The following is a 144,179-nucleotide window of genomic DNA, read 5'->3' as shown; positions in this document are numbered from 1 at the left end:
CTTGGTTGGAAGAACGTAGTTGGCGGGAGGGGGTGTAGAAGGACAGTCGTGAGTTGAGGCATTCTGGTCCGATGTCGTAGAGTGATTTGTGTGCGTGGGTTAGCAGTCGGAAAGTGATCCTCTTATTGACGGGTAGCCAGTGGAGGTCTTTCAGGTGGCCAGAGATGTGTTCGTTGCGCGGGATGTCTAATATGATCCTGGCTGAGGCGTTTTGGATTCGTTGGAGTTTCTTCTGGAGTTTAGCGGTAGTACCTGCGTAGAGGGTGTTTCCGTAGTCCAGTCGGCTCGTGACCAGAGCATGGGTGACTGTTTTTCTGGTTTCGGTGGGGATCCAGCGAAATGTTTTTTTGAGCATGCGGAGAATGTTGAAGCAGGATGAGGATACGGCGCTGACTTGTCTGTTCATTGAGAGTGAAGAGTCCAGGATAACGCCTAGGTTCCGTGCATGGTCTGTCGGGATGGGTGCTTTTCCAAGGGCTTCCGGCCACCAAGAGTCGTCCCATGCAGAGGGGGATGTACCTAAGATGAGGACTTCTGTTTTATCTGAGTTCAGTTTCAGACGGCTGTGTTTCATCCATTCGGCAACTTCTTTCATTCCTTCGTGTAGGTTAGTTTTGGCGGTGCTGGGGTCATTGGTGAGAGAAAGGATCAGTTGAGTGTCATCCGCGTAAGAGATGATGTTGAGGTTGTGTTGGCGTGCGATGGCCGCGAGGGGGCTCATGTATACGTTGAAAAGGGTGGGGCTGAGTGAGGATCCTTGTGGTACGCCGCAGATGACTTCAGTGGCCTCTGACTTGAATGGTGGGAGGCGGACTTTCTGGGTTCTTCCGGAGAGGAACGAGGTGATCCATTCCAGTGCTTTTCCTTGTATTCGGATGTTTCTGAGGCGTTGTAAAAGGGTGCTGTGGCAGACTGTGTCGAAGGCTGCAGAGAGGTCGAGGAGGATGAGGGCGACTGTGTCTCCATTGTCCAGTAGAGTTCGAATGTCGTCTGTTGCTGCGATGAGGGCGGTCTCAGTGCTGTGTTTTGCTCGGAAGCCAGATTGTGAGGAGTCGAGGGATTTTTTGGCTTCGAGGAAAGCGGCGAGCTGGTTGTTGACAGCTTTCTCGATTACTTTGGCCGGGAATGGAAGGAGCGAGATGGGGCGGTAATTTTTGAGTTCGGTGGGGTCCGCTGTGGGTTTTTTCAGAAGGGCGGTGAGTTCAGCGTGTTTCCAGCTTTCCGGGAAGGTGGCGGAGTTGAAGGAGCAGTTGATGACATCTCGGAGGTGCGGTGCTATGACGGAGTCTGCTTTGTTGAAGATGTGGTGAGGACATGGGTCTGTGGGGGATCCTGAGTGGATGGAGTTCATCAGGCGGATGGTGTCCTCAGTGGAGATTGGGTTCCACTCGTTGAGGGTGTTCAAGGGGGGAGAATGTTCAGCATATGGTTGGGTGGGTTGGTCTCCGGGTTGGTTGTCGAAGCTGTTGTGGATGTCTGCAATTTTGTTGTGGAAGAATGAGGCTAGGGAGTCGTAGAGGGCTTGAGAGGGGGTGATGTCGTTGGAGTTGGCCGAGGGATTGGTAAATTCCTTGACGATGTTGAAAAGTTCCTTGCTGTTGTGGGCATTGTTGTCAAGTCGATCCTTGAATGCTGTTTTCTTGGCCTTTCGGATTAGTTGGTGGTGTGTGCGGGTGGCGTTTTTGAAGGCGTCCTTGGTGCTAGTGGTTGGGTCTTTTTTCCAGGCCTTTTCATGGGAGCGGCAGAGTTTCTTGGACTTTTTAAGATCATCGTTGAACCATGAGTTCTTCTTGCTGCCAGGTTTGTTTTGACGTTTTCTCAGTGGTGCTAAGGTGTCGGCGGTGTTGGATAGCCATAGGGTGAAGTTGGCGGCGGCTTGGTCTGGGTTAGAAGAGTGGGCTGGGGTGTTTTGAAGAAGCGATGAGGAGATCTGGTCGATGGTGATTTTGTTCCAGTTTCTTTGCAGAGTTGGTTGGAGGTGGTTGATGGGTTTTGGCTTGTTGTAGGTGAAGTGAACGCAGCTGTGGTCAGTCCAGAGGAGATCCGTAGTGTGGCTGAAGGAGACATGATTGCTGGAGGTGAAGATGGGGTCGAGTGTGTGACCTGCGATGTGGGTGGGGGAAGTGACCAGTTGTTTAAGTCCGAGGTTGGCGAGGTTGTCCAAGAGGGTGGTGGTGTTGCGGTCGTTGATCTTTTCAAGGTGAAAGTTGAGGTCTCCCAGAAGGATGTAGTCTTTGGAGGGGAGCGCGTGTGGAGTGATGAAGTCCGTGATGTCTTCACTGAATTTTGCGCGGGGTCCTGGTGGTCTGTAGAGGAGGGTGCCTCTGAGTGTGGTCTTGGGGTCGATGTGGATCTGGAAGTGAAGATGTTCGGAGTTGGCGAGGTTGGCGTCAGAGCTGGTTGAGATGCGGATTGATTTTTTATGGACGATAGCGATTCCTCCTCCTGTGTGGCTGTTACGGTCCTTGCGTGTGATCTTATAGTCTTCAGGGATGGCGATGGTGATGTCTGGGGCGGAGGAGGCGTTCATCCATGTTTCTGTTAGGAAGGCGACGTCTGGAGAGATGGTGTCTAGTAGGTTCCATAGGTCAATGGCGTGCCTGTGGACCGATCGGGTGTTGAGCAGGATGCATTGTAGGAGGTTGGGGTCGGGAATCTGAGGTGTGATCGTAGCGGAGTTGTAGATGGTGCCGATGAATTTGCAGGAGTAGCAGGAGAAAGGTCCATGGGTGTGTCCGGGAGCGGCTTGGACGCAGTTGGGGGTGCGGCCGGGATTAAGGGCTAGGAGGGTGGTGGCATCGTAGGTAATGCGGGAGGGCTGGGCAAAGCGAGGGCCAGGGGGTATGGCGCTGGGCACGGTCCAGGCGCGGACGGGCATAGACGGGCTTACCTTTGGCGCACCTTCGGCGTGTACGTAGCGCGTGGACGCTGCGTGTTGGGACATCTGACATTTAAAGGATGGTGGAGGGGGCGGAGCGTGGGAGGGTCAGCAGCTGGGAGGCGGTAGCGGGGAGGAGGGGCGAGCCAGGAAACAACAACACGGAATACAAAATGGAGGTCAAAGGGGAGGCGAGGCAGGGACAGTAAATAGCCTGAGTCACAGAGAGAGAAATCGGTGTAATGCAGTTGCTGGTCGAAGAGAGCAAACACAGTCTAATATAACGCAGGGCGGGTGGCGCTACAATTTCAAGCGCTATGAGAGTCGGTCTGATGAAATGCGGAGCCTACGTAATTATAAGCAGCTTCTGAAATTACACTACGCTAATGCAGCTGATCGCAGGCGATACCGTGTAGTTCTGTGAGGGCTGCGATGATCACCAGGGCAGGCAGGCAGCAGAAGTAATGGGAGGCAGGCAGCAGCAGCAATGGGAGAGGAGCGAGGAGGGAGCAACCGGTCAGGAACGAGTCCACACTCCGCCACACTGTACTTTACTCAACATCACTTTACTCTACAAGACTGTGCTATACTCTATGCCACTCCTCCCTATGGCAGTTTCCTAGACTATATGACATGCCACACCACTCCACTCTATGCCACTTTGCTCCACTCTATGCTATGTCACTCCACTGTACTCAAAGGCACTGCACTGTTGTTGTATAGCATTTTAGGACCCCAGTGTAAATTTCCAGATTCATGCCCTTATATAGGTATAAATCACCCTATCCTTATATAGGCATAGAAATCATAAACATATTTAGACATAGCTCATGCAGTCCAAATACGGCATAGCTACTTCCACTAGTTCCAAAAATCCACAACGATTTCTTGGAAAACTCTCCTTCAGAAGCTAGGGACTTCCCCTTGCTTGAATATTGATTAATCCAAGAACTCAAGGAGTTTTCAAAGAACTGAGACTCTTTGATGACGTTATTGTGTCCAACCGTACATCAAACTCGGCACCTTCAAGGTATAAATATGCCCACACTTGTCCAAGCAAACACACAATGGTTTGGAGCAGTTTTACTATCTACTTGCCCGACGCGTCTCGCTGCAGCAAGTGCCGAAGGAAGCCGACCCTCCTTCAGACGCACTGACAGAGACGCTCTCTTTTCTCTTGCTGAGAAATCCAGCGCCAGTGTTTCCAAGCTACCCTTGCGGGTTGTTGAGAAATTGAGTCCTGAGACAGAGAGATACCAGATCTCCTTCATTCTAAACCTAGGTACGGAGCTGATTAGACCCTAAGCGAAATCTTGGATAGATTCTTGGCAAAAAGAAATTAAACTTATGCTACACCACACTTACTTCTTCCCTTGTACTAGACTTAGGTTAGGTACATCGGGGTAGGCGTATTTTAGAAGCACCAGTTGAGTACTTTTAGTCCTTATTTATTTAATGTATGTATTCTATATATTTTATGGCTTAGAAACCATACCATGCTTTTACAGTATTATTTCATAATACACTTCTTGCTGTATGCATTATACTTTACAGCCAGTTTTACAATTGTAGCAGGTCATTTCTTCTGCATGAGAACGAAGACTGTTCAATAACTACCTTTTATTGAGAACGCCCGTCTCTCTATTTCTCTGCACCTCTGGTGAAACGAAGCATGCACAATTGACTGAGTGAAATATCTATCTATTGCTTCCACAACTCTGAAGATATGCTTTATCTTGGGGAAACAAAGTTGTCATTTTATGTGGTTGTCAGAAACGAATCCCTTCTTGTTTATTCGAGAAAGTTTCTAGAGACCTCTGAGCTAGCTGGCACTCACAATTAAGTCTAATATATTCAATAGAGATCTAGTCGACCTAAGTCATACGTACATTCTATAGGATATATTATTCCAATGCGCAGAGCCTATTGGGAATATAGGAACTACATTACACTGTACAACATGGCACTCAACTCTATGACACTCTACGTCACTCAACCCTATGCCTCTCCACTAGACTCCACTGTACAACAATTTACCCCATTCAGTGCTACTGTAGGACACTCCGCTCAATGCTGCTTCACTCTACAATGTTCTACCCTACTCTATACAACTCCACTCCACAACGCTCTACTACATTCTATGCCAGTGTACAACACTACACTACATTGTATCCCTCTAGCACCACTGTACACCACTTTACTCCACTCTGTTCCACTGTACAACACTCTACTCTATGCCAATCTACAACACACTAAGATACACTACGCAACTCCCTCTAGGTCACTCCACCCCACTTTAATCCTCTCTCCCCAATATCACACTACTTCATTCCACTATGACAGACTACTCTCATCTAATCCACTTTTCTCTACTCTACTGTTTGCAATGCAGTCTACTCCACTCTATACAACTCCACTCTACCACACTCTACTCCACTCTACAGTGTACTGTACGCCACTCCACACTACTCCTCGCAATGACACTCTACTCCCCTGAACGACACTCTGTGCCCCTTCACTCTACCATACATAACTCCACTCTATAGCATTCAACTGTACACTAGTGTAATCCAGTCTATTTCTTTAACATCCACACATATGTATGTGTGTTTTTATGTACAAATATATTTATATATAGTTTTAAATAATTGGTGGAATTTTTTACTGTACATTATATTAATTGTATACATTATATAATTTACTACTTTAAACTGTATACATATCACAAAAATTGATATTTTTGGACAATAATGTTTACAATTTTTGTTGATATTTTTGCGATCTTCATTAGTATAGGAACACATTATTGTGGCAAACAATATTTTTTAACACAATATTTTTGTAACAATATTAATTACCACAATAATGTGTCATCGAACCCAACTTACAGTGATGTGGCCCAATGGCCACATCACTGTAAGTGTGAGATGGTGAATACTTAGGTCTTCCTATTGAGTGTTAAATTCCATTTGCTGTGTCTTGAAGCACATTTGAGTTTAAGGTAATTTGTTTATCAGGGCTATTGAAGGGTCCATTGGGTATTCTGCATGTCATGATATTGCGTAAACTAAGGCTCTGGTTTAGATCTACAAGGTTTGTTTTCATCACAACAGATGCAGCAAGTAAACTTAGTTCAATGCACCAGTGCTTGAATGCGAAAGACAGGTTGTAGCCCTCCACAACCCAATACATAGTTGAAGTGATGTCTGTGTTTTTGGGTTTCTAACAGTCAGCTGCAGTTGGTGCCAACATACAGTGATGTGGCAGCATGGGGCAAATAATAATCATCTATTACTTCAGCTGCAGCTCCCACTACCTGCCGCCTCGGTGCTTTTCTCTTCCGGTGTCCCTAGGCCAGCACAGGCTCCCAGACTCTCGACCCAATCCAGAAGCTGATGTCATGCTGTGAGAGAAGTGCCTGGATTAGTCTGAGCGGGCTGGTTTGGTGCTCACTAGACTGGGAGCCTGTGTCATTTCATAACCAAGCTGTACAATACAGCTGGGTTGGAGAAATCAAAGCACGTTTGGCTGTTTGGCTGGCCTAACATGGTAGGCCAAAATGGACATGAAACTTACAAGTGAAATCCACTCCTCCCAGTCCTAGTGCTGTCAAGAAAGGATTGCCTGGGCATGCCCTGGACTCTGCAGCATTGGCAGCCAGTGAAAACTAAAATGATAATAAAATTGTTTCATTTTTTATTCTGCAGTGGGGCGATTCTCCTCCGCTATCACAAAGGAGCTGCCACTGCCAACAGTCCCCAAACAGGGATTCAGAGACGCAGTAGTAATTTGAGAGCCCAGTGTTGTTGTTTCCAATATCACACACAGTCACTGCACTAAGACAAATGCTTTTATGGATCACTAACAGAATATCGGAAACAAATATTGTGTGGACAGAATCTCATGTCAAAAATATGAAGGACCAAACTATTGAGAAGTTAAATGGAAATAGGTAAGTATAGCATTACTATTCTTAACTCCATTTCTACGTACTTTGATGACATATGGTATTGTAAAGGTACATATATGTGGAGTTATATATAGTTAAACTTTGCATACCTATAGAAACCTTTCATCATGATATTTTTGTCCTTAATATTCTTGATACGAAGGTAAAGAGAGAGGGACCTGTGTAAGACTAAAAAGTCAAAAAAATCTCCTTTTGAGACTTCAATCAACCACAACTTAGTTTCTACAAACATTCATTCAAACATTCATCGCAATGGACTCAGACATAATTCCTTAATGGCCCCAACACTGATCAAGTCAAATACAACAAAAAGTGCCAGATTGTTCAGATCTTTAATTCCAGATGTTTACACATTACATTTAGGGCAACAAATAAAGTGTACAAAAGCTATATAAAAGTGAACAAAATCACTTGAAATCATCAGTTAAAAAACAAATATATTACATAAATTATGACCACAATTCATATACAATAGAAAGATTTTTTCAAAAAGAGGGAGCACACACGAAACTATTATATCTGTCTTTGTATCATGCTAATTTGTGTGAATCGAAGAATGGGACACCTGATTGTTCAAATGATCATCATCTATTTTATCCATGTGTTCATCAGATTTAGCATAACCTAAGCGTCAAAGTGTTTTGGTGGTTAACACAGACTTTGACCACATTCTTAAGGACCACACGATATCTCCCATACATGATTACACAATATTAAAATACACCAAATGAAAGTGAGAGTTTTTCATGTTCAATTGGCTCAATTTTCATTTGCATCCAATCTCTTGGCTTAAGCCCAAATCTTAATGAAAGGATCCATGGCTTCAAAAGTGGACCCAATTGCTTATTTTCTTGATAGATTGCCCACCTAGTTCAGCTGTAAGGCTGCAGAGATATACAAATCCTCACTGGGGAAATATAGCCCTTCCTTATGTCAATTGGACCTGATTTTTCAATTCACAGTGTCTAGGGGGCATATTATCAAGAACAGGAGATAAAATTATTGCCGCTTTATCGGCAGAAAACTGCAGATAAAGCGGCAATAATGGGCTTGATAATATGCTGTATGGCATTCCATTCGAAGCCCATGTTAGATGTCTTCACATCTAACATGGGCCTCGACTGGAATTCCATAAAGCATATTATCAAGCCCATTATCGCCGCTTTATCTGCAGTTTTCTGCCGATAAAGTGGCGATAATTTTATCTCCTGTTCTTGATAATATGCCCCCAGGTTCCTAGTGCCTCAGCGATTCTGTGCTGCATGTGTACGTTCACATGTCATAACAGGATTTTTTATGAAGATTTTTGACACAATATTTTGTCCCAATGTAATTTTTTTTCGAACATTCTGTCTAAATCCCTATTATGATTCTGTTGCCTAGCACATGTAAAATAAGCACACAGAATATTATTACACTATTTATGCAGCACTTCAAGCAGTAATAAAGTTAAAACAAAACACAAGAAGAATCCCACACCAATCTCGAAAAGTAGATTAAACTTTGGGAAAAACACTAAAAATCAGATAAGTAAAACCAGAAATATGCAATTTTAAAGGTTTTGAAGAAATGTAGCTCTTAGAAGGAAAAATCAACTTGTTGTGTTGAACCAGTCATGTAGGTTGGGATCCAAGTCACAAAGGCTGACTACGATGGAGCGTGAGTCGGACACAGGACTGAGTCTAGTCCGTAGTTATAAAGTATCTTGTGTCCTGGGCATAAAGATGACAAGTCCTTGCATTGGCCTGTGTGGTGTGACTGTCGAGGAGAAGTCGACGAGCACTTGAGATACTGCATCAAGATGCGCTGTGTTCCATTGTGTCAGTTCTGTTGAAGCCACCAAACAGAGCTGTGATGCGGACAACAAGATGCTTTATATCGAGGTCAATGAAGCCGCGTTGAGATGCGTCACGCTGAGTCGAGATGCATCGTTGGGACAATTGTTGGCATCAATATGTGGTGCGCTGGGTTGGTGCTAGTGAAGCCGCCAATCAGAAGCTACGATGCTCAATCCATTAAGGACTCAAAACATTGTTTGCGTTTGGGATTGTTCTCCATTAAGCCCTTTTTGATGGGCCTTATAAACAGATGAACAGTCTGTTCACTAACAGGCTACTGCTAGACCACCGCTTGAGCAAAGAACGCTGATCAGCTCAGGTGTTGGAACCGCAAAGTAATCGCTGTATGCATTTAAAAGAAAATATCAAGCACTTTCGGCTGCACATGAATGAATCAGTTACTTCATGATAAAAGCAACACAAGAGAATATGCAAGTTAAGTAATCCAAACATTGAAAAGAAGATTCCCTGAATGCTATAACTGATGTATTCTGATGCTTACCCTTGCAAAGCAAAGTGAGGTCAATTTGAATGGCCCTCGCTTGTAATTGTACAAGATGAGGATAGCTTCCTGAAGAGTGGAAGTGTATTACCTGCATTCGGATAGCTGGAGGGAGGATACTCAGACACTGAAGTGAGAAAGAAGAGATCAGGCTACATTTAGAAATTCCAGAGGCCTTTGCTCGGGAGGAGAATACTCCTCCCGAGCAAAGTCGCCTGGTGAATGGCTGTGACAAGGGTTGGGACACCAACCTGAGCTTTACTAAATAGTTATAGCTTCTAGGACAGACCTGTTGACAGCCTGTCCCAAATTGCTGCATCAGGAAGATCCCAAACCACATTTTGTCCATGGTGTGGGTGTTGAAGCTGAGAGTTACCTCCATTGTTTCCTATAATGAGAAACATCGTCCTATACAAAGGCTGCCTCTCCACAGTAGTCTGAGAATGATACAATGTGTCATCCCGTCAGCATAAGACCATAGAAAATTATGTCCTGGTAAATTTTAATCTGAGAAACATAGGGGATAACAAATATTACAGCTCATTGGTGACATTATATTTGGTATCACCTAAAGGAACCAGATGTGATAGCTTGTGGAATGATATTAAAAGTGCTAAACTGTACTGTAATCTGCTGTCAAATAAAAGTCCATTTGAAAGTGGTGAAATGGTAACCCTTGAAAAAGAGGGTACACAAAACATAACAGCAATGTTTAAGCCATAATAGTGGGTATCCCCATAGAATGAGAGAATGAAAAACAAAAGGAAGGGTGCATAGTAACAGAAAAACAGTGTCTTCAACCTGCCAACATTAGGCCATGAGAAATTGTGTCCATGCTAGTTTTAACCCTTAGAAAAATAGGCGATGGAAAATGTTATAGTTCTATGAGGTATTAAATTTGGTATTCACTGAAGGAACCACATCTGAAAGCTTGTGAAATAAAAAGTGTGAAAATGCAACTTGAATTGGTCAGCTGCTAATAGGTAACCATGGAAAAGTAGGGGATACCAGACATTACAGCATTGCCGGAGCCATAATGTGTGGTATCCTCATAGTAAAAGATGTTGGAAAACACAGGGCAGGGTGCTATTTGGCAAGGAAGTACTGTGTTCACCCAGCCAATAGAAGGCCATGTCAAACTGAAACCTTGTAAAGCCTAACCGGAGGAACATAGGGGATACCAACTGGTATAGCTTTTATAAGGCAATATATCTTGTATCCCCTAAAGGAACCGGATGTAAAAGCTTGCAGAATGAAATTACAAATGTGAAAATGTACTCTAGTCTGCTATCAATTAAAGGCAACTTCATGTGGTCAATGGCTAAATGGTCACACATGAAACGTAAGGGACATGAGATATTACAGCAATGGTTGAGCCACAATATTTGGTATCCCCATAGTAAACGATGTTGGAAAGCAAAAGGAAGGGTGTTATTTGGCTTAGAAATACTGTGCTCATCAATCCCATATAGGTAATTATATTTGGTATCCCTTAAGGGAACCAGATGTAAAATCTTGAGTAATGATTATTATTTTTTTAATATATTTTTATTATTTTCTCAACAAAACAATTGCAGTTTACTACATGGGCAACTGTACATTTTGCAACACATGGTAAAACACCTTTTCCCGGATACTACCTCTTGCTTCCGGTTGCACATCAGAAATGTATAAGAATGCTAACCATGCCAATTGACACTTCTTTACACATCATAACATCAATCCAAGTCAATGGAGATAGCATCCCCCTCTAGGTCATACAGCGCCAGCTATCCACTTATCATTAGTTCAAATAACACAAAGTGCAATCCTATTCCCTCCCGCCTATCCCTCACACTTCCTCAATGGCATAACACAAATGTATCAGCAATGATAACAACAAATCACATTAGTGTGTCCAACTCTGTGTCCAAAAAACCATTCTGCACTGACTGGGGTAATTGCATGAGTAGAAACAGTGGAGTCGTCCTCTTAAGGAGGTGCAATCCCTCGAGGTGGAGTGTCTAACCCCGACGTGCCCGAATCGACATCAGAGTCAGAACGTGGTGCCCTCAACAAGTGTACTAGTACCTCCCAAGCCTTTGCCAGCTCCAGCACCCTATCGCTTTTAGCGCGTGTTGGTAGCTGCAGACGCGTGGATCCCTCGCAGTCCGCCCATTTAAGAAAGTCAGTACGCCATCTCTGAAAACTGGTGCCCTTCTTGGCCTTCCAGTGGGTTGTGATTTCTCTCTTAGCCAATACAAGCGCCAAATTTAGAAATGTACTTGATATCTTATTCTGAGAGGTATGGGGAAACCAGTGCAGCAAACAAAGGCCTATAAGGGCTTTGATGTCCCTGTCTGTAATAGCCTGCAGAAGAGCAACCACCACCTCCCAGAATGTGCCAACTTGAAGACAATTCCACCGCATGTGGCCGAAATCCGCTCCTACCCTACCGCAGCGCGGGAACATAGCCGAAGTCACATTAAAATACTTATTAATTTTTTCTGGCGTAAGGTATGCCCGATGTGGAATAAAAAAAATTACCAACTGGAAGCGCGCATTTCTAATGCTTTTCCATGCACGTTCCACTAGCCCAGCGCATTTCTCCTCAGGGATTTCATCACCTAAGTCCACTTCCCACCGCTGCCGAAGCACTACCAATGGAGTCAGTCGTTCAGTGGTCATTCGGCAATATAAACATGTGAATGCCTTGATGGTGCCAGTGGCCAGGACCACATATTGGCAAACCATGGTGGTGGGCGGTTCACTAAGTCCCAATTTCCAATGCGCCTGGATGGCTGTTACGAGTGCTAGGTGCAATAGATAGTCTCCCCAAGCCAGATCATATCTATCCTGCAACATCTCATACAGAATCACAAATCCATCTTCATATAGATCTCCCATAGAGGCCAGCCCCTCTTTGTCCAGTCCCCCAGCCCCGCCCAATTTCGGTCGTGCGGTAGAGCACTACATATCGTCAATGGGAGTTCAGGGGCATACAGACGCTCTATTTGTGCCCGCCGTTGACTTCTATTCCAGGAGAGCTTAAAGGTCCCCATCTCTCGAGTCAGAGAGGAGGCTGGAATTGGCAATTGTAATAATTTTTGGGAAAGTGTTTACCTATTGAACTGAGTCCTTTTCCCCTCATCATCATCACGAAATGACCATGCCCCTGCTTGAGTGAGCCACTGTAATTGCGCTGCCAAATAATATGATTCAAAATCAGGGACCGCCAGACCACCCTCCGAACGCAGCCTCATCAGTGTGCTGAGAGCCAGTCTCTGTCGCCCCCCAGCCCAAAGTAACCCAACCACCATTGACTGAAGTTGCTTAAAGATCGACGCTGGAACCCAAATCGGCAGTGTTCTGAAATAGTACAACAATCTTGGGAGCGCCACCATCTTAAGTATGGCCATGTGCCCAGCTACTGATAGTGAAAGTGTGCCCCAGAACTCAATATTAAGTGCTCTAATGGCCCTGCCTACAATGCCCTCCAATAAGTCAGTATGGGTATAATAAATGCGAGTGCCAAGATAAGTCAGACATTGTGGCTCCCATTGTACCCCCTGCGTATAATCCCAGCTCTCAGGCTGCAGCGCTGCAGGGAACCTGCAAGTGTTCGCCCAATTTACCTTCAGACCGGCAATTTTGCTAAGGTTTTCCAATAACTCCTTAGTGCCTAGAAGGGCACCGTCACAATCAGCCAATAACATAAGGAGGTCGTCAGCACATAACGCAATATGGTGAATTTGCTCTTGTATTCTTAACCCTGGATAGTGCGAGCCCATCCTAGCCCGTGCCGTTAGTGGCTCTATGGCCAGAGCAAACAGCAAAGGAGAGAGAGGGCAACCCAAAATCTTGTGTAATGATGTATAAAATTTGAAAAGTTACTGTAGTCTGCTATCAAATATAAAAGGCAACTTAAAGTGGTCAATGGCTAAAGGGTTACCCATGAAAGGTAGGAGATACATGATATTACAGCAATTCGTGAGCCATAATAATTGTTCTCCCTATTGCAAACGATGTTTTAAAGCAAAAGGAAGGGTGCTATTTGCCATAGAAATACTGTGCTCATCCATCCAAAGGGAACTGGATGTAAAATCTTGTGGAATCATGTAAAAAATCTGAAATGATACTGTAGCCTGCTATAAAATAAAAGGAAACTTCAACTGGTGAGTGGCTAAAGGGTAACCCATGAAACTTAGGTGATGCGAGATATTACAGCAATGCGTGAGCCATATTATTTGGTATCACCATAGTAAGTGATGTTGGAAAGCAAAAGGAAGGGTGCTATTTAGCATAGAAATACTGTGCTCACCCATCCAACATAAAACCATGTCAAATTTAATCCTGGGAAGTTCTAACCCAAGAAACATAAGCAATACCAAATATTATAGCTGGTATAGGCCATTATATATGTTATCCCCTAAGGGAACCAATCGTACAATTTTGTGGAATGATGTCAAAAGATACTGTAGTCTGTTATCAAAGAAAAGACAACTTCAAGTGGTCAATGGCTAAAGGGTAACCCATGAAACGTAGGGGATACATGATATCACAGCAATGTGTGAGCCATAATATTTAGTATCCCCTATGGGAACCTGATGTAAAATCTTGTGGAATTATGTGAAAAATCTGAAAAGATACTGTAGTCTTTCATCAAATAAAAGGCAACTTCAATTGGACAATGGCGAAAGCGCAAGTCATGAAACGTAGGGGATAAGAGATATTACAGCGATGCATGAGCCATAATATTTGGTCTCTCTATATGAAAAGTAATTTGTAAAGCAAACGGGAGAGTAATATTTGGCTTAGAAATACTGTGCTCACCCATCCCATATAAGACCATGTAAAATTGAATACTGGTATATTCTAACCCAGGAAACACAGGGGATACCAAATAAAATAGCTGGTATATGCCGTAATATATGATATCACCTAAGGGAACTGTACGCACAATCTTGTGGAATGATGTACAAAATGTGCAAAGATACTGTATCCTGCTATCAAATAAAAGACAATTTCAAGGGGCCAATGTCTAAAGTGTAACCCATGACACATAGGGGATATGAGATATTAGAGCAATGCATGAGTCATAATATTTGGTATCCCCATACTAAACGATGATGGAAAGCAAAAGGAAGGATGCTATTTGGCATAGAAATACTGCGCTCACCCATCCAACATAAGACCATGTCTAATTGAATCCTAGTAACTTTGAAACCAAGAAACACCGGGATACCAGATATTATAGCCATTATAAGCCATTATATTTAGTATCCCTTAAAAAAACCAGTTGTAAAATCTCATGAAAGGATGAAAAAATTTAAAAAAATTACTGTAGTCTGCTATCAAACAAAAGGCAACTTCAAGTGGTCAATGGCTAAAGGGTAACCGATTAAACATAGGGGATACAAGATATTACAGCAATGCGTGAGCCTTAATATTTGGTATCCACATTGTAAACAATGATGGAAAGCAGCTGGAAGGTTGATATTCGACATAGAAATTCTGTGTCCATCGATCCAACATAAGACCATGTGAAATTGAATACTGGTAAGTTCTAACGCCAGAAACACAGGGGATACTGGATATTATAGCCGGTATAGGCCATTATATATGGTATCCCCTAAGGGAACCAGAGGTAAGTCTTGAGTAATGGTGCACAAAATGTGAAAAGTTACAGTAGTCTGCTATCAAGTAAAACACAACTTCAAGTGGTCAAAGGCTAAAGGGTAACCCATAAAATGTAGGGGATACGAGATATTACAGCAATGATTGAGCCATAATATATGGTATCCCTTTGTAAACAATGTTGGAAAGCAAAAGGAAGGGTGCTATTTGCCATAGAAATACTGTGCCCATCCATCCAACATAAGACCATGTCAAATTGAATACTAGTAAGTTCTAACCACAGAAACACAGGGTATACCAGATATTATATCCGGCAAAAGCCATTATATATGGTATCCCCAATGGGAACTAGATGTAAAATCTTGAGGAATGATATAAAAAATATGAAAGGTTACTGTAGTCTGCTATAAAGTGAAAGACGACTTTAAGTGGTCAATGGTTAAAGGGTAACCCAAGAAACGTAGGGGATACAAGATATTACAGCAATGAGCGAGCCTTAATATTTAGTATCTCCTAAGGGAACCAGACGTACAAACTTCTGGAATGATGTAAAACATCTGAAAAGTAACTGTGCCTGCTATCAAATAAAAGACAACTTCAAGTGGCCAATGGTTAACGGGTAACCCATGAAACGTGGGGGATACGAGATATTACAGCAAGGGGTGAGCCATAATATTTGGTATCCCCATAGTAAACGATGTTGGAAAGCAAAAGGAAGGCCACTATTCGGCTCTAAGTACTGTGCTCACCCATCCAACATACAACTATGTCAAATTGAATCTTGGTAAGTTCTAACCCAAGAAACACCGGGGATACCAAATATTATAGGTGTATGGGCCAATATAATGGTATCTCCTAAGGGAACCATATGTACAATCTTGTGGAATTATGTAAAAAAATTGAAAAGATACAGTAGTCTGCTATCAAGTAAAACACAAGTTCAAGTGGTCAATGGCTAATGGGTAACCAATAAAACGTAGCGGATACACAATATTACAGCAATTTGTGAGCCATAATATTTAGTATCCCCTTAGTAAACGAGGTTGGAAAGCAAAAGGAAGGGCTCTATTTGACATAGTAGTACTGTGCCCACCCAATCCAACAAAAGACCATGTCAAATTGAATCCTGGTAAGTTCTAACCCAAGTAACACAGGGGATACCAAATATTTTAGGCGGTATGGGCCATTATATAAGGTATCCCCTGAGGGAACCAGACGTACAATCTTGTGGAATGATGTAAAAAATGTGAAAAGATACTGTATTCTGCTATCAAATAAGAGACAACTTCAAGTGGCCGATGGCTAAAGGAAAACCCAGGAAACGTAGGAGATACAAGATATTACAGTAATGCGTGAGCCATAATATTTGGTATCCCCATAGTAAACGATGTTGGAAAACAAAAGGAAGGTTGCTATTTGGCATATAAGTACTGTGCTCACCCATCTAACTTAAGACCATGTCTAATTTAATACTGGTACATTCTAAACCTAGGAACACTGGGGACACCACATATTATAGCCGGTATAGGCCATAATATTTGGTATCCCTTAAGGGATCGGATGTAAAATCTGGTGGAATGATGTAAAAAATGGTGAAAAGTTACTGTAGTCTGCTATCAAGTAAAAGGCGACTTCAAGTGGCCAAAGGTTAAAGGGTAACCCATTAAAAGTAGGGGATACAAGATATTACAGCAATGAGTGAGCCATATTATTTAGTATCCCCTGAGGCAACCAAACGTACAATCTTCTGGAATGATGTAAAACATCTGAATAGATACTGTAGCCTGCTATCAAACAGAAGACAACTTCAAGTGGCCAATGCCTAAAGGGTAACCTATGAAACGTGGGGGATACAAGATATTACAGCAAGGCGTGAGCCATAATATTTGGTATCCCGATAGTAAATGATGTTGTAAAGCAAAAGGAAGGCAGCTATTTGACATAGAGGTACTGTGCTCACCCATCTTTTATAAACCATGTCAATCTGAATACTGGAAGTTCTAACACCAGAAACACAGGGATACCAGATATTATAGCCAGTATAGGTCATTATATATGGTATCCACTAAGGGAACCGGACATACATTCTTGTGGAACAATGTAAAAAATGTGAATATGTACTGTAGTCTGCTATCAAGTAAAAGGCGACCTCAAGTGGTCAATGGCTAAAGGGTAACCCTGATATAAAATGTAGGGGATACAAGATATTACATCAATGCGTGAGCCATAATATTTAGTATCCCCTAAGGGAACCGGATGTAAAATCTTGTGAAATGATGTAAAAAATGTGAAAAGATACTGTAGTCTACTATCAAATAAAAGACAACTTCAAGTGGCCAATGGCTAACGGGTAACCCATGAAACGTGGGGGATACGAGATATTACAGCCAGGGGTGAGCCATAATATTTGGTATCGCCATAGTAAACGATTTTGGAAAGCAAAAGGAAGGCCACTATTCGGCACTAAGTACTGTGCTCACCCATCCAACATAAGACTAAGTCAAATTGAATCCTGGTAAGTTCTAACCCAAGAAACACCGGGGATACCAAATATTATAGGTGTATGGGCCAATATAATGGTATCTCCTAAGGGAACCATACGTACAATCTTGTGGAATTATGTAAAAAAGGTGAAAAGATACAGTAGTCTGCTATCAAGTAAAACACAACTTCAAGTGGTCAATGGCTAAAGGGTGACTCATACAACGTAGCGGATACACAATATTACAGCAATTTGTGAGCCATAATATTTAATATCCCCTTAGTAAACGATGTTGGAAAGCAAAAGGAAGGGTGCTATTTGACATAGAAGTACTGTGCCCACCCATCCAACAAAAGACCATGTCAAATTGAATCCTGGTAAGTTCTAACCCAAGTAACACAGGGGATACCAAATATTATAGGTGGTATGGGCCATTATATAAGGTATCCCCTGAGGAAACCAGACGTACAATCTTGTGGAATGATGTAAAAAATGTGAAAAGATAATGTATTTTGCTATCAAATAAAAGACAACTTCAAGTGGCCGATGGCTAAAGGATAACCCATGAAACATAGGGGATACAAGATATTACAGTAATGCGTGAGCCATAATATTTGGTATCCCCATAGTAAACGATGTTGGAAAACAAAAGGAAGGTTGCTATTTGGCATATAAGTACTGTGCTCACCCATCCAACTTAAGACCATGTCTAATTTAATCCTGGTAAGTTCTAAACCTAGGAACACTGGGGACACCACATATTACAGCCGTTATAGGCCATAATATTTGGTATCCCTTAAGGGATCCGGATGTAAAATCTGGTGGAATGATTTTAAAAAAGGTGAAAAGTTACTGTAGTCTGCTATCAAGTAAAAGGCGACTTCAAGTGGCCAATGGTTAAAGGGTAACCCATTAAATGTAGGGGATACAAGATTTTACAGCAATGAGTGAGCCATAATATTTAGTATCCCCTGAGGGAACCAAATGTACAATCTTCCGGAATGATGTAAAACATCTGAAAAGATACTGTAGCCTGCTATCAAATAGAAGACAACTTCAAGTGGCCAATGCCTAAAGGGTAACCTATGAAACGTGGGGGATACAAGATATTACAGCAAGGCGTGAGCCATAATATTTGGTATCCCGATAGTAAACGATGTTGTAAAGCAAAAGGAAGGCAGCTATTTGACATAGAAGTACTGTGCTCACTCATCTTTTATAAGACCATGTCAATCTGAATACTGGAAGTTTTAACACCAGAAACACAAGGGATACCAGATAATATAGCCGGTATAGGCCATTATATATGGTATCCACTAAAGGAACCGGAAATACAATCTTGTGGAACAATGTAAAAAATGTGAAAATGTACTGTAGTCTGCTATCAAGTAAAAGGCGACCTCAAGTGGTCAATGGCTAAAGGGTAACCCTGAAATAAAATGTAGGGGATACAAGATATTACATCAATGCGTGAGCCATAATATTTAGTATCCCCTAAGGGAACCGGATGTAAAATCTTGTGAAATGATGTAAAAAATGGGAAAAGATACTGTAGTCTGCTATCAAATAAAACACAACTTCAAGTGGCCAATGGCTAAAGGGTAACCCAAGAAACGGAGGGGATACGAAGTAGTGCAGCAATGCGTGAGCCATAATATTTGTTATCCCCATAGTAAACGACATCGGAAAGCAAAAGGAAGGGTGCTATTTGGCATAGAAATACTGTGCTCACCTGTCTAACATAAGAACATGCCAAATTAAATCCTGGTAAGTTCTAACCCAAAAACACAGGGGTACCAAATATTAGAGCCGGTATAGGCCATTATATATGTTATCCCCTATGAGAACCGGACATACGATCTTGTGGAATAACGTAAAAAATGTGACAAGATACTGTAGTCTCTTATCAAAGAAAAGACAACTTTAAGTGGTCAATGGCTAAAAGGTAACCCATGAAACATAGGGGATTTGAGATATTACAGCAATGCATGAGGTATAATATTTGGTATCCCCATTGTAAACGTTGTTGGAAGCAAAAGGAAAGGTGCTCTTTGCCATAGAAATACTGGGCTCATCCATCGAACATAAGACCATGTCAAATTGAACACTTGTAAGTTCTAACCCCAGAAACACAGGGGATACCAGATATAATAGCTGGTATAGGCCATTGTATATGGTATTCCCTCAGAGAACCGGACATAGAACCTTGTGGAATGATGTACAAAATTTGAAAATATACAGTTGTCTGCTACCATATAAAAAGCAACTTCAAGTGGTCAATGGCTAATGGGTAACAAATGAAACGCAGGGGATACAAGATATTACAGCAATGGTGAGCCATAATATTTGGTATCCCCATTGTAAACGATGTTGGAAACCAAAAGGAAGGCCACTATTTGGCACAGAAGTACTGTGATCACCCAACCAAAATAAGAATATGTCAAATTGAATCCTGGTACGTTCTAACCCAAGAATCACAGGGGATACCAAATATTGTAAGTGGTATGGGCCATTATATATGGTATCCCCTAAGGGAACCAGACGTATAATCTTGTGGAATAATGTAAAAAATGTGAAAAGATACTGTAGTCTCTTATCGAAGAAAAGACAACTGTAAGTGGTCAATGGCTAAAAGGTAACCCATGAAACATAGGGGATGCAAGATATTACAGCAATGCATGAGGCATGATATTTGGTATCCCCATTGTAAACGATGTTGGAAGCAAAAGGAAGGGTGCTATTTGGCATAGAAATACTGTGCTCACCCGTCTAACATAAGACCATGCCAAATGAAATCCTGGTAAGTTCTCACCCAAGAAACACAGGGGATACCAAATATAGCCAGTATAGGCCATTATATATGGTATCCCCTAAGAGAACCGGGCATACGATCTTGTGGACTGATGTAAAAAACGTGAAAATATCCAGCTGTGTGCTAACATATAAAAGGCAACTTCAAGTGGTCAATGGCTAATGGATAACAAATGAAACGCAGGGGATACAAGATATTACAGCAATGCTTGAGTCATAATATTTGGTATCCCCATTGCTAACGATGTTGGAAAGCAAAAGGAATGGTGCTATTTGGCATAGAAATACTGTGCTCACTCATAGCACATAAGACCATGTCAAATTGAATACTGGTAAGTTCTAACCCCAGAAACACAGGGGATACCAAATATTATACCCAGTATAGGCCATTATAAATGATATCCCCATAGAGAACCTGACGTACAATCTTGTGGAATAACGTAAAAAAAGTGAAAAGATACTGTAGTCTCTTATCAAAGAAAAGACAACTTCAAGTGGTCAATGGCTAAAGGGTAACCAATCAAACTTAGGGGATACAAGATATTACAGCAATGCATGAGCCATAATATTTGGTATCCCCTTTGACAACGATGTTGGAAAGCAGAAGGAAGGGTGTTCTTTGCCATAGAAATACTGGGCTCATCCATTGAACATAAGACTGTGTTAAATTGAATACTGGTAGGTTCTAACCCCAGAAACACAAGGGATACCAGATATAATAGCTGGTATAGGCCTTTATATTTGCTATCCCCTAAGCGAACCAGATGTAAAATCTTTGGGAAAGATGTAAAAAATCTGAATAGATGCTGTAATCTGTTATCAAAGAAAAGACAATTTTAAGTGGTCAGTGGCTAAAGGGTAACCAATGTAACGTATTACAGCAATGCGTGAGCCATAATATTTTGTATCCCCATAGTAAACAATATTGGAACGCAAAAGGAAGGCCGCTATTTGGCATACAAGTACTTTGCTCACCCATCCAACAAAAGACTATGTCAAACTAAATCCTGGTACAGTCTAACCTAAGAAACACAGGGAATACCAAATATTAAAGCCAGTATTAGCCATTATATTTGGTATTGTAGTGTAGTTCCTATATTCCCAATAGGCTCTGCGCATTGGAATAACATAAACAATAGTTTAGGTGTAGGACTGAGGTCATCTAGGTCTCTATTGAATATGTTAGACTTAATTATGAATGCCAGCTAGCTCAGAGGTCACTAGAAACTTTCTCGAGTAAACAGGAAGGGGTTAACTTTCCATAATAGACAAGAATGGATTAGCTTCTGACAACCGCATAAACATGACAACTTTGATCCCTCAAGAGTGAGGAGTATATCTCCAGAGTCGTGTGAAAACAATAGACACTTATTTCACTCAGTCAATCGTGCATGCTTAGTTTCACCAGGAATGGAGAGAAATAGAGAGATGGGCGTTTTCAATAAAAGTTGTTATTTATTGAGCAGTCTTCTTTCTCATGCAAGAGAAGTGAATTGCCACAATTGCAATACTTGTTCTAAAGTAAAGTGCGTACAGTGAAAAGAGTATTATGAAATAATACTGTAAAAGCATTGATATGGTTTCTGAGCCATAAGATACTTAAAATTGATAAAATACATACAATGATAAAAGTTGACTAAAAGTACTCAACTGGTGTTTCTAAAATACGCCTACCCCGGTGTACCTAACTTAAGCCTAGTACGTGGGAAGGAGTAAGTGAGATGTAGTTTTAGTTAAGATAGTTGTTTGCCAAGAATCTGAATGAAGAATTCTCTAAGGATCTAATCAGCTCCGTACCTTGGTAATAGGATGAAGGAGGTGTTGTATCTCTCTCTCAGGACTCGATCTCCCAGCAAACCGCGAGGGTGACTGGAAACACTGGAGCTGGATTTCTCGGCAGGAGAAAAGACAGCGTCTCTCATAGTGCGTCAATGGGAGGGTCGGCTTCCTTCAGCACTCGCATCAGCTGGGCATCAGGGAAGTAGATAGCCGATCTGCTCCGAACCACCGTGTGTTTGCTTAAGGCAAATGCTGGTATATTTATACCTGGAAGGTGCCGAGTTTGACGTAAGGTTTGGACATAAGACGTCACTAAGAACTTACAGTTCTTTCAGGACTCCAGGAGTTCTTGGACACATCAAAACAAAAGCAGGGGGAATTCCCGGGCTGCTGGAGGCTTGGTTTGTTTAAAGAACGCGTTGTACTTTCTAGGAGTTTATGGGAGTAGCCTTGCCGTATTTGGACTGCATTGGCTATGACTAAATATGGGTATGTTTCTTATGCCTTTCTAAGGATATGATTTGTTATAACCACATAAGGGCATGAATCGGGAATATTTAATTAGGGTCCTAGATACGTTTACAACAGTATCCCCTAAGGGAACCAGACATACAATCTTGTGGAATGATGAAAACATGTGAAAGGTTACTGTAGTCTGCTATCAAGTAAAAGGCAACTTCAAGTTGTCAATGGCTAAAGGGTAACCCATGAAAGGTAGAGGATACGAGATATTACAGCAATGCGTCAGCCATAATATTTAGTATCCCCCAAGGGAACCGGATATAACATCTTGTGAAATGATGTCAAACATTGAAAAGATACTGTAGCCTGCTATCAAATAAAGGAAAACTTCAAGTGGTCAAAGGCTAAAGAGTAACCGGAAGGAACCAAAATATTATACTACTGGACTATACTCACCAATAGCCCATATACCGTATTCGTAAATAATAAGGCAGTCGGCAATGGAGAAGGTTCAATCGTTTATTCTGCAGATACAGGCCCTGACAGTGGAGCCTCAGTCTACACGACCCTCGGAGGTGCGCAGAGGAGACTGACTACACACAAGCACAGCAAAGCATATATACGATTCACACATAGTACGATATCACCTTACTAGGAAAGATACAACTTGTCAGTGAGACAGCAGGAAGACCCATATAGGGCACAATTGATTGCTAGTAGCTGGGCCTAAGCTATTCCGGGGGTAGGTCAGTAAGGTGCCTCCCTTTCTATCCGTAGCTCGGGGAGGACAGGAACGGGCTCTGCTAAAATGTGCGCATCCCACAAGAAGGGCAGGTGTGACCTTGGGTTTCCCTTAGCTACAAACTAACGAGTAAGGCAGACAGCTAGGTCTGCCACAGTGGGTTCATGCAGAAAGCCTAATCACGTGGTTTCAGGGAAACCACGTTAGGAGACAAAGAAACGAAACAAGATGGCTTCGGTCATACCAATAGGTTTAGGCAGCACTACAGTGAATCACTCCTGACAATAATAATGCTGTGCATATAATGCAATGCTAACATGCAGCTATAAGGTTATATTGTATATATTAGGCCAATAATATGTATTCATCGTATTCATATCCCATCAAACCCACTAAACTTTGGGGATACCTGATATTATAGCAATGTGTGAGCCATAATGTTTGGTATCCCGATAGTAAACGGTGTTGGAAAGCAAAAGGAAGGTCGTTATTTGGCAAGGAAATACTGTGCTCACCCATCCAACATAAGACCATATCAATTTGAAAACTGATAAGTTTTAACACGAGAAAAACAGGGGATACCAAACATTATATCCAGTAAAGGCCATTATATATGGTATCCCCTAAGGGAACCGGATGTAAATCTTGTGGGATTTATGTAAGAAATCCGAAAAGATACTGTAATCTGCTTTACATTAAAAGGCAACTTCAACTGGTGAACGGCTAAAGGGTAAACAATAAAACATAGTGGATACGAGATATTACAGCAATGCGTGAGCCGTAATATTTGGTATCCCCATTGTAAACGATGTTGGAAAGCAAAAGAAAGGTTTATATTTGCCATAGACATCCTGTACTCATCCATCCAATATAGGACCATGTCAAATTGAATACTGGTAAGTTCTAACCCCAGAAACACACTGGATACCTGATATTATAGCGGGTATAAGCCATTATATATTGTATCCCCTAAAGGAACCAGAGGCCACTATTTGGCACAAAAGTACTGTGCTCACCCATCCAAAATAAGAATATATAAAATTGAATCCTGCTACCTTCTAACGCAAGAAACATAGGGGATACCAAATATTGTAGGTGGTATGGGCCATTATATATGGTATCCCCTAAGGGAACCAGACGAAGATACTGTAGTCTGTTATCAAATAAAAGACAACTTCAAGTGGCCAATGGCTAAAGGGGAAACCCATGAAACGTAGGGGATACGAGATATTACAGCAAAGTGTGAGCCATAATATTTGGTATCCCCATAGTAAACAATGTTGGAAAAAAAAGGAAAGGTTATAAACCGCATAGAAATACATTGCTTACACATCCAACATAAGACCATATCAATTTTAATACTGGTAAGTTCTAACCCAAGAAACACAGGGGATTCCAAACATAATAGCCGGTATAGGCCAATATATATGATATCACCTAAGGGAACCAAGCGCACAATTTTGTGGAATGATGTACAAAATGTGAAAAGATACTGTAGTCTGCTATCAAATAAAAGACAACTTTAAGTGGTAAATGGCTAAAGTGTAACCCATAAAACATAGATGATACTAGATATTTCAGCAATGCATGAGTCATAATATTTGGTATCTCCATGCTAAACGATGTTGGAAAGCAAAAGGAAGGGTACTATTTGGCATAGATATGCTGCGCTCACCCATCCAACATAAGAACATATGTAATTGAATCCTAGTAAGTTCTAGTCCAAGAAACACCGGGGGCACCAGTTATTATAGCCGTTATAGGCCATTGTATTTGGTATCCCTTAAAAGAACCGGTTGTAAAATCTCATGGACGTATGTAAAACATTTGAAAAGTTACTGTAGTCTTCTATCAAACAAAAGGCAACTTCAAGTCATCACTGGCAAAAGAGTAACTGATGAAACATAGTGTATACAAGATATTTCAGCAATGCGTGAGCTATAATATTTGGTATCCCTATAGTAAACGATGTTTTAAAGCAAAAGGAAGGCCACTATTTGGCATAGAAGTACTGTGCTCACCAATCCAACATAAGACCATGTCAATTTGAATACTGGTAAGTTCTAACCCCAGAAACACAGGGGATACCAGATAATATAGCCAGTATAGGCCAGTATATATCATATACCCTAAGGGAACCGGACATACAATCTTGTGGAACAATGTAAAAATGTGAAAAGTTACTGTAGTCTTCTATCAAATAAAAGGCGACTGCAAGTGGTCAATTTCTAAAGGGTAGGGGATACAAGATATTACAGCGATATGTGAGCCATAATATTTAGTATCCCCATAGTAAACGATGTTGGAAAGCAAATGGGAGGGTGCTATTTGACATTGAAATACTGTGCTCACCCATCCAACATAAGACCATGTCAAATTGAATACTGGTATGTTCTAACCCAAGAAACACAGGGGATACTAAACATAATAGCCGATATAGGCCATAATATATGATACACCTAAGGGAAACAAACGCACAATCTTGTGGAATGATGTACAAAATGTGAAAAAGACAACTGTAAGTGGTCAATGGCTAAAGTGTAAAACATAAAACATAGGTGATACTAGATATTACAGCAATGCATGAGTCATAATATTTGGTATTCCCATGCTAAACGATGTTGGAGAGCAAAAGGAAGGGTGATATTTGGCATAGATATACTGCGCTCACCCATCCAACGTAAGAAAATATCTAATTGAATCCTGGTAAGTTCTAGACCAAGAAACACCGGCGATACCAGATATAATAGCCATTGTATAGATCATTATATTTGGTATTCCCTAAACGAACCGGTTGTAAAATCTCATTGAATGATGTAAAAAATGTGGAAAGTTACTGTAGTCTTCTATCAAACAAAAGGAACCTTCAAGTCGTCACTGGCTAAAGGGCAACTGATGAAAAATAGGGGATACAAGATATTACAGCAATGCGTGAGCCATAATATTTGGTATCCCCATTGTAAACGATTATGGAAAGCAAACGGAAGGTTGATATTTGCCATAGAAATCCTGTACTCATCCATCCAATATAGGACCATGTCAAATTGAATACTGGTAAATTCTAACCCCAGAAACACACGGGATACCTGATATTATACCGGATATAGGCCATGATATATAGTGTCCCCTAAAGGAACCAGAGGTAAAATCTTGAAGATGGTGTAAAAAATGTGAAAAGTTAGTGTAGTCTGCTATCAAGTAAAACACAACTTCAAGTGGCCAATGGCTAAAGGGTAACCCATGAAACATAGGGGATACGAGATATTACAGCAATGCATGAGCCATAATATTTGGTATCCCCATAGTAAACATTGCTGGAAAAAAAAGGAAGGGTGCTCTTTGGTATAGGAATACAGTGCTCCCCCATCAAACATAAGGTGAAGTCAAATTGAATCCCAGTAACTTCCAACCCGAGAAACACTGGGGATACCAAATATTATAGGCCGTATAGGCTAGTAAATTTGGTATCCACTAACGGTACGGATGCAAAATATTGTGGAATGTTTTTTTTTTTTTCAAACTCTGTTTATTGGTTTTCGTATACAAACAACATACATACCAATAACCAATCATATCTACATTAAGCATGGCATTACTAAGGTGTTTGGAGAATCATATGACATTTGACGTTACTTTCAAGGTAGGATAACTGAAAAAATGACCCAGTTGTCAAGTATTCCACTGTCAGCGTTGTAGTCCGTAATAGCACCAGGTTAACTATGTATAGCCGCATATCTGTGCTGTAATGCCTTATTTAACAGGTCCATTTACATTCCCTGCCTCAACTCACCCTCCACCCACCCGACCTCTCACCGGCGCGTCAGCTATAAGGCAGAGTGTGACAGAATGACAAATCATACCCATGGGATCCATACATGTCATCATGTTTACAGCAGTATCAAATATTATGACTATTGCGGACGTGGGGATACACCTCACGTGCTTTTTCTCATCATTGCTTGAGGCAATTATTTTACGGGTCTTTATCTCTAGCTAGGACACTCAACTCCGAGTCGGAGTCTATATCTGCTGCCTTCAGCTCTGCGACCAGGCCTCCCATGCTCGCGCTGCCTCTAACGCCTTGTCATTATGGGACCTTTGGGCCTGCTGCAGGCGAACTATGCTCTTGCTCCTAGCCCATACAATTAGCGCAGCCTTCCATCTGGGGAAACTGGGCCCCCCTACGGCTTTCCAGTGGGACATGATTTCCCTCTTGGCAAGCACTAATCCTAAGTCTAGGAATTTACTCGTCAATTTTGTCTTACTAGTATGTGGAAACCAATGTAGTAAGCAGGTCCCCTTGTCCGGATTAATCTGTCGCTCTGTTATACTACAAAGTAAAGCAATTATGTCCTCCCACTATGTTCCCAGTTGTGGACAGTTCCACAGCATGTGTAATAGGTCCGCGTCCCTCAACCAACATCGGGGGCATTGTGCTGTATCTACATGGAAATATTGGTTGATCTTCGTCGGTGTTAGATATGCCCTGTGCAGTATATAAAAATGGACGAATTGGAATCTGGCATTCCTTGTGCTCTTCCACGCCCTCTTAAGTATGTGCGACCAAGCCGAGTCGGGAATCTCTTTATCCATATCCGCTGCCCATTGAGTACGCAGCCTCTGCAGTGGTGATAACCCTTCTCCGAGCATACGTTTATATAAGCAGGTGACCGCTTTAAAGGTGCCTGCCGCCATCACTACGTATTGGCACGCCTTACTGACCGGTGGCTCAAAAAGGCCGGTGCCCCATTATTTTTGGATGGCAGCAACTAGAGCCGCATGGAGTAAAAAGTGTTCCCTCAGGAGTCCAAAGCTCTCCTGGAGCGCACTATACGGCAATATGACACCATCCCCATACAAGTCCCCCACCACCTGTTACCCTAACGTCTCCCACTACGCAAGGGCAGACCAATCTCCACCATGTGGGAGGGCCGTACACATGCCCAGTGGTATTTCTGGGGCACCCCAATTCTATTGTGGTATCGTTTCTAGCAGTCCCTCAGAGTGCGTTCTTGAACAGACAGCTCATCTGACCGTAAAACCACGAATGACAATACATGCCGCGGCACATCCGGCTCGAAGTCCTGCTCCGGTCTTCTAAATTCCTGTGACACTGCCTGGGTAAGGCCCTCTCAGCGAGGTCACTGACAAATCACCAGAAATCGACGACATCGCTTCCAGTGCTCCTCTGCGTTCCGACTCTGTTTGCGAAGTTGACGGTTTCCGCAATCCCCGCCGCCAGCGCCTTATCTGTTGTGACTTACGGAGCTGAGGGTTTCCAGCAAGTTCCAGTGCTTCCTGTTCTAAACCATCCTTACCAGCTCTGTAAGATTCCAACCATGACCATGCATCCTCCGGTGTGTCCTGGAAGCAAGTCTTGCCATCCAGAATTATGCGCAGTTTGGCCAGAAATAACAGGGAGTATTGGATCCCCTCTGCCCGCAGTTCTTTTTTGACTGACTGGAAGGATACGCGGCGCCGCTGAGTTTCGAAGGTATAGTCTGGGAACAGAGTGACCTTACTATTTCCGACCTGGAATGGGCCATCCGTATGGGCCTTCTGAAAGAGCAAGTCTCTATCTCTGAAATGCAACAGGTGCACCACCACCGGTCGGGGAGGACGCCCCTGCTGCAGAGGTTTCACAGGGACACGGTGCGCACGTTCCAGGGTGTAGAAGGTAGACAAGCCCTCAGGAGCCACCACCGTTCTCAGCCAGTCCTCCAAGTAGCGCACCATGTCTGGCCACTCTGTTTTTTCAGGTAAACCCACCGCGTGAATGTTGTTCCGTCTGTTTCTCCCTTCAGCATCCTCAGCATCCTCAGCACGCCTTTCCAGCGCTGCGATCAGGGCATTCGTCATCGTTGCAGTCAGTGCAGTCTGTGCAGGTGCCACTTCCTGGACTACCCCTTCCACATGCTTCACCCTGTCTGCCAACTTAAAGTGATCCGCCTGCAGGAGGCCAAGACCTGTTGCCACTTGTGCAATGTCTTGCTGCAGGGCAGTGCGAGAGTCTGCAATGGCCAACAGGATCTTATCAAGTTGTTGCTGTAGCACAGATTCCTGAGACGGGTCACGTGTGACTTGTTCTGCTTGAGATGGGGACTCAGTGTCTGAGAGTTGGTGAGCCTCCTCCTTCTTCCCCTGTGGCTTGCCCATATTTACGTGTGCCAGAGCAGGCCTGAGGGGCCTGCGGTGCTAGACCACCTGTTATTTATTAGGTGGCTATAAGGGCCCATCACTAGGAAGGAGACCTCAAATATTCAGTCTATCAGCTGGTCTTTTCTTTCGCCGCTGATGTTACCCTTATCAATGCTGATAGTTAATGCCTCTTGACAACTGCGCCATCTGCATGGGCTTCTTCAGGGCAAGAGTAGCAGTAGTGCTCAATCCAGTGTGCACCTGATCATGAGACTCGCGCCTCTCCCGCCATCTCCAAATGCATCGATACGTGGCTTCCCATCTAATTTCCACTGTCGTGGTGGTTCCAGTTCAAGGTCTCTACAGTTCGGTCCAGTTGCGCCACCTCAGCACCCAATGGAGTTCACCGTTCCTCAGATGCGCTCCAAGAGCAGTTCTTCTTACTGGGTGTATGCTCAGTTCCTCATGGGGAACGTGCTCCCCCTCCGCCGTTGCTCCAGGTCTCCCAGTGCGTCATCACCTCTCCAGAGCTCGCACTCAAACACCTCCGAACCAGGCCCCAACAATGTCAGCCACGCTCAGCCCCCCCCGGGCGTCGGCAGAGATCCCAGGCCGCTATCCTCCACCCCCGCTCCGGGTCCCAGATAGCGGTGCCCCAGGGCCACACGTCCTCCTCCGCAGCCCGCAGCCCCAGCTCCCACCGCGCTCCACTCGCCAGCGCCAGCGCCAACGCCCCAATATTGTGGAATGATGTACAAAATTTGAAAAGATACTGTAGTCTGCTATCAAATAAAAAGCAAATTCAATTGGTCAATTGCTTAAGGGTAACACATGAAACATAGGGTTTACGAGATATTACGGCAATGTGTGCGCCATAATATGTGGTATCCCCTTAGTAAATGATGTTAGAAAGCATAAGGAAGGGTGCTATTTGGTATAGGAATACTGTGCTTCCCCATCCAACATAAGGCAAAGTCAAATTGAATCCCGGTACCTTCTAACCCGAGAAACACTGGGGATGCCAAATATTATAGGTAGTATAGGCTATTATATTTGGTATCCCCTTAGTTTACTGGATGTAAATTCCTAAGGAATGATGTACAAAATGTGAAAAGATACTGTAATCTGCTATCAAATAAAAGGCGACTTCAAGTGGTCAATGGCTGAAGGGTAGCCCATCGAAGTAGGGGATACGAGATATTACTGCATGGCGTGAGCCAAAATATTTGGTATCCCCACAGTAAATGATGTTATAAAGCAAAATGAATGGTGCTTATTAGCAAACAAATATTGTGCTAAGCCATCCAACATTAGACCACGTCAAATTAAATCTTTGTAAGTTCTTACCCGAGAAACACAAGGGATACCAAATTTTATAGGCGGTAGAGTCCATTATATATGGTACCAGATATTACAGCAATGCAGAAGAAATATGTGGGATACTAAATATTATAGCCCAAACAAGGCGTTATACTTGGTATACCCGAAAGGAACCAGATGTGAAAGCTTGTGGAATCAAATGAAAAATGCAAAGAATTAGTGTAATCTACTATCATATAAAAGGTAACTTGAATTGGTCAGTGGCTAAAAGCTAATCGTTGAAATGTAGGGGATATCAGAAATCACAGCAATACAGGAGCAGTAATATGTGATATCTATACAGTAAACGATGTTGGAGGACACAGTAAAGGGTGGTATTTGGCAGGAATATACTGTGTTCATCTAGCCCAAAGTATGCCATGTCAAATTGAATCCTGGTAAGCTATAACTTGAGAAACATAGGGAACACCAAATATTACAGCCGTTGTAAAGCATTATATTTAATATCCCCGGAAGCACTCTGATGTGAAAGCTTGCGGAATGAAATCACAAATATGAAAAGATACTGCAGTCTGCTATCAAATAAAAGGCAACTTGAGTTGAAAAGTAGGGGAAATCAGATTTTACAGAAATGCATGAGCTGTAATATGTGGTATCTATCACTTTAAGAAAAGATGTTGGAAAACTTAAGCACGGATTCTATCTGGTAGAAAAGGTAATGTGTTCGTGGAACCAACATAAGGCCATGTCAAATTGTATCCTGGCAAGTTCAATCTTCAAATTACAAATTATATTGGCTGTAAAGGCCATTATATTTGATATACTCCAAAGGAACCAGATGTGAAAGCTGTGAAATGATATCAAAAATGCAAAAGAAGACTGTGGGCGTCTAACAAATAAAAGGCCATTTAAACTGGTCAGTGGCTAAAAGTGGGGACAAAGATATATTAATGCATGAGCAATTTTGTTTGCTACCCCCCATGCAAAAAGATATTGGAAAACAAAGATTGGTAAACATTGTTAGAAAAAAATATTGTGCTCACTTAACCAATATGGAAATGTCTTGTTACTTACCCATTTCAAATGTTTTCTAAATGTAAAATACAAAATACTATAGAGCAAAGGGAGAATGTGCTGTAACTAGTAGCACCCAAGATTGGCTACTAGTCACTAACCAGACCAAGAAGAGGGAGTATCCACCACATAAAACCAAATAACATATTAAGGCTAAGGTTATTTTTTAGCTTTCAGTTTTTTTTTTATTTGCAATGTTTTCCCTTGAATTTGGCATGCCCTTCACTTTGCACCTGAAGCAACCGCCTAGTACACCTATAAACTCTGACCGTAACTTTTATGTGTTAAAGTGAAGCTTGCGCTGCAGGTATTTGAATGTCTGTATTCTCTTTGGGTTGTTGACCATTACACTGTTCATTGCCACACAGCACTTTTAGTGTTCCCAAGCCAGCCAGGCTCCTTTTGAACTACAAGAACGCTTTGCATGCTGCAATTTTTCAGCCATACTATCAATCTTAAAAGAGAAACAAGTCCCAGACTGCTGATGTAGACTAAGAAGTGAAGATTTATATCTTTCATAATATACAGAGACTTGACACTGGGGTTGCACCAGAAACGAATATCATTTGGTTATGTTTACTATTCCGAAACAGTGTTGGCACATGAAAAGGTATTTGTGGAAAATGACCTATATTCAATTATGCTTCCTTTTAATAATCATTGTAGAAAATGACTATATTTGTGGGGCGTCCCTCCAGATTTTTCCCATATCTGCTTTGCTGGCTTTACAACTCTGTGCAATTTACCCCTGCTAGTAGAGTGCCTGTGCGCCCTATTAGATATGGTTAATTTGGATTATTCCTCATTTGAATATTTAACTTGCTAGGCTGTCCTTACTATATGATGTAGAAAGTGAGCACAGGATCCGGAAATGGAATGGCACTAGAGGACTGCAGTTTCTATAGTGCCATCAACTAAAGCGGCAGGGCAACCATGTCTTCAGGCCTACCCTGTGCATTCCTGACTGCTTCACTGTAAAAATCTACTGTGCCTTCATTCAACAAAACGTTTTTTGTTAGTAAAATCATTTCTATTAAATATCAAGAAGTAACTCCTGTCTAGGCCGTATAGCCCACAAGGCAGTGTGCATGGTCTATGAAAGTAGAACAGTAGAAATATACAGTTAACAGTAGAAATATACAGTTAACATGCCCTTATAGTGACTGGCACGCAAAAGCAATTTTTACTGTGAGAAGACTCATGCTATCCCTAAGGGAAACACTGGGAAGCGATTGTAAAAATAAATCTTGGTATCTCCAGTTAGGGTCCAGCTACAAAAATGATGAAACAACTATTTTCTATTAGATATTAAAATCCCAACTCAATGGTGTGAAGTCGTATTTTTAATGAATATTAGGGAAAGGTATATTTTAGAAAGTAAAGTTTTCCCTGCTTGAAGCTGCTCTGGCTAATTTGCATTCTATCATAAGCAGTGGCACTGCCAGAAATAAGCTGTGATGAATGATATGAAAAATGATCATAGGGCAGGTACAATGACTTCATAATAAGCAGTTGTTTTTCTCTTGCCCTGGCAGAAATACCAGTGGGGTTGGCCTAGGAACTTTATTTACTTTGTAGGGGTGTGCCCTGTAACAGGCAAATGTTTGGTAACACCTGGAGAGGTCCGGGCTTATGTCCTTCTTATTAGGCTGGCACGAAATGCTACCTCCAGAACTGGGGTAGGGTAACCGCAGAGAAGGAGAGTGTTGATTTCACTGGTCATACGTCTGGGAGGGCAGTGCACAGAGGCTCTGCATAACGAGAAAAGGATTTCTCCATCTTGGATTTTGAGAGTGAGGGGGCACTGTGGGATTGTTTACAGAAGGGCAAACAGGAACAATTTCAATAGCAGGTAGGTGTACCCCTAGGAACTTTTACCCATTCGCTTTGGGCACCATCAATAGCAATACACTAGTTGGTACCAAACATTTATAATGAATCTCAAGACACCCTTTTTAATCACACTTTATGGACCTGTGGAAGAAGAGAAGGGGAACAGACCTGATTACTGTAATTAGAGCCTAGCCTTGAAGGATTGGACTTGATTCCCCTTGTACCGGGACAAAAGGGTAGACACCTATTGACCTGTATAGCTATAGGGCCACAACAAGCTGCAAGAGGACTTTTCCATGAAGTGCCCAGCTGACCAATAACAACTAGACCTGACTTGCAACCTGCAGATTGGCTTCTACTGGAGTGAGTCTTGACTTCCAACTGTCGTTTCTCAGGTCCTGGAAAGCTGAGCTGTGTCTATTTGCACTTGTCATACCACCTCTGAAATGTTTGGAACTACAAGGTTTTACATTTCCAGTACTCAGGAGGACTAGAACACATAAACCCATTCTATCCACCAAAGGCATAACCACGCTGGTTTGAAGAAGGTGGTTTCTCCCACTTTGAGCTTCGACGCAGCAGCAAATCAGTGGGCCCTGATCGATAAGGTACCCGGCCTCATGAAACTCACCATCGGATACAGGTTGGTGGCTTGACCCACTGAAGGATTTTTACTTCAATTTCAGAGACTGAGTCCCAAGGAAAATGGTGTGTAATCCTTTTCAGTGCTAGGAAAGACATGGCTTCGTAGTTCGGGCTGGACTGTTCCCATGAGGCACAGGGTCAAGGCTTCTTTGCATAGCCAGTGTCTGACCTAGGGTGATGTGGAGTGCAAAATAACGATGGATTTAGGCCCAGATCTTTGTACTGGGGTGAATGTAAGACATTGTTCTGCATTCTGTCCATCAACTGTGTTTTTTGCAATTTTCACCCCGAGACGTGAGTCCCAGGCTCTCCACATCACTGGAGTCAAGCTATCCAGGCTCAAGAAGGCTGATAGCCAGAAACCGGTCCTTGGATGCTTGATTCCGGTCTAGGAAAGACATGGCTTGGAAGTTCGGGCTGGACTGTTCCCATGAGGCAAAGGGTCAAGGCTGATTTGCATATAGCCAGTGTCTGACCTAGGGTGATGTTGTAGTGTAGTTCCTATTTTCCCAATAGGCTCTGTGCATTGGAATAACGTAAACAGCAGTGTAGACGTAGGACTGAGGTCATCTAGGTCTCTACTGACTATGTTAAACTTAATTTAGGTTTGCGCCAGCTAGCTCAGAGGTCACTGGAAACTTTCTTGAATGAATAGAGAGGGATTAGCTTCCCTGGCTCAGACAAGAAGGGATTCAGTTTCCGACAACCGCATAAACATGACAGCTTTGCTCCCTCAGAATAAGAGTGTATCTCTAGAGTCGTGTGAAAACAATAGACAGCTATTTCACTCAGTCAGCAGTGCATACTTAGTTTCACCAGAATGCAGAGAAATAGAGAGACAGGCGTTTTCAATAAAAGGTGTTATTTATTGAGCAGTCTTCTTCCTCATGCAAGAGAAATGGATTGAGCAAAACTCAAAGTAACGTAAAGTGCGTACAGTAAAAGTAGTATTATGAAATAATACTGTAAAAGCATTGATATGGTTTCTTAGCCATATGATACTTTAAAATGGATAAAATATATATATACATAAATACATTGACTAACGTACTCAACTGGTGCTTCTAACTAAGCCTACTTCTTTGTACCTGACCTAAGCCTAACATGTGGGAGGGGATGAATAAGTAGCAGTTTAAGTTAAGTTGGTTAAGATTATTTTTCCAAGAATCTGCATCAAGAATTCTCTTAAAGGTTTAGTAGCTCCGTACCTTGGTAATAGAATGTGGGAGGTCTGGTATCTCTTTCCTCAGGACTCGATATCCCAGCAACCCGCAAGGGTAGGCTGGAAACACCGGAGCTGGATTTTCTCGGCTGGAGAAAAAGACAGCGTCTCTCTCAGTGCGTCAAACAGGAGGGGCGGATTCCGTGGGCTCTCGCATCAGCTGGGCTCTCGGGCAAGTAGGTGGCCGCTCCGCTCCAAACCACTGTGTGTTTGCTTAAGGCAACTGTTTGTATTTTATACCTGGAAGGTGCCGGGTTTGACGTAAGGTTGGACATAAGACGTCAATAAGAACTAACAGTTCTTTCTGGACTTCAGGAGTTCTTGTTCAAATCAAAACAAAAGCAGGGGGGATTTCCCGGGCTGCTGGAGGCTTGGTTTGTTTAAAGAAAGCCTTGTGCTTTCTAGGAGTCGATGGGAGTAGCTGTGCTGTGCTTTGGACTGCATGGGCTATTACTGAATATGGATCTGATTCTTATGCCTTTATCAGGATATTATTGATTATAACCTCACAAGGGCATAAATCGGGAATATCAAATTAGGGTCCTAGATATAAACACGACAATGTGGAGTGCAAAAAAAACGATGGATTTAGGCCCAGATCTTTGTACTGGGGTGAATGTAAGACATTGTTCTGCATTCTGTCCATCAACTGTGTTTTTTGCAATTTTCACCCCGTGTGGGCTAGGTATGCTCAGACGTGAGTCCCAGGCTCTCCACATCACTGGAGTCAAGCTATCCAGGCTGAAGAAGGCTGATAGCCAGAAACCGGTCCTTGGATGCTTGATTCCGGTCTTGGAAAGACATGGCTTGGTAGTTCGGGCTGGACTGTTCCCATGAGGCACAGGGTCAAGGCTGATTTGCATATAGCCAGTGTCTGACCTAGGGTGATGTGGAGTGCAAAAAAACGATGGATTTAGGCCCAGATCTTTGTACTGGGGTGAATGTAAGACATTGTTCTGCATTATGTCCATCAACTGCGTTTTCTGCAATTTTCACCCCGAGTGGGCTGGATATGCTCAGACGTGAGTCCCAGGCTCTCAACATCACTGGAGTCAAGCTATCCAGGCTGAAGAAGGCTGATAGCCAGAAACCGGTCCTCGGATGCTTGATGCTGGTCTAGGAAAGAAATGGCTTGGTAGTTCGGGCTGGACTGTTCCCATGAGGCACAGGGTCAAGGCTGATTTGCATATTGCCAGTGTCTGACCTAGGGTGATGTGGAGTGCAAAAAAACGATGGATTAAGGCCCAGATCTTTGTACTGGGTTGAATGTAAGACATTGTTCTGCATTCTGTCCATCAACTGCGTTTTTTGCAATTTTCACCCCGAGTGGGCTGGGTATGCTCAGACGTGAGTCCCAGGCTCTCCACATCACTGGAGTCAAGCTATCCAGGCTGAAGAAGGCTGATAGCCAGAAACCGGTCCTTGGATGCTTGATTCCGGTCTAGGAAAGACATGGCTTGGTAGTTCGGGCTAGACTGTTCCCATGAGGCACAGGGTCAAGGCTGATTTGCATATAGCCAGTGTCTGACCTAGGGTGATGTGGAGTGCAAAAAAACGATGGATTTAGGCCCAGATCTTTGTACTGGGGTGAATGTAAGACATTGTTCTGCATTCTGTCCATCAACTGCGTTTTTTGCAATCCTTTTCAGTGCTATCATCACTTTAATCTTTAAAATTCATATCTGTTGTATCCCTTAATGGATTGGTCTTGTACTGGTGTCATTTTGCTTATTAAATTTTACTCTATTTTTATAATTCGGTTTGGTATTTTTATTGCTTGATGTTTTTTACGTTATTATTGTTCTGACAGTGGATAAAAAAGTCATTGCCCTAAATTAAGCCTGTCTTATCTTCACCATGCCTATCAGCAGATGGAGCTTAGGTTAATTAGTGACTTTGAAGGCCCACGCTGTCTCGAGTTGTGATTAGTTCTTGAGATGTATAGTTGTCCACCCCAAATATGAATCCAATTTCTTGCAATATTAGAAGAAATGCATATTTTTTAAAGGACTGCTTTGTGCGCTTCTTGTTTTAGGTGTAAATGTCAAAAGGAAAAAAAGACATAGTTGCATTGCTTTTTAGGTTGAGCCCAGGGAACGCACAGGTGCTGTCTGGAAGACATGTTATATTGATAAAGAAGTTTGCTCCTGCCTGCTGCTTACCATTGGTTCAGTCCAGTGTCGCTCTTCTTTGTTGCCTCCTAAGTGGTTCATGCAGCGATACCTCACTTCAGTTTTTCGCAAAGGAGCACCTCCTAAATACAGTTTCTTTCCACTTGCATTCTTCATCTGTTGTTGGGGAGAACTATTTTTTCTTATTGTTGCAGCGCGGCACGCCATGCTTTATCACTGTGCAACAAATGTAAAGCCCAGCTCATATGTACATCCGCTCATTCCTGCATTTCTCTCATTCCCAGCCCACAACCCCTAATTTCTCTCATCAGTCAGTGGTGAGAATAAAATAATGGAGGCTCACCTAGATGCTTTGTACTTAAAAGCATGAAGTCTGCCCTCCGTGTGACAGTGCCGTCTCGCTTCTTTCGCTAGTTCTTGTTTTGTGTTGCTGCCGCTGTATTGGGTTCCCGAGCCCTCAACCATGATTACTCAGTTTGCAATCCCTTAACCAAGATGGTGCATCCTAAGCTGATTACCTTCAGTGTTGATAGTACCTTAACGAATAAGGCGCCCTTAGGGTGACAATGTACGGGTGCTGCGCTGGTCAAAATAATCCAGTTTTTGCCTTCCTTCTGCCTCCGGTGCTGGCTGAGCTGCTGGAGGCCCTGGAAGGCAGCAACAAGCCCATGGGGTCCATGCTGCTGCAACAGCAGCAGGTGAAACGGCCTGACGAAGCTGGAGCAGGCAACGCGCATGGCCTTGGAGCTCCATTTGTTCAGGGGGGGCAGGGATGGTGTGCATCCTGGCAGGGCCAGCATCACAAGTTGGACAGGAGTGCTTCTTAATACAATGCATGCTCAACACCTGAAACTGTTATCTGCATCTTTGCAAGACGGACAAAATGTTGCTAGAGAGTACTTTGGATATATTTATACTTCTGATTTGTGAGGCTAGACTATTGTTTTTTCAGAGTGCTGTGAAGCCTTATTTCTTCTTCGTAGTGCTTCAGTGAATGTATGGGTCAGGTGTTTGGTGAGAGAAAAAGGACTTTCACCTAGCCCATCAACTAAAGCAGTACATTAAACATTCTGGGGCCGTACTACAGATGAGTGTGCCAGCGCTAATTGCTGCTGTGCACCAGAGTATGTCTGTCGTTATGTGCATTTGCGTCTGTGCGCTAATGCAATATGCGCACAGACGCAAACGCTTATAAACACAGAGTTCAAAGTCTTCACCAACATCACGGCGCATTAAAGACTGATTCTATGTTTTTTTTTAAAAACACACTTTATTGGCATTTATTATCAGGCTGTTCATCCACATATCCTGATACAAAATATTCTGGCCTTAGTTGTTGGCAATATATCCCCCAACCCATTCTGCATTCCTCCGCAGTTTGTAATGGATATGTCCTTGTCTACTCTCATTTATTTTCTGAGGGAATAATGTTGCTGTGGCCTTGTGTTCCCCCCGCACCCAACCAATCAAAAACATTTAACTAGATCCACCCACATGGCTGTCTCCCCATTATACCCGTAGAGCTCTGAAGGTTACCTCTCTCATGTCCGACAGTGTGTGGAAGCCCTTCGTGGGTACTCCCTGTTCTGTATCTACCCTCCCCTGTAATGGAAAATTATATATCCCTCCCTGTCCGGGATCCATCTGTGCCCTCTCGTCCTGCCTTGGTCGTTAGGGATGCTCCTGTTGTGGTGGTCTCTCAGAGGTAGAAGCGTCTGACTCCCGTCCGTCTTGCTGCATGTCACCCATCATCGCCTCCCAAGCCGTGGCTCTCTCCTCCTTGCCTATCCCTCGCATTCCTCAAGAGGACCCTGCTCTTGCATCCTACCCATGTTCCAACTTGCACACTGGGGCCTCTTACAACTTTTCAGTTACGAGTGATTTCCCGCTACGCCAGGACAAAGGCGATGTCTTGGAACCTTTCTGTGGTCCTAGTTTTGGCAGTGTGTGGAAACAAACTCAACAGTACATGTGTCGGTGTGCATGGGATTACCCTCTCCGTGATCCTAGTCGGCTCCTGCATCACTTCCTGCCAATAATGTGTTAAAGAAGTACAGCTACACATCATGTGGATGTAGGTCACTCCCACTGTAGTACATCTCGGCCATCGGGTGTCCTCCCTTGCAAAATATCTGTTAATATGTTCTGGGGTTAGATAAGCCTAGTGGAATGTATAAAAGCGAGTCAGGTTAAAGTGGGGATTTCTGGAGCCTTTGGCTGCCCATTCAAGTAATTTCTCCCAATCTTTGTCTGCCAGTGGACTAGCGATGTCCCCCTCCCATTGGTTTTTCAACCAGTCTAGCGGCTGTATGGTATCTCATCCTATAGCCCTATAAGGACATGTGACTGCCTTGATGGTTCCCCCAGCCAGGCTTATATATTCACAGGTGGCCTGTCGATTCGGTTCAGTCGTGCCTGTTCCCCAGTGGCGCCTCATAGCCCCCGTTACTGCTCTATAGAGTAGGAAGAGCCCTTGTGGAATACCTCAGTCAGTCCTAAAGTCCTCAAAGGATAGCAGCTCCCCATCTCAGAAAAGCTTTCCTTTCTTTGTGACCCCCCGCCTGCACCCAACCATCAACACCCCACCAGAGTCCCCCATGGGGTAGGGCTCCCAGTAGCGTCATTGCCATTTCTGGCGAGTATGGGCATTTTGTCCTGGTTCTCTGTCAGCATCAACTCCAGCACTGTCTGATCACTCTGTGCTTGTTACTACTAGCCTATTGTGATTGATCAGTCTCTAATAGTGTACGGAACACCTCCATTTTGTCCATGGTGAAGGGAGGTACTCCTCTGTCCGGGTCAATGCTTCCTGCCACCCATTGTGTGAATCTCTGCAGTTGACCTGCCATGTAGTACTCCTCCATATCTGGCAATACTAGGCCTCCCGCTGACCGGGGTCATTTTAGCATGCTCAGGACTACTCGCCTTCAGAGCGCCCCCCATATGACCGCCGCAGGGCAGGAGTCCAGCTCCCGGAACCAGGCCGCTGAGATCCACACTGGTAGTGTGGTGGTGAAGTACAGCAGCCGCTGGAGTGCCACCATTTTGAGGAGGGAGACATGGTCCATCAGGGACAGAGGAAGCTTTCTCCAGAAGGCCATGCTATCCTTAAGCGAGCGCCGTGCCTGCTCTATATTCCCCTCTTTCACATCTGCCATGTCGTGGAATATGCGAACTCCCAGACAGCGGAAGCATCGGGGCTCCCATCGCAGATCACCAAGGTCCTCAGGTGGCGGCATATCCGCTACAAGGGGGAACAAACTAGACTTCTTCCAATTTATTCGGAGGCCTGAGAGGGAACCAAACTTGTCCATCATCCTCCGTGCCCCCGGCAGGTCCTCCCCTGCGCGCTGTAGGAACTATAGGAGGTTGTCTGTGTACAATGCTATATTATGCTTCTGCACCACAGCTGTAGTCCACAGTAAGCCCTGTTAGATCACGCCACACATGGCAATGCTCCACAGCCAGGGGGGAACAGCAAGGAGGAGAGAGGACACCCCTGACGTGTGCCCCTCTCCACCCGGTATTGCTCTGATATCGTGTGTCCCGTGCGTACACTCGACACTGGATCTGTAGGGTAGTTCCTATATTCCCAATAGGCTCTGCACATTGGAATAACATATACTATAGTTTAGACGTAGGACTGAGGTTGACTAGATTTCTTATCGTATATATAAGACTTAATGGTGAGTGCAAGCTAGCTCAGAGGTCGCTAGAAACTTTCTCGAATTCAAAAGAAGAGATTAGTTTCTGACAACCGCATAAACATGACAACTTTGTTTCCCAAGAATAAGAAATCAATCTCTAGAGTCGCGGAAACAATAGATTGTTATTTTACTCAGTCAATCGTGCATGCTTCATTTCACCAGAGGTGCTGAGAAAATAGAGAGACGGGCGTTTTCAATAAAAAGTATTTATTGAACAGTCTTCTTTCTCAAGCATAAGAAATGTACTGCTACAATTGTAATACTGGCTAAAAAGTACAAGGCATATAATACGAAAAGTATTATAAAGTAGTACTGTAAAAGCATGGTATGGTTTCTAAGCCATATAAAATAACATGTAATACATTCAGTGATAAAATGACTAAAAAGTACTCAACTGGTGCTTCTAAAATACGCCTACCCCGGTGCACCTAACCTAAGTCTAGTACAAGGGAAGAAGTAAGTGAGGAGTAGTTTTGAATTTAGTATTTCTCTGCCAAGGATCTATCAAGAATTCTCTAAGGGTCTAATCAGCTCCGTACCTTGGTTTTAGAATGAAGGAGGTCTTGTATCTCTCTCTCAGGACTCGATTTCCCAGCTACCCGCAAGGGTAGGCTGGAAGCACTGGAGCTGGATTTCTCGGCATGAGAAAAGGCAGAGTCTCCCAGCGCATCAGCTGGAGGGCCGGCTTCCTTCGGCACTTGCTGCTGCAGGGCGTCGGGCAAAAAGTTAGTTGATCTGCTCCAAACCACTGTGTGTTTGTCTGGGCAAATGTAGGCATATTTATACTTTGAAGGTGCCGAGTTTGACGTATGATTGGACTTAATAACGTCACTCAAAGACTCAGTTCTTTGAAAACTCCATGATTTCCTAGATAAATTAGTATCCTGGCCCAAGACCCATCTTGATCAAAACTGCGTAAAGGAACCCCCACTCAAGGCTATCGAAGGCCTTTTCTATGTCGATGGTAAACACTGCTCCTGCCTGATCGCCCAGTACCCCAAGCTCAAGTACTAATGGCAGGCGGCGTATGTTCAGGGTCGTATTCCAGCGGAGGATAAATCCTGCCTCATCCAGATGCACCAGGGAGGACATATGTGGTAGTACCTGCATTGACAGTATCTTACTTCGAATCTTAAAATCCAGATTCAACATTGACAAGGGCCGATACACTGCACACTCCGGGGGGACCTGTCGGGCTTCAGTAGCGGAATTACCACCGCCTCTCTAGTGGTGTCCAGCAAGTGCCCCCTCTCTCCTGCCTTTGTATTCATCTCCACCAGTTTGGGGGTTACTTCATCCATGTACGCTGTGTAGAATTCTTTGGGGAGCCCATCTGTGCCCGGGGTCCTCCCCTTGTCTCTCTCGAGCCTACTCCCCTCACTCAGCCCGCACCGGTGTGGGTGTCACCTCCTAAGCCTGGGACTGAGAGGCGGGTCGGACCTCCCCAGCTTCGATCGCAACCCCCACCTTTCAGGCGACTTGAGAGATGGAGAGCAGGGGGCTGCTGCCCATGGAACGGTGAGGAGAGGTGGCAGCGGGAGGTCTGGAGGATATTGGAGTGGTGAGGAGGGCCGAGACACTGTGGCTTTGAACTTCAGGAGGGGAGGTCTCTACGGAGGGGGCAGGTGACGAGCTGACACCAACACCGGTGTGGGCTGAGTGAGGGGAGTAGGCTCCGCTAGTACCACCGCCGGCTCCTCTCGGAACCTCCCAGATATGCAGCCAGTTCCACCCGGAGCCGCGTTGGCCGGGCACCGCACTCCCGGTAGGCAGGCCCCCGCTCTCAGTCGGCGGCCCGCAGTACTACGCACACGGACCCTCAAGGGTCAGGGTCCTTCTTCCTCCCCTCCTTGCTCCTTCACTGTGCATAGCCCGCAGCACGTGCATTAGTCCCAGGAGCCCCCGGCTCCAAACTGGGGCCGGTTATCCGCCCGGTACCTGGCTTCGCAGCGGAGGTCGTCCCCAGGTCCTCTGCACCATTTTCTCCAGCCACGTCTCCCACTCCACCTCAGCCCGGTCACCGGCAGGTCCCGCCTCTTCGTTCCGGAGGCCGTGAAGTCCCACACAACCAGCGTTCCACCAGCTCAAATCGCCCGTCGGAGCCTCCTTGTGCGAGAGACGGTCGCCAGTTGCTCCCTCAGAATCGTAGCTCAGCGCACGGGCGCCATCTTGGCTGTCTCTGTGTTGCCTCCTTTCAGCTCATTTCACGGTGAAGGTGAGCTGTTGCACCCCAATCTTCGATTCCTTCCTGCTCCCCCGATCTCAAACTGTCCGGGGGTGAGTTTGTTAGGTGAAGGGCCCCTCTATATTGGGTAGGATGGGCTGTAATGGGGGATCACCCGCAGGAGCTCCTGTTCAGGCTCCCTGCTCCATCGGCGTCCAGCCACGCCCCCCACAGACTGATCCTCTGTAATGCCGTTGGGCACTTAATCTGGTGCACAGTGACAATTAGTGCTGGCGCAGTCATTTGTTATATGGCTCCGGTATATGATATCTTTTGTTTGGTCTTTCAATTGAGTAAGCAACAGAGTTACGCGGAAGCTGTTGCTGTGAAGTGTCACTCTGAAATGTTGCAGTCCTCAGAACAAAAAGACCGTATTGCTGCCTCTGCCGTGCCAGCCATGCCATCCCTTTGTTGCCCTCGCACATGTACAAGTTGCAAGGCTCCGGAATCATGTAGCATGCCTTTTGTGTGCATGACATGCATCAGAAAGTTTACAAATAGAATAGGCCTATTTTTGGCAGTCTCAATGCCACAGAGTGGCATAATTGTGTTCATCATCAGGGCATTGTCAACATATTCTTGCAACATGCAGAACACCGCATGCAAGTGCTATCAATGGGACCAGTCCTCAGACTTTTCCTTCATCAGTCATAATTAGTAACCGTCTCTTGTAAGGTTTGATGGAACACAGCATTTAACATTTGAATGGGTTAAACAGCGTCCAAGTGTAATACTGTGTTGGAAGACTGCAGATAATGCCGGCATCCAAGAAGCTGACAACTAATCATAGTTTTGGGGTAAGGCCACAAAACCACCACCAACTTCTGAATTATAAATGGGATTTTATGTCCATTGAGATCTGGGCCACCATGTAGCCGGATATATCATCCAGTCTTGACCAAAGGTCCAATAAAGTACAAAACTTTCCTTTTTATAAATATTGTCCCTATGTATCTGTTAGACCTGACATCATTGGCTTGAGTCTCTCCTCCATTTTTTTCTGTTTGCCTCCTCTGTTTACGATGTTTTTGCTGGTATATTGCTTTGGGCACGGTGCCACTGCTGATCAGTGCCACAGTGCAAGTGCTCCCTATGTAAAATTGCAGTATTGATTGAATTCCATGTTTGGCTTATTTGGTTTACTGTCAGTCCCTAGTCTAGTGCACCAGGAGTGCCAGGGCTTTTAAATACAAATGCTGCTCGTGGGCCTGCAGCACATGTTGTGCCACCCACAAGAGCAGCCTAGTAAAAGTATTATTATTATTATTTATTATAGGAGTTTATAAAGCGCCTGGTGACGCCTCCCGGCGTGTCCCCGCGCTAAGGAGAGAGTGTTGCTTGGATGGAGGGGCAGCGGGCAGTGATTAGATAGTGAAAAGATAAGTTTTTAGCTGTTTCCTAAAGGATGTTTCGTTTTTTTCCTGTCTGATGTTCATGGGGAGGGTGTTCCACTTTTTGGCTGCGAGAGTACGAAAGGACCTGCCTCCAAGTCTGGCCTTTTTAGGGCGCGTTGTTTTAAGCAGACCTGTTCCCTTAGAACGTAGGGATCTGTGGGGTTCGTAGAGTGAGGCTAAGTCAGACAAGTAGGAGGGGGCTCTTTGATGAATGATCCTGTGGCACCAGAGAAGTGCCTTGAATACTATCCTCTTGCTGATGGGCAGCCAATGCAGAGTATCCAATGAAGGTTTCGAGGGAGCTCTGCGCGGGAGTCTTAGCACGAGACGTGCCGCTGAATTTTGCAGGACTTGTAGTTTTCTAATATTTTTTTCGGAAGTGCCCAGCAGTAGCACATTCCCATAATCTATACGGGAAGTGATAAGAGCCTGCGTCATGGTACGCCTGGAACTCAATGGAAGAAGATCCATGGTGCGGCTAAGCGTCTTCATAACTCCAAAGCACTTTCCAACTGTTTTTTTGACATGACTGTCATAGGAGAGTTTGTTGTCTATACAGACACCTAAATTCTTGGCCTCCTGACTAGGGGTAGGTACTGGTCCCAGACATGTGGGCCACCAATCCTTGGTCCATTTGGTGTTGTTTCCCCCTATTATGAGCACCTCTGTTTTTGTTCCGTTTAATTTGAGGCAGTGCTCACTCATCCATACAGCCAGCTTGCACATGCAGGATTTAAAATTATCGGCCTCAGAGGAGAGGGCTTGAGACAGGGTGATCAGGAGTTGGGTATCGTCGGCGTAGGAGACAAGCTCTACGCCGAACGATTGGATCACCTCTGCTAAAGGTGTCATATATAAATTGAACAGGGTGGGGATCAGGGCAGAGCCCTGAGGTACCCCCTGTTCTAAGGTCATGCTGTCCGAGAGATAGGTCCCTCTTTGGACCTGAAAGCTTCTGTTGGTAAGAAAAGCTTTCAGCCAACCTAGAGCCTCTTTTGTGACTCCCGCTCTGTTTAGACACTGTAGCAGTATGGAGTGAGCTACAGTGTCAAACGCGGCACTGAGGTCCAGCATGATCAAGGCCATGGTTTTGCCCTTGTCAGCTCCCTCCCGCAGAGTTTCAGTTGCTTTTAGGAGTGCTGTCTCTGTGGAGAAGCTCGATCTGAAGCCCGATTGTGAGGAGTGAAAGGTTTTTTGGGTTTCAAGATGGATCATAAGTTGGGCATTAGCCACTTTCTCAGCTAATTTAGCGAGGTAAGGGAGTAGAGAAATTGGACGTAGATTCTCCCAAAATATCTTGGCTCAGGTTAAGTTTTTTCTTGATGGGGAACACTATGGCTTTTTTCCAGTCCGCGGGGAGAGTAGCTGTGGAGAATGATATTTGCAACATGTGTCTAAAGTGCGGCTCCAGGACCGGGAGGCTAGCAGTTAAAATTTTAGGAGGTGCGGGATCGCGTGGCGAACCAGATTTGATACTTTTACAGATTTTTATCAGAGTTTCAGCAGGAGGTACAGAGAAGGCACATAGGCGGGCTTGGGTGCCTATATGATCTTCGTTCTCTGTAAAGTCAGTGCCAGATTTTATGTTGCTGGAAAAATTTTCATAAATGTTGGTAATTTTATCAGAGAAATACTTGGCAATTTTATTGCAGGTATCCACTGAATCATTCTGGGAGGTGGGATTGGACTCAACTACAGAGATTTCCTTGTAAATCTGGAAGAGCTCTTTAGAGGAGTTTTCAGCTTCTAAAATCCGATTATTATAGTAGGAAGCTTTTGATGTGCGTACCATTTTATAATAATCTTTTTGTGCTGTTTTGTATCTGGTTTTTATTTCAGGGCAGAAACTAACGCGCCAATCTCTTTCGAGCTTTTTACATGCCGTTTTAGCGAGCTGGAGCTCCTGACTGAACCACAGGGCAGTTTTTCTGGTTCTTGTGGCATTAGTTGTAGTGCGAATGGGAGCGGTAGCGTCCAGCGCTTTTGCGATGTTGTCCTGTAGGTGAGCATATGCTGTCTCACTATCGGATCCTTTTGGGGGGCCCGCATCCTGAATGATATTAGAAAAGGAGTCAATGGAAACATTTTTCCATCTCCTACGCTTGAACCGTTGTGAGCTTTGTTTGTACTGCTCGGTCCTTTCTAGTTGGATGGATATAGGAACTATAAAATGATCAGACCAAGGAATTGGCTGAGGAGCTAAGGTCTGAATTCCCTTCCAGTTTCCAAATACAGGGTCCAATAAATGTCCGTGTTGGTCCGTCTGAAGGTCTGCCATTGCTAGACCTACGTGCAGTCTGGTACTGTCACGCTGACTGCGCAAGTACACCTACTTGCCAGTCCCTAAACCTTCCCTTAACTTCATGTTAGTCACCCCTATGGTAGACCCACGGGCAGGGTGAATTGTAAGTATAAGGTAGGACAAGCCTGACCAAGTTGGCATGTCCTAATAGTGAATTACAGCCATATTCGTTTTTCACTATTGTAAGGTAACCTGCTCTCCATTAGTTAGAATGGGCTGCCAGGATTATTAATGCTATAATCCTAGCTAGCTCGGGGAGCATGGTGCAATGTCGAGGTTGGTATCCCTGAACTCGGGGTTTAATAACGCATCCGTTTGTGTGGATGGTTTTTGGACTCTGGGTTTGAAAATAGCACTTTTAGAAAGTGGCTATTTTCTTGTCTAACTATTTCTGGTTTCTGCTGCTTTGGTGTGTGTGTGACAGGGGCTGGGTGGCTCCAGAGTTCTGAATGAGTCAGTATGGGGTGAGTGGTGCATTTGCATTGAGAGTAGGGGGAGAGAAGTTCCTGATAGCCTGCCCTGCCTGATACAATGCTGGCGCCACCTTCTGCCGGGCGACTGATAGCTCCGCTCCTGCCAGTGACAATACTGGCTCCACCTCCTGCTGGGCGTCTGAGGACCCAGCCCTGCACAGTGAATAGGCCAGGTGCTTCTGCCTGGCTACACCCACAACAAACCCAGGATGAGGGGAATTCCCCTGCATGGACAAAAGGATCAAAGCCAAAAAGGGGTATAAGAGAAGGACCCCTGAACCAAGACTTTAGATCACTTCTGACAAGGAACCCTGAACCAAGGACAAGAAGCCTGCTGATCCAAGGACTTGCCTACCCCTTCTGCCAGTGTGCTGTTTGCTGGGGGGAATCCTGCAGTTCCTTCTTTATTTTTGCCAAGGAACCAGGAGAGAGGAACTGTGTGTCTACTCTCAAGCTTTGCTAAAGAAAATCTCCAAGGGCTGGAAGAGTGCCAGCCTCCTGTTGAAGTCACAGGGCTAAAGGACTTCATCTGCTAAAAGTGCTTGTTGCTGGAGCCTGAGAATCCAGCACCTCTGAAAGAAACCAGCAATCTCGACGCCGACGGACGCCGTGAATCCAGCTCGACATCGTGAGTAACGGCTCCAGTGTCCCGCTTCCTCGACGCCGGCCGCCGGGCCCGATTGACGCCAGTAGCGACGCCAGTGAGTAGTGAGTTCGGCTCCAGCTCCAAGTGACCCAGTGTCTGCATCGCCACTGATCGCATTGACTCTGAGCTCTCTCGACGCCGTGAGCGCTGCTCACTCTTGCAACATCATCATCGACACCGACGACGACGCCGTATCCTGCTTCACCTCGTGAGCGCTGCTCCTGCCTGACATCTGTCGACGCTGCTGCAGGTCGCCCAGACTCCGAGGCCGGATCGACGCCGAAGACGCGACGCCGGACATCTCGACGCCACTGATCATAGTGTGCTTCGCTTTTCCAAGGTACTGTGTTGTGGGGGTCTGTGCGACTCCGGGCTCGACGAAGCGCTCCTCGCGGTCGACGCCGAACCTTTGGATTAACTTTGCCTCGACGTCGTGTGACTCCCGGGTGGGTTACATTGTTGCCAAGAACTGTGATTTAACTAAGAAGAGTTGCTTTTGATACTAAAGACTTTGTGCTAAGAAGAAACTGCACTTGAACTATTATTTTTCCTTCCAAGAGTATTTATTAAGATTGTGGTATATTTTTGTCGTTATTTGGTCTTGTGCTAAAATCCTTATTTTTATAATACTACTGTGTCGGGTCCATTTGTAGTGTATTCACTTTATTATTGTATGTGGTCATAAATTCTTAACGCACTGCCTCTGAGATAAGCCTGTCTGCTTTGCCAAGCTACCAAGGGGGTGAGCAGGGTTTATCTAAGTGTGTGATCCCCTTGCCCTGACTAGAGGAGGTGAGTCCCTATTTGTCAGAAGTGTATACCTCTGCCAACTAGAGACAGCCAAGTCTAACAGTATCCATCTTTTTCTTTCCATACCAACCATCTGTAACTTTCCTACCCATGCATCCCCTACCATCTTTTCATTCACCTGATCACCCAGACATCCATGCATGTATTCATACAGCTATCCATCCATCCAAGCATTCATACAAATAGCTATTATTCCACCGACCCATCCATCCTAACTTCACCTATGCTCACATTACCTGGATGGTAGCCACATAATTCCACTACACACCACATACACCGACTCTACTCTATAACACATAAATATTTACATTTACAACGCCAATAGCTCTAACTCTCGAGAGTTTAAGCTATCGGCATTGTAAATGATTGCCTTTTATTTATCTGTTTTGTAATTAACACATAAATAAAAAACATTGTTATTTACAATGCTAATAGATCAAACTCTTGCAAATACGAGACCTATTTCCTTGCAAAGAAACAGCAGCCATTGTCCCGACCTGCTTGGAAAGTGAAAGCACCCATGGTATGCTGAATGTTGCAGGAAAGCCTGTTCTGCCTGCAGTTGGAGAAACTCATTTGAAAACCAGCATTAGATTGTGCTGTGCAGCATGACGCATAAGCGTGCACCAGGTTCTGTGCATAAAACCAGCCATGTGGGAAACCAGCATTACAGTGGGCTGTGCTGCATGAGACACGAACGTGCACCTGGGTCCATGTATGAAAACTATCACTAGTGTCTGCTTTGTAGCACGAAAGTGCACCAGGATCCGTGTGCAAAAACCAGCCGTGTGGGAAACCAGCATTAGAGTGTGCTGTGCAGCATGAGCGTGCACCAGGATCCGTGCACGAAAACCAGCTGAGTGGGAAACCAGCATTAGAGTTTGCTGTGAAGCGTGAGGCATGAGCATGCACCAGTATCCGTGCACGAAAACCAGCCATGTGGGGAACTAGTGTTACAGTTTGCTGTGCAGCATGAGAAATGAGCGTTCACCAGGACCCGTGCATTAAGACCAGCCCTGTGAAAAACCAGCATTAGTGTGTGCTCTGCAACGTGAGACACAAGTGTGCACCAGGATCTGTGCGTGAAAGCCAGCCATGTTGGAAACCAGCATTAGAATGAGCAGTGCTACATGGGACAAGAGCGTGCACCAGGATAATTGCATGAAAAATACCACGGTGGAAAACCAGCATTAGTGTGTACTGTGCAGCATGAGACATGAGCGTGCACCAGAATCTGTGAATGAAAATTAGACATGTGGAAAAGTAGCATAAGAGTGTGCTGTGCAGCATGCAACACAAGTGCTCACCAGGATTTGTGTTGGAAAACCTGCCATGCTATGTAGAAAACCAGCATTAGAATGTGCTGTGCAGTGAATGACATGAGCGTGAACCAGAATTCCTGTACAAGCAACCTGCAAAGTAGGAAGCTGGCATCAGAATGTATGCCATGAGCCACCAGCGTGCCCCAGGATATGTGTACGAACAAAGACAGTAGGGCAACTAGTCCCAGAATGTGTGCTGCGTAGCCTGAGACAAGAGCGTGCCCCAGTATCTGCGTTCGCAAACCAGCAGTGTGAGTAACGAACATCAGAATGTGTGCCACCAGTGTGCACCAGGAGCCATGTATGACAAGCAGTTGCAGTGCAATAGGTGTCGCATTTGTCAGAGTTTAAGCTATTGGCATTGTAAATGGCAACTACTTTTATTTATCTGTTTTGCTAATTAACACATAAATAAAAGGCATCGTCATTTACAATGCCAATAATTCAAACTCTTGTAAATGTGAGACCTATTCGAAGAAGCGGCCACCATTATCCCTGGCTGCTCGGAAAGAGAAAGCATGCATGGCGTACTGAATGTTGCAGGAAAGCGTGTTGTACCTTCAGTAGGAGAAACTCATTAAAGAAAAAAGAGCTTACAGACTAAAAAAGATGTATTGTGTAACAACTGAAGTAAAAGGGCCAGTCCTCATGGGAGGATACAAATGAAGACAAGGCGGTACTAAGGAGGGACTAACAAGATTATTAAAGAATCAGAAGCCAGCATTTACGAAGAACAATGACGCAAGCCAATACCAAGGACAATGACGCAAGCCAATGGTAAATATGGGAGGAGAGTGGGCGGGGCTTCTATTTCATGCTCCAATACATCGTGCCACAGAGTAGCGCATGCGCTGCCCAGGCTCGACCTAAAAAATAAGTAAAAAACATTGTTATTTACAACGCCAATAGCTCTAACTTTCACAAAAGTATGAGACCGATTGCGCTGCCAATACTTGTTGAATTAGCCTGGACACAAAAAGATAGGGCAGCTGGTAAAATACCAAGTATGTTGTATGAATCAAACTAAACATGCACTGTTATTCAACTTATTGTGCATGTTAATATGTTTGTCATTAACACCTTGTAACATATTCATTATATGAAAAACAGAACACTTGCTTTCCCCATGTAAATACTTTGCTTTCTTCATTGTCTTTTTTTTTTTACTTTTACCCTTTAATGTTTCGCTCGTTTTGATATCATTTTTCCCCTTATTTGAACCCCTGCCGTTGTTTCTATTCTCTTTCCTCATGTTATTTCGTTACGATTCGATATGCTTCAGCAATAGTTTCTTTGATTTCACAATGTTTATTAGCTTAATTGCTTTTTCCATTACGATTCATTCTATATATTTCTGTCTGTCTCTCTTCGTGCAAAAGTTTCAGTTCATTTATCGCCAGAGCCGACTTTGACATCCTGTTGAATCGTGTATCCCCGCACTCGGCCCGAGCAGTGCTCAGCTGCTTCTGTCTGAACCTGCCCGGGCTGAGTTTCGTTTCCGGAAAGTGCCGAAGAGCAGGGGATACAGGATACCGTGGGGATACCACATATTACACAACACCGGCCCTGGTCCCCCTGTTCCCCCGCTCCTTGCTCCAAACACCACACACTGCATGCCAGATTGATAAGTGTCACACGCCAGACACAGCGCAAGGAGGACGCACGGTCCGGTCTGCAGCAGTCTGGCTTGCTTCCTGCCACTCCCGCGTCTGAGACACCGCTAAAAATCAATGGCCCGGGGCAGCCTGCTGCCCGCTGCCAGCCCGCTGCATTTTGCAGTCTTCAGTGGCTCCTCAAGGCCAGGCACCGGCTATTAAGGAGCGGGTTGACTAGGCAGCCAGGCCAGATCCAGATCCCCCACCTACAGCAGCAGCAGCTGGGAGAGGCAGAGGCAGAGGTACAGAGGCACAGGGGAGAGGCACAGAGGAGGCACAGAGGAGACCATGAAGTCCTGGAAGACAGGGCTGCCTGCCTGTCTTTTCAACCTCCCCAGTATTTGACGCAGAAAGGCACAGGTGAGCGAGGGGGCTACAACCAGCGAGGGTAGTACAGGGCCTGGTAAGGAGGTATTCCAGGGAGAGGGTTTGGTGCCAGGGGGAGCCTCGATTCAATCTGCGAGCATTGCCTACCTCCACTTTCTCCAGCCCCACGGTACTGCCGCACCAGCTCCTTAAATGCTTAACTGCTGTACCCACCTACTGCGCCCACCTGTTCCCGCCCACCGTCTTGCATTCTGCATAGGGGCAGACACCAGTTCACAGGGGGGACTACAGTGCGAAGCAATAGACATGTCAAGACGTTAAAACCCTTCACAAGCCTCATCCCCCTTAACATTTTTTTGTTTTTTTACATTTGCTTGGCACAAACTAAAGGAGTACTCACCCCTCACTGCCCGTCGGGGTGGTGCCCGGCAAGATCTGCAGGGGAATTACTTGGAGCAAACAGCAGGAGCAGCCCCCTCAGTGCTTCACCCTGCAATGGGCCCCAAACGAAAAGGGCGAGTGCACACGACCCTAGAGGAAATTCTCAAAACTGATTCCTCAAAAAAGGGGACTTCTAGGGTCACAAGGAGTAAGTCTCTTACAGATAACAGAAAGGAAATACTGCAAGACGCCGCACAAAAGGGCTCGATAAGGCACTGCCTTAGGAAAAAGGACACCCTGAACCCTGACCACAGGACAACCCATGAGACAACCCTTGGCTTATGGCCAAGACAACGGTCCCAAGGGGCTGGGCAGAGCAACTCCGGAGCACACCCAAAAATGCGTAGAGGGTCAACTCCAGAGTAAGGAATTACAAGGGACAGAAGGGAAAGGAGGGTGCAGCCTGCACCCAATCGGACGCAATGCAGCCTAAAGGCTGTATCCAACTGCCCACCAAAGCTCAGTCATGGGGCAAGATGCCACACCCACCAAGCTACACGAGCCAGCTCTAACCAAGGATGCACCAAAGTTTGTGGCGAAAGCACAAATTTACCAAGCCAGTGACCACGGTTTCGATTCACAGACACGGACCCCGAAGTAAATCACATAACCTTGTTGTCACATTCAGTTACCAAAGGGCTAAATTCCCCGGCGGGAGGAGACCTAACAGCCTCATTATTCCACAATGTGGGTCAGAAGATCGAAAGAACCCTTGAATTGACCTCTAATTTGTTGTTGCATTAACAGCCTCACGGGGCATTAACTCAAAAGCCGACCGCAATCTTAGGAACGTCAGCATAGATGCGGATTTGGAGAAATCTCCCCAGACCAAGACAAACTGCACTACCAACAAAGCCCTTCTGTGGCAGTCATCCAAAATGGAAGTCCAAATAGACCTCTTACATTGCAGCCCGTTTAGTCAATATAACCTCCAGGGTGGATGAATTGAACAACAGGGTTTATCAGTACTCAACCGCCAACCCCGGGGACTGTACCTGCTGCAGCTCAACCCCTTTGGACAAATGGTCCTCCCTCCCCGAGATCCTAACGGACATAGTAGAAATAGCTAAAGGACGTTGGGAGACATCAAGTATATCCATCACTGATGACTCAACGTTGATAAATCGCAAACACCTGGAGGCAAAAAAGCTATCAGGAGTCTCCAGGTAATAAGGGCAGCCCCCCAAAGGCCAAAGGGACATCCAGCATAATCCAGGGGCAGTGTGAGGGGCGCGACGCCCTGGTAGCAGACCTGCAGGAACACACCCTCAGAATAACCAATGTACAAGACTCCACTCTATCAAGGCAAGCAAAAAAGAAGCTGAGGAAACAACGGAAAAAAACAAAGACAAGAGGGAGGCATCTGCAGGTGAGGAGGAACATCCCCCAGCCCCCGCAAGGGAACATCAATCCTCTGCAGCCCTATCCCATTTTTATTGCCAAAAACTGGGGCAAAAAGGCTGCCCATGTTGCTCACCCCTGGGCAGAAGAGCAAAGCCAATTAGGTTCCCTATTCACCTCAGATGTGATGGACCATAAACCTTCAGCAAGGTCAGAATCCTCCGTAAGGTCAGACCATCCCATCAGACATGTCTCAACAGCCACACTAAGCTTGGCACCAAATAGCGACAGCCATACCAGCGCCACAACCGTTGGATCTGTCCCCGTTTCAAGCAGTACTTGGACAAGAGGCCGACGCCGGGGCCAATCAAGTTCACATCAATTGGTCCCAAGCAGGACACTCATCGAGCAAACAAGGAAGTCAAAACTCAGAACTGGGTCAGGCAGAGCCCTCCCCAAACAGGGAAAAAGTGGCCCCAATCCTGGGCTCACCAACAGTAGACCAAGAGGTAATCCTCACCCCTAGGTATCACAGCACGGGCCAGCGTGATATTTTGAATAGGAGCAATATACTCTGCTTTTTTAAACATCTGGCAACCCTAGATCAAATACAAACGGGTGACATAGTATGGGTAAAATTCCTGAGCACAAAGGGGGACGCACATGGTGACTCAACATTGGTGGGCCTAAACCATATAAAAATGCAACAAGCCATCACAAACAACTCCACACAGCTGGCCGAGTGGGCCATCGATGTTCAGACGGTGCTGCATCCAAAATATCCTCATGTCCTGGCATCTGATAACAGGGCAAAGGCCCCATGGTTAATCTTGCAGGGAACAAATAGTTCGGGCTCTTCAGGCAAAATTCAGACAGCCCCTGGGCTCCCAAAGAGTATCAAGAATTCCTGCCTAAACAACCACCGGGTCATCAGTGCAGGCCCTCTGCCCTTAATCAACCAGGAAGCATAAATGGAGGGCACCAGTATGCCTCACATTAGAGAATCCAGGCTGGCAAGTGAAGGGATAAGGCGAAGAATAGCCTATAAAGAGAAATTATCCATAATCTCTTGGACCACAGTCGGAATAAGCAATGAAAACCTGAAGAAGTTTCTTGAAACTGCCAACATACTCTGCCTCCAAGAGACCTGGGCCCTGTCCAGCACCTCATTTGCAGGGTAATAAGAACACTTTATTCCAGCAATAAAAAATAATCGATTTGGCCGACCGCGGTCTATCAGTTTTTATAAAGCACGAAAGTGCTCTTGAAACTAAAGCTATCAACTTAAACACACCTGGATTGCAAGCTCTACAAATCAGGGGCTTGAATATTAACTTATATCCTACGCCTCTTCTAATAATTAACTGCTATATCAATCGGACCCAGCTTATAATGAAAGAGAAGTTGGAGGGGCTGCTGGGAAAACTAGAAGACCTCTTGTGTAAATATAAATCTCACCAAGTTATCCTAGAGGGGGATTTCAATCGGAGGGATTTGGGTATAGCCAAATACCCTCCCCTGAGTTCCGGCAGGGCTGTACCCTTGTTCAACCTCATCAGCAATCATAAGCTGACCTCAACTCATGCACTGAAAAAAGCCCACCGAACACATGGGACCGTCCCCCTACCTTCAGAAACATCTCAAGAATTAATCATAGTCAACGAGGCACTGGCGGCAAGATTGAATGACTTTGAAGATGAAGATAGGACAGGAAGTATTCATAGGCCACTGATAGCGGTCTTCCTGATGACAGTTCTGACGTAAAACACAGTGTCTTGAGGAGGATCAAATGGTCGGACAAGATAGGCAACACGTTAAAAACATGGCTGGAAGAAAAACAGGAAGGCAATCTGTCTACGCTGCTATCACCCATAAAGGCCTGGGAAGATATCGTGGAGGGCCTACAAGAAAAGCTTGGGAACCCCCTGACAAAACACCCCAGGCCCAAAGGACAACCAAGAGGGGACTGCGTAGGGCCAAACAAAGACATACAAGTCTGTAAACACCTCCTGCGTAAGGTCCTAGTAAAAAGGAAAAGATGGGGTGGGGTTTTCGGAGGGACCGTCGGTCGCCTCACTGAGGGCAGCACTAAGAACGAAAATTTGGGAACATAAAAACGCCATCACGGAAAACGAATGGCTAAAAGTCTTCGCCCTGATAAAACGGAAGAACCCAGCCCACCTGTGGAGACACATAAATCCACTGAGCAACAGAGGAACCTCAAGAGAGAACGGAGTAGCAGAAAAGGACTGGCTGATTTACGCAACCGCCCCTGCCTATAAAGTCAGTCCAGAAGGGGCCAGTGCAGGGAGGGCCCAGACTGGCAAATAAACATCATTCCAGGATACATGAAAGTCAGCCAATATAACTGGCCTGAGGGTAATAGAACCCTGGCGGAAACACATGGCTAAACACCAGCCCAGCTAAATCCCCATGTGGTCAGTAAGATCATCAAGAACATGAAGGACGATGGGGCCCCCGGACTAAATGGAATTCCAGCACCGGTATTTAAAAAGGCCCCCGACATTGCTAACTCCTTTATACAACCATACATTTCAATCAGCAACAACCCAGATTCCTTGAGGGGGTCCATTTTGGTCCCTATTTTCAAAAAAAGGAGACTGCTTAAAACCATCAAATTACAGGCTCATTATCCTGCTTGACCTTGAAGCCAAGGCTTAAGCTTGCCTTCTACTAAGGGACTTGGAGTGGTGGACAGAAGAGAATAGCATTATACCATCCAAATTGGTTTCAGGTCACAGGCATCGACCATGGATAACGTACTGGCCTTGGCCTACTTATCCACCCAGGTTCCCAGAAGACTATGGTGGAAGCTAGAAAACTGGGGCATTCCACCGAAACTACTGAAGGCAATAAGATCGCTCTATGAAGACACCTGGCTAAGAGTTAAAACTAGCGCCAGCACAGTGTCCCCAAAAATGAATACGCGGAACGGGCTGAAACAAGGTTGCGTGTTAGCTCCCATTCTTTTCAATTTATACACGGTGGGTCTGAGGGACGCCCTAAAAGGAGCTAGCCTAGTAACACCAAGACTAGGAAACACGAGGCTGCCGGTGCTTCAATACGCCGACGATACAGCCATTATGGATGACACAAGGGTGGGCCTACAAAGGGTCGTTACTGCATTAAATCGCTTTAATAATATCAATAATCTGACAGTAAACCAAAGAAAGACCAAGGTTGTGATCTTTGGGAACTACCATCAGAAAAAGAAAGCACAATGGCATTTGGGCAACTTGCAAATCAAGACGGCGGAGTCATACAGCTAACCTGGGGGTCTGGCTGACGGAACGGGCTAAGGCGATTGCCCATTTGAAACATCAGAGAACCAAAGCTAACAGGGTCACACATCTACTTAAGCAACTAAACCACCATCTGATCAGCCCAACTGCTGGCCCAATACTGAAAGTTTTGAAAGTGAAACTGCTATCAGCAATCAGCTATGGCCACCAGGCTTTCCCTGGGACACAGCATGCCTGCCTAAACTCAGCGCAATCTAAAGCTTATAAAACAGTGCTTCAAATTCCAAGGGCAGCAAGGAATGCAAGGCTAAGGCTGGAGCTAGGAGTAGCGAGGCCGAACTTGATGTTCCAGGGTGACATCATAAAACTCTATCTCAGGATTTTAAGGGCCCCAGCTAACACCTTAAAACACCATTTAAGATCAATCTTAGAAGAGCCATGCACGCCCTGGAACCCCGACGTTGAAAAAGCGATCAAAATATTGAATATAGAGGAAGAGAGCATATTGAGGCCGGAGATCCCTCTGAACACATGGAAAAAAAGATAAACAAACAAGTGTGCGAAATGTAATTTGATCTGGACTGTAAATCCCTCCGTCCAAGCCCATTCTTAGACCCGCTGAATAGATCTTACACAGCAGGCAAAGCCCAGGCTTACCTAAGTGACGCTATCACTCCATCAGCACAAAGCAAAATTCTGTTCATGAGACTAATCACCTTAGGAATTGTGGATTTTAACCCTGCTTGGGCTCAAGAGGGGAAGTCACAAACTGTAGACTCTGCCCATACAAGAGGGAATTCTGGCTACACCTTCTATGCTGTTGCCTCAATCTTATCAAGAAACGAAGGCGACTACTGCGTCCCGTTTGCACCATCAATGGAACAAAATCATGTAGCGAAGTGTCAGCCATGTGTTTTTCCAAGCCTAGCACTATGACCCTAGCCAGACTGGGGAATTGTATCCACCACATCAGGACTGCCCTAAATTGCCAAATGAACGAAATAAAACTCTGGAGAAGTACATTACAAAACCAGCGCAAGGGTGTTGAGGTGGCCTTGAACGTGTATTGATGCCAGTCTGGACTTCCAGCATCCCCTCCAGGAAAGCTCTCTCATTGTTAATGGATCAGAGGCCAATGGGAATGAATCATAGCTCTATAATGCTACCCATAGAACAACACGGTATTCCGGACTGCAACCAAAGCCACACCTCCATAAACACAAACCCTGGGGAAGATAAACTTTGGTGGAATTGGGGAGGAGAGGCGCATTATTTATCAAAATATTTTTTAACTTCTGTTACAAACAACAGTTTTTAAATATCAGTTTTACCCACAATATGCTGACCACTTGTACTGTAATGGTTTTAATTAATTGTACAGTTAATAAAATAAAGACAACTAATAAAAATACACAGTTTTTCTTATGCACAGTTTAATAACATAAGGTGAAGAGGAGGAGGAGATCTACGTAACTGATATGATCAAGAAACTCGAGCTCGAATCCTGGCTTCCTTACTTGCTCTAATTGTGTAACCCCAGTTAAATCATTTTATTTTTCAAATCTTTAAATGTCAAATTGGAGAGCTACTTCCAGCAACTTATTTCAGCATGTGTGCTAAACAAAGTACTCACTTGTATATGGTGTAACACACATGATGTTACTCCCTATATAATAGTATTTTCCATCTTTTCAGGACACATGACCAACTGATTTGGTGGACCAATGGAATCATCAGTAGGTGAGGATGGAGAGTGCCTGCTAAACTATTATTTTTAATAAATGTGACTCAGTGTGGTGATGCAACCTAACAAGTAACCGAAACAGCAATGCTAAATAAATTAGCTTATTTTTATGTGACGTTTTGCATTTGTTTCATGCCTAATTGTTCAATGGCTCTGGTCCTAACATGACATGTATAATTTGAAATTGCATGTTCACTCCGTGGTGCACATTGTGCTGAATAACAGATTTTTTTTTTTTTACCAAACTCAGTGGTCCCCATTTTATCTCCCTCAAAAAGATAAAAGGCTGAGTGCACCCCCGGGGTTGGAAATTGTGACCATGATATCAAACACAGATTACTAGAGTGAATGTGTTCATCTTTTGAAAAGAACAGATCGAGCTTTAGTTCTCAGGTCCACTGAGCCAAGAGCCGCTTCTTCAGCTCTCATAGCTGATTCGGGCCCCTTTCTGAGCTCTGACTTGACTCTTCGTATTAATGTGCTGAATTGCCTACCTTTGCTACTGAACTGCTTATTTTATCAGAGTCAGGATGACCCCAGAACGCCTCTGCATAAACGCAAAGTAGAATCTGGAGGCTGAACACTACCTGCAGATTTCCCTTTAGAAGCATGGGCGGAAAATCCGTTTCGCTCGTGGATTTTGCGGATTTTCGGTAAATTCGCAATCTGCGAGATTCGCGAATCTCCCGCAAAATCCGCAAATCCACGAGCAGCGGATTTTATGGCTTGCTCGCACTGTTCGCGTGAGTTCGCGGCTTCCCAGTACAACTTCGCGCCCCGCGAATAAGCGCAAAATTGCAGAAATACGATCTTAGCAAAACTGAAACTACTTACCAGGTTCAAAAGTTCAGGCTCATCATTAGTAGCCATTTCCTGTAGTGCTTCCTGAGGGGCCCCTCCAGAGTTCAGTTGCCAGTTGCAACTATTATGTGACCCTGCTCTGAACCTCAGAATAGTTACACATATGCCACAAAGGTCCTGAATTACAGCTAAGGGAGACAAGCAGGAGCCAGGCTGGAAGTTCAAATCCATTAATCAGCCCCTAATTCATTATTGTCAGTTGGGGCAGGGCAGGGCAGGTGTTGTAACTAATTTTGCAACAATGAAAGCACTTAGCAAGTGCAAAAGATCACTAATCAGGAAGCACTAAGGAAGCAGGTGCCAGCTAAAAAAATATTCTGTAACACATTAATCAGCCCCAAATTAATTCAGGTCACTTGAGGCAGGGAAGGTGTGCTTGCGTTGCCACAATAATGTACACTGGCTGGACAACCAGAGGGTGCTGTGATGAAACAGAGGGTGGCATGGGTGGGCCAGAGGGTGGCATGAGTAGTCAGAGAGTGGCAGTGGTGACAGAGAGTGGCAATGATGAAGAAGAGTGTCCCAAACAGGCTGGACACGTAGAAACAACAAGTTCGCGAAACTTGCGACCCGACAGGTAAGTTCGCGTTTTGCGAAATTGTACAAAACCCTCGCGAACTGGCAGAAACCCGCGCGAACACAAAAAAAAAAATCTGCAAATTCGCGAGAATTCGCGGATTTTGCGGATTGCGAGTTCGCAAATCCGCAAAATTCGCGAACGCGAGATTCGCAAAATTCGCCCATGCTTATTTAGAAGGCAGACTTACTTGGTTTGACTGTCTATCTTTCAGGACCTACCTTTTGCGTCTATGTTCTTGCCCTCTTCATTTGTAAGAATTCCCCAATGCGCTTTGGTAATTAATTTTGCCATGCAAGTGTGAAAAAAACAAATTAATATTACTTGTTCATGTTTTTGACCTCATGGACTTTAACCAAACAGACTTGCAAACCAATAACTTCCGACTCCACTACCTGAAAGCTATTTTTGGCTGGTTTAGAGGACAGGGTCTGAATTTACTGTGCAGTGTGACTGAGCTGAAATGGTACATGTCCAACGGTACCTAACACTGTCTGACCAGACTACATCAACATGTTTATTCTAAAGCGTTTTCAGTGAAAATAAGAACATAAGAGTGTGTCTGAGTGAAAGCATGACTGAAAAGTGAAAAGTCAGGAAGCTTGAAGGAGGGACTTAGAACAAGTTAAAGTGAGTGTTTGAGGAAGCGACTGTGTGAAACATCATGTCTGAATGTGAGAGCACAGACCATTCCCAATGAGAGCACCACCAACTGTTTTGGTCAGTCCAGGACATCACATTCCCCCACTCTGGCATTTTCACTGTAGACGGCAGACCAGAGGTCTGTTTTTACAGCTGGATGGGCTGCTTTCACCAAACTCTAAAAGGTTCTTATAGCCCTTTTCTAATCATTGTCCATAAGTGGGGCTGGGCTGAAGATTTGTTTTTGTCAGGGCTGATTTTGGTTTCCACGACTGCCCTGGAACCACCAAGGTCACACATGCATCAAAAAAATCCCCACCCTGTACACTGCTGCCCACTGGGACTTGTGTTGAGGTCGTGTGCAAAGAGGTCTCATCACACAATTGGCTGAGCCTATAATTTGGAGGTATCTACACACAGAGGGAAAATGCAGGCTACAGTGCATGAAGCCAGCAGCTTGCTCACTTTAGCCAAAGTCCTTCCGCTGGCGGTCACTATGAGCCTTGTGCTGTCAGTCACAATTATCAACAAAACAAAACAAGTGCCAATACTGAGCACAACTCCTAGACTTAATTTGATATCTAGACCCACAAAACTAAACAGATAGGTCCACACTATTTAAAGTGCCATCAATCTATTTATTTGGCAAAGAGCGTTTTTAATTACTTACAACCAACACTCTATATATGTCCATCATAGATATATACAACAGAATATATACAAAAGAACAGACTTCATACTAATCAACAAGTCACGGAGACACAAACCCATACTCAATGCCACTCTACAACCATACCTAAATCCACGGACACTTACACCAAACATTCACACAATACATCTGCCACACCAGGTTGGGCCAGTTTCACAACACTAAAAGTTTTTAGTGGCCACAGACCCGGGGGCCAACTTACACAACCAAGGTCAGACAACCAAATCACTCCTGACAAATCTCACTAAAGTGCACAACTAAATTTGGACTACCACAATCTACTAACTAAAGCAATTATTTCAAGTGCACCTAGTGGACAATCTACACAACAGTGGTTTGCTTGACAAAAGAAAAACACAAAAGGTCGACGTGTTTCGAACCCAACAGGTTATAGGGTTCTCATCAGGACCATATCGTTCTTATGAACTCTGCAGACGAAATCTGCTGTGGCCAAGCTGAAAATATACTTAATATAATGAGGTGTCTCGAGGGAACATGGTCAGTACTCTCACTGCTACTTTCACACTTCTCTTTAATCTCATTAACATGATGGTCTTTTCTAATCTCATGATAACAAACATAAGAAAAATGCCTTAGCCTTCTATATTTAAAATAATGAGGTTTTGTCGCAGGACAGTCTCACTGCCTTGTAATATGCTAAAGACTACCACATCCAAAAGATTCCACTTGGTTGGATTTGCTTAACTTATCTCTTGTACCCTCATGGTTTTTCTCAAAAGAGTTATTCTAGTACCATACTCAATTCACTTTAACAAAAGTATTCTATCTCTGCTTTAGAATGTAGAAATTTCAAATATTTGGAGGTACTTCTATTATGTTACAATTTTACAGCTTTGTCAAAGGTTAGGTAATTTACATTAAAATGTTTTTCTTGAATCTTCAAGTTATTTCTTGTTTACTAATTAACACCTAATCATCTCATCATAAAAACCTCAAAATGTATAAGTTGCCTTCAAAGTACATAAAACAGAAATATGATGTTCGACACATTTGCAATGGAGTTGATCACTTGTGAACAATTTGTACCTTTCCACAAAGATGTTAATTTTGATTTTATAGTTCCTTTCCAAAGATCTCATGGCTCACAGATATTCAATCTCTCCTTGATCTTCCACCTCCATATTGTCATCACTTTGAGTTTTTCTTTCTGATAAAGGTAATTGTTTTAAAATTTGTCTGTCTCCCGCTCCCAGCTATGTTTCAGTAAGGCAAATTCACGTTTCGGAACAAAAACTCTAATATGTGTCTTTCTAACATATTGAAGGTTCTACTGGTGCTTGACGAAAAGAGATGGTGAATTTCCTGACTCTATGACTGTCATGTTTGTTGCTGTTCAAAATACATCCATATTTGCTAAAAACCATCCATACCTAACCTTAGTATGGAACTTAGTGGGTTCAAATCCTTGGTGGTATACTGAAACTCCCACTGGCATGCATAGTCCATAATATGAGCCAGGTTAAAATTGTTTCCATTACCATTTCTATGCCCTTACTTTGTCTGAATGAACTTCATTAGTTATTTCCTTTGATCTACCCATTTTTTGTGTTTTCTATGCATCAAGGCACCTACCATCAGTAGTGCACTGTCTCATTTTAGGGAACAGGTGGTTCAGCACATCCTTTACAGTCAGAGTTTCTGCTAAGGTTGTGCTACCACAATTTCTTAAGTAGCGTATCCGACTGCGCATACCTTAGAGTCTGTTGCCTCGCAGACTATGCTGTGCATGAACTTTACATTGTTCCTGGCACAGAGAGGAATATTTGATGTTGATGATTATTCTGAAGTTCCTGGTGTGGGTTCTGGGTGGGGGTCGAGTTTGGCTAGCCACCAGTTGAATCCCATGGTGAGGTGCTCTTGCCAAATATCACTAGTTCTGTCTTGTAGATGTTGAACTTGAGACAGTTATCTAGTTACCAGCTTCGGTTATGCAGGTGATGAACTTATTTCTTGTTTTGTGAGTGGGAGAGTATGAGTTGCATGTCATCCGCAAAGGAGAAGATGTTAATATCGTGTGCATGGATGAAGTCGGCCAGAGGGAACATGTATGCGTTAAAAAGAGTTGGGCTTAGTGACAAATTTTGAGGCACTCCACAGATGAGTTTAAAGGCTTCTAAGGATTAAGGTGCCAAACAGACAACTTGTGTCAGATTCGGTAAGAAGGAGCAGATCCAACTGAGAGCAGATCTTTTGTTGCTAATCTCATTCAGGCTCTTGATCAGTATCGGGTGTGATACTGAGTCAAATTCTTCAGAAAGGTCCAGGAGAATGAGAGCTAATGTGTCTCTTCTGTCAAGGATCACACAGATGTCAGCTGTGATGGTGATGACTACTGTTTCTGTACGGTGGTAGGACCTGAAACCAGACTGCATGGAGTTGAGGAGCTGGTGGTTGCTGAGGCGGTCAGTGATGGGTTCGGATCACTGAAATAATATCGAGGGACAAAATATCGACTTGCAAAAATATCGTGGACAAAATATCGACAGTCAAAATATCGAGTTTGTATCTACAAACAGGTAAGTACAAAAATATTGAGTACAAAATATCGTTTACAATAATATAGTTGTAAAAAATATCAATTTTATTAAAAACAGTGTTAAATTAAATTAATATTCAAATTTAATTATTCAAATATACTTAAAAATACTTAGATTAACTTATAATAATAAAATAATAAATGAAAATAATAAAAATAATTTTTTACAATCTTATTTGTTAAAACATATATATATATAGTAACATACTATAATTAAATAAGATACTATTATATTACCGTACGATACCAGAAGTGTAAAAAATACTATTCCCACTCCAAAGAGTGCAAGCGTAGGGAAAGCATTGGATAGCGTAGGGGTTAAAATTACTATTCCAACTCCAGTGGGTGCAACAGTAGGGAAAGCGTTGGATAGCGTAGGGGTTAAAATTACTATTCCCACTCCAGTGGGTGCAACAGTAGGAAAGCGTTGGATAGCGTAGGGGTTAAAATTACTATTCCCACTCCAGTGGGTGCAACAGTAGGGAAAACTGACCCTGAACCCAAAAAATACCCCTTTACCCAAGAACTGAAAACTGACCCTGAACCCTAAAAATACCCCTTTACCCAAAAACCCAAAACTGACCCTGAACCCTAAAAATACCCCTTTACCCAAAAACTGAAAACTGACCCTGAACCCAAAAAATACCCCTTTACCCAAGAACTGAAAACTGACCCTGAACCCTAAAAATACCCCTTTACCCAAAAACTGAAAACTAACCCTGAACCCTAAAAATACCCCTTTACCCAAAAACTGAAAACTGACCCTGAACCCTAAAAATACCCCTTTACCCAAAAACTGAAAACTGACCCTGAACCCTAAAAATACCCCTTTACCCAAGAACTGAAAACTGACCCTGAACCCTAAAAATACCCCTTTACCCAAAAAACCAAAACTGACCCTGAACCCTAAAAATACCCCTTTACCCAAAAACCCAAAACTGACCCTGAACCCTAAAAATACTCCTTTACCCAAAATTAATTAATATTATTTAATTACCAATTAATTATTAATTAACAATAACAATAAAGTAAATATATTAGCAGATTAGCTGTAATTAATTTAATTTAATAATTAATATTATTTTCCCCCAATTAATTAATTAACAATAACTAAAAATTATATATAAATAAATTACTCTAATTAATGTAATTAACTAATTAATATTATTTAATTACCAATTAATTACTAAATAAAAATATGTACAAAATTATATTAATTAAATAACGAATTAATATTAATTAATTACCAATTAATTATTAATTAAAAATATTTACAAACATATATTAATTAATTAATTATTATTAAATTACTCCCCACCCTTATCCCCTATTAACCCAACATCCCGCTCCTAAACATTAACTACAATTTATATTACTATTAATAACATTTTTTTTTTAACCTTTTTTCTACATATTATCGATATTTTTTACTTTGACTATTTATTGATATTTTGTCTTGTCAATTTTTTTGAGTCGATATTTTTGTACTCAATATTTTTTTATCATTATTTTATTCGATATTTTGACCAACAATATTTTTGTTATCGATATTTTATTATTGTCGATATTTTTAACTCGATATTTTGTCCATTCGATATTTTGGAGTCGATATTTTGTCTGTGCACCTTGTTTGATTACTATACCTATTCCAGGTATGGTAGGAGGATGATGTTTCTGTAGCTGGAAAGCGTGGCTGGGTCAGCAGATGGTTTCTTGAGCTGGGGCATGACCGTGGCATGCTTCCAGGTGTCTGGAAACATGGTTGAATTGAAGGAGGCATTGAGGATGGTTTTTAGTGTTTTGCTGATTTGTAGGAGCATAGGAGTCCCTGGGTGAAGGCATGGTGTGGGCAAGAGTCGTATGGAGCCCCCGGGTGGATGACCTTCATAGTAGCACCAATTTCAAAGGTGATGACAACAGGCCACGAGGCCACTGTTCTTTCATCAGCTGTGAATGCAAGTTGAGTTGCAACAGTGACTGGGTCTGGTTGAGGGTTGAAGATGCTGTTTATAGAGGTGATTTTGTTACTGAAGAATTTTGAAAGCTTGTTGCAAAGGTCTTATAAGGGGATGAAGTTGCTTTAGGCAGCATTAAGCGCAGTGAAATTTTCCATGATGGCAAATATTTCATTCCTAGTGTTAGTTCTGGCGGCGAAGCAATAAACAAGAGCTGGGCACTTGCTGTTCCATATTTGCTGATGGTAGCGTCTCAGGCTGTTTTGAAGACCTCTTTATCTATGGTAGTGTCTAGAAGAGTGCATAAGAACTTGCATGAGGTGCATGTGAATGCTCCTTCCACGTTGTGTGTTGCGGTGTGGCAGCAGTGCTGCAGCGTATCAAGCAGCAGCCGGGTTTAAGAACATGGAGGTGCAAAGCAGGGTATCGGTGGGTAAGGGGAGGACCAGAGTGTGGTCAAGGTACGGACGGGCACAGACAGGCTCGAGTTACTCTCCATTTGCACTCCAGTTGCTTGCAGTGGCGTTTCATCAGCCTGAGTTCCTTTGTTTACCAGCTGGCTTGTTTCAGGGATCTTACAGTTGGGTTGCTCTTGAGGGAAGGCAGCGTGTCGGTGCATGGAGTGATCCAGCTGTTGAGGTTTTTGATTGCTTTTAGCAAGTCACTGGTGTGTTTATGCTGCTGCTCGGAGAGAGCATAAGCCCACCTTTCCTCTGGGATGCTTTTTCAGCTGCAGCAGGTGGTTCTGGTGATGGTAGGTCTGTTATGGGGCAGGATGGTTATGTTGAAACTGATGCGGGCATTGTCTGTCCAGGTAATAGGTACTGATTTGTTACCTGTGATGTTGCTGATTGAGGAGAAAATCAGATCCAATAGGTTTCCAGTGGTGTGGGTGGGTTCAGCAATGTGCTGTTTGAGGTCAAAGGTCGCAAGCTTTTCTATAAGGGTCAGTGCACTATTCTAGGTGAAAGTTATGGTCTCCGAGGAGGTTGAAGTTTCTGGCATTTATGATGAGGGGTACTACGAAGTCCGTGATGTCGCTGGCGAAGTAGGCTTAGGGTCCCTAGTGGTCGCTACACGAGGGTTCTGCCCAGGGAGTAGTTGGCTGTGATGCATATATTGAACAGAAAATGTTCCATGTAGCTGGTGGGGGTGTCCGTGTAGGTGGTGCAGTTGATGGTGTCTTTTAATATGATGGTAACTCCACAGCTAGGATTTTGCTGACGATCTTGCCTAACAATATTATAGCCGGCAGGGATGGCGGTAGCATTGTCCGGTGACCAGGTTGGCTGTAGATATTTATCCATGAGAAAGAGAAGGTCTGAAGTTTGGTTGTGCAGAATGTTTCATATCTCCAGGTTGTTCCCTTGGTGGTGGCCTGAGGAAATGGGCACAGCACCTACGCCTAAACTAGTGGTAAAAAACTTGGGTGTTCATTTGGACTAGAAGTTGACCATGAAAGAGCATGTTACATCTACTGTTGGGTCATGCTTTCACATGCTTGGTCTCCTAAGGAAGGTATTCCCCTTTCTGCCACTAAACACGTAGAAAAGTCTTATCAAGGCACTAGTGTTAAGCTGGCTAGACTATTGTAATTCCCTGATGATTTCAGCAAATAAAGTATCTTTGAACAGGCTGCATGTAGTTCAGAACACTGCTGCTCGCCTGGTAGCTAATCGTCCCCCTCTAACTGCCTCCCTGCCCCTTCTGCGATAGCTACACTGGCTGCCAGTGCGGATGCAAATAAGGTTTAAGATTTGTTGCACCATGCACAAATCTCTGAATGGCAAAGGCCCTAGCTACTTAGCGAAGAATCTTACCGACTTCCTGCCGACTAGGTCTCTGCAATCAGGGTCCATATCTATCCTTGTTACTCCTTGCTACGATAAAGAGCGCTTGGGAGGAAAAGCTTTCTCCGACATGGCCCCTACCCTCTGGAACGCACTCCCGGTGCACCTGTGACACTGTTCGGATCACTTACAGTTTAGAAAACTCCTTAAAACCCTACTGTTCTAATCTGTCTCTATCTGTAGATCGTAGCAAGCAATCTGACAGCACGGAGATACCCCTTGGTGGGTTTTTCAGGTGCTCTATAAGAAAATAAATCAAAACAAATTGGTGAGCAACTAGCTGTTGAGGAGCATGCATGCGAGTGTGGTATGTTGTTTGGGTGGTTATGTTATGTTATGTTATGTTATAACCTATTTGTAAAGCGCACTTCGACCAAGGTTTCATGGCGCTATTTCGAGCTGTTCTGAGTTGACTGTTCTGGGTTGACTGCAGTGGGGTCGGTTTACTCATGTGCCTGTATGAACAGCCATGTCTTGAGCTGCTTTCTAAATTGAAGCAGATCGGGACAGGGACGGATCTCCCATGGGAGTGGGTTCCAGAGTTGTGGCGCCAGATATCCGAAGCGACACCTGCCATGCCGCTTACGTTTAAACTTTGCGCTCACCAACAGATTTTGATGTTTAGAACGGAGGTCACGGGTTGGAATATATCTCAAGACCAAATTGTTAATAAAAATAGGACTATAACAATTTAGGGACTTGAATGTAAGACAGGCGGTTTTGAAGGTGGCCCATTGGAGCAGTGGGAGCCAGTGCAGCTTTTTTATCAGGGATCTGGCCGATTGCCACTTAGGCTGCTGATAAATCAGTCGTGCCGCCTGGTTCTGTACAAGCTGGAGCCTCTTGATCTGGTAAGAGGGAAGGCCTAGATAGATTGAATTTGCATAATCTAGATGGGACAAGACTAGGCCAATCACAACTTGTATCAGTGCTGCCTGGGTGAGCAAGTGATGTATCTTCTGGATCTTTCGCAGTTGGAAGAAACATTTAGAAACTACTGTGCCCACTTGGGCGTTTAGAGACAGATCTCTGTCAATAGTCACCCCCAGACTTTTTACGGAAGAGGAAGGTTTGGGGAAAGGCCCTAGTTCTGCCGGCCAATAATGAGGGCCCCAGGAGATACGACTATCTCCTATCAGCAGTACCTCCGTCTTTCCGGGGTTCAGCTTCAGATGGTTATAATCCATCCAATGGCGGATGAACACCATGGTATCCTGAAAGTTGGTAATAGATTCAATGGAATTATCTATGGTGAAGGAAAGCTGCAGATCGTCTGCGTAGTTGAATGTTGTTACTTTCCTCTGTTTTAAAGCTTTTTTTCAGGGGGAGTAGATAGATGTTGAACAGATGTGGGGACAAGGAAGAACCCTGGGGAACCCCACTTGTGGTATTCAGCCCCGACGCTTTAAAGTTAGCCAGGCGAACGGCCCGTGTACGGTCTTCCAAAAAGGAGGTGACCCATCTCAAGGCTTTGCCCTGAAAGCCTGCACGTCTGACACAGTCCACCAAGATCTTATGGTCCACCGTGTCGAACGCGGCTGACAGATCTAAAGGAACCAAGGCTTGAGGGGTTCCAATGTCAGCCTCCCTACGGAGCTCGTCCAGAACTGCCAAGATGACCATCTCAGTCGAATGACCTGGACGAAAGCCGGCTTGGTGGGAATCCAAATGTCCGGACTGTTCTATAAAGGCGGACATGGATTTTGCGACATGTGCCTCCAAGACCTTGGCTAAGTATGGAAGCAAGGAGATGGGGCGGTAATTAGATGGTTCTAATATGTCGGCGCCGACCTTTTTTATCAGAGGGACCACTGTGGTGTCCTTAAATGATTTTGGGACACAACCTTGAGTAAGTGATGAGTTTAATAAAGATAGAGCACGTTGAGGAATAATGGAAAATACTTCCCTCATTATGTGTGGGAGGCAGCAGTCCCGGGGAGATCCAGATTTAACTTTGGACATCAAGGAGCTAAACGATTCAACATCGATCGTAGGAAAAACTATCCATAGTACAGATATTCCCGAAGGAATCAGGCGGGATCACGACTGATGGAGAGCATACAATGCTGGCTTTAATTGCTGTAATATTTTCTAGGAAGAATGTGTTCAATTTATCACATAATTCCTGTGTAGGAGTTGGTTTAGATGACACTCTATCAGGGTTGGATAGTTCATCCACAATCGAAAAAATCTCTCTCGATTTATTGGTGGACGTTAAGATCTTAGAGGAAAAATATTCTACCTTGGCTGCCTTAATAGCTTTATTATATTTTACCTGCTCTTGTTTATAGAGGAGCTTGTCTCCAGGGTCATAGCGAGCTCTCCATTTCCTCTCCTTCTGGCAAAGTGATAGTTTCATCTCCTTTAGTTCGGGAGAGAACCATTTATGAGCTTCCGCCTTTCGGTTTATCTTAATTTTTTTTGGTGGGGGCAAAATGATCGCTTGCTGTTTTTAACCAACCAGAGATCTGAGTGTCAAAAAGATCCACATTCTGGGCCAGGCTAGGTGTTGAGCCGGCCAAAAAGTTTGTGAGCTCAGGTATATCAATAGATTTCCAACATCTAACAGTCCCGCCCTCGACCAGAGGGGATATAGCCCTAATGGCCAAAGTGAGATGGAATGTCACCAGGAAATGGTCAGACCATATGCATGGGAGTACCTTCAAGGCAGAGATGATTGGATTTGTCGTCCAAACCTGGTCCAATATATGGTCCTTATTATGTGTTGGCATAGAAATGTGTTGTGTGAGATTAAAATGTGTTAAAAGGTTGGTGAATTCAAGGGAATGGGGACCACCTGTTTGGTCACCAAACCAATAGTTAAAATCGCCAATCAGCAAAATTTTGGAGTATTTGATTGCTAGATTAGCTATCTGTTCACTCAGGGTAATGGGGAAGAGCGGCATGGGCTGAGGGGGCCTATAAACGACTACGCAGATCAGTGATGTGTGATCCGAGTCGAGTTTAATCACTAAATTATCTGCGACAGCTAGATTAAGGGAGTCGATCGATCTAAAATCATGTTTACGACGAATAATGGCGGCCACTCCTCCTCCAGCTTTTCCTGATGGACGGTGGGTATAGAGTATATAGTAATCTGTGGGGAGTGCGGCCAATATATCAGGAACAGAGTCAGGGGTTATCCATGTTTCGGTTAGAGACAGGATATCAGGTGAATCAGTTGGGAGTAATGTAAAAATCTCCAGTTGATGGTTGACTAAGGAGCGTATATTTAAATAAGACACCCAAAAATTCATATGTTTGTGAGGAGTAATTACCTTGGTGTTTATTTTGTAAGGGGGGTGGTTGGTTTGTGTGAGTGTGAGTGAGTAGGGTGCATGGTGGTGGGTGTTTGGTGTTGGAGAGTGCATGAGAACTTGCAAGAGGTGCATGTGAATGCTCCTTCCATGTTGTGTGGTGAGGTGTGATAGCAAAGCGGTGAGCGGTGGCCAGGGTTAAGAGCATGAAGGATCGAAGCAGCTATTGGTGGGTAGGGCGAAGACCAGGGTTCCTGCCACTGAGCGCGGTCCAGGTATGGACGGGTGCCAAGGGATGTTTTTTCCTTTTGTGCAACTTTGGCTTGACACCGCCATGCCCGCTGAGCGTCCATGCTGCAGCCGCCATTAAATAGGTCATGGAAGGAGGAAGGTGCACAGGGTATAACAATTCAACATGTGGACCAAAAAATACAGTAAACAAAAAGGTACAAACCCAAATAAACAATTAAGTATAAATTCATAATTTATTAAATCAAAAACTTATTTTCTTTCTTTTTTGTTTTTATAAATATAGAAGCGTAAAACAGTGGAACCATATATATATAGATATATCTGTACATTCATTAAATTGCAATCAATAACATGTATTTTAATCAATTTCTTATTGGCATCTTAATTCATTTAATTCATAGATCGCCAAATGTACATTGGTACACTTACATTTTTCAGATAAACATTCTATTATAGAAAGAGACACACAAAAAGCAACTAACACAATCAGATAACACCAAACATTTAAATCATCACAAAATGTCATGGCTTAAGTGGAATATACTATCTACGCGCATTTTGCCTGAGCCTTCATCAGGTAGCCATGTGTTTTTGACATCTGAAAAAAACCAAACAGAAAACAACACATGTTGTCAAAACATTGGTCCAGCTTAATCTAAGGTAAGTGCATACACCATAAGTCCTACTATATGCATCTCATATACATGTTCTGAAACAGAACTTTTGTTAAAAAACACTAACTGTACAATTTTATTTACACTTCATATTCATGCAACTTAGAGTGGATATGTCCTTAGGGACATGTATTGATTTCTTACAAAAAGGAAAGAAAATAAGTTTTTGAATTAATAAATTATGAATGTATACTTAATTGTTTATTTGGGTTTGTATTTTTTTGTTTAATGTATTTTTTGGTCCACATGTTGAACTGTTTCCTATTGAATCGTTTACATGTATTTTGTTTACCCTGATATAGAAAACGTTATTAGGGGTACCCCCTTTTTTGTTACAAATCAGGGTATAACAATTACCACCCCAATGCCCATGTGTTCCAGCATTAGCACATTGAACTGAAACTGAGTGACTGTAACAAAGCTTGATCTAGAAAGTGGGAATACTTTTCTTAACGTTCCTGTTCTGAGACGATGCTCTCTTTTCCCAGAACGTTTTTTGACTATCATAAATATGGATTTATTGTCATGGATAACATATCGACGTATAGAACTGAGGTGCTATTATTCTGTCTTTTTTAATAGCTCTGCCAGGTTGTCTGTGTCACAAAGGTACTTATAGTGTGTCTAATGAATCCAGATTGTGAGAAAGGCCTTTTGAAATATGCACCTCTGTTGAACGTACCACATAATTTAAGACTTGCTGTATTTGTCAGATAACTAATCAACTGCTGTGTGATCTACTGATGACATTAAAGTTACAAATAGCACTGTGTGTGAAGCTTCTGAGCCTGCAGAAGTTACCCGGCCACCTCTATGGACTGTGCATTCAAACTTTGAGGATGCACTCAGCTCTTTCCAGCTGGAGATCATACAGATAATGTAGCCTTGGAGGGAAGAAACCTGCTAATCTTTGGATGGTAAAATGATTTAAGCAAACATTTTGGAAAATGTTCAACGTTCTTACAAATAACAGATGTGAAGAAAAGCAGTTTTATATGTGTAAGTTACAGCCTGCTAGGTGATTGTTCCAAGTATTTGAGATCTGCAGCGTAAAGTCTCGTATGTCTTTCAAATGAGACACTCCCATGCTGTAAGAAATTTATAGCTGAAATGCAGTGCTTCCGAGAAGGATATTGTTAAACCGTGGAGCTTCCGGCAGCCCCATGCAATGATCAAAAATACACTCCACCTCTGACCTGCGGAAGGCAGGCTTTAAAACCCGCACAGCCCGTGTAGAGAAGGCGCACTCTCTATTGCACGGAATGTCTGCGTGTTTATTTCTCTTCTGCTTGGCGCAGCATAATATACACGCACAGATCCCTTCACTCCCCGCTGAGGAGATGAGCTGAGCGGAAACAGGACACAATGCCGTTCATCCTCGAGCCTTTCACTTAAATTATTCATACAAAAACACTTTTGTTCAAATTAAGATACTCCGATTCTGATTCATACGTTCCTGCCACTTTATCCTAAGTTTGAGAGTCTGACTATCATACCCATCCATACACGACGTACTTATTGGAGACTCGCGCACACGGGGATTAAAACTCTGGCAAAGGATCACCGTTGGCTGGTCCTCCTCGCCGTCTGACAAGACCTCCCAGAGACAAGCCTTGCCCAGAACATGCCCAGCTGGCGGCTGTCAGTCCCGTAGATGTGCCTAGGGGGGCCTGCAGCGTGTGCTGAGGGCACCGTTAATTAAAGGCGGTGCCCCAGGAGCGATTCGAGAGCTCAGTTATTTGGCGCGTGTGCATACCGGGCTCAAAGGCTTTGATTGCTGTGTTGGGCTGTAAGAGGCACAGGCCTGCTCGGGTGCCACCTCCATGCCAGCTTATATGCAATGTTTTGCTGATAAGACGCTTTAGGTGTCGTGCTTGCGTATCATTTTAACAAAGGTTCTTTGATCCAGCTTTGTTATGTTATGTAGATTTGTATGGCGCAGTTCATCATTCATGAGGGTATCGGGGCTGGATCAGTAGCGTAGGTCCAGCTGTGCTGCTAGTTAAACAGTCAGGTCTTCAGCTTCTTGCTGAAGCTGAAGAGTGGCATGGTAGTGCGGGGAATGAGATTTTGATATTAATTTATGATCAATTTAATAACTTATCTCATTCATCTATTTTGGACCGTTGGTATCTGTCATTGAGTAAAAGACAAACCCCGCATAGGTTAGATAAACCCCATAAACTGACGCCACTCTGAAGAACCACTTACAACTGATAAAGTTTGAAAGTTTTATATAAAAGTTAAATTTAAATGCAAATACAATCCTCGCAGGATAAACCTCAAAGTATACAAAAGAATACAATATCAATTCCAATATCAGCAATTTAAAGCTTCGATGTAAAGTGGTTCCTTGGCGTCATCTGCAGAAAGAGAAAAGTATCACGTTAAATCTGTCCCTACTCTATACTAAGTGACATCCCTACTTCGCAAGTTCCTAACCTAAAAAGGTGTCAGCAGTTTGACTCCCAAAGAAGTTCAAACTCTCTTAGCCTCTAAAGGTAACTTAAGTTTAAGAAGCAGTACCCTCTCTGCCTACCCATCCGCTCTCTAAGGGTCCTCGGCCTACTGCTCTCTTGCGCTCTGATCTCTCTCAGCGCATCTGCTCAAGTCATCTACCCTTCGCCCTTCTCTCTGAGCTCCCTCTGAGCAAATCGCTATCTTATCCCCGGGGTGCTGTCCCTAAAATACACAATCACAGTGTGGGTGGAACGCCCCTTGACGCCCACCGCGGACTTTCCCCGATGATGTCAGCTTCTGGCTTCTTCCATTGCTTCATCTCTTTCGCCGTCCGTTAAGTTGACCTTTCTTCTTTAGATGTCATCTTCATCTTCTTATTGGCGACTTCAACTGACACTTTCAGATCAAAAGTCATATGAACTTAAACAAGATTTTAACTTACGACTGCAATTCTTGACCCTTCTAGGTCCTGTGAATGGTCGTTCAAAAACAAGTTTCAAATTCTAAGCGCTTCTTATCACGTTCAGGCCATAAACCTTGTCCAGCGTTGTCACCTTAAATCTAACAAGTGCTAGACATCTTGGCTCTCACGTCCACATCAAGCTATTCACGACTCCTGTGAGTCCACTAAATTACACACATTGGACTGTGCTCCTGCTAACCCTTGGTCAGTCAGGTTAAAATCACAAATGACCTAAACCTTTCTAACATTCTTCCAAAAAGCCTTCTACACAGTATAACCTTTAACATATATATATATTCGTATTTAGCAAAAGTCTGTTACATATATGTGAATATATTGTACATAGAATATAGACTACGTAAAGCATAACTTTATATTCTCATTCGCTATATCGTGTTATACATGTTCTACACATTTCTCCACGTTTCATTTCTCGCCGCTTCTCCGTTTAAGGTTACACACGTACATGAATTCTACTTTGCACGTTCTACATTTCGTAAGCATTTCTACACCATCTCTCCATCAGCCCACTACATATACGGGCCTTCTAAATCTGATACATGTCCTAAAGTGAATACAGTTACATTTCCTATATTACTTTGGATTATATCGGTTAACCTTATACTATAAGTGTCAACTTCACATTACGATATACTTTTCATTCCTACGTTATACGACGTGCTTGTAAATATGGCCTATACATAATTTTTATTCAAATTTGCGCTCTCTCAGTCCCCCCTTTGATGACTTCTAGGAGTCATCACTAAATGTAATTTGAATAACATCTCTACACAGGACTGGTTACAACATTCCCTCTTTTCATCATTTCGAGAGCTCTTAAGCTTTTGTATTGTTGATCCTGTAAAGCAGCTAATCTCCTTTCTTGCTCTCTCATTGTTCGTTGTAACCGGTTCGACCTATACCATTTATACAATTTTACTAAACCTAACAATGTGATTATACAAATTAACACTATCAATACAGGCTTTAATATGTACCACACTATGCTTTTACCAAGGTTGGCAAACCAACTCCCAACCTTTCCTACTCCATGACCAACTTTTTCCCAAACATTTATTTTTGATAAATCTTCGATCTCTTGATGAATCTGTGTAATGTTCCGTATGACTTTCTCAAGTGGTTTTGAATTATCAGGAATATAAGTACAACATTCCTGGACCTTCAAAGCCTTACAAACTCCGCCTTCTTTTGCTAGCAATACATCTAAAGCAAGTCGGTTCTGAAGAACCATTGCTCTAATCGACTGCATCTCGCCTTCTACCAACATTAATGACCTTGCAGTACTTGCAGATAATCTATCCACAACTGTAGCCAGTCTCCTGATCTTAACATCGTTAAGTATTAAACCTAACATAGGAAACATTGCTCCAAATACATCTCCTACTACTTCTGCATCTCCTACTTCCCTTTTCGCTCTCCTCGAAGCCTTTCCTTCTATTATCGCTACATCCCTTGCATGATATATTTTGGGGAAGACAATTGTCAAGTAACACGAACCATACCAATTGTCAGGTAGTTTTACATAGGCATTTCTTCCACATACAAAATACACATTCGGAATAACTTGCATCTCTTTCATAAAGTCTTTCGTATAGTACTCCAATCTAAAAGCATGTTCGCAATTTACTTCACCTACAAATACACTCTCATAATACGTCTTGCTTCGAGTTAAACATAACTTTCCTTTCTGCGTTCTATCCAATGCTATTGGACCATTGCTACCTTTCCTTTTATGTGCTTTCTCTTCTTCGGTCCAATCCGTTTTCCACTGTCCTGACATTTTTAGAATCTTCTGCCTTCTGTATCTATCATCTACTTGTCCTATGAACTTCTTCTCAACCTCTGACACTTTGCAAGTTAGATTATTTCTACGTGCATATGATGTATCTAGTGTATCCCACGGAAGAAAGAACTTAGCTAGTCTATCCTCCTTTTTGTAATAGTCCCACTTATTCATTTGCTTATAATTCGGAACTTCAGGCAGTACCGAATCATAATTTGAAAAGTAGTACTCAAATCCTTCCCTACCATAAAATATACTAAGCAGTAAACTACATGTTATCCCATAAGTCAATGGGAGATGATGATATCTAATGCCTTCGTCTACAGAAGCCGGCAATTGCATACAAACATAGCAATCTTTGGCCTCCATGGCATCGATATATTCATATAACAACTTAGCATATGCGTTTGACCTAAAGTTTCCCTGTGACTCGTCTACATGTAATCTACGAGCTTCATCTGCCAATAACGCCTTTTCACGTATAACATTGCTCTCCTCCTTTTTCCCCACAAGAGCAGGTCTCAAAGTCGTTACAGGCTTTACATTTGCTGTTTCCTTATCACTTTCATGTCCTATTATGTATGATATTGTCACTACTGTAATTATGAGAAAAATCACTATTGCTATAAGTGTACCTACTATACATCTAGCTTTTCGGTTTGGGTTGCCGTTCTCCATGTTATCAAAACAGCGTAGCTCCTTCTTTTGCGAAAAAGTTTTTCGTTCTGCAGTCTTTGTTTGCTTTATTTGCTTTCTCAGTCTGTAAAGTGCTTTTTATCAACAAAGTCTCTTTTTCGCACCAATGTCTTTTCTCCTTTAGCAACAGACAACCCTAACCCTTCTCCGTCCTCTAAATGTAATACCTAATTTTATTCTTCTTTCCACTCGGCGCTAGGTTATCTTCTTCTTTATAGCTTATATACAAAAGTCTCTTATGCATCAACGATTATTCTCGCACCTGCGGCTTTCACAACAATTTCTAATAATTCAAAACGAATGACTTTTTCTTCTTCTTCTGGAATTTGCTGACCAAAAGTTGGAAATTGTAATCTATTTAGCACTAGATCTTGAATTTGACTCAAATATGGGGGTATGGGAAGTGTGAAAGTCAGTAATCCCTCAGTCTCGAGTCCAGGCGTCAACATCCATATCTCCACTGCCACAAATGGATCGTGATCGATTACTTTCACTTTCTTCACTCTCCCAGATTTCTGTCCCCAAGACATCTGCTAGATAAGTCCACTCTGGGGTGGCGTACCTTCTGCAGGGCACACGTACCCTTCTCGATCTCCTTGGACTTTCAGTTCCTGAGTCTGTAGTTTCCTCCTCCTGGTCTGATTCCTCTGCAATCGGAACAAGAGTTCTTTCTTGCTTTTCTTCCGAGCTTGGCCTTTTCCTTCTCTCCGGCCAACTGGCTTCGTCTCTCCTTGTCCTTCTGCTCCTTGTTCTTGGACCAGTCTCTTGGTCACTCTCAGTTTGTTCGATATCTGTGTCGGACTCCCAATTACTTTCTTCTCCTGAGGCAACTTCGGTCTCACTGATATCCTGACCTTCGTCGACCTGTTCCGTCTCAATCTCGGCCTCTTCGATCACCTCCACAGCTTGGCTTTCCCCCTCTATGGCTTCTCCGCTTTCGCCGGATTCTCATCCGAGAGAGGAGCTGTTTCTTCTAGAGGTGTTGGCACTCTTCGGGTGTGTGAGGCATGTATCCAGTTTGGCAGACCCCCACACTTTACTGCGGTATTTGTCACAAGTATGACTTGAAACGGTCCTCTCCAGCGCACGTCTAAGCAGTTCTTTCTGACGTGTTTCTTCACCAGGACCCAGTCCCCCGGACTCAGGTCATGGCACAAATCTTGTGCTGATGGAACCTCTGCAGCCTGGACCTGGAGGGACACAGAATTAACGGCATCAGATAGTCCCTTACAGTAGTCCAAGATCAAATCGTCTGTGATGTTCACTAGAGCTGCAGTCGGAACCGATGGCAATCTCATAGCTCTCCCCATTAGCACTTCATGTGGAGAGAGACCTGTTTTTCTATCCGGTGTGCTACGTATGCTCATAAGAACCACTGGAAGTGCGTCTGGCCAACTCAGGGATGTTGCTGAACAAACTTTGGCAAGTCTGGACTTTATCGTGCTGTTGATTTGCTCTACAATCCCTGAAGCTTCTGGTCGATAGCTGCAATGAAGTTTCTGATCGATACCCAAAGCTGAACATAGCATCTTCACTATTTCGCTGTTAAAATGAGTTTCTCTGTCCGATTCCAAAGAGGATGGCACCCCAAACCTCGGTATCAACTCTCTAAGTAACAATTTTGCTACTGTAAGTGTATCGCACCTACGTGTAGGGTAAGCCTCAACCCATCTAGAAAATATGCAGACAATCACTAAAACGTATCTGAGTCTGTTGCACGGAGGCATTTCTATAAAATCAAGCTGCATTCTATTGAAAGGCCCCCCAGACCTCCCAATGTGACTCAATGTGACTGGTGTTCTCTTGCCCACATTTAGTTGCTGACAGATCGTACATCTCTGACACACTGCTTCTGCCGCTACTCTAAACTTGGGATTAAACCACGTTTGTCTGAATACTCTCACCATAGCATCTCTACCTATGTGCGCTGATCCATGCAATTTCCTTGCCATTGGACTAACAAGTTCATTTGGTAAAACTGCTCTCCCATCGGCGGAGATCCAGAAATTCATCTCACTTCTGGAACAACCCGCTGTTTCCCAACTCTTTTTCTCATCATCTGGTGCATTTTCCTGAACACTTCTTAATTCATCCCACGTATCTACAGTATCCAACAACATTGTCAATTCAGTTCTTTCCTGGATTCCCCCCACTTTTACATCAGTGTGAGAATATCCCTGCTCTGCGCAATAACGCGCTACTTCATCCGCATAGCGGTTACCTAGTGATACAAAATCTACGTTCTTCGTATGCGCTGCACATTTGACCACTGCAATAGCTGTTGGGCCTTGCAATGCCTCTAACAAAAGTCTCACGAATTCTCCATTCCTAATGGGAGAACCCGAGGAGGTCATGTAACCTCTTTGAGACCATAACTGCCCGTAATCGTGAACTACCCCGAAACCATACTGGCTATCGGTGTATATGGTGACTCGAAGTTTGTCGCCCGCTAAGCAAGCACGAGTCAAAGCAACAATTTCAGCTACCTGAGCGGAGTGTACTCCTTCCAGGCAAGCGGCTTCTATTACTCTCGTAATTGTGCAAACTGCATAAGCTGCTCTCAGCTGACCGATATTATCTCTTACACATGAACCATCAACAAAGAAAATTTCATCGGGGTCAGTCAATGGCTCATCCACAATATCGGGTCTCGGTTTGGTGCATAGTTCAGTCACATCAAGGCAGTCATGATCTGTACAAACTTCGTCATCAATCTCGTTTGGAAGTGGCATCAAAGTTGCAGGATTCAAGACGGAGCATCTTTTTAGGGTCACATTCTCGGCAGCCAGTATGACTTGCTCGTAGCGTGTGAGCCTGCTATTTGTCAGATGCTGAGTCTTAGTCCTGGTCATTAACAATTCTACAGAATGAGGTACATACACAACTAGCTGATGACCCATGACTACGCTTTCAGAACGTTCAATGCTGACACCCGTTGCAGCTACGGATTTGAGACATCCGGACAACGCTGCGGCTACTGGATCTAATGTAGCCGAAAAATACGCCACTGGCCTGCGCGCATCTCCATGTATCTGGGCCAAAACTGCTAACGCGCATCCCTCTCTTTCGCAGCAGTAAAGCAAAAATGGTTTTGTGTAATCTGGCATTCCTAAAGCCGGGGCACGACATAAGTCCTCCCTCAGCTGCAAAAACGCCATCAAACAATCTTTGTCCCATGGTACCGGATCACTTACTCCTTTGTGCGTCAGTTGTAATAACGGTTTTGCCTTCAGTGAAAAGTTGGCTATCCACTGTCAACAGTAACCGACCATACCTAGAAACATCCTGACTTCTCTTTGTGTTGTAGGCGCATTCATTTTCATGATCGCCTCTATTCTGTCTGGAGACACCTTCCGCTTTCCCTTTTCAATTCTATGGCCCAAGTATTGCACCTCAGTCATACAATACTGCAATTTACTTGGAGACACCTTGTGTCCGTTCTCGGCCAAGTGATTTAACAAGGTTATGGTGTCTTCTCTGCAAGCTTCCTCAGTTTCTGACGCAACTAGGAGGTCGTCTATGTACTGGACTAGAACCGAATTCTTGGGCAGTACTAGACTTTCAAGATTTCTTTTTAATAACTGGTTAAAGATCGATGGGCTTTCTGTATACCCCTGAGGGATACGACACCATGTTAAGACGCGATCTTCCAGCTTAAAAGCGAAAAGATACTGACTCTCTTCGTCTAAAGGTATCGAAAAGAAAGCCTGACACAAATCTATCACTGTAAACCATTCAGCTTGGAACGGTATCTGAAATAATATCACTGATGGATTCGGTACCACTGGACAACATGAGACAACAATATTATTAATCTTCCGAAGATCCTGCACTATTCTGTATTTTCCACTAGGCTTCTGCAAACCCATAATCGGGGAGTTACATGGACTTCCCACGATCTCCTTCAGTATTCCCTGTTTAATCATGGATTCGATCACAGGCTTTATTCCTGCAATCGTCTCTGGTGTCAACTTGTATTGTGGAGTTCTTGGATACTCCGCATTGGGTCTTACCAAGATTTTTACTGGTTCTACTCCTTTGATCAGTCCTATTTCTTCTCCAGTAAAATCCCACACCTCAGCTGACACTTTCTCCCTCAAATCCTGTGGAAGTTCCTCCACTGTTAAGGTAGGATATAGTTCCACGCACTCTTGCGAGTTTACAACTTTAAAATCGGCATCCTCATCATTGGTCTGCACTTCTACTCCTTCAGGTGTACAATGTATTGTGCAATTCAGTTTACACAATAGATCTCTTCCTAGCAAACACACTGGGCTAGAATCACAGATCACAAACTGATGTTCGTCACTGTAATTCCCTATCTTCACTGACACTGGTTCGGTCAGAGGATTAGTCATCCTCTTGTTTGCGGCTCCTACCACCTGAATCGTCTCTCCCGATTTTGGCAAACCTGGGACTACCGCTGATCTCAATGTAGATCGAGTGGCCCCTGTATCAACCAAAAAGGTTGTAGGACATCCAGCTACTTCAGCCTCTACGTATGGTCCTCTCTGATCTACTTCCAGGGCTGCTCCTAGAGTACAGTCTTCCTCCCTGTTTACTCGTTGCCCTGTAAGAGGATCAACGTAGTAGCATTCCTCTCCTCCTACAAACAATGGCATTTGTCTATAGGTTTTCCCTCCGTTTGTGATGCGAGGCGGTTGAGGAAACGGGGCTCGAGGAGTCTGAGTCCCCCCTTTGATAAACTTTCCCTTCGGGGCTGCGGCTCCCTTAACCACGTTATTCTGTACCTCTTCCTCCTCTTGTTCTAATTCCCCTGTCTCAAGGTTGTAAGGACACTCGCGTCTCCAATGTCCCACTTCGTTACACTGATGACACCTCGTTGTCTTTTTCAGTGTCGCGATATCCATTCTCGGTCTCGGTCTTTCTTCCTCATCTCTGCTCTGATTATTCTGTTTCTTTACTTGCGTTCCTGTTCCCTGTTGCCGCTGTCCACCCTTTCCAGCTGCTTGCATTTGTACCAGCATTAATTTTTCCTTGAGTTTCTTCGCTTTCGAATCTATCTCATCGCTACAGTACCTTGCATACCTCAGAATTTCGTCTAAAGGTTTGTTCTGCCAACAAATCAGATGCTGTTGTATCATCAGGCTTATGTCTGGCCTTAATCCTAAAACAAACTTCAACACAAACTGTCCTATGTCCTTAGGATCCATTACGTCTAACCCACTGTATTGTTTAAACGCTTTCAGTAGCCTCTCATAGAACTCGTGAACTGTCTCTTTGGGCTCCTGAGTTGTTCGATCTATCTTAACCCAATCTATGTCTTGTACTGGCACTTTCTCCTTTAGCCATGTTATTACCCTCTCGTACTTCTCCATGGCTCTATCTGATGGACCATTTGTCCGGTTATCTCTCGGAGGCTCGCAAGTAGGCCATTCAACATTAAGTTTGCATGCCGTCCACAAATCTCCAGGTACTACGATATCGAACAATGTGTTCAAATCGATCCACAGCACCTTAGAGATCTTCACGAACCTCTCTACCTGCTTGTACCACTCAACGGGATTTTCTCTAAGCTTTGGGAAGGAATTGGTAAATGCCGCCAAATCCCCCCTACTCCAGGGTACATGAACATAGTTTCCGTTCGCGATTTCTCGCAATGGGAAAGCTTCCATTCGCATTAGGTCTGTATCCGGGGACCTTGTAAGTGAACTCCTTCTGACGGATCCCTTCTTAGACCATCTTTCCTCCCATTTATCCAAATTCCTCCACAATCTAATACTCTGAATCAGTTCCCTTATGTGTACCTTCAGCGCGATCGTTCTACGCTCATCCAGATCCTGATCCGAGCAAGTTAGCCTATGGTTACCCTGTAAAGCTTTGGTTCGTGACAGGTCTATCATATATCTATTTGCCAAATTCGATAAATTTTCATGAACTGACCTCGCTCTCCGAGTAACATCCTTGGACAAAAACAGTATTTCATCTGGCGCGTACAATTCTAGTCTCTCTATTGCCACTGTACCATCAATTATTTCATCTAAGTCGGACTTCAAACTCATTACATCGAGCCGTTTTACTTTTATTTCAGCTCTCAGTATGTCAGTCCTAGGTGATTCGCTCATACCTCTCTCACCTCCACTATGCGCCCTACGCCTGAACACAGGTGAGTTATGAGGAGTTTTCTTTCCATCCCTTTGTTCCCACCTCTCTAGATCCCAAGCCTTTCCATCTTCCCGTGGGGTGTGGTGGAACATTGCTCCATCCCCCATCCCTACATTGCGCCTTTTTGGCTCGGTTTCTCCAGATATGAGATAGGATCCACCGTTCTGTTCTAAATCACTGTAACTCGCTTGCTGTCTGGTGTCGCTCAATAAACGATAAGGTCCTTCATGGCCCTCCATGCTCCCGCGATCTCGTTCTTGATCACCAGAAGTATGGCGGGACGTTTCGCGACTCCCTATATTCTCATAACTTCGCCCATGATCACCGGATGCATGGCGAGACCCTTCACGACTCTCCATGTTCCCGTGATTCCAATGTTGCACGGTTTCACTCGGGGTATGGTGAGTGCATCTGAAAGTATTACGGTACTCCTGCGTCCTTCGTTCCCCTTCACTAAAGGTGACGCGAGGCACTTCGCCACACCCTGTACTCCTGTCGTCGCACATTTGCCTATTGCCGCTGATAGTAGGACAATTATTTCCTCTGCTTTCCTGACTCCCTCTCTCCCACTCCGGGCTGCTTTCGCCAGCTCCACAATGAGAGAGGATCCGGTTATCCTGATCTCTCCACTCTGCTCCTGTTTCTAAACTTTTATTCCGAGCCTCTTCGGCAGTATCCCATTCTTTCAGGTTTTCCCTTAATTCCTTATGGGTTTTCGGTTTTGGTCCCCTTAAGTCCATTGGCCCTCTTTGACGCCCTTGTTCTACCCAGGGACCTGTTGCGGCGTCTAATGGAGTACTCCGACTCATCGGTGCTAGTATCTGTCTCTGAGGATTCATCATGGTATCCCTATTCTCCATCTCTGCCCTTTCCCTTTCCCATCGTGCCTGTTCCTCCTGCTGGACCCCTTCTGGGTTGTAGATTGACACAATAGGGCCTATGGTAACCGGTACTTGTAGAGCATCCGGCATTTGATAAGACCTGGCATGTTGCGTTTCTGGCATTTTCTGGACCACGAATCTTCCCACTACTCTCTGTTCGGAACTAGATTGAGGTACTTCCTCCTCTTTCTTGGCATCCCACTCTGTTACTGGGATCGATTTATATTCCCCCCATCTAGCTCCGTCCTCTTGTGGTAATATAGGACTTGCGGCCCCTCCGCTGTACGGAGGTGGTCTATCTGTCAATAGCCTCTCTATCAGTTCCTCTTCTGTCTCGCTTTCCTCTTCTTCCTCTAGAGGTTTCCTTTCTCCTGTAACTTCTAGCATCGGGTACAGTTTGTCTGCTTCTATCTTCTGCACCCTCCATTTCTTAGCTTCCTCATCCCATTTGGCATCCTGTACTGCCTTTACTGATCGTCTCACTCTTTCTTGGCGCCTCTTTACGCTCTTTTCGTGTGCTGTTCTAAACCATACACTAAGGGCTTCGAACTGTGTTGGCCTCGGTAGAGGTCTTGTTGCAAGCATTACCGCTTTTAGTTCGTTCAACACATCTAGCGTAAACGTTCCGAATCTCGGAAACGTCAGTTCCTTACTCCCTTCAGTTAGCTTATTCCACTCGGAAATCCATAATATCGAGTGCAAGCCTACATTCACTGCCATATGATAAGCTGGTGTGCCTTCTGGTGGAGCTTCCTCTCCGGCATATAAGTGTCTTCTATTTCTCCTAAAGATTTTACCTAAACCCTTGAAACACTTCATTTTTTGATAATGTACGATTTCCCCTTACCCTTCCTTGTTTACGTCCCGATGACAACCACCAACCAATCCCTACGCGGCTCTCGCTAATCGGCCTATCTCAGCGCGACTCTACGCTGACCGACCAATCTCAGCGCGGCTCTACGCTGACGTCTGACAAACTAACCAATCTCAGCGCGGTTCTATGCTGACGTCACTCGTTCCCACTTGCAGCAATTCTCCTTCTTTCTCAACCCGTCTCACGATTTCGCATGCGTTTTCATTCATACACCGAAAAATTACTACTTCCGTCCAAGCGATCACTTTTCTCTGACTGTACGGCCACAGTCTAACTGTAATTGCTACCTCAACTGACGAAACGTCTTCCCTCTTACGGTCAGACGATCGCCTCAACTGATAGGTTACTTACACACAGTATACGTACGACCAGCGTCCGTTACTCATTCACTCACTCTTACGCTCCCCCTATCATCGGTCTGTCGGGAAATCAATGGTACCTCATGACCCCCTTTCAATGGTAGACAAATTACTCTGGGTGTTCGATACACCCGAACCACTTAAGTCCTTCCCTGGAGCTTAAGATTTCATCCGGTTGCGCGCGCTCACAACCTTCCCTCAATCACACTACAGGCATTCAACTCCGCTTGACATTACAACACAGGAACAACATAAAACACCGCAATCTTACAACGCATGACCCTTATACTCACTCTCGACCGACTCTGCTGCTTTTCTCTCGTCGCACCGTCAGCACCGTCTTCGACTGCAATTCTTCTTCTGGTCGTCGATGACTAGGGACCTTGGGGTAAACTAAACCTGGCCTAGGTCGTCTTCCTCAAGAAGATAACCATCCTCTGCTACCAACTGCGGGGAATGAGATTTTGATATTAATTTATGATCAATTTAATAACTTATCTCATTCATCTATTTTGGACCGTTGGTATCTGTCATTGAGTAAAAGACAAACCCCGCATAGGTTAGATAAACCCCATAAACTGACGCCACTCTGAAGAACCACTTACAACTGATAAAGTTTGAAAGTTTGAAAGTTAAATTTAAATGCAAATACAATCCTCGCAGGATAAACCTCAAAGTATACAAAAGAATACAATATCAATTCCAATATCAGCAATTTAAAGCTTCGATGTAAAGTGGTTCCTTGGCGTCATCTGCAGAAAGAGAAAAGTATCACGTTAAATCTGTCCCTACTCTATACTAAGTGACATCCCTACTTCGCAAGTTCCTAACCTAAAAAGGTGTCAGCAGTTTGACTCCCAAAGAAGTTCAAACTCTCTTAGCTTCTAAAGGTAACTTAAGTTTAAGAAGCAGTACCCTCTCTGCCTACCCATCCGCTCTCTAAGGGTCCTCGGCCTACTGCTCTCTTGCGCTCTGATCTCTCTCAGCGCATCTGCTCAAGTCATCTACCCTTCGCCCTTCTCTCTGAGCTCCCTCTGAGCAAATCGCTATCTTATCCCCGGGGTGCTGTCCCTAAAATACACAATCACAGTGTGGGTGGAACGCCCCTTGACGCCCACCGCGGACTTTCCCCGATGATGTCAGCTTCTGGCTTCTTCCATTGCTTCATCTCTTTCGCCGTCCGTTAAGTTGACCTTTCTTCTTTAGATGTCATCTTCATCTTCTTATTGGCGACTTCAACTGACACTTTCAGATCAAAAGTCATATGAACTTAAACAAGATTTTAACTTACGACTGCAATTCTTGACCCTTCTAGGTCCTGTGAATGGTCGTTCAAAAACAAGTTTCAAATTCTAAGCGCTTCTTATCACGTTCAGGCCATAAACCTTGTCCAGCGTTGTCACCTTAAATCTAACAAGTGCTAGACTTCTTGGCTCTCACGTCCACATCAAGCTATTCACGACTCCTGTGAGTCCACTAAATTACACACATTGGACTGTGCTCCTGCTAACCCTTGGTCAGTCAGGTTAAAATCACAAATGACCTAAACCTTTCTAACATTCTTCCAAAAAGCCTTCTACACAGTATAACCTTTAACATATATATATATTCGTATTTAGCAAAAGTCTGTTACATATATGTGAATATATTGTACATAGAATATAGACTACGTAAAGCATAACTTTATATTCTCATTCGCTATATCGTGTTATATATGTTCTACACATTTCTCCACGTTTCATTTCTCGCCGCTTCTCCGTTTAAGGTTACACACGTACATGAATTCTACTTTGCACGTTCTACATTTCGTAAGCATTTCTACACCATCTCTCCATCAGCCCACTACATATACGGGCCTTCTAAATCTAATACATGTCCTAAAGTGAATACAGTTACATTTCCTATATTACTTTGGATTATATCGGTTAACCTTATACTATAAGTGTCAACTTCACATTACGATATACGTTTCATTCCTACGTTATACGACGTGCTTGTAAATATGGCCTATACATAATTTTTATTCAAATTTGCGCTCTCTCAGTAGTCCTGATGTGTAGAGAGTCTGTTCTAGCTTTTAGCGGCGATGAAGGAGAATGCGCATCCTTCTGTCTTGCTTCTGCGGAAGCGGGCGATTCATGCAAGGGAGAGAGAGGTGGAGCATAGCTGTCTGGAGGGGTTGTAGAGTTGGAGTCGACGCTGAGGTAGGCTGGTCCGGTGTTGTGGACTGCTTTGCAGGCATGGTTTAGAAGCTTGAATATGCAGTGTTTCTGAATGGGTAGCCAATGCAGTTCCACAAGCTAGAGAGGGATGTGCGTGCTTCTGGGGACGTCTAGGATGAGCCTGGTGTCAGTTTTATGGATAGTTTGAAGTCTTTGCGTGAGTTGGTTGGAGATGCCGATGTAGGGTGTGTTGCTGTAGTCGAGTCTGCTGGTGATCAGAGCCTGGGTGATGATTCAGGGATTCAGGACTAGAAAGTTTTCCAAAGATTAGGCCCAATTACCATTACCCAACATAGTCCCTTAACTTGGTGATGAAATCTTTTTATAGTTGAATACATTTGGCAAAAATAATACTCTGGAATGAATCACTCTTACTAAAAACAGACTAATTCGTAAATTTATAATGTTTATATAAATAATGTGAAATAAATGCTCTTGATACAGACATATGGCATGAACCATAGATCGTCACAAAGAGAACAAAATCAGAAGAGAAAATGAGAAATTCATATCAATGACAAATGCATAAAGGAGTGGATATGCGAAGAGACAAATGATTCAGAGACAAAATACATTTGCAAATGATTATACAAAATCAGATTTCTATGACCTATGCTTCCCCCCCAGGAAATACAATTCCAAACTATCGGGATTTTCTTCCTGTTCTCCGGCAAAATATTGCAATCACTGTATATCTTTCTTGCTGAGCGCCTCTCTGCAGAGGAAGCTTCGCTCTGTTTGTCGCATTGTTCTTTTATACTGATTTTGGCAGATACTCAGGACTTGAAGGAAAAATAATTTTCCACTTTCCTCTTCATGCTCATTTTCCATTATTTAACGTATTTTTGATCCTGACAGCACTTTAACCCATTACTTGTCATGCAGAACAGTAAGTCATGCGTCTAGGAAAACAAACACAGACATTATTCACTTATAATGGTCTTTGCTTTACGCACCAACCCAATGCTGCAGCTACCCCTGCGCAACCCATAGTAGTATTTACCAATTTCCTAGCTAGCATTAATAATGTGCACATAAGCAGCATTAGCCCCTTTTATTTCCGTTAGTCAAGAAGCATTTGCGGCCTTCTCTTAGTACTTTAGTACTCACTTGCACAGTATCATTTTCCCTCATGTTAAGCCTTTTTCGTATAATTTTCACTGTGCACAGTTCTTAAATGTTACTGAAGGTTCAATACGAGCAGGTTTTATTTTCACGAAAACCCTCTTTCATCAATCCTCCCTTTGATGAGCCATCACCAAAAATACCCATCATTACAAGTTGTCACTCATCAGAAAGCAGATGTTCTCTCCTGTTTTATCATTATTCCATCTAAATCCTTCATTACTTCATAATAATTTCCTTTCATATCCTCTAATTATGTTTCCTCTCTGTTTCTTTTTCTTGCTTTTCGGTTATTATCGGATGAATCTCATCTTTTGCAACTACAATACTAAAAGATCAGAAAAATCATTAGTATTCCTGTAGCTACTGTAATTATTGGTGTTAATATTTTCCCTAACACACTATTTCCAAATGTAGAAAACCAATTACTCACAGAAGAAAAAACTCTTACTAAGTTTCTCTCAAGCACCATCAACCTTCAATTCAGACATATCTTGATGAAGATCTGTAATATTCTTAATATATTCCCTCAAGACTCTTACTCTTGTCTGGGATATAAGTGCAACATTGTTGTATTTTCAACATATTGCAGGCGCCTCCTTATTTAGCCAATAATGCATCAAGGGCAAGTCTATTATGTAAAACATAGATCTGATCGCAACCATTTTCAGTATCAACCATTAAGAATCCACCTGCAGTGGCTGTTGATAAACAATCAACCACTGTGGACAATTTTCTAATTATGTGCGAATTCAGAATAACCCAAACTGAAGGTATCAATGCTCCAAAAACATTCCCAATTATTTTTTAAAAACATGTTCTTTTATTGAATATCAGTCCATTCTTTACTTTGTTGATTCTATTATTCTTATCCATGTGATACATCTTTGGAAATACTATGGCTAAATAACAACACCAATACCTATGTGCAGGCAACCTTTAGTAGGCATTCTTTCCACACACATAATAAACTCCTGGAAGACAGGATCAGTTCCCCCTTTTATTCCCCATCCTCCCATAATTAGGAAGGTATGGTCACATTCACTAGAATCAATGAAATAATTATTATATTCAGTCTTTTGTCTAAACAAATAAAGCTTCCCTTGATGATACCAGTCTAGGGCCATGGCAGCGTAAGTCTCGCCTTTCTTGTAATCTCCTTCTCTGAAAGCCCAAGGAGGTACATGAGACTTTTGTACAGCAGCTTTTCTCCTAAAATCTTGCCTTCTATCTTCCACCATGTTAATGTATTCTATTTCTTCAAATCGTAATCTACAGCTTAAATTGTGTCTATGTGCATATACTGTAACTATTGTTTGTGTAGAATGAAAAAACACTCACATATATTCTGCATTTTTAGCACTATATATTCTATTCATATTCTTTCTAATAGGAATTTCTGAAAATACTAAATCAATGTTAGAATAGTATTACTGGATGCTTCCCCTCTAGTAGAAGAGACTTGTTAGTACACTGCAAGACACACCTTACGTTAAAGGTAGGTGATAATAAGTTACCCCTTCTAAGACAAACGGCGGTAATTGCATGCACACATAGCAATCTCTTGCATCCATTACATTCACATATTCATAAAGTAATTTTGTGAAAACATTTAACGAGAAATCATTAATTGATTAATCATGCTAATAAATATTGTCATCGGTCATCTTCTCTAATTTAGTATGTGAGTCTTCTTCAAAATCATTAGTATCTAATTTATCACTCATCACACCATTAGTATTAGTATTATTCTTGTGAATAGTTACCATTAAGACAGGTCCAATAACAATTAATGTTAAACATGTTAGCATTAGTAGAAAAAATACGAAACAAGCAAGCATTAATACATCTACATTTAGAACTACGATTTGTATGTACAGTCTCTAATATAGTTGCCCTTTTAAATGACATTTTTTGTATAAATTAAAAAAAACTCAAATATCTAACTCAAAAATCTAATCTATAAACTTTTTTAAAATCTAAAAATCAAGCCAAAGTAGTGTATCCTCACACTTTAAAAAATCTAATAAATCTAACCAAAGTAGTGTATGCTCACAGTTTATGGCTTTCTTCTTTACCCCCTCTTTTTCTTTCTTTTATCTTTTTCTTCAGATTTTTCTGCTTTTATTTTCTGCAATTCTTTTCAAAGATTTTTCAACTTTTTTGATTCTACACCTTATTTCTACACAGTTCTTTTTAAGGTGGTTAAAACTGTTTCCTTCACTTTGCTTTGTACCACCGTTTTCTTTGATCTGATCTGAATTTTCAATTTCTTCCAACACAACATATGTCCATTCTGGAGCTGTTTATTCCTTGTTTGGAACTCTTATTCTTTTTGTTTTAGAAACTGACTCTTCTTCAAACTCACTTTGCTTAGTCTGATCTGGAACTTCAATCAATCAATAAATCAGAACACTTGTAAAGCGCGCTACTTACCTGTGAGGGTCTCAAGGCGCTGAGGGGAGGGGGTGCCGCTACTGCTCGAAGAGCCAGGTCTTGAGGAGACTTCTGAAGGTGAGTAGGTCTGACGTATGTGGAATTTCAATTATCTTATCAGGTGATCTTTGTTTCAGAGTGTAGTTCAGTCTTTTCACTCCTTCTGGCCACACATCACCTTTTCTTGCTTTCTTTCCTTGAACCGTTTCTTCAGCTTCAGTGTCAAGTTTGCAAGTTCTTTAATTCAGTTCTTTTTTCTGTTGCACTTGCTCTTTGTTTTCACTCAACATTTCTTCATTGCCATCCTCAATAGCTGTCTTATGAGACCCCGTAGCTGATTCCCACTTTATTCGACTCTTCTCCTCTTCAAGCACATGCTCAACACTTTCAGAATTTTTAGCTTCAGACTCTGCATCTTCAGGTTCTTCAGCTTCTGGCTCTTCACGTCTCTCCACCAGGTGCTGTTCTTCTTCTTGTCTTGCAAGTGGACTTGGGACTCTTCTTGTATGACTTGCGTGTATCCAATTAGGTAAGCCACCACACTTCACTGCTGTCGTCGTTACCAATATGATTTGGTAAGGTCCATGCCATCTAGGTCCCAAACCCGACTTTTTCACATGCTTCTTCACTAGGATCCATTCACCTGGACCTAAATCATATGCTTGTTCCTGTTGTGTTGTGGTTGCAAGTTCTCCAACCTGATGAGGCACAGAACCTACCACATCAGCCAATCCTTTGCAATAATCAAGCACTAGATCATCAGTAATATTCATCAGTTGATTTGCTGGTACAATTGGCTGTCTCATTGCTCTCCCTATAATAATTTTGTGAGGGGATAATCCAGTCTTTCTTTATCAGGAATGCTTCTCAAACTCATTAACACCAAGGGTAAAGCATCTGGCCATTTCAGTGTTGTGGATGCACACACCTTTGACAGTCTGGACTCAAAAGTGCCGTTAATCTGCTTGACCACGCCTGACGCTTCTGGTCGATAGGCACAATGCAGTATTTGCTCAATTTGTAATGCTGCGCAAATCATCTGAATTATTTCTTTATTAAAATTAGTACCTCTATCAGTTTCTAAAGAGCCTGGAAATCCAAATCTAGGAATTATTTCTCTCAAAAGCAATTTAGCAATTGTTAGACTATCACTTCTTCTTGTCAGATAAGCTTCTACCCAACACAAAACAGACAAACAACAACCAACACATATTTTAGTCCATTACAAGGAGGGAGCTCAATGAAGTCTGTTTGCAACCTCGTAAAAGCTTCGGCTGCTTTCCCAATTTGGCCCCAACTAACAACTGTTTTTCTACCTGAATTTTACTGCTGACATACTACTCACCTTTGGCACAGACTCTCTGCAATAAACCTAAACTTGGGGTTATACCATGACTGCTTAAAGAGTCTGATCATGGCATCTCTTCCCACATGTGTAATTCCATGGTACATCATGGCCATCTGCCACAGTAGACAATCAGGCATCACTACTCTCTCATCTGTATATACTCATATTTCATCATCTAATCTCTTTTTACAGCTGATTTAACCCAAGGTTCTTTTTCCTCATCACTGGCTTCATCCTGCAACTATCTAATTTCATCCCATGTTTCAATAGTGGAGAACATCAAGTGACAATCTGTATTCTTTTTTTCTGTTCCTTTATTAATCGAAACTGAATTGTATGCACAGAAACGAGCCACCTGGTCAGCGTATCTATTTCCACTGGTCACATAATCCTTCCCTGATCTATGTGCCAGACATTTGACCACTGCAATCTCTTTGGGCAATTGTAAGTCATTCAACAAGTCTTTTACATCTTTACTATTCCTAATTGGTGATCCTGAAGAAGTCAGGAATCCACTTTGCATCCACAGTTGACCACAGTCATGCACCACCCCAAAACCATATTGACTGTCTGTAAATATTGTTATCCTCAGATTTTTGCCAATTATGCAGGGCCTGGTCAAAGTGACCAATTGAGAAATTTGGGCTGAATTGATCCCTCTTAGAAAAGATGCTTCAAGAACTATGGCAAAATCTCTACAGAATGTATCAGAAAAAGATGCCATGGGTTGATGTGCCATTTCATGTGTCTGTGTCAGAACTGAAAGTGCACACCCATCTCTCTCACTACAGAACAATGCAAACACTTTACCATAATCTGGCATTCCCAATGCAGGTGCACAACATAGATTATCTCACAATTCCATAAAAGCCTTCATACTTTCTTCATCCAATTGAAGTGGATCAACTACATCTTTGTGAGTCAATCTCTGTAATGGCTTTGCAATCGAAGAAAATCCACTAATCCACTGTATACAGTAACCAACCATAACCAAAAACATTTGAACTTCTTTCTGCGTCTTTGGAGGTCCCATTTGCAAGATCACAGCAATTCGATCTTGTGATACTTTTCTGACTCCTTTCTCAATTTTGTGTCTCAAATATTGGACTTCTTTTTGACAAAATTGTAATTTTACTGGTGACACTTTATGCCCACCTACTGACAAATGGTTCAGTAGAGCAATTGTATCTGTTGCACATGCCTCTCGTGTCTTCGATGCCACCAATATGTCATCGATATACTACACCAACACTGAGTCTTCTGGCATTACCAATGACTCCAGACACTTTTTAAGAATTTGATTGAAAATTGAAGGACTCTCTGTGTACCCTTGAGGAACTCAGCATCATTCCAAAACATGGTCCCGCAACCAAAAAGCAAAAAGATATTGGTTATCCGGATGTAGAGGTATCGAGAAAAACGCTTGACACAAATCAATCACTGTAAACCATTCGGCGTCATAAGAGATTTGGTAAAGAATCACTGCTGGATTAGGCACTATCGGACAACAAGGTACCACAATCTTATTAACCTTGCACAAATCTCGAACAATCCTGTTCTCCACCGGTTTCTTAATTCAATAATAGGTAAATTACAAGGACTTCCAGTATCTGTCTCAAAATACCTTGTTCAATCATTTGCTCATTTACTGGAGTAACTCCCTCTATAGTCCCAGGACTCATTTTATACTGTGGTGTTATTGGGAATTTTGCACCTTGCTTAACCATAATCTGGATAGGATCAACACCTTTCATTAATTTGATGTCTTTTCCTGACAGATCCCACACATCTGCTGACACTGTGTCTCTTAATTCAGCAGGCAAATCACTCATTGTAAACATAGGATACAAATCATTCACCTCTGTCCCTTGCTTTGCTAACATCATCTTAAAAGCAACATTCTCATCTGGCATTTGGAAGGCAATACCATCCGGTGTACAAATATTGCAATTCATTTTGCACAGCAAGTCTCTACCTAAAAGATTCACTGGACTTGAATCAGGCACCACAAGCCAGTGCAAATCTTTGAATTTTCCAATATGAACCTCCATTGCTTTATTCACTGGAGTCTAATATGTCTGTTTGAGATTCCTATAACTTGGCTAGTTTCTCTCGAGAGGGGTAGGTTTGGAATTTCCCCTGTTCTCGCAGTAGAATGGGTAGGCCCAGTATCCACAAGGAATGTAATATCATTACCTTCTACCTTCCCATCCACAAAAGAGCCTGACTGATCTACAACTACAGCTGTGCCAAGCACGCACTCTTGCTCACCCCTCAGGCACTGTCATTGAGATGAATCTGAATCACTCTCAGAAATTTGCAACCAATATTGCGAAACCATTTGTACATTTTGATTCTTTCCAACCGGTTCACCCACATGAAAACCAGCATCCGCACCGTATCTCTGTACTTGAGCATTCACATTATTTGGCATAGGTGCTTGAGGCACTTGTAACTGTTGTACCTGCGGTGTAACTAGCTGTTGCTGTTGTTTTTGATTCACAACCACCTCATTCTGCATCTGTTGATTGAAATTTTGACCCATCCCATTTTTCTTAACAAAGACTTACACTCGTTCCTCCAATGCCCTAATTGGCCGCATCATTGAAACAGAAATTATCTTTTTAATTTCTTTTTTATTACCCTTGCCTCTTCCTTTTCCTGGTAAATGCATTTGAACACCTCAATTCGGTACAATATTCATGGGTTCCTGACCATTTTGCAAACTCAGATTTTGCACTTTCATCTGATAACCTATCTGCGAACCATCAACACAATTCCCATTATTCTGTTGTGCCAATTTCACCTGTGCACACATCACTTTTTCCATTAATTTCTTATGTCTTGATTCATTACAGTCACTACAATAGTTTGCGTACCTCAGGATTTCATCCACTGTCTTGTTCTGCCATCAAATCAAATGTTGCTGATTCATATTACTAATCTCTGGTTTCAATCCAAACACAAACTTGTAGACAAAATGTCCCATATCCTTATATGTAATACTTTCAAAACCACTATACTGTTTGAACACCTGTAACAACCTTTCATAATAGGCATGCACTGATTCTTTCGATTGCTGTGTCGTCCTGTCAATCTTAACCCAATCCGTTTCTTTTGGAGAAATTTTAGTCTTCAAATATGTAATCACCTGATTATATATTTTCATTACCACTTCTGAGGGTGTTCCTGTTTTAATATCTCTAGGATATTCATCTTTTGGCAAATCAACTGCAATCTTACACTCAGTCCATAAACCAGCTGGAACCACAATATCAAACAAGCCATCCAAATCTTTCAACAAGACTTTTGAAACCTTTACAAATCTCGCTACCTGTTTGTATCATTCAATGGGCTTTTCTCTCAATCTGGGAAACTCATTTGTGGAGGTCAATATATTGTGTCTTGGCCAAGGGATATGAACATATCCACCACCCGGAACTTCTCTCATGGAGTATATAATTTCAGCAGACTCTGTGTCTTTTAATGGAAGTAAAGGAGAAACAGTCACACACTTATTCATAAGCGCTTCTTCTTTCTTTCTCGTCCATCTGCCTCTCCATCTTTCTACATCACCCCATCTTTTCAGAGTATTTATCAACTCCTTTATTTGCAATCTTTTTCCAGAAGCATTCAAACTCTCCAAATCTTTGCCACTGAAGTCCAACCAATACGTTATTTTTTTTTAAAAGCTTTTGATTTCTCTATATTCATGTGCAGCTTCTGCCAATTTCTCATGCAAATCTTTCGCTTTCAATGTAATATGTTTACACATCAATAACAACTCTTCATCCTGATATTTGCTCAATCTCTCAGGACTGATTGTACCAACAATCATTTCTTCCAAATCTACTTTCAATTCCCCTAAATGTATACTTGGTTTAGATGTATTAGATGTTATTCCTCTTATCCATTCATCCAACTACTCTGGTGAAGGTCCCGTTGAACCCGAACCCCCTGATATTGAATTTGTCTCCCTTGCATTCGTCAATAACTTTCTAGGATCTATCCGAACACTCCTTTTTGGCATTTCAATTACATTTCCATTTACTGGTAGATCAATTAATGACGTAATAGTCTCATTTGACTCTGACCCACTAACATTCCTAACATTATTCACTGGAACTGTCAATGCATGCACTTTTGTAATATTTGGACCCACACTATACAATGAAACTATAGGACCAATTGTCACTGGGACTGACGATGCTTCCGCACTTAAACTCATCTGATTAATTTTCTGAGTCAATTCTTCTTTTGCTCTATTGAGCATCTCAGTCTCTTTTTCCTGTGATATTCAAGTAACCTGTGAACCCTGTGGATTTTTAGGATTTTCTATTTCAATTAACGGTGCACTTGGAGTAGTCCCATCCGGGCTCTCCTGATACGGTGACATCTCTTCCAATAACTCATCATCAATTCCATTTGGATCCATATCTAATTCCGAAGTTTCTATATTATTATTTTTCTCTTTACACTTCACGGCATCTTGATCCTCAGCAACCATTACTGGATATAATACATCTAGAATTACATCTTTCCTCCATCTCTTCCTTTGAGCATCCCACTTAGCCTCTGAAAACCATCTCATCGTATTCTTATATTTCAATCCATTCCTGTCCCTCTCCCTTCTGTACCCTTCATGCTCTCATTCTCGAGCGCCTCATACTGCATAGGTCTAGGATTTGGTTTCAAAGAATTCATTTGTCTCCTCAAATGTTCAAAAATCCTCACATTAATCGTACCATGCTCTGGGAAGGCTAACACTCCATCATCCTCTGTATATTTTATCCAGTTTTCCAACCATGTACATGTATTATATCCACGTTCTAACATCATAAAAGAAGCAGGCGATCTCGTATGAGGTAAAGGAATTCCCTCTCTAATCACAATCGGTTTATACTTTCTAAAGAAATCCTGAATCACTTTAATCAACTTCATTTTCAACACTTTGGGGCACATTAGGATGGCGGGCGGGCTTTGCCCGCCCGCCACCCTAGCGGAACTCGGGACCGCCCGCCTGAAGGGCGGGGGTCCCGACATTGCCATTAGGATGCGCCCGTCACAGTGGCGGGCGCATTCCTCAATTTAACATTGTGGCGGGCGGTGCTCACTGCTCCGCCCGCCACAATGTTAAAAACAGAAGCACGCATTTGCATATTCGAAGCGGCAGGCACCGCGCGGTGCCTGCCTCTTCGAGTATGCAAAGGCAGGGGGGTACGACAGGTACCCCCCCCGTGTGCCACCCCCCTTTGGCCTTCACTCTGGGGGCCCACACGGGGCCCCCAGAGTGAACACCGCATGCCTTTCCGTGGCGGCATTGCCGCCACGGAAAGACATTGTCAAATACCTTTTCTAATATGGCTGGCGGTGTCTGATAGACACCGCCACCATGTTCTCCCTTTTCCGCTCTGGCCGCTATGCGACCGGGGCGGAAAACAGGCGGGCGGTCTTTCTCACCGCTGCGGTCCCCTCCGCCATCGCAATATGGCGGGGGGGAATGCAGGGAAGGATGGCGGGTGGATTGCCTCCGCCAGGGTGGCGGTGGCCACCGCTACCCTGGCGGAGGCAATCTGCCCGCCATCCTAATGGGCCCCTTTCTTTTCTCTTTGGTAACTATTTCGTAAAAACCAAGGAAATCCTTCCGTATTTCCACTTACTCTATTGGCTCACGCTCGTCCAATACCAGCACGGCTCAAACCCACCAAACAATCACAGCACAATACACACCCGCTATTCTGACCTATGCCAGCGCGGCTCTTGTGACATCAGTATAACTCCTGCTACTGACCCTCTCTTTGCAAAAATATTACGGCAATGTAAACCAAGGTTTTTCTAACTAGATTCTTATTAGAAATGACACAAAACTGCACCTTTGTCTGCTCCCCTAATACTGAGATAGTTCAATTACTCTAAAAAATTCCTTTTACTTCAGTAAAATAACAACCAGTGTCACTCTACTCTCAAACAGGTGAAAAGAGGTCTTGGTACTCCTCTAGGGATAAGGCCAAAGTTTGGAAGAGGACTTTTTATTAAAAGAGGTCTTGGTACTCCTTTGGGGATAAGGCTAGAGTTTCAGAAGAGGACTTTCCACAATTTCATATACTCTCCTTACAACAGAGTAAGTCCCTAAAATAACATCAACTGCCTATCAATGTTCGATATTACAAAAACAGACAAAGAGCTTCCAGTGTGATATTTCCTCACCCTATGATTACCAGTGTGGTATTTCTCCACACTACGACTATGCCACAACGGCTTAAATTAGCATCCCGGGATCTTAGACAACTCTGTACCCATACTTCCAGACTACATAAAAACAAAAACACTAACTTTCCGTATTGCTAATCAAAAGCCTAAAAATGATTAAATCAATTATTAATTTGCCAAAATAACCAATATAACCATCAATTCAGCTATCAATACTGATCCAGCGATTAAGGACTAGAAATGTTTCCAAATACTAGGCCCAATTGCCATTACCCAACATAGGGGCATATTATCAAGGGGGTTTATCTCTGCTTTTTTGGCTTTAAAAGCCAAGGAAGCGGATATAAAATTATCTCCCTATTACCTAGCTGTCGCTAACACCAGTTAGCGACAGCTAGTAGGAGATAGCGACCATCTTGGGCCCCACTTTGCATGTCAGTGATATTTATCACTAATGACATGCAAAGTGGGCGTGCCAAGATGTTAGCGACTGGAAACAGTCGCTAACATCGCTATCTCCTATTACCAACTTTTGGAAATATTCGCGCTAAGCGCGAATATCTCCAAAAGCTAACACCTGCCCTGAGCAGTTCTTAGCCATGTTATCCAATGGGAGGTGGATAACATGGCTAAGAGCATTAGCTCGGTAATGCATGAATATCGCGGACTTTTCAGCGATATTCATGCATTGCAGCCGAATTTTATCGCATTTGCGATAAACCTTGGTAATACCAAGGTTTATGTGCGATACAAATCGCCGCAGCTCAGCGGTAAATTGGTGTCTCTAACCAAGCAATAGCGATAATTATCACTATTGCTTGGCAATATGCCCCATGGTCCCTTCACACTGGGTTAGTGTAATTCCAAGGACTATACCAAATATACTTATCTCCAATAATAAACTTTAATTTCTAGTTTACCAAAACTTGGCGATGAAATACTTTTATCGTTGATTACATTTGGCAAAAATAATACTCTGGAATTAATCACTCTTGATAATAACAGACTCATTTGTAAATATATAATGTTCATCTAAATAATGTGAAATAAATGCTCTTAATACAGACATATAGCATGAACCATAGATAATCACAAAGAGAACAAAATCAGAAGAGAAAATGACAAATTCATATCAATGACAAATGTATAAAGGAGTGGATAGGCGACGAGACAAAATACATTTGTAAATGATTATGCAAATTCAGATTTCAGTCTATACTAACCCAAATAGGAAATAGGAAATCTACTCTGTGGCCATCAGTGATGTGTGTCTTGTGTGCATGGGAAGTCATTTGAAGATTTGCACAGCATTCCGAGGATGTGGCAGCAGGATGTGATCATGGTATTGACCTGTTTGTTCATAAAAAGCTTGTTACCAAGGATGATGAATAGGTGTTTGGCATTGTATGTGGGGGTGGGCGTGGGGATCAGGTCGCGTGGCCACCAGAAGGTGTCCTAGGGGGAGTTCTTATTTCTGGATCAGGATCTCCGTTTTGTCCGTGTTGGGTTTGAGGCCATTCTCTCTCATCCAGTTGGCCACGTCCAACATACAGGCTGTGAAGCTTCTTGTGCTCGGAGGTGAAAGTGGAGAGTCTGACTTATGTTCTATTGGAGAGGAAGGCGGTAATCCAACTAAGGGGGGTCCTTGGATGCCTGATTGCTGAAGTCTGGTGATGAGGCTGTTGAGGGAGGTGGTGTCGAACGGATCCCTGTTAAAATATCGATCACAAAAACACCGACCAACAAAAACATTGACGCAAAAATATTGTATACAAAAATATCGTCATCCTATACATACACAAGATTTTACACAAATATCGATATGTAATTATCGCCTTAATATATATCGTTAACCATTATATTGACTATAAACATAAGGAACACAAAAATATCAAATAACCTAAATTAAAATGAAACATTACAAAAATATCGATAACACTATTATCAACTTACAAATACCCTTATAACTTACACAAAAAATATCGACAATACTATTCAACATTAAATAAACACACATTTCAACTAACAATTTAATGTATTACATTTGGTTTTTTTAAATTATACAAACATATAAAATATAGAATATACTTAAAATAAATATACATCAATTAATAAAAAGCAAATAAATATAAACATACTTAATAATTAAAATATACTCACTAACACATATTTATTAACATACATTTCATATACAAACATCTTTTAAATTATGAAACAAAATTATAAACTTTATTTTTAAAACATCTACAACAAAAAATTAATTATAAACCACTAACAAACAACAAATTGAATGACCTAATTAAAAAGTAACTGCTACCAAATTCAAAATAAGTTTCTCAACCAATAAATTTAAAGTACAAAACCACAAACCAATTAAAATATAGAACTAATTAACTAACCACTATAAAAAGATTTACCTAACTTACAAAAATTACAGTTTTTCGGCCAAACACGGAGGAAGACTGTTACTTTGCTGGAGAGAGAGAGAAAGAAAATCTACAATACTACTATAACAGATTACATAACAACACAGGTAAGAAAAATGCTTTTTTAATGAATAAGAAATCCTCAACATCCTTAGTTTAACTCCCTAAAGTATATACATGTTTTCTTTTTTTAAATTAAAACTAAACTTCCTATCAGCAACAGCAAAAAGTATAAAATACAAACATGATTTACTACCTTATCTATTCCTACATTGAAATAAAACAAGAACTTATAAACTAGGAAACTATATGCAGATATAAAGTAATATTGTCTAATATTTTCACTAAGATAAAAATATAACAGTGAAACTAATATAAAGATTTTTCATTTCAGCTTCAACAAACTGCATCTACCAAAGAACATCCACCAAATCTACTAGAAAAAGTAAGTATACTTTCACTTTTAATAAATTATAAAAACAAAGAAACATAATAAACAATATTATTAACAAAAACTATTTTCTACCCCATCTACAGAAATTACAACACTGAAACTTCAATAAAAAGAAATAAAGCCATCAACAAAACAGAAAGAAAAATATTGTAAGTATTTTTTTAAATTATTAATTAAGCAAAGAAAGTGTTATATAACCATAGCATATGTACTAAAAACCCATATATATGTCTTCACAGATAAACCCTAGAAATGGCTGAAGGAGCAACTTTTATCACTTCACAAAAAGGAAAATTAATGCTCAGCTACTTGGGTTATACCTATACCCAAGAAAAGGTAAAAGATAACAAAACACATTGGAAATGTAGCAAATATTATTCAACTGCATGTTATGGGCGAGCTACAACTGTAGATAACAACATTGGGAATGTAAGAGAGCATAACCATCCACCCAATGTGACAGAAGTAGAAGTAAGGGAAGCTTTAGAAACAATTCGAGAAGCAAGTACAGGCTCCCAACAAACAAGCACTGAAATTTTGAAAAATGTATTGACAAAAGTACCTGAACATGTAACAGGACAATTGCCCTCCATCCCCAACTTAAAAAGATTATTAGCTAAAACTAAAAGAGCGTCCGATCCATCTCCACCCCCACCCCAAACCTTTCAAGAAATTGAAATACTACCTGAATATACTATTACCCATAAAGAAGATCCATTTTTGATTTATGACAACCAAAGCAATGATAAAAGAATTCTTATTTTTGTAACTAATAACAACTTGCAAAAATTCAAAAATTGTGAGACATGGATGATGGACGGAACATTTAAAGTGTGTCCAAAACCATTTTACTAGCTTTACACCATTCATGGTGAATATCAAGAAACCAATATTCCCGTAATTTGTGCATTGCTGCCAAATAAAAATAATCCCACCTATAAAGAACTATGAACAACAATAAAAGATTTAACAGATACTATCCCCAAAGAATATTAATTGATTTTGAAATAGCTATGATACAAGCTATTCTAAAAATATACCCACATACAGCCATACAAAGTTTGTTACTACCACTTTAATCAAAATATGAGGAGACACCTCCAAAAATCTACCTTAAGTATTGACTACGCCACCAACAGCAACTTTGCATACCAAATAAAAAAATTTATTCCACTAGCATACGTACCAACAACAGAAGTGGCGAATTACTATAATATAATAATTGCCAGTCCTTTCATCGGCTCTAATGAAAAAAAAGTAACTCCCTTGTTGGATTATTTTGAGGACACCTGGGTAGGAAGATTTCAACATTCAGGTCACCGTAGACAATCAAAATTCCAAATTTCCTTGTGGAACGTCTACGGAAGCACTATTGCACAAAAAGACAAAAACAATAACGCGGTAGAAGGATGGCATAATGCCTTCCAGGCCACAATAGGGAGAAGACAACCAACACTACACAAACGTATTCAATCAATAAAAAAATAACAAAGTTACCAAAACTAAGAACTGAACAATCTTTATCCAAAACAGGACCCAAACTGAGTAAACAAACTATAAATATGTAAAAATACCTCCAACAAAAAACAAGAATGTATCCAAGTATCCAAGGTCTAGAATACATAGACCTAATAACAAAATCTATTCTTTAATTAAATACAAATAGCAAACAGTAAAAACGTATAAAACACACAAAAAAATGATTTTATTTTTTATATTAGTTAAATTATGTCATGAAATGTCAGATATAAATATATATCATATAACATAAGACTACTACCAAAAATTTTTAAATCACAAATAAACATTGCTGTTAGAAATGGGATTTCTGGTTGGCTGAGGCTTGCGTCAAAGCCAGGCAGAAATCACTACTCTAGTCAGAGCAAGGGAGTTACACGCCAAGGTACCCCTGCTCACACCCTTGGCAGCTTGGCACGAGCAGTAAGGCTTATCCCGAAGGCAATGTGTAAAGCGTTAGCACAACACACACACACACACACACACACAGCAGCAACACCCTAGGCACATCACAAAAAGGAACTCCACACAAGGTTATATATAAAAATAGCCTTTGTATTACCATAAACACATTAGATCATAATCACACAGATACACTGTGCCAACTGGCACTGGGCAGTATTTACAGGAAATCATTTACACCATACAGGGCGACGTAGGCCACTGCCAGAAATAGCACTTAGTAGAAATAGCACTTCTAGAACATAGAATAATTGTAGCACAAAATAACAAGTGTAGGACACAACCAGTAATGACTGGTAAAAGGTAGGCACAGACTACGCAATACTAATAACCTTAGGCATAGGTCACACAGTAAAACATAAACTGACTAGCATAAACTATACTAGGCAAAACAACCTCCTATGCATGAAACACAGTTAGAGGTGTCACAGGCATAAAGGCATTGCACATTATGCATAAATCACATTAGGCCTAAACAGTGTACCCCAAGCGAGGGCACAGCACATGAGGACTGTCCCCACCAGGCCAACTGGCCTTCCACAGGGGCTCAACTACCTGAGGTCCAGAATGTCCAGGCTAGCTGCGTACGCAGCGAAACGAACAAAGAAAAAGAGGAGCCTAAACATGGCAGCTGCCCACTACTTGCTGGGCAGCTGTGAAATCCCAAAGAACATGTCCCCTAAAAATAAAATGCCTAAACGGTGCAGCGATTCAGAAAAGGGGGTGGTGATGGACAGAGTATCTGAATTAGGCAGACCACTCCTACCCAGTCCAAAGATCAGGGCTTGATCCATCACCGTTTTTTAGCTCACTGCACCATCCCAGCTCAGAACCTGGCTACATGCAAATTAGTCTGTCCCTGGCCCAGTGCATCATGGGAACAGGGCAGACCAAACTACCAAGCCAATTCTTTCACTGGAAAGGAAACAAGCTTCCGGGGACCGGTTTCTGGCATTACAGCCGTCTTTGGCCCGGCTTGCTTGAATCCTGATGGTGCAGTGAGCAAGGGACTCACATCTGAGTATACCCTTTCACGTTTATGGTGGACAAAACGATTCAGAAAAGGGGGTGGTGATGGACAGAGTATCTGAATTAAGCAGACCACTCCTACCCAGTCCAAAGATCAGGGCTTGATCCATCACCGTTTTTTAGCTCACTGCACCATCCCAGCTCAGAACCTGGCTGCATGCAAATTAGTCTGTCCCTGGCCCACTGCATCATGGGAACAGGGCAGACCAAACTACCAAGCCAATTCTTTCACTGGAAAGGAAACAAGCTTCCGGGGACCGGTTTCTGGCATTTCAGCCGTCTTCGGCCCGGCTTGCTTGAATCCTGATGGTGCAGTGAGCAAGGGACTCACATCTGAGTATACCCTTCCACGCTTATGGTGGACAAAACGGTGCAGCTGCCCACTACTTGCTGGGAAGCTGTGAGTTAGGGAAAAATACTGAATGGGCTCTCAGGGCCCTTTAAACAAATTGCGCCAAACGATGGAGCCCTCTAGGCTCTGAAAACAACATGTGCCTGGGAGCACGCTGGCTCCTGAAATAACTGTGCGCCAACTAGGGAAAGAACTGGCCTGGCCCCCAAGTACTGTGGGACTTCTATGAACACGGTGCCCCCAAGTCCTTCTTGGGACTTCCATAAACACTTTGCCCCAAAGTATGCAAGTCCTTCTCCGGGACTTCCAAATATCAGCTGTCCCCCATTGTTGCACTTCACGGGGGAAATAGCTGGCAGCACAAAGGGGCTGGGGAGTCTCTCCTTCCCGGGGCTCCCCTTTTAAGAATAATGCCCCAACACGTCGCAACAATGCCGCAAGCAATGGTGATGGGCCTCGAGCTGCACCAACACTGGGGGGCATTCGGCCCCCACTCCCTCACGGGGGTCACTCAGGCGAATGTCTCTGGGTTCCCGTGTGTGGGTGCAGGCACCGCCAACGTGCCTCTGCTTTCCCCTCAACCCCGGGCCCCTCCTCACCTTGTCAGTCGGCCTCCTTTGTCGGCTCTCCTCCTGAGCACCGGGGACTGGCTCTGATGTTCATCCCAGCGCGGGGTATGCTTCTAACTCAGTACCGGTCACGAGGCGTCACACGGGGCTCTCTCGGCCGGGCTGCTTCCTGACCCAGCACTTCTCTGGGCACCACGGGGCTCTCCCTCACTCACGGGAGCCCCGGGTGCCGGTGCGGTGATGTCCTTCCGTCGACAGGAGTGCGGGGTCGGCTCCCATCCGCTTCCTGTTCCTGCTTGCGGCCCACCCACCGTCAGGCTGCTTCACTTCCTGGTTAACCAGGGCAGCGCAGCGGTGATTGCTTTGGGGCTCAATACGGGGTAGGCACCCATTTAGATGCAACGTCCCTGGTGGGGGGGCACCGGCTAGGGATATTTAACTGCGGCACATGGTCCCAGGTGGGGTGGGCACCTGCTCGGGATATTTAACAGTGGCACATGGTCCCTGGAAGGGTGGGCACCCGCTACGCTAGGGATATGAAACACGGCAAATATGCAGGGTGGGCTCCCGCGCCGAAAATCGGGCAAATTGCGGTGTAGGCACCCGCTCGGGTACAAAGACAGGGGGATCCCCACCTGAAAATGTTGGCAGCTCCGTGCTGTCGCTCACAAGTAGGAGCGCTGCTCATCAAAGGAAAAAGGCACCACCATAAGCGCTCTCCGGGGAGATAAAGTGCCTCCCCAGCAGGAGAACCAAAACGCTCCAAGGCGCTGCATGCAAAAGTCCAAATCCAAATCCAATATAACTCAGGAAAAGTGCTGGACAGTAAACCATAATAAAATACTATTCTAACTTCAAGTCCAATATAACTCAGGGAAAGTGCTGGACAGTAAACCATATTAATTTACTATTGTAACTCCAAGTCCAATATAACTCAGGGAAAGTGCTGGACAGTAAACCATAATAATTTACTATTCTAACTCCAAGTCCAATATAACTCAGGGAAAGTGCTGGACAGTAAACCATAATAAATTACTCTTTAAACAACAAATCCAATATAACTCAGGAAAAGTGCTGGACAGTAAACCATAATAAAAAACTATACTTACTACAAATCTAATATTACTCAGGGAAAGTGCTGGACAGTAAACCATAGTAATTTACTATTCTAACTCCAAGTCCAAAATAACTCAGGGAAAGTGCTGGACAGTAAACCATAATAATTTACTATAGTAACTCAAAATCTAATATAACTCTGAGAAAGTGCTGGCCAGTAAACCATAATAATTTACTATTCAAACTCCAAATCCAATATAACTCAGAGAAAGTGCATGACAGTAAACCGTAATAATTTACTATTTTAACTCCTAAAATCTAATGCACACTATTTCATCCATACTCTAAACAAATATATCTCATTCTAAAAATATACATTAAATAAATAAAACAATATTTTACACAGTAAAACTACCCAAATTAAATAAAAATACAAACATATTAACTATCAATATTTTTAGTAATAAGATTTCACAAATATTAGAATTTTTAACAAATAACTTTTTAATTATTCATTTAAAAAAAATAAGAATATACATATATACAATAATAATAAATATAAATTAAAAATAAACTATTGAAATACATTTATACATACTTTTTATTATAAATATTTATGAACTTTTAACTATTATAATTTCTTTTAATATGACGTTTAATTTGTATATATATATCATAACAAAAGTTGAACAATTTAAATAATTTAGTAATAATTTTAAGATTTATATTTTATATTAAAATTTAAAATCTAAAAAATAAATAACATTTAAATAATTACATAGTTGTTACCATTTTGTATTTTATTTTAAAATATATTTTAAATGTAAAAAACATATTTTCACCAAATTTGAAATTTCTAATTTGAAATTTAGAATTTCTACATTTAAATTGTTTTTAACTTCTAATTTTAAATATTTCAGGAACTTTTCCAACCACATTTTTCAATACCTACCCACCCTTATCACAACATCCCACCCTAAGTAATATATATACATTTTAAAAATGTATAACATAATTTTGTTAAATTAGAAATTTCAAATTTCAAAGTTTGACATTTAATATTTTTTGTACTTCTCATTTTAACAATTTCTTAAATTTTAAACAACATATTTAAATAACTACCCAACCATATCCCCTATAAACACAACATCCCACCCCTAAATAATATATACATTTTAACAATATATAACATAATTATTTTAAATTAGAAATTTCAAATTTCAAATTTTAAATTTTGACATTTTATATTTTTTTAACTTCTAATTGTAACAATTTCCTAAATTTTAAACAACATTTTTAAATTACTACCCACCCTTATCCTCTATAAAATAAACATCCTGCTCCTAAAAATTAATCTAAAATTTAAAAATAATTATAAAATGACATATATTCTTTCCATTAAAACATTACATTTTTTTAAAACATAACATAAAATAACTATTAAACAAAAAAACTCCCTTGTAAACATAATGTCGATATTATTTACATCAATATTTATTTAAATTATATTTATTACATCGATATTATACAATGTCGATATTTCTGCACAACTAAAAAATCGATATTTCCAAAATCGATATTTATAACATCGATATTTAACACAGACGACATTCTTAACTCGATATTTCTGTTTCTCAACATTTCCCCATCGATATTCTTGATCTACACAGTATCGAACACTGCCAAGAGCTTATTCAAGATAAGTGCAGCAGTTTCTCCAGATTGATAGGATGTCGTCTGTTGCTGCCAGGAGGGAGGTTTCCACGCTACAGTTGCTGTGGAACCCTGACAGTTCGGCGGTCAACCAGGTCCTCACCCACACTATACAAGCATTCTTGAATCAGCAACACCACATTTTCCTGACAAAGTGCTGGACAACAGGCATGCCAGTCTTGGAGAGGGACAATAAACATTGGCAAATCCTCTCAGTCAGCCCATCCCCTATGCATCCAATGTGGGAAGGAGGAAGTGATACTTGATACTACTCATGACAATGGTCCAGCCCCCGGGAACGCCACCCGTCTACAATGACATGAGCCAATCCCTGGGGACTGGAGACAAAGGGCCTTATTATGAGTGGCCCGTTCTATTCTGTCTACTGTGCAAAGTGGTGTATGAACAACCAAATGTCTGTCACGCACAGCCTGAGTAATCCAAGTTTGTTATTTGTCCCGTGCTCCTGAGGTATCACTCTCCAATTCTATTGAGTGTTAATGTGACTAAGTTTAGCCTAGATAGCCATGAGGCATAGACAATAACATTTCATTAAAAAATCATAGATATTTCAATTCAAGTAATCCATAGATGTTTAACAATTATCCCGATGCATTTCGGGCATCAGAGTGCCCTTCTTCAGGGGAAAATCTGAAAATAAGAAAATAAAACCAATAAAGTATGTCGCTTATGATACAGACATTATATATATCTCATATTCATGTGCAAATAAAAAAAGCATTATCTCATCACATAACATGGTGGCTCTAGATGACTGTGAAGTCAATCTCAAATATTCAGTACATGGAGAAAGGTTGAAGTAATGGTCATGCCATAATCAGTCTCATGAATTAAGTGCAACATATTGTTATTACAGCTTAACCCAATTTTTGAAACTCAATTCAAGTCTCCCTGTGTGAGACAGCGTGAATCCAAAAGTGAAAATCATATTCCTTAGTGTTATCCAAGAAGGTAAGTAACTATACCCGTGAGAATAATTGTTCAGTGTGACATGATGTACTATTTGTGATCTCTAAACAAGTGTGATGTTATAGCTAGTTGAAGTGGAAACCGACAGGTCGCAAGGTGAACATGCGGATAATTATACAGGTGGTGATTCTGATGTGTGCTGTGAGGTCGATGCGGAGTCCTTGCGTTAGGAAAATGCTCGAAGTAAAGGCGATGTATAGTTTGGCTTGGGGTTCCGCCATTCAGTAGAGATGCGTTGGTTCTCCTGGCTCCACAGATTGCCTGGCAGAGCACATCCAGGCCCACTTGCAAGAGTCCAGGACTGGGGTGGCACCACATGGCAGGGTAGGACTCACTGTAGCGTCCAGGTTGAGGGATCAAGGTTGTTGGAGCTCACTGTCCCTAGGTGAGGTCATCTCCCACGCAAAGCGTGGTGAGTACACACAGATAGATCATTTGTTAATGTTTTTCTGTGTAAGAGTGAGTATACTCATGAATAAGCTAAGTACGAATTTCTTATGCTTTTTGTGTTGTCTGTACAGTCTCTTGTGAATATTTGGATATGGATGTGAATATGTGTTTGTTCTTGTGCTTTTTCTCATCAGGATTAAGACACAATGTACATCTTCCTTGTGAACATTGGGGCTCCAAGTTCCTGGTAGATATATGTACTCCTATAATTTAATTTAATAATTGTTTTTGCACTCACATTTACATTGTTGCAGTAGCTCACCATCTAGGTCCTGACGAAAGCCGGATATATTCCAATTTGGCTGAAACATGTTGACCGTCCTGCACAGCGCCATAGTGTAGTTATATATTCAGGCTACCAGGCGTGGTTTTAAGTTTAACACTTAGACACTTTCCATTAAATATATTTTCTGTCTGAGTCGTTAATTTAAAATTTTTCACCACAGCACTTCACCACACACCCTGAGCACTTCCCTTTGAGTAACAGTCTGGCTAGAGTTTTCGATTCCACATCCCTATCCGCACCATCATCTGATGGGTTGGGCGGCTGTTTGAATGGACTAACAAGCATCCCATATGATGAAACTCCGCCAGAAGGGTGGTCTGATGGGAATATCTCAGCCAGTTGTAACTCTTTCACTATTTGCATGAGTCCTGTTTTCTCTGTCTCTAGTACAGCAACACATAGAAGACCGATCATTTCTATATGTTTTTGTGCTATGTCTATGATGTAGGGAAATGAAATGATAGGTCGTTAAAAATATTCCCTTGACCCTCTTTAAATTTGGTTATTGGTATAGGCACTAATTGACAAAGGCAGGAAAACTGCCAGCTTTCTGAAAGTGACATTTCCGAAATTGTTTCATTTATTTATTTATTTATTTTGTATTGGCATTTCCAAAAAAAAAGTATTACAATGACATTCTGTGTCAATCATATAGAACATAACATTTTACAAACCCACTACATTACAACACTCCTCCTCCAATGGAGCCTGCTTCTGTACAGTAGTATAAGACAAATAATGATAAATACATTTTTGTTCCTTCTATGGCACAGTTCGGGCAGTTCACAGTTGTATGTTAGGGTCATTGAGATATGAAATGAGGTAAATCCAATAGTCCTTGGGGCGTTTTCTTAGTGGTAGTTCTTCTTTATACGTCTTCAGGGTGTCTTTGCAATAGACCAGGTCTTGTATCCAGTGCTTGAATTGAGGTATATTTTTTCTGCCCCATGTAATTGAAACCCTACGTTTGGCCACGAGAAGAGCTATCTCACAGAACTTTAGTTTTAATGTTCGAACCCCCGGTAGCAGTCCTAGTAAACATGTTGTGATATTGCATTCTTGTAAAACATCTATCATGTCTCCCAGGGCTCGCACCACCTTCACCCAATATTCTGCTACACCCGGAGAGTACCAGGCAAGATGTATAAAATCCGCCGTCTCAACCTCACAACATTTCCGTAGTTGTAATTTAAAATCTGACTTTACCATAAGAAAGGATTATGAATTCCAGTTCGAAAGACGCCAAACATGAACTGATTCGTTTTTCCCATTTGGAAATAACAGCTTATTAAATGTAATAAGGTAACTCCAATGCTATCCTTTGGGAGAGGTAGGTCTTGCAATAGTGAAAAATAACTTTAGGAGTTTTTCACTACCAGGACATGTCTAACTTTTTGAATGCACTGCACCCTGCCCTCTGGGCTGTCCCGGGGCTACTTTAAGGGTGACTTGTAAGTATTTAAAAAAATGTTTGAACCTGACAAAAGCTTTATTCTGCCAGGTCGACAAGGCACAGACAAGCCAGTGTTAGACCTGAGACATGTTAAAAGGGAAACCTTTAACTGGGAGGCACAATCAGGGGTGCCTGCCCAACCAGTAGCATTTAATTGACTGGCCCTGGGTCGCTCATTTCATTTCACTTCAAATTCACGGGACGCTTTCTATATACATAGGTGGTTTGCACATTTTTTGCATTCAAGAAGATACTCTTGGTGGACGTTTCTTTTTTCTTCTCTAAATTTTTCCCAATCGAAATTACGATTGTTTCATGTTAACTGTTTCGTTTGGATCTTTGAATATATGCATTTTTATCACATTATAGGACAAGTTCACCTGATAAAGGGCTGTGTCCCGAAATGCTTTGATGATGAACGTGACATTAAAACAGTGAGGTAATAAAGTACTTCATGCAAGCATTCAAAAGCATACGAAGGAGTTTAACTAATTTACATAATTTAAGGTGTGAAAAAGTGGGGACGTCGGTCTAGTTCTAGACAACACATTTTTCACATTGTGTGGGTATTCCCACCCAACTTCCATTGTTTTTGACGCATTCCCAGATTTACAAGATCTTGTAAACCTGGGAATGTGCCAAAAAAATACGCCTCCCCAGGGGAAGTATAACAAGAAGAAATATATATTTATTTCACGTCATTTGTTCCTCTTTCTATGGGCGCTGCATTCTGCAGCACACTTAAAAAAGGGACATAGCCTCTCAGGATTATTTTTATGCAGGAAGGTGCCCCATGGTACCAGGGTTCCTGTGTTGGCACTAGTCGGTGCCAGCACAAGGGAAAAAAACAGTAATGCACCATATTGGATCAATAAGGTGCATTCCTAATTTTTCTCTGTGATGCAAGGTAGCGCAGCCCTGCCCCACTAAAATCATACATATGTTGGTAGGTGTCTTACCTTAAGGACCAATTGCCTCATGAAATTGGGGTTTAACACTGTCTCCTTTTCATGAACACAGGGGTGTGCTGTTGGGGTAATGTTTTAGGGTTGTTAGACCTGGCTTGTCCAGTGGGTTCATCCCCAGATTTTTTGCTTTTGGCCTTCTGTTTTGGACCCTATTTTTGTTGGTGTTATGACTCTGGGCACTTTACCACTGTTGATCATTGCTAAAGTGCATATCTCTCAATGTAAATAGTATTTATGGATTGGTGATTCTATGATTGGCATATTTAATTTACAGGTAAGTCCCTAGTACAGTGCACTGTGTGTGCCCAGGGCCTGTAAATCAAATGCTGCTAGTGGGCCTGCAGCACTGATTGTGTCACCCACATAAGTAGCCTGTAAATGTGACTCAGACCGACCACTGCAGTGTCTGTGCGCAGTTTTGTACTGCCATGTCAACTTGGCAAGTGCACCCCCTTGCCAGGCCCTAACCTTCCCTTTTCTTACATGTGAGAAACCCCTAAGATAGGCCCAAGTTACCCCTGTGGGCAGGATGCAGTGCATGTGAATGGTAGAACATGCCCTGATGTGTTTGGCATGTTCTGATAGGGAACTACTGCCAAATTAGTTTTTCACTATTGAAAGGCTATCTGTCCCATAGGATAGAATGGGAGTTTATTTATAACATTTTGTAAATATAACTTCACATTGGGACAAGATGGAAAGATGGAGATTAGTATGCCTGAACTCAGAATATAAAAATGCATCTTTTAGGAAAGATGATTTTTATATTGTGTGTTTGAAGATACCATGTTTAGAAAATGGGTATTTTCTTGCTTAGCCATACTGCGTGTCTCTGTTGGTTTGTGGATTGACTGTCTGGCTTTTGAGTGACAGGAGCTGGGGGTGTCCATTTTCTCAGACAGACATGGTAGGTTGATGTATGTCCTGCCTTTCCTGAATGAGTCAGGGCTGGGCTGAATAGACCTTGGCTGCATTTAGAGTAGGGGGAGGAGATTTCCTTGCCCCTGAATGTGCCTGGTCTCCCTTGGACAATGCTGTCTCTACCTCCTGCCGGGAAGCTGCACCAGAGAGGACACACCTAGTTGTGGCCAGGCAGAGAGCCTCTCTGATACCAGAGAACAATGATAAATGGACTTTAAATGTTGGGGCCAGACACCTGAACTTTAGATCATTTCTTGAATTCAAGAGGAACCTTTGCCAAGGAGAAGAGCTGGAGAAACTGAAGGAGAAGTACTGCCCCTTTGCTGTGTGCTGTCTGGGGTTGACCTGCAGTGGCTGTTTCTGCTAAGGAAAGGACAAGGACTTTGCAGTGTGCTGTGTCCCCTGCTTGAGGAAGATCTCCAAGGGTTTGAAGTAGAGCGTGCCTCCTGTTCTGAAGTCTCAGGAACACAAAGACTTCACCCCCAGCTATCCTGAACTTTCTTGCTGGGAGCTATTACCTGCCAAGAGGTGCCTGCTGCTGTTATGGCCCTCTGGAGGTTGTTTCTGCTGTTGGGAGCTGGAAAAGTAATGCAACGACGAGAAGCTCAACACATCTGCAGCTTTTTATGACACATTGCTGAAAAAACTGGTGCTGTGCCTGCCCGCTGCTGTAGAAATCGTTGCACGCCGCATAGAGTGAACCAATCTACGAAGTCCAAAATCACTGCACCCATCCAGACACAGGCCCTGCTGTGCAGCTGCAAGAGCCAACGCATCATGGAACCCCGGCTGGAGAAACGACGCAGCACCGTTTCCACCACCACATCGAGTACCAGTGCATCCCTGATCCTCACGCAACGCACCAGGGCACCAAGTCAATATCAACTTTGGGGCTGCAGTAAGAAAAAGACACATCACCTCCTTGCACAGTAGGAAACCAATGCATCACCTCCCCTGCGTGGCAGTAAGGAACTGGCGCATCACCTCACTATGATTTTGACGCATCCAAGGTACTTTGTTTGAAAGTGTTGCATCTATAGTTTGCTATGGACAGAACTGTTTCTACCTTTTAAAAGTCATATTTTGGTTACTCCATTGTGGATTTTTGTAGTTTTGGGTCTTGTTTGGTTTAGATAAAGATTACTTATTTTTCTAAACTGGTGTGATGTTCATTTGTGGGGTTTTTACTGTTTCAATGTGTGTGCACAAATGCTTTACACACTGACTCTGAGATAAGCCTGTCAGATTGTGCCAAGCTACAAAGGGGGTGAGCAGGGTTTATTTTAGAGTTGTAGTCTCCTTACCCTGACTAGGAAGAAGAGTCCCTACATTGACATAGGTCCGAACCATTGCCAAATAGAGACCCCCATTTCAAACAGGGATGCACTATTTTAGAGATTCCCTCTGCCCACATAACTAAAGCACTTCCATTTACCCTCATCCACATCCACAGCAAAACAGGACAACATTGCCATTCAACATCGTAATCTAAATCTGCTGATGCTATAAAAACCTAGAAAATTAAAAATAGAATTCCACTTTCACCACACCCCTAGCAGGTTGCTGGCTGATAAAACACTAACAAAGAGCCACAAGGCATGCACGAGAGTAACAAGATTGCAAGTTCATTGATGGAGCTAGAGAGTGTCAAGAGAATGGAGATGCTAGAGTGGTCAGCTCTTGACTGGGGAAGCTTCATCCTGCATTTTTGGGCACTGTAAATTGGTGGTGTTGTCCAAGGCCACTGGAAGTATGTCACAGAGGTGGACCAAATCATTCAGCAGGGTTTGCTACATTATGAGGCAAGAAAAAACGAATTATTCAGCAACGGCCATTCGGTAACAGTTTTACCTCATTATTTTGTCAATTTTACACATGACAACACTGTGTGGGTAAAGGTTTCACCTCATTAGTACCAGCAATTATCAACTAAGAGATTATCAATCAAGTGGCCACTAGGAAATCCCCCTATCAGGGCAGGAAGCCCAAAGTGTTTAAATCTCTATCTCAATTGCAAGCATTGCACGGGCTAGAGGGCGTTTGGGCCTTGAACAGGGGGACTGAATAAGGATACACATACTTATCCGCTCCTCACAAGGTACACGCTAGGCTGGACTATTTTCTAGTTTCACAGGCGCTAACCTCAAAAAGTACTATTGACTTGTTCCCAAAGGTTATGTCCGATCACAATCCTTTGGTGTTTGAACTAGATATTCCGCTCCCTCTCAGGCAGGTTCAGTGGACCTTTAATAGGGCTTTTCTAAGCGATACAGAATACATCCGGCAGATTGGCGAGTGGATCTCTAGGTTCATTGAGGATAACTTGGGAAGCACCAACCTAAGTAATGTCTGGGATACACTGAAAGCAGGGGTAAGAGGAGAATCAAACAGGTTTGGGTGGGATTCACAGAGAGAAGAGAAAAGCCTGCTGCAAAACAATATATAGGGACCTAGGTGCTGCAGAGGCCCAACTGATAGAGGTACTTTCTGCTGGTACAGACTCAGAGGCAATTCAGCTAAAAGTTACCGTCGCCAGATCCGCAAGCATACAAATTTCAGCTAAAAAGTCAGCCAGTAAATATATGGCTTGGAAAACCTGGGCTTACGAGAGCAGTGAGAGAATAGGCCAATTGTTAGCAACACGCACCAGGAAAAAAACAGTTCACGCCAGAATAAGAAAAATTAGGGACCCGGGGGTGGGTCTGGTGTCTGAGACAAAAGATATTATTACAGCTTTTCAGAAATTCTACAAAAATCTGTATACCGAAGACTCTCAGGGTGGGCCCCGGGAAATTCAGTACTACTTATCGGGGGTGGCCTTGGGTCAGCTCTCAGTTGAAGAAAGAGAGAGACAAGATGAGCTGATTACTTGGGAAGAACTATCAACAGCCATATATATGTCCCCCTCAGGCAAAGCTACAGGCCCAGACTTAATCCTAGGGGAGTTTTATAAAAAATGTAAAAAACAGATCATGGGCTTAATGTTGGAAGTCTTCCAAAGGGCTCAACGGGACCAGGCTACTCCAGATACTTGGAAAGGGGCTAACATCATAGTATTCCCAAAAAAAGGCAAGCCTTTCGCTGAACTAGGATCTTACCGGACAATAACCTTCTGAATAGTGATCTAAAGATATATTCAAATATTCTGGTAAATAGGCTGTCATTAGTCATAGGAAAGCTAGTCTCTCCGTTCCAGCATGGATTTGTACCAGGAAGAGGCACTACAGATCACATTAGAAGAATAATCACATTGTTTGACTTGGCAAGGGTGTCAGGAGACCCTATGGCAGCCATTTTTCTTGATGCAGAGACGGCCTTTGATAGGGTCTCCTGGCCCTTTCTCTGGGCCACTATAGAAAGGCAGGGACTGGGTAGAAAATACATTAACGCAATAGGATGCATGTATCAAAACCCTAAGGCTAGGATTACCATGATGGGCGCTGCGTCGGATGTAATTAAAATCACACACGGATCTCGGCAAGGGTGTCCTTGCTCTCCACTACTATTTGCATTATATATAGACCCTTGTATTAGGATAATTGTGGGGAATAATAAAATCCGGGCAATTCAAACTCTGGGGGGGAGACAAAGATTTTAGCATACGCAGATGACCTTGCCATAACAACTACTAATCTCGCGGATACAGTAAGGGAGGTGGAAAAAGAGGCCAAAAAGTTTGGCGAAGTCTCAGGTTACTTTCTGAATAAGGGGAAAACAATGATCGTCAAAAACTCTGGGGCAGACCTGGTCAATAGCAGAGTTACAGGGACGGCTAGATATCTGGGGGTGGAAATCTCTGCTAATGTGGATGATATAGCGCAATGCAACTTGGAGCCCCTGTTACTCAAGACCAAATCTGACTTCAATAGAATGAATAGCTTACACTTGACACTGTTGGGAAGGTGCAATGTTATTAAGATGTTGTTCTTGCCCAGAATTTTATACTTCTTCAGATCCATCCCATTGGAAGTTAATAAAACTTGGTTCTCTGCCTTTATCCAAGCTATTTCTAAATGTTTATGGGCAGGGAAGCACCCGCGGAGAGCTCTGAAATACATGACCCTTCCTAAGATCCGGGGTGGGTGGTCTGTCCCAGATATTCAGATCTTTTACTGGGCTGCAAATCTTCGTCAGATGACTGATTTGTTGGGGAAAGGACTTCCAGATGTTCTAGACGGATCTTATCCCTCCATCTATAGGCTACTGCTTGGGGACGAGGCGAATGGGTGCTTGATGCGGCATATTGACTTTGTCTACTTTAAAAGAGTAAAGTTCAAGGTCTTGTTGGGTGCTTTCAAAATCTGGACCTCGATCAGGAAGAAACTTAAGCTGAATAGGATCCTTTGCAAAATAATCTACTCCTACCAGAAATCTTCAACGATGGTTATATCATATTTTGGAGCACATTATATCATATTTTGGATGAACTATAGTTTTTGTATAGTTGTGACAAATCTATATATAGCTTACTTTGAATTGTATACAAGTGTTTACTCTATATCCATTTTTTCTTTTCATTTGGTGCAATTTGGGTGGTTACTGCTTGTTTTTTTATTTCAGCACTTCGTGGGAGACCATTGGCTTTCTTGCTCCCTAGTTTGTATACCGCTTCCCACTCACAACCACTAGTATTTTATTAGATTTTTATTAACATACTTTCTTTGCATTTGTGTAAATCTCTTGTTATAAACCTTTAAAAAAAACTGCAATAATTGTGGTAGCTTTCTAGAGGCACGTCACTGCTGATTTCACTGAGTGATCTTGTGCATGCTGTAGAATGCTAGTGTTCTCTTTTTTTCATTATTAATTTCTGTAGGGGGTGTTTACCAAACAACAGAGTAAATATATCTATCGCCCTCACTCTCCCTATCGCCCTCACTCTATCGCCCTCACTCTATCGCCCTCACTCGACCTATCCATCGCATCACCACAGCATCCCTCAGCACCACTACAGCATAACTCAGGGGCACCACAACATCACTATGCGCCACCACAGCATCACTGAGCGCACCAGCATCACTCGTCGCCACCACATCACTACTCAGCGCCACCACAACATCAATCTGTGAAACCACTCAACAACAACCGGTTCAAATATGTTCTCTCAATGTTTCAAGCTTTATTATAAATGTCACAAAAAGATGTTAATATTACACTTCTGTTCTTGGATTTTCGTCACCATAAAATACACTGAACATAATCTTCACAAAAGTTATTTACAAATGTTTAAGCTAATGCCATTATAAATTACAATAAATGTTATTTATGTATTAGTTATTAAAAAAAATAAAAGCCATTGTTATTTGTAATAGCAATACATCTAAGTCACATAAATACAACACATATTGCATTACAAATGCTATAGGTGTCACATTTGCGAAAGTTAAAACTACTGGCATTGTAAATGACAAAGCTATTAATTTCGCTATTTTCAAAACCAACACATAAATAAAAAATGTGTCATTTACAATACCAATAGCTCAAACTTTCTTAATGCGAGACCTATTGCATTGCAAATGCTTGTCTTTCATTGTCACTTTATTGTGCAGCTCAGTTTATGACTTAACTTTCTCAACATAATTTTAGCAAGTATGACTGAAAGTTAAAAAGAAAATAGAAAAATGATGCTGCCAGCGCTAGCTGCGTTATCAAACTTTTTTTATTGCAAGGGCGGAGGGTTAGGGCGGTATGCAACACGGAAGGAGGTGGATGCAACTTTGGAGAAATAACGCTGTGTTTCAGTTGCGTTATACAGCTTTTTTTTTGTTAGCGTGGCAGGTGAGGGTGAATCAGTGATAAGTAATGGTTGGACCCTAAGCCCATTGATAGAAAACAAAAGGCCTCAAAGAGACAGGACAGAGGCTGTCTCGGTCAGACCTAAAGAAGAATGTGACTCTTCAATTCAACACCGGGTCAAAGCACTGGAGAAGCAGAGATTGAAATTCAGGCTTTATTTCATGTCTGTATTCCAAATTTTTCTTGGCATCAACATGTCACTCATGCCATATGCAAATCAGTCTTGATCCTACTCCTCGTGGGAACAGTCCAGCCAAAACTCCCAAGGTAGGTCCTCCCTGAACCAGAACACATGCAACCCAGGACTGGTTTCACACTATTTATGGGCTCATCAGCCAGGTGCAGCTTGGTTCCAGTGACACAGTAAGCATTGAAAACACATCTGGGCATACCCATGCCACCTAGGAATCTACCTGAAACACACATAAGCTAATGTGAGGAATGCTAGCAAATTGTCTAACCACTGGCAATCACGCAAGGCAGCATCCCAACCCATTGTTCTTTTCTCACCATGCCGCCTCACTTTGGACCCAGTCACATGCAAATCTGTCTTGACCCTGCTCCTCATGGGAAGAGTCCAGCCCAAACGTCCAAGCTAGGTGCTCTCTGAACCAGAACAAATACAACCCATTATCTGTTCTGGTTCAGAGTGACCTGGCTTGGCAGTTTGGACTGGACTATTCAGATTGGAACCAGGTCTATACTAATTTACATATAGCTGGACCCAAACTGAGGTGACATGGTGTGGAAAATAATGATGGATTGGGATGTGGCACAAAGTAATTACCAGTGACTGAGATTAGTTCAAGAATTCCATCCATCACTTGTTTATATACTTTAGGGGCATATTATCAACAGCCAGCAATAATTATCGCTGGCTGTGCTTAGCAATACATTTTTATCGCAGGCTATCTCTGGAATTTATCACCCTGGTAGCGCGTTATTAACAACACGTTTCTCCATGGCGATAAAAATTCCAGAGATAGCGAGGTTATCGCCATTTTGCATGTAACATCTCTGGTTTTCCAGCGATGTACCCTGCAAAACGACGATAACCTTGCTGATACGACCCACAGGGTTGTGTCAGCATAATCCACCCCAATGTTAGGGATAGGTAAGTCTGCATTTTAGCAGACGTTAGTTTTTTGGAGAAAACAGCGGTTTTCTCCAAAAACTAACATCTGCTAAAATGCCGGGGCAGCCTTGCAAATATCACGATGTGCACATCAGCGACATTTGCAAGGTTATACTGCCCGTGAAGCCCATTTTGCGTCTCCTTAGAGATACAAAGCGAGGCGTCTAACATGCTAACATGCGCTAATGCATGTTAGCACTGCCTTTGTAATAGGGCGAAAACATTATCTCCGCTTTTTGGGCTTTTAAATCCAAAAAAGCGGAGATAAGGCCCTTGATAATATGCCCCTGAGTGTGTCGCCCTAAGTGAGACAATTATGCCCAGATGCGGGCCCTGTGCATACTGTCACTGAAACCAAGTTGTACCCGGCTGATGAGCCCATAACTATGGCAAAACTAGTGTTGGGTTGCTTGTGTTCTGGCTCAGAGAGGACCTGACTTGGAAGTGTGGGCTGGATTAATTCGATTGGAGCAGGGTCAAGACTGATTTGCACATAGCTGGATCCAAATTAAGGTGACATGTGCAAAATAGGAGGGAATGGGATGCGGCCCAGAGTAATTACCAGTGGCTGAGAATAATTCAAGCATTCCATCAATCACTTTTTTTGTATACTTTGAAGTGTCACCCTCTAAATGTAGTGAGGTTATTGTCTCACGCAACGGTATATAGGGTATAGTGGTAGGGGTTGGGCTGAGGCAGGCTTTAACCCAATTCAACTTACTCCTCCTATTCTATTAGCTTGTGCTAATTTGCAGTAAAACATAGCAAGACAGCTGTACTCATATTATACGATCCTGATATTTATTTTCTATATGTATGTAATCTTTCATGAATTAGATGTTAATTTTCGATAAAGTGAATATGTTTTTGTAATTTATACATGTGTTACAGTCAAAGTGTGAAATCCCGCATTCTATAGAATGCCTAGGTAATGTATAGAATGCCTGAAAATGCCTGAAAATCGAACGTCAAAGTATGAAATGATTGATATTTTATACATTGCCAAGGCATTGTATACTTTGCCGGATTGTCTGACGGCAAAGTATATAATACGCCTAATCCCGCCATTTTATTCCCGCCCGGCAATGTGTGAAATCCGGCATTCTATAGAATGGCTAGGTAATGTATAGAATGCCTGAAAATCGAACGTCAAAGTATGAAATGATTGATATTTTATATATTGCCTAGACATTGTATACTTTGCCGGATTGTCTGCCGGCAAAGTATGTAATACACCTAATCCGGCCTTTCTTAGTGTAACAAGTACTTCAAACTCAGTTCTGCTTTCATTGTTTTCCAGTAAGAATATCCTGTGCTTTAGTTCGTAGTTTTGTTCTTTCAGTTTCAAATGCGTATTAATTAATAAAGGTTTCTCATCTTGTGCCCTTTTAACACTTTGCGTAAATGGTACTGGTCATTCTGTATAATGCCTAGGAATTGTATAGAATGCCTAGGAAAAGTATGTAACATTTTCACAAAAAACTTATATTTCCTAGTTTGCCTCTAAACCATCAGGCATTCTACACATTACCTAGGCATTCTATACAATACCGGGATTTCACACTTTGCCGAATGCCTAGTTGTCTCATCTTGTGGCCTTTTAACACTTTGCGTAAATGGTACTGGTCATTCTGTATAATGCCTAGGAATTGTATAGAATGCCTAGGAAAAGTATGTAACATTTTCACAAAAAACTTATATTTCATAGTTTGCCGAAAACCATCAGGCATTCTATACATTACCTAGGCATTCTATACAATACCGGGATTTAACACTTTGACTGTAACATATGCATGAGAAAGTTCAACGTTTTGTACAAGATGGCAAAACACCACCCGCAGGGTATTTGCAGATCTCAACAGGATAATTAAGAAGGAGAGATTTGTATAATGCTGGCAATTACCAACGTTGAAACATTTATGGCAAAGCGCCGTCAGGAAGATGTTGCTTAAAGACAACAAAGAAGCCGAGAGCACCTGAATAGTCTATGGTTGTCTTGCATGCTAATCCGTTCATTCCACCCACAAGTGATCTGGAAGAAGCGGCTACACATCCTAGAAATAGAATGAATAGATGGGCCTCAACAAGCTTTGTTCCGTGATGTGATGCAATCATCACCTAACTATGCATTGCTTAGCTGTTGGCCCCACGCCATGGCAGGGCTTGGCCTAGTAATGTGTAAGGAGCTTAGCAAATAATAGAAATCAGGAAACAGAAAGCTCTTAGGAACTCCTCGGAATAAGGTATTGAAATTGCGTGACAAATACACATCTGTTTTCCAAGTCGTTTTGTTATATAAATAGAAAAGATTACTTTAACAAAGGTGAAAATGCTACCTCGTGGATTTGCTGAAAGCCCTATGTGTAGAACTACCGGTTGAATAATTAGTTGCACCGACAATTTCTATCCCTTCCTCTTACAAGCAATGGAAATATTGTAAGCATCTGATGAATGTAGGAATCACTAAGAATACAAATCTTTTTATTTCAGTTAACATACCATTTTAACACACGTTTTGAAGAGGAAACAGACAGAAAGAAGGGCTGGCCACAACTCAATGGTAATACACTTGCAATAATCCATGTTTTCCAACGGCAAGTTAACTTTAAATGATCATCATAATAAGCTTTATTTCAGTAAAACTATTAAATCATGTAGAACAGTTAAAATTATTATATACAATTCAACATATACAAAGCATCATTTCCGGGTAACTATATAAGCTATGATTCCAAAAGTGCAAATGCAGACCAAAACATAAAATATTAAAATATACATAGGGGCAGATGTACAAGCCCCTTCTTTCACCACTGTGTCACTTTCGTGACCCACCGGCAGCACATTTCACTGCCCCATATTTACAAGGACAGGAAAAGCCACCCTGCATGACTCTTTCCATCCTTGTAAATACAACCCCTTTACACGCAACACTTTAAGTAAAAGGGGCATTCCATGGGTGTTGCTGTGGGTGTTTCCACGAAACACCCATGGAACTAGACACATTTTCAGATTTACGAGGAATCGTAAACCTGGAAATGCATCAGAATGCTATGCCACCCAAGGGGTGGCATAGCGAGGCGCAACGAGGAGAAATGTATTAATTTTTCCTCTGTTTTTTTCCTCTTCAATGCGTGAGGAAAATGCCTGTAGTGATTGCTTTTATACACAAAGGTGCCCCTTCCTGCACAAAAACAATCTCCCCATGATGCTGGCATCCTTGCACCATGGTGCAAGGGTGCCTATGCCGGCGCATGGCAGATGTTTGTGCATCAGTGCAGGGGAGAGCACAGGAATGTGACATATTATTGTAAATAAGTCACATTCCTGTGCTCTTAAAGTGCCGCAGTGTGGTGCAGCCAAAGGGCTTGTGTTGCCGAGCTGCTGCATTTTCTTATAAATCTACCCCATAGAGCCTAGCAGCAAATGAACAGTACAATGCAAAAGCTGACCTATATGCTAAGATTTACATGTACGCCAACCAAGGACGAAATGCTGATACACTAGGATGTTAAACGAGCAATATTTCAATAGAGATTTGAGATCTCATAAGCAAAGATCATTAAACCGAGAGAAGAAGGGGACAATGTGGAGCTGCATGCCTATGTGGTGATCTATTAAAGCTGGGACAGCACTTTTGAACTTATACACCAGCTATGATTCAAAACTTTGGCAACGCACAAATGTGTAGTTCAGAAACATCTACATGCAGCAACCTAAGTGCCCAACAGATTGCCTAAACCCTAGATTCCTGCATACAAGGATTAGCCACCAATTCCTAGGTTGCTTGTATCCTAGACAGAAAAAGAAATGGTGTATCAGTGTTTTGTTTGCTTTAAGGCAAACTCGGCATGTCAGTGAATGATCTCTCTTAGACTTCCAATTCCCGGTAAAGTTCTTATCAGGGAGGGTTCCTTGTCGATATTTGCCATATAACTGCTAAGCTAAAGGTACAGTGATATAAGCTAAAAAATGCTCAGAGTTTTTGATATCCATGGACTCTGCTGTAGTCGAACCCAAATTGGGTCTTCTTAATTCTGCAGCCCAGATGTACTCCCTAAAGACCTCCTTCAAATTAGATCTAGTTGGCTCAGCAGTTTTGGACTCTTTCTCCAAGACCTCAAACCCCATAGAAGAGAGAGATGCCTTTACACTTGTCACCCATTTGACATTCCCGCCTTTGACCAACTCTACAATTTCCCTAAAAGCCCAGAAATACTTTGTCAGGTCAGGAGTGGTCTTCAGTCTCAACCAATATAATATAGGGCACAATTTTGCTTTCTCCTTGAGTAAATTGATACCCATGACCCACCTTGATGGCAGCATTGAGGTGCTCTGAAGAAGCTTCACCAGCGATCTTAAAAATGTATTTTCATTGGTGGCCAGTAATGTAGTATCAACATAGCCCCATAACTCGGCTCCTTATAGGGCACTAGCCACTGCCTTTATTTGATAAGTAGATATAGCCGGAAATATCTGTCTCATTAGTGTTGCACTGTATAACTTAGACACCCCAAACGCAGGGTGAGATAGGTCTTAAAGCGCTCTTCCTAATTTGGGCTGACCAAGACATGTGAGCGGTCAATCTAATGCCCAAATAATCAATGTCATAGACCCTCTCTAGCAATGCTCATTCATTTTGATGGAACCGCTAAACTTTTTATGTAGGTTTATTCACATAAATATCATCCTCCCCAGATTTATTTACACACCCGGGCTAGGCAAAAAGCTGCAAATTTGTCCATCAAAGTCTGGAGACCCCCCATGGTTTTAGAGACTAGCAGAGTATCTTCTGCAAAGAGTAATAATGGAGTTTTACTTCCCACAATTATTGGTGCATCATTCATACACTGAGCCATCTCCCTCACAACATCATTTAAATATAATGAAAACAGTGTAGGAGCTAATACGCACCCAACGCACCCCCCTGTTTACTCTGATGCACTCTGTGATTTCTCCTTGCTGACCCCATCTTACTCGTGCATATGTATCATCATGCAATCGAATTAAGATATCCAATTGTGGCTGAGGAATCCCCATCTGCCTTAGTATTCGTCGTAGTTTGCACCACAGAACTAAATCAAATGTGGCTTTCAGATCCACAAATATTATATAGAGGTGGGCTTTCTGGATGGCCATAGTTTTCAAGACTATTGTCATAAATTTGAACACCTGGTTTATGGTGTTAACCTCCTTCCTGAACCCCGCCTGTAGATCTGAAGGGACGGTGGAACCATTGATCCAGGATTCCAGAGTGCATAGATTCTGTCTACAAAATCGCGATCTGGACAGAGTGATTACCAACTTCCTTTGGGGGGGGCTCAAGAGCGTTTTTAGCTCTCACAACTTGCCAATTGACTACATACGAGGGTGGAATGGGCATGACAAACCTCTTTTTATATTATCTCGGCACTTGCCTCTTGATAATCCACGATTGGTTTAATGAGGGATGGTCAGAACCAGCATACCGGCTTGAACTGAGATGTCTTGGATTCGCTCAGGCCCAAGCAATGCTATACGGAGTCCCAGTCCCTCAGACCCTACCAGTAGTGACTCGTTCGGTTTTCCTGGCATGGCGGTTGACACTGAGGCACATCCACTGGGATACCAAGTTCACATTACCAACTCCATTATGGCACGACACCGAGTGGCGGGAGGTGGGGACTTTGACAGGTTTTCAGGTGTGGGACCTGATAGGCATTACCCATCTTGGTGATATCTGGAAAAGAGAACATCTGTCCTGCTTCCAGGACTTACAACGCACATACTCATTACGCTGTACGCAATTCTTTAAATATCTCCAGCTACGTCAAAACCTTGCCATTCACATCCCTAACCAAGAATCATTCCCCGAGTTCAGCCCCTTGGAAGCCAAAATTCTCATGGAGGACCTACAAAGGGAGGCATATGCCAAACATACAGATCCTTGATAAACAATACTCTGTCCACACTGGACCCTCTTAGATCTAGGCGGGAGAGATGGATGGGCCCTTTTGAGGATGCGGATTGGAGAGACACCCTTATGGCCACAGAACTATCTCTGCCAGTCTTCACCTTATACAGATATACTATCTTCACTGCGCATATCTTCCACTGGCACGATTGCACAAAGCTGGACTCCTCCCAGCCCCACAGTGTCCACGATGTAGGAAGGTACCAGCGGACCTCTTCCATGTGGTCTGGTCCTGTGCAGTTATATCTAAGTACAGGGTTTCAGTCACAACAGAACTAAGTGGCGTGCTGGGATGGGAGGTGCCCCTTACTCCGCTGGCTCTTCTCCCCGAGGTGATGGAAGGAATAGATGGCTCCAGAGCCGACAAGTTGTTCCTAGGGACAGCCTTCCTGATTGTTAAAAGAGACATTGCAGTGGCCTGGAAGGATTCCAAGCCTCCTTCTATGTCGAAATGGCAGAGGGGAGTTGATTGGTGTGCTATCCAAGAAAAAGCAGTTTATCAGGCAAGAGAGTGCCCAAATAAATATGAACGAATATGGGGTAAATGGATGGGAATGTTGGACTGATTGCTCATGGTGCTAAGGGCGGACTCTTTCTTATTCAATCTTAAATGTATTGCTAGGGAGATAATAAGTGTATATGCAATATAATGTCATATATGTCACAGTGCCACAAGTTCTTTTTATAACTGTCTTGTTTTTGTTTAGAAAATGACAATAAAGTTGGTTTTCAAAAAAAAAAAAGGTCATTCAGAATCCTGGACCAGCTGCCTTACCTGGCAATATACTAGTTACGGCATTCCTACCCAGTAACAGTGGATCAATGTACAAAACATATGTGTGCGACAAGTCCCTTGTCACTATACTTTCGTTTAAGGCTGGAGGAACCTCTCCCACTCCATCATATAGATCGGTCAAGTGTTGCCACCATAACTTGGGTTGGATAAAGTTATTTAGTGGATCATTTCTACATTGTCCCCCATTAGCGATAAGTTCCCAATATTTTTGACTATCCTTAATCTCTGATGCTCCATAAATGTGGTCCCAAATTTAGGAGTCCCATGTCTGATGAGCCTTTCCTGTTTTTTTTGGAATTGTGCCATTTTTTGCCGTATCAAATCTCCTTTTCCAGATTTCATTGCAGCCAATAAATCAGTTTTGGCTGCCCTACACTCTCTATTAAACCAGGATGGATTTTGCTTAATAAGAGGATTGGTTTTAGTAATAGCCTGAGTAAAGCAATTGCTGACTGAAGTAAATAGAGCATGGTGAATTTTGGGGACTGCAAGAATTCTAGACTCACATTGATCTAACCTATCTATCTCCTCTGAAGTGATGTTTAGTGCATCTTTTATAAATACCAACATTTCAGAATAAGTAGATACACTAACCCATATCAGGGTATGCCTATTATTGACTGGTTTGATATTCATTTTAGGTGAAAAGGAAGGGGCCTTTTGTCGCACTATAAAATCTCCCATAGTACAACACTGAGAATTATGATCACTATCCTGTCTATAGATCACAATCTTTAACAAATCTCCATAAAGAATGAGGAACTAAAACGTAATCAATTCTGCTAGAGAATCCTGGCCTGTTAAAGGTGTGGTGGGCTTGAAGGTCAGATTTAGTCTGGCCATTATAGGCATGAAAACCATAGGATAATGATATAGCCATTAATAGGTAAGCAGATTTAGTGTGTTGCTTCACTGGCAAGTGTGAAAAAATGTATGTAACCAGCCCTATAGGAATGGTTGAGACACCACGTCTCCTGTGAAAGGTAAATATCAATGTCATCCATAATACTACCCCAATCTGGGTCACCCAGTTTACATTGTAGGCCCAAAACATTCCATGATATAATATCAATACTATTGTGGTCTGTTTCCTGGGGTGAATCACTAGGATGCAAAACTACTTCTGGTCCTGCTGTACTACAAACCTCCTCCCCCCGTGCTCCTGCCTGGCATATACTCACTCCAATCTGTCCTACACCATCCCTACTAGCTGTAAAAGTGGAGAGGATAGGATTATGTCAATAAACTGTTGAGGTCTCCATTTGGTCGTTATCAGGATGGTGATAGTGTTGGAAATGTGGGATAAGGGGAGTTAGACATGTGGGTTTTAGTTTACACTGAACATGGGAGTTTGTAGGAGGATTTTTCTGCAGATCAAGGCCCACAAGTTACTCAACTAAATATCTGCCTCTGAGTTTTAACTCAATGTATTCAACAGTTCTATTCGAAGGATCTCTAAAATTTCTAGCATCTATTATATCAGAGTGAATAATCAGTAACAACTGTGGTTAGATCTTATTATGTGTAAGCATTTGTTTGCAAGTCAGTCCTCAAGCTCAATGGCCCGGACCCAATGCAGGCACAATAACTAAAATGGGACCCTATTTGTTTGAAGGATTTGCATTTGCAGTGATAAGTAGCTTGTATATGAGCCCATTGGGTTTAAACTACCAATACCCTGTGACTCTCCTGGCCTTTGGGGGGAAATTATCTTAGCCTCATCACTTTGAGGGGGCCTGGAAAAGCCAGGGAATTGTTTTGGGGCATGCGGGTTTGGTCCTGAGACAATGTGTATGCAGTCTTACTCATATTGCGGTCATCAATAAATGAGGTAAAAATTATTTTTGGGAAATTACCTGATGCCACCCCCTTCTTTGGAATTACGAGGAAGTATGATGACTTTAGTTTCTCAACATCGTTCTTCAATGCCACCACTTGTGATTTTAGATCAATTATTTCATTCTGGAGACTTCTGACGAGCGTGACTAGTTGGGTAAAATCTAATAAACCCACTCCCCCCTCCCTCATGGCCGCTGGTGGGACCGCTAATAGAGGATCAGCCACAGGAGTCCCGTCTTTGCCACTACAATGATTGCTCGAACAAAGAACAGGGCCAGATCATCTAAAACAGAAAAATGATTAGTACAAATTATCACAGGTTCCAAAGGTACAGAGATTCATCCATTGCTCTTAAGATAGTCAGAAGACGGTGCATTCATCAATGCGTCATCTCTCAATTGAATCATACATTGTAATGACTGTAACATTGCAGGATTCTTATTGAATTAAGCCAAAATCTTTTTTGCTTTAATTTCAAAGATTGGAGCAGATCTTATGAGTCGGTCCCTCCTATTATTACCTTTTTGTTTTTATCACCCTCCAATAAGGACTCACCCTCCTCAAGAAGAGTATCAATGTCATCCAATTTGATATCACATTTGGCTGCCCCCACAGCGCCTGCAATTGCCAACCTGGAGCTTTTGAAGCACTTGACAGGAAAGTTTGTGGTGGCTTTTCTCTTCCCCATTATATTAACAACATCAAATTAAACCAAAAATATAGGCAACACATCATAGATGTCCAACCAAAAAAGGCAAGGCATACAGTACCTGTAATAACCAAAGGTTAAGGAGGTAGCCCTGCCCTGCTTTTTCCTGGTGCCAACGGGTGCAGGATGGGCCCAACCTTGGCCAGAGATTTGCCCGGGCACTTCCTGCACTGCAGGACTAGCACACGCCTTATGGGATTCTGATGACCATCAGCTGATGATGCCTATTGGATTATGGGACTTTAAGTCCCCAGCAGCAATGGAAACAACTGCCGCAGCTACCCCTGCTAGGAACAATGTCATAGGTCCACAACAAGGATAGACCTCGCTGTGACAGCCTCCAGAGCTTGCCCCAACAACAAAGAAACAACCCAGCCATAGAGTGCAGCTCCCAGCACTCTGAGATGAGCATACGTCTTATGAGGATCTGATGACCATCAGGTGTTGATGCATCAGGAATTATGGGTCTTTGAGTCTCAAGTGGCAATAGAAACAACTATGGTGGGTCCCCTCCTGCTAGAAACAACAACCTAGCCAGAGAGTTTAGCTCCGTTAAAATCAAATTTCCTGTGTCCTACAGTCTAAACAGAATTCATGCATCAAAGTGGAAAAGAACTTCCCAAGCAGTCATAAGTATTCCTCAATAGGCGCAGTGTAAGAAAAGCATCTTCACCTGCAGTCAGGTTAGGTGAAACATACAGACACTGCCTTTATGTTGGAGCACATATAGCTCATCCTCTTTCAGACAGCAGCCTATTTTGATGCTATTATTAGATCAATCGATCATCACCAACTTCCTTGGGAAACATATTAAATCTGGCATTCTAGAATGGAACAAAAGTCCAGATCAAAGAAGGGCTTTGTCTTCCTTTAATAAAATAAAACAAGAGTGACCCAAATGTCCATGCAAACTTGGATATCTAAGATAGACATATGCAATTGTTTGCATGGAACTCATTTTAAACATTTATCAGTAATGCAGCATAATCACTGTTGTGGTTAGAACCAGAGAAGATCAGTGCATTTGTTATGGTTCAGTCATCAATATCGTATTTATTGCGCATTGTAGAACAAAAAAATTAAGCAATATGAGGTAAAGAGAACACCAAGTGAAATACCATAACCAAGAACATTTTTGAAAAGGTTACTATGGTACAAGGTACATTAGTTTGGCAAACAACCATATCATATATTATTTCTAGACAATACAACAGCACTATTTTAAAGTCACAAAGTGCTGTAATCATCAATGGTTTGTCTGCAGAGGTGCAGAGGTGTCAATGGCGTTTCAACCCTATTAAGATGAAAGGGTCTCTTCCGGACAAGGAATAACCAGAGTAAACCTATCAAGGAAATGAAAGCATTAGGACTGAACCACTGCTATTGTATGTAATAAGGAGGTAATAAATACAAAGTTGGCTGAAACCTACTTATCTCCTAAAATAATAATTGGAGAGGATCCTAATGCTAGCATAGTCCCAAATACATTTGTGAATACGTATTACCCAATGTGCCCATGTAACAAGTAATGGATAGTCACGGACAGAGCCTGGTCATAAGCGATGGGAAAAAAGTTTTAAAAAAATTGTTAGAAATTGCTAATAGATTGATTGAATAGGCTTCAAGAAAATGTCAAAATAGTTGCTTACACATGATGAATGTGGCTCACTTTATAGTAGGGAAACAGCCTCCATAATAGGAGCACAAGTATGCACACAGCGGCCCTATAGACCGTCATTATCATTCGGGAATTCAATCCATTCAAATTCCGGCTACAGATATGGCGCCTACTGCAAAGCGAAGCATGGAGCGTCCTCGTGGGTGGGCGTGGCTCTAGGGAGTGGCCTTGTCGGGAAGAACTAGTGCGCAAGGAGAGGTCAAGGAAGCGAATTAAAAGATTCCTCCTGGGGCAATTTGATGAATGCCAGAAATGCTCTGAATGTAAAAGAGGGGGAAATTAATTATAACAATACCTTCCAGAATTCAACAGCAAAAATTAAGCACAGATATTGTTTATGAATCATATAGTAAGATCAAAAAAGGAACTGATAACAGTTATATTGTGTCAAGAGAAATAATAATAGCATACACAGTGATCACAAGAGCGATCAAGCCAAAAATGTTTTAGAGGTCATACTGTGGTGAAGCCATTAGAGCAACATAATTAATAAATAAGAAATACATCATTAAATGTGTACATGCAGTCCATGCTTTCTTATATTTCATCATGCCCAGAAAGTTCATTAGTACTGGTAATAGAACATTCATTCATGAGAGAAATTAAATTGTGACACTCTTCAGTGGAATTGAGTCCAAGCTTAATTGAGTCACATTTATCAATACATTTGCATTCCAGGTGTTGTAGGTGATGGAAGAGCCTTCTCTATCACTTGTCACCTGATGTCATCTGGGGTGTGGCCATATTCCATGTAGTGCGACACCAGTGTCACCATTTCTATTTTGCATATGATATGGCTCTTGTGTTGTCCAATCCTGACTTTCACCTGTTGTGATGTTTGTCCAACATCACACTAGGGGGCCGATTATGATGTTGGTCGGAAAGCCTCCCACCGCTAGTCAGAAGCTTTCCAACTGTGGTGAGCGGCTTTCCGACCGACACAGTCAGTTTGCAGTCCGACCGCCCGATTATGATGCGGTTGGAGCATGAACCGGCCATTCGTCCCGGCGCCAGAACAGCATCATAATCCCATATGGACGGCGTTTCTGCCGGTTTCCCATAGCCTTTGCGTGTCGGACTTTCCAACTGGGAAAGGCTGTTGGACAGTGACTTTGGGGGCCCCTTGCAGGGCCTCCTTGCCTCTGCGGCCTACAGTTGGTGGTCGAGGGGGTACCTAGGTTACACCCCTGTAAAGCCCTGTATTTTATGGCAGGCACCACGGGGTGCCTGTCACACAGTGCAGGGTTTTACACATACACACACATTTCTCTACAGGAGCCTGTATTAAGGCCGGTTTATGGGCGTATCACACGCAGTGTGTTTTCCCATGGAAAAATAGGATTATCCGACCGAACAGTGTCCATTCGTATCGTAATGAGTCGGTCGGTCCCGAGTCAGAGACTGTGTCGGTCGGAAGCAACTCTAACCGACATCGTAATAAGCCCCTAATTGTTCATCTAATAATGTAATATATATCATAAGGTGCCCCTGTGACTTTATTCACATTAGACAAGCATCACACCAGGCAAAATTCAGGATTGGACAACACAGAAGCTGTATCAGATGCAAAATAGAAACAGCACCACTGGTGTCCCGCTAAATGGAACATACCCACACCCCAGATGACATTAGGTGGCAAGTAATAGAGATGGCTCTTCCATCATCACCAAGGGGTGGCAACGTATCCCTTCCCATACACCTCATGGAATGCAAATGCATTGATAAATTTGGCTTGATTAAGTTTTGACTGAATTCCGAGGGGAGAGTGGCGCAATTTCATTTCTCTTGCAAATTAATGCTCTATTACCAGTAATAATAAACTCTTTTGACATGATGAAATATAAGAAATCATGTGCTGAGGTGTAGAACTACATCAGTGGACTGTATGTACACATTTATTAATGTGTTTCTTATTTATTTATTATGTTGCTCCAATGGCTTAACCACATGCTGACCTCTAAAAATTCTTAGCTTGATCATTCTCATGATCACTGTGCATGCTATTAATGTTTCTCTTGACACAATGTAACAGTTATCAGTTCATTTCTTTACCTTACTAGATGGCTTTGTAAACAATAACTGTGTTTGATTTTTGTTGTTGAATTCTTAAAGGTATTGTTATGATTAATGTTCTCCCCATTACAGTAAGGGGCAGATTTACAAGCCCCTTGTGCCACTGGTGCCTCCCTTTTTGTGACGCATCAGTGTTTTTTTTTTACGCCATATTACAAAGACCTAGGGAGATGCATCACGGAAGACAGCACTGTGGCGGAATGCAACTGCACGAGAACTTGCTGCATCATGTCAATTTTAAAATATGCAAGGTAGGCGTTCTGACATAAAATCAAATGCATTACTGATGCAAGAATATTTACAAACATTCCCCGCTGTGACGCATCTTTTGGCTGCGTCACTCATCTTTTAAATTGCGCTCAAATCCCTATAGCACACAAACCCACGTGCATGAAATGATGCATGTGCCTTAGAAAGACAAGACGAGCAGAGCAGTTTTTTCATCAGATTAGACAGCATGGCCCTACCTCCTAATCCTGAGGCTGGGAACAAGACCAAGAAGACCAAATACCACAACAGCACCCTCCACCGTCACCATTAAGGCAGCACAGGAGAAGAGAGTGCATCTATTGGCAAAGTACCAGCCTCATTAGGCACATGAATGAACAAGTCATCAAGAGGGTGTCTATTGTGACCCTGCTGCATCAGATCTCACCACGGCTAAAGCCACCAACTGACAGGGCCTGCAATATTCCACTGCAGACAAGGCTCCTGGTGGTCTTATACATGTTGGTCTCAGGATCTTTCCAAAAAACAGCAGCTCAAGTGGCAGGTGTCTCCCAGGCATCTTTCTTAGCCTTCCTCCCTTCTGACTTGAATGCCATTATTAAGCTTACACCCCAGTACCTCCATTTTCCCAACACACATCAGCAGCAGATGGATATTAAACAAGCCTTCTATGCCATTGCTGATTTCTCCCTTGCACGCATGTCCAACTGGTGCCACCTGCAGCAACTTCACACCTATACCATAACAGGAAGTACACACATTCCATCAATGTCCAGGCCATTGTGGACCATCGGGGACTATTCACCAATGTACTGGCCAAATATTCTGAGAGTGTGCATGATTCATATATATTCAGAAACAGCATCATCAATGAATGATTCCAAACTGAACTCAATGGCAATGGGCTACTCGCAGGTAATCAACATTCAATTAACACACGTACTAATACGCTGTAACAATAGTTGGCCATCTGGCACATTTCAGGGCCTAATGTAATAATGAAGCAATAAGTGATTGTGAATAGCCTAACCCACATCTACATTATAATCACATAACATACATTCAAGATCACTGACTCATTGTCCACTGACTCATTGTCAGTGAAATTGATCTCCCCCCCTCGCAGCTCCACCATCAAGTGAGGCCTTCCCCCGAGCCCCTGCACTCAAGAGTACTAGTGTTTGAGGCCCTCCTCCACCCGCAGGTTTTACCTGCGCCTCATCCCAGGTGGTCTAGTGGACCTCTGTCTCCTTTCTCTACTCCACTCTTTCTCTCCATTTTCACTCGTTTTTACTGATTTCAACCTCTCCTTTTTACTCTCCTTATGTGTCTTTCCTCCGTTTTCACTATTTTTTACTGATTTCAATCTCTCCCTTTCACTCCCCCTCTGTGTTTTTCCTCCATTTTCACTTGTTTTTCACTGGTTAATCTCCCCCTCTTATTCTTCTTCTGTGTCTTTCCCCCACTACTCTTGCACCTTTCACTGCTTCATTTCCTCTCTTTTTGATTTTTTCTGCCCATTTTTCCTTGCCGCTACTGCCCCCACGGCTGTTCCCCCCCCAACACGACCAAGGCGACTGGCCCAATCCAGCTCCCCTCCCTGTTTCCGCCTCCCAGCTGTCCAGCCCTCCCTGACACCTACTTAATGGGGCTGCGAGGGGACAGGCGAACAAGACCACTGACTCATTGTCAGTGAAATTGCTCTCCCCCCTGGCAGCTCCACCATCAAGTGAGGCCTTCCCCGAGCCCCTGCACTCTTGAGTGCTGGTGTTCAAGGCCCTCCTCCACCAGCAGGTTTTACCTGCACCTCATCCCTGGTGGTCCAGTGGACCACTGCCTCCTTTCTCTCGCTCCGCTCTTTCTCTCCGTAATCACTTGTTTTTCACTGATTTTAATCTTCCCCTTTTACTCTCTTTCTGTGTCTTTCCTCTGTTTTCACTAGTTTTTTACTGATTTCAATCTCCCCCTTTCACTCTCCCTCTGTCTTTTCTCCATTTTCCCTTGTTTCTTACTGATTTCAATCTCCCCCTTTCACTTCCCCTCAGTGTCTTTCCTCCATTTTGACTCGTTTTTCACTGATTTAATCTCCCCCTCTCAATCAGCGCCAACACCATAGCCCCCTCAAGAAAAACAACAATACCCATGCCAAGAAAGCCAGTTGGTTTACTACCAAACTTCGAGAGTCCAGACGCATTTGCCGCCGCCCCGAAAAGGCCTGGAAAACACCAAATCCACAGAAGCCCACAACAACTTCAGAGCCGCCACCAACGCCGACCATCAACTCATCAGAAAAAAGAGGAAAAAAGCAATTGAAGACAGAATCTCCACTCACACACACAACAGCAAAGAACTCTTCAACATCATCAAGGAGTTCGCCCAACCCACCAGCGAGTCCACTGACATTCCTCCCTCACAAGACCTCTGCGACAAACTCAGCACCTTTTTCCACCACTAAATCAAGAGCATCTTCGACGAAGACAACACACTAAACCCTCACCAACCACCCCGACACCTTGAAGCCAGCGATCAACAACTGGACATCCCTCACCACTGAAGTCACACTGAAGACGATGAAGTCCATCCACTCCGGGCCCCCACGGACCCCTGCCCCCACCACATTTTCAATAGAGCCACCAACACCATCGCACCCATGCTCTGCCACACCATCAACCGCTCTCTGGCAACCTCCATGTTTCCCGATGACTGGAAACACGCTTGGGTCAACCCCCTCCTGAAGAAACCCTCAGCAGACACCACCGACCTCAAAAACTACTGATCCATCTCCCTGCTACCGTTCCCTGGGAAAGTCATCAAGAAAGCCATCAACAGCCAACTCGCCACATTCATCGAAGATAAAAACATCCTCGACTCCTCCCAATCCGGCTTCAAAATAAACCACAGTACGATAACCGCCTTTCTCGCTGCAACAGATGACATCTGCACCCAACTGGACAAAGGAGAAACAGCAGCCCTCATCCTCCTCGACCTCTCAGCGGCGTTCGACACAGTCTCTTAACGCACCCTAATACACAGACTCCACAACACAGGGATCCAAGACAAGACCTTCAACTGGATCTTCTCCTTCCTCTTCTGCAAAATGAAGCGGTGAGACTCCCCCTTTTCTCTCGGACAATACACCTACCACCTGCAAGACTAGTCCTTGACCTGCCAAGACACTGCCACATCTCCCAGCACCTGGGCACACTCCACTGGCTCCCTATTGAAGCTAGAGTCACCTTCAAGATGTTCACCCACGCCCACAAGGCCCTCCACGACACCAGACCAGCATACCTGAACAGCCGACTCAAATTCCGTGCACCCCAGAGGACCCAACGATCAGCCCAGCTCTCCTAAGCCAAGGTTCCCTGAACCAGAAAGACCAGATTGGGAGGCCGTTCCTTCTCCTTCCTTGCGGCACGAGCCTGGAACGCACTTCAGCTTCACCTCAGACAGACAACATTTCTCCCCATCTTTGCAAGAAACCCCAAAATCTGGCTCTTCACAGACCCCCCTTGAAGGACTCGAGCCTGCTAATCCCCCCCCCCCACCCAGCACCTTGAGACCCTTACGGGTGAGTAATCAAGCTTAAAAAACGCCTAATTGATTGATCGAAGGTGCATATACCCATGGCAGCATAACAGAAAGTGTCCTGTCGGTGCCATGGTACTATCTTCCCTCTACGGGGCTTATTTACAAGCCCTTACATCACTATTTCCATGACGCACTGGTGGTGCAAGGGGCTTGTAAATAAGCCGCTAAGTTTGCCACAGGGCATATTGTGATTACAGAGGTGGGCACAGATGCATGTAACTCACCTCATAAAATGATGAATGCATATGTGCCCATAAGTCAAAGGTGCTGTCTGAAGGAAAATTATTCACCTTTGCATGGAGTGTATGAATGCATGAATGCATGCAAAAGATGAAAACCCTTGGCCTTGTGCATGCACAGTACCACAGACCCTAAAGCTGATTACCTAAAGTTCACGTCATGTGCACAAACAGGCACTGTCAGTGTGCCTGCAAAGATTACCCATACTGAGGCTTGTAATGGTGTCCCTTAGCTAATAGAGACATTACCGTGCATGAGTGTGCATCTAGTGACAGCACCTGTCTTTAACGGAAAATGATACATCTGTCAAAATTGTATTCTGTAAACCGCATGCACAGTGACACGTGGAGCACATTTCTGAAAGCTGAAATGCATAATATTTCAATGTTCTGCCCTCATGGCAGCATGAGTAAGTGTTAGCCATGTGTTCCGTAAATCTATGTGACATGTCACACCTTCTATTTTTTTGTGACCTGTGCACACACATCCAGTCTGATTCTGTATGAGCTCCTTCCACAGCTGGTACACCACATTGTGTGATGCATGGGGACATAACCTGCTGATCCATAATTACATAGACACATTAATTTACCATGTGTGGCTTTACGTGTGCTAGCTACTACTTACCCTTTCATGCAAGACTATGCGTTTAAGGCGTGTGACATGGTTGTAACTGTGGGACCTTCGACACAGCAACCATGCATCCTGAGGCAAATCAGAAAGAGAAAAAATACACAAGCTTGAAATATCAACTGAATGCCCTGCAAAACCACGGTCTGCATAATAAGTCAGAGTGTCGATATTTGCTTACATCTCGCCTACTTCAATTTAGCTCTTACAATGTGTTATGCATTGTAAAGCATGTATGGAAAGAGGAAATAACCAAAATGGATTGTGTTTGTACATTAAGGTGTCCATTGAGGATCAAAACCAATCTACACATGACACAGGCATTTGTGCACCATGGTACAAGGGTGCCAGTGCAGGGCCATGTCATCCGATTGTGTGACAACGCATGGGCAAGCACATTGATTAAAACTATCCATATAAATATGTTGCATCACTGTACCCTAAAACTGACTCACTTCTGCACAGCCAAATGTTTTGCAGCACTTTCATAGTGAAATAGGCCTCAGTGTGCCATGCACAATCAGGGAAAATGTGCATCAGACATAATAAGTACCCTCACACATTTCAGTCAACAAATTACGTACTGCAATGCACTATCCCGTAATGCACATTAAATGATACAAAACAATTTAAGTGGCATGTGTCACAAACAATGTGCAACTCAATGTTAAACACAATATCTAATTAAGAAAACAGTAATCTCATTTAAAATGTTTGCAAACATAATGTACACCACATGCCATGTATACTGAATTGTCACAAAAGTTAATATAGTTGTCTTAATTTTTACTTACAGCTGATCAAGGATATGGACTGCAGACGTGGTGGGTGACACCATTAGGACAGCACAATACTGATCCCCACAAGGCATTCAACCATGCACATTGTCGATCAAGAAACATCATAGAGAGAAGCTTTGGCATGCTTAAGTCCAGGTTTCAGTGTTTGGATTTATCAGGTGGAAGGCTACTGTCTCCAACAGAAATGATCTGCAAGATGATCATTGTATGTGCAATACTACATAATATATGTGTGAAAACAAATACGCCTTGGGATGAAGAAGAACAGCGGCCTGAACAAATGGATAATGCTGATGATGAATCAGAAGAAAGAGCCATACTCAACACTGCTGCAGGCATAAAACGTCGCACTCACATTGTCACCCAATTTTTCACATGGTGTCGCTATTCAACAATTGTAACAATAAGCACCAATGTGATAAATAAATTCACAAATACACATGAAAGACTTGCATTTGTATCCATATTGTATACAGGTCATAAGATACAGTAGCATCACATGTGAATTTCTTATGTCATTTAAAATATAATTTTCTGAATCATGCTATTGACCTGTGTATGTAACATGTCTGTACATAAGCCTTTGCTTCCCACATAGAACAACAAGAACATGATGGTGCTGCATCCTTGTTGGTGTGCACCCCATTAATACAGATAGGACATGTGCATTCATCACACTATCAACATCTACAGTGTTGGTACACTGATTTGTATATGTGCAAACCACCTGAAAATTGGTCTATAAATTTGTCTTTTTAAAAGCATGTGCACTTGCCTCAAGCAATGACTGTCCACATTTTTTATAAGAGGCTTTTTTATAAAATATACACATGTAGTGACGCAGTATGCCAATAGGCAATGTTGTAACATTAGCAACAGTGCATAGTACGCAATAATGTGATGTGTAATATCACAAATAAATACATCTCCCATGCAAAGTGTGAATACTGTACACAACTCGCCCTGTGATAGAGAAAGTAACACAACATGTTTCTGCAAGTACATTTGTAAAAGGAATTTTACTAAACATATCAGGCAGGTCCAAAACCCTGTCACACAAACAGTTTGGAAGCCTAGTGTGGCTCATTTGTCATTTCCTACCCCAAATGATCAGTATAGGGGGCAGAGTCAGCAAAGGCTACTCACCAAAGGAACGGGGCAGAGGTGGGAGAAGGTTAGGTACACATGGCACGCATCTACAATGTGGATCGGACGGTCCACCAATTAAAACACAGCTGGCACACATATGTAGCTCATTTACAGGTCTACAGCAACTCCATGCATTGCTCCCTCCAATATTAAATGTGAAGCACTTACTATTATAGTTGGACTTGTAATGCGCATGGCTTCCCCAGCGGCGGGGCGTCCCAGCACCACCAAAGACAATTGAGAGTGAGCGTGGAGGAAAAACAGTTACGCCGGGAAGAGCCAGGTCTTTATGACTTTACAAAATCCAAAATGATTCTGGATCCCTCTGATGGAGACAGGAAATTAATTCCATAGTTTAGCCGCAAGACTGCGAAAAGAGCGACCTCCGGCTCTAGCACTTGAGACTCGAGGAATACAGACCAGGGCTTGTTCGGCAGACATTAAGGTGCGCCGTGACGCATAGAACACTAGAAATTAGCCAGCCCCAAAGGTGCTTGTTGAGTCAGAATCTTGTGAGACACACAGAGTATTTTAAACTGGATTCGTTTTTCGACTGGCAGCTAGTGTAATTTAGGAAGAACATGAGAAACAGAGCAACATTTCGGGAGTGCCACAAGAATGCATGCCGCTGCTTTCTGAATTCTCTGCAGGCTCCTAATACTGGAATTATTAGCACCAAGATAGAGACAATTACCATAGCCCAGTCTAGATAAAAACATCACGTGGACAATGGTTTGACGCACTTTAGGAGGGGAAAAAACCCAAGAGAGGTTTTAAACCTCGCAGGAGACCAAAACAGATCCCTGCCACAACTTTCGATTGAGTGTCGAAGGTAAGACCACTGTCAATCCACACAGCAAGGTTCTTTACTGCCTCTTTGGGCAAAGGAGCCAGTTTGAGACGATCCGGCCAGCACTGCTCGGACCACATTTTCCGGTCCTTCCCAAACAGCAAAACCTCTGACTTACTGGCATTCAACTGCAAGCAGTTTAAAGCCATCTAATCCGCAACCTCTAGCAGGTCCTACTTAAACTTTTCCAGGTTATGACTACATTTCTTAGAGAAGGCAATCACCAATTGGGTGTCGTCAGAATACGACACCAGTGACAGCCCTCTACTTTTATCCACCAACGCAAGAGGTTGAACATAAATTTTAAAAAGTAAGGGGCTCAGTATTGAGTCCTAAGGCTCCCCCTGTTGCAGGGCATGCTCCTATGAATAGAAAGGTGGCACCAAGACCTGAAAGGATCGCCCCTCCAAGAAGGAACAAAACCAGGCCAAAGCCGAACCCCTGATTCCTATTTCCTGTAGGCGCTTTCAAAGTATCCGGTGGGAGACAGTGTCGAAAGCGGCACTTAGTTCAAAAAGAACTAAGGCCGCTGTATCACCGACATCAAGACTCCCTCAGATTTCTTCTGTCCCTGCCAACAGAGCTGATTCTGTACTGTGGCGAGCTCGGAAACTGTTCTGCGAAGGATCCAGGATGGCATTATGCTCAACAAACTCAGTGAGAGTTGTATTCACATTAGATTCAACCAACTTAGCCAAGAATGGAAAGGATCCAGAGACGGTTTCTTTCTTAGAGGAATAACTTAAGCGTGCTTCCACACCAATGGTACAGATGCTGTAGACAGGGAGAGGTTGACCAGAACTTTGCTCACCGGTGAAATCAAAGCATGAAACTAACTGAATTGGGCAGGTGTCAAAGGGTCGGCCACAAGCCAGGTTTAGTTTTAAAACATAGGGACTCGAAATCCGTGGTGGACAGTAAGGGAAAATATGACAATTTATTTTCCACCAAGGGTCCAATATCCCCTGGCCCATGCACAGAGTCAGAGAAGGCTGCAGTTGGAGGAAGGCTTTTATATATCATTTCCACCTAACTGGCCAGGTCATTACACTGACGATTCGATGAAATCGGTGAAACCCATTGCACCTGCGCTCTTCATACCCTTGAGCAGGGAGAATATTGTCTTAGAGGGGTTGGTGCCTACCGAAATATTTGCGGCAATAAACTCTGCTCGTGCTCTCCGGATTAATTTATGATAGTGCTTAATAGACGCTCGGTATTTGCTTTTTGCTCCCAGATCATACAAGCGTCTCCAAGCATGCTCAAGCTGTTTACAATGTTTTTTGGCTTTGGTCAACGAGTCATTGAACAAGGGGTTTGACTGTCCTCGATTATTACCTGTCAGTTTAGCCGGAATGCAGCTATCCAATAAAAGCATCATCCAATCATGGAAAAGCATATTTGCAACCTCCATATCAGGTGGCAACTGAGGCCTGTGGCTGGACAAAAGATCTGAAAATTGGCTAATGTCCAGTTTGTGCCAGGGACACTTTAAAACTGGAGCGGGACAGTCCAGAACCGGCTTTCTCTTCCACTGCAAGGAGAAAGAAACCAAAAAATGATCTGTTCAGACCTGCGGAACAGGTGACTGAACCGTTAGCGAGATTAGGTTAGAGAATATGGGGTCCAATAAGTGCCCTGCAGCATGAGTACACTCAGGGACACACTGAGCCAGCTGATAGGCCTCTAGATCGGCCAAAAAACTGGCAATCTCCACTTTCCCACTGTTCTCAAGATGAAGATTTAGGTGACCTAGGATGGTAAAATTTGCTGCTCTACTTGCATATAGCATGACTTTCTTCAATAAATCTTCCCTAAACACACTAGATGGTCCTGGGGGGCGATAAATAAGGAGGCCGGTAACAGTGAGATTATGATTCAACAAGATTTTATAAAGGGCACTTTCGCAGTAAGCTATATTCTCCTTAATAAAGCTACAGGAGTATGCGTCCTTGATAATTACTGCAATACCGCCCCCTCTGTTACCCACTCTATTAACACTCTTCATCACAAAACCTTGCGGAAGCGCCAGCCAAGACTCCACAACAGAGTCTTGTGTGAGCCATGTCTCAGTTAAAAATAGTACAACTGGAGACTCTTCAAATAACAGGTCATAAACCTCGGCATGATGTTTCAATAATGACTGGCAGTTCAGGCTTAAAAACCTAAAGTCCGTATGGTCAGGAGGGCATAAGACAGACTCCTCCAATTAAAGTTGAAACAAACAAAACTTACATTTAGAAGGGCTATCCAGGGGAACCCAGACTAAGGCGGGGCATTTAATCTCCAGCCCCAAGAGCTCAGCACGCGAATACCTAAGTGGATCAACCCGGAAATGGGCAGTGGTTCTGGCGTCTGGCAACTGTCCAGCGCGGACGGGCGCAGACGGGCTTGTCTTAGGCGCGCCTTTGGCATGCCAGCAGCGCGCCCACTGCACAGTCGCATCAGTGCCTCCATTTGTACTGTCAGGGGTGTAACAACTATCCTGCTGACCTACGCTACCCCCAAGATGGTGATCTCCCTCCAACAGTCCCGGAGCGCCCCGTTGCCTTTGTCTCCCACCATGCCGCCTCCCATCGACACAGTGCCCTTCCCCGCTTTGCCTAGATGAGCAGCAGGCAAGTAAATAATAAAAAT

This window comes from Lissotriton vulgaris, chromosome 1_1 (assembly GCF_964263255.1).
Source record: "Lissotriton vulgaris chromosome 1_1, aLisVul1.2, whole genome shotgun sequence".
In the NCBI taxonomy this organism is placed as follows: domain Eukaryota; kingdom Metazoa; phylum Chordata; class Amphibia; order Caudata; family Salamandridae; genus Lissotriton; species Lissotriton vulgaris.
This window is presented reverse-complemented; position numbering follows the sequence as displayed.